This window comes from Brachypodium distachyon, chromosome 4 (genome assembly GCF_000005505.3).
Source record: "Brachypodium distachyon strain Bd21 chromosome 4, Brachypodium_distachyon_v3.0, whole genome shotgun sequence".
In the NCBI taxonomy this organism is placed as follows: Eukaryota; Viridiplantae; Streptophyta; class Magnoliopsida; order Poales; family Poaceae; genus Brachypodium; species Brachypodium distachyon.
In genome coordinates this window covers 7,206,029-7,327,924 of record NC_016134.3, presented here as the reverse complement: position 1 = coordinate 7,327,924, position 121,896 = coordinate 7,206,029, and the positions used below count along the sequence as shown (strand labels likewise).

At 46.9% G+C, this 121,896-nt stretch overlaps 9 protein-coding genes, 1 long non-coding RNA gene and 2 pseudogenes across 13 annotated transcripts; 4 read left to right on the top strand and 8 right to left on the bottom strand.

The window, feature by feature from the left end:
• Positions 1–2,019: 2,019 nt before the first annotated feature.
• LOC104584873 lies at positions 2,020–6,196 on the bottom strand. Its single transcript, XM_024454506.1, has 4 exons — positions 6,026–6,196; positions 3,992–4,271; positions 3,768–3,884; positions 2,020–2,602 (listed from the first exon to the last, which is right to left on the bottom strand). Exons 1-4 carry the CDS (start codon positions 6,194–6,196, stop codon positions 2,175–2,177), a joined length of 996 nt encoding a protein of 331 aa, XP_024310274.1. The 3' UTR covers positions 2,020–2,174.
• Positions 6,197–6,243: 47 nt separating this feature from the next.
• Positions 6,244–12,323, top strand: LOC112272503. Its single transcript, XR_002966417.1, has 2 exons — positions 6,244–7,542; positions 11,566–12,323. It is a non-coding gene; the product is annotated as an uncharacterized LOC112272503 (long non-coding RNA).
• On the bottom strand, positions 8,305–12,206 carry LOC100825435 (annotated as a pseudogene).
• A 1,676-nt stretch (positions 12,324–13,999) lies between the features above and the next one.
• LOC100825128 lies at positions 14,000–16,086 on the bottom strand (annotated as a pseudogene).
• A 1,730-nt stretch (positions 16,087–17,816) lies between these two features.
• On the bottom strand, positions 17,817–20,942 carry LOC100824826 (receptor protein kinase-like protein At4g34220). The gene has a single exon (XM_003575517.4). It carries the CDS (start codon positions 20,357–20,359, stop codon positions 18,047–18,049), a length of 2,313 nt encoding a protein of 770 aa, XP_003575565.2. The 5' UTR covers positions 20,360–20,942; the 3' UTR covers positions 17,817–18,046.
• Positions 20,943–28,405: 7,463 nt separating this feature from the next.
• LOC106866663 (translation initiation factor IF-2-like) lies at positions 28,406–38,695 on the bottom strand. The gene is made up of 4 exons (XM_024454505.1): positions 38,457–38,695; positions 38,196–38,374; positions 37,496–37,947; positions 28,406–28,489 (listed from the first exon to the last, which is right to left on the bottom strand). The coding sequence occupies exons 1-4, from the start codon at positions 38,693–38,695 to the stop codon at positions 28,406–28,408; spliced, it is 954 nt and encodes a 317-aa protein (XP_024310273.1).
• Positions 38,696–45,811: 7,116 nt separating this feature from the next.
• LOC100833616 (sodium/proton antiporter 1) lies at positions 45,812–59,313 on the bottom strand. Of its 2 annotated transcripts, XM_024463544.1 has the most exons (11): positions 59,014–59,313; positions 57,345–57,518; positions 57,051–57,179; positions 56,114–56,290; positions 54,313–54,419; positions 51,940–52,060; positions 50,966–51,027; positions 50,577–50,879; positions 47,442–47,736; positions 46,664–46,709; positions 45,812–46,363 (listed from the first exon to the last, which is right to left on the bottom strand). In XM_024463544.1, the coding sequence occupies exons 1-11, from the start codon at positions 59,239–59,241 to the stop codon at positions 46,269–46,271; spliced, it is 1,737 nt and encodes a 578-aa protein (XP_024319312.1). In that variant the 5' UTR covers positions 59,242–59,313; the 3' UTR covers positions 45,812–46,268. The 2 variants fall into 2 exon arrangements, with proteins under 2 accessions (XP_024319312.1, XP_003576755.1); XM_003576707.3 differs by lacking the exon at positions 46,664–46,709 and having other exon boundaries at positions 59,014–59,312.
• Positions 59,314–80,615: 21,302 nt separating this feature from the next.
• On the bottom strand, positions 80,616–81,698 carry LOC100824212 (HSP-interacting protein). Its single transcript, XM_003575515.3, has one exon. It carries the CDS (start codon positions 81,696–81,698, stop codon positions 80,616–80,618), a length of 1,083 nt encoding a protein of 360 aa, XP_003575563.3.
• A 3,041-nt stretch (positions 81,699–84,739) lies between these two features.
• LOC104584407 lies at positions 84,740–85,418 on the top strand. The gene is made up of 2 exons (XM_010239005.3): positions 84,740–84,902; positions 84,992–85,418. Exons 1-2 carry the CDS (start codon positions 84,867–84,869, stop codon positions 85,184–85,186), a joined length of 231 nt encoding a protein of 76 aa, XP_010237307.1. The 5' UTR covers positions 84,740–84,866; the 3' UTR covers positions 85,187–85,418.
• Positions 85,419–87,668: 2,250 nt separating this feature from the next.
• Positions 87,669–94,989, top strand: LOC100828529 (protein unc-50 homolog). Of its 2 annotated transcripts, none has more exons than XM_014903371.2 (10): positions 87,669–87,943; positions 90,395–90,457; positions 91,013–91,042; positions 91,184–91,274; positions 91,536–91,631; positions 92,091–92,156; positions 94,070–94,128; positions 94,212–94,334; positions 94,418–94,489; positions 94,562–94,989. In XM_014903371.2, exons 2-10 carry the CDS (start codon positions 90,442–90,444, stop codon positions 94,615–94,617), a joined length of 609 nt encoding a protein of 202 aa, XP_014758857.1. In that variant the 5' UTR covers positions 87,669–87,943; positions 90,395–90,441; the 3' UTR covers positions 94,618–94,989. The 2 variants fall into 2 exon arrangements, with proteins under 2 accessions (XP_014758857.1, XP_003576742.1); XM_003576694.4 differs by having other exon boundaries at positions 90,395–90,462; positions 91,017–91,042.
• A 17,431-nt stretch (positions 94,990–112,420) lies between these two features.
• On the top strand, positions 112,421–114,141 carry LOC100823903 (transcription factor MYB44). The gene has a single exon (XM_003575514.4). The coding sequence runs from the start codon at positions 112,618–112,620 to the stop codon at positions 113,626–113,628; it is 1,011 nt and encodes a 336-aa protein (XP_003575562.1). The 5' UTR covers positions 112,421–112,617; the 3' UTR covers positions 113,629–114,141.
• Positions 114,142–118,562: 4,421 nt separating this feature from the next.
• Positions 118,563–120,737, bottom strand: LOC100823598 (LRR receptor-like serine/threonine-protein kinase EFR). 2 transcript variants are annotated; one of them, XM_003575513.4, is made up of 3 exons: positions 120,588–120,737; positions 119,896–120,411; positions 118,563–119,001 (listed from the first exon to the last, which is right to left on the bottom strand). In XM_003575513.4, the coding sequence occupies exons 1-3, from the start codon at positions 120,628–120,630 to the stop codon at positions 118,997–118,999; spliced, it is 564 nt and encodes a 187-aa protein (XP_003575561.2). In that variant the 5' UTR covers positions 120,631–120,737; the 3' UTR covers positions 118,563–118,996. The 2 variants fall into 2 exon arrangements, with proteins under 2 accessions (XP_003575561.2, XP_014758044.1); XM_014902558.2 differs by lacking the exon at positions 118,563–119,001 and having other exon boundaries at positions 119,080–120,411.
• Positions 120,738–121,896: the final 1,159 nt, after the last annotated feature.

Here is a 121,896-nt window from a genome sequence, read left to right as displayed (position 1 = left end):
CAGTCAGTTTCACATATGTCCAGCACCCATAGGTTCTCAAAACATTCCAAGGCTGGTCTCTCTTGCTTTGCTTCTGCTTCCTGTCTATCCTTGCAACTATCTATAGCAAGGAATCTTAAACCATGGCATGGATAGAAGGGAGGTAAAGAAAAGCTGAAGGTACAATAACAGAGTTTCAACACACGAAGTTTCTCTGACTGCTGAAACATATTACTGGGCAATGATGGTATTGCCTGATCGGATCCACTTCTGATTGCCAAGAAAAACGACGATGTCTCCTGTGGTATAGTCAGGACATTTATTTGTGTCCTTTCTATGTTCTTAGAAATCCAAGAATGAGTCCTCAACTGTTGAACAGAATAACCAAACATGTGCGAGTAGTCCTCAAACTGCATCACTTGATACAAAGCATTGCCAACCTCCCATGCTTCATCGACTTGGCTTCCACTTATGATCCCATCACACACCCAATAGTTGCAGGCATGAGTACCCCGATTGTAGGCAATGGTATCACCACCCATATTTTTCAATGACAACAAGTACAAGAAACACTCTGCAGCTATCTCTGTGGTGGCACCAAGCTTATGTGTGTATCGAGCAATTTCTGTAGCATCTGCCCTTAGTAAACTGTCCAATTTTTTTGCAAGAAGAAGATAACAAGTTAAGTAATTACGTGAATCCTTCACCTGTCCAGCAATATCTGTGTTAAGCCGAAGCCTTCCCCTCAAGGTCCATAATACTTTAGTGTCCCTCGACCATTTAGGTTCTGGGATGCCAAAGTCACTAAAGTCAATTTTACCATTGCTGCCAATATGAAAAATGAATAAACATCTCCGTCCTTGTAAGGCTTGATGGATGGCTCTTGCAACACCTCGTATCTCATTCCTAGAGCCTTCATCTACCATTCTGAAATCGTCCTCTTTATCTTGTGTGTCCAAAGTAACCAGTACATGTTGAGGAAGCTCTAGCTTTTCCACAATTGTTCTCTGGAACCATCTTCGGCTTTTCCACCTTGAGCAATCAAGATGGATGATACTGTCAAATTTCTTCTTTAAGGAAGCTGGAGGGTCTTCTGCTATAGCTCGGAGGACCGCAGATGTAGCTAATTCATCCGATCCATCAAAGTATATGTTCTCCCATGGATCAATGTAATGAGGTTCCTCCCGATTATCCTCTAAAAGATGAATTATTCCTTGCACAGACATTTTTCCACTGCATTAATGGATGATAAAAATTAGCTGTTCTTATCTTTTTGTTGCTATTTATATTTATCATTTATTGAAAAGGAAAAAGGTGCAGGCAAAGCTGCGTACAGGCGATAGGTGCACCATGTACAGAACCTTTGAATGTTTTTTTTAAACCTAGGCAATGCCATTAATTGATTAAGTCAGAAAAGAGTTGGTCAGTTTATGAGGAAAACAAGCCGAAAACCGTACAACAAAGAACGCATCCTGCTAGAGGGCACGCCCCCACACGGGTTGACGACCAAGTCTCCCTAGCAACCAAGCCGATACCCAACCAACTCAAAGCAACACGGAGGAGGCGAAAACCTGAAGCCCCTGCTCGAACATCCACGCCGCGCAAGGGCCGCACACCTCCTAGCCGAAGACGAGCAACGGACACCAGTTGAGCAGACCGGATGCCGACATGGAGGTGAGGGGCTCCACAACGATGCCTCCATGGAGGGGTGCGACGACTGAGGACACCACCATCGCCAGCACCACCCGAGGCCGGTGCATGGATTTCACCAGGAGCTCACACCACCCGAAGCTATGACTGCCTGACCGCCGAAGCCGAGGTTGCCCAACAGCTCGCCACTGCTAACCACCAACTCCTACCGCTGATCCCTCCGGCCGGCAAAACATGCATCCAAGGCAAGGTCCCAAGGGGTAAGCGACACATGAAACGCCACCCTCGCCCGGTCCAACACGGGATCTGGGGTTTCCCCCGGAGAAACCCGTGGCTAGGGTTTTACGGAATCACAATTTTTTCACGGAACCACCGCTTTTGAGGCAGGTCTTCTCAAAAGAAACCAAATCTGACATATTAACATGTTTGACAGTAAATCTAATCCATGTGACCCACATATCAGATGCCATGTGGCAAACATATCCAGTTCACTTGTCACATCCTCTGGACCGAACCCAACAACCTGATGCATTAACCCCTATGTCTCAAAAATTCACCGTTCGTCTCACTACACAAAACAATGCAGATACCGGCTCCACGCTCCGCTCACCATCAGACTCCATTGGTTCACCGCCTAGTGCCGATGTCGGTGGGTCCCTGAGCTGCACGGTCAGTTCGTCCAGTAGCGGCTTGGCGTTCCGGTGGAAGTGCTTGGCGATGGTGCGGCATAGGAAGGTGCTTGGAGGGACGAAGGGTGGTGGCGAGTGGTGGAGCGACTGGACGCGATGGAGACTTGTCCGCAGCGACGCTCTGTCATTATTGTCAAAGAGCCTGTGCGTTGTTGCCGAGGAACTGAAGGTGCGCAGCGGGTGCATGACGCTGGGCAGCGGAGAGCCTCGACACGACAAAGATTCGTTTGTAGAGTACCACGCCATAGTGCCAGTGAGGAGGAGCATGATGACAACTTCATGGCCTTAAGAGTGATGGTTATATGAGAAAATTAGCGCCAAGTGTGGTTATGTGAAACCCTATCCACAAAATGTGTGGTTCTATGAAATTTACTCTAAAAGCAATGTAGAAGAGATGGACTTGAAATAAAAGATTATATGCTAACAAGAGTGGGAAGATGTTTTAGTCAAAAATCGTATCAAATATATAACAATGTGTGACAAGAGGACGTAAGCACAAATACTTTGCCAAAAATCGTATCAAATATATAACAATGTGTGACAAGAGGACGTAAGCACAAGTACTATTAAAAAGACAATACGCGTTGGATGTGGGAAATACATAGAAAGAGGGCCCATTGGACCTGATCCCCAGCCAACTTCTGTGTGTGTGATAAAGAGCTACCAGTAGCTCGAGCTCTAATTGGCGTTTTCGCAGTAAATCCCATATCTTTAACTATGATATCTAGCAAGTAGCGGTAGGGCAGATGTGGAGATTGGAATGGATGAGAAACGCACTAAAGCGATGCATGGTGTGATGGCGGTCCTTTAAGGATGACGAAGGTGACCACCAATTCAATATTTTTGTGAGCCGATATATTTAGATAACTTTGAAAATCACTATCCAACGGCTAGCAAGGTAGTTTAAAGTATTGAGACCTACTGTGAGAACAATTGTGATGATGAGCATGGAGGAGACGTCACGTGTGGCAGGGCGTATAGAAACCAGTCATATATGTGTGTGGTAGTTCAACCTGGGATCTCTCCCCTTTCCATTTCATAAACAGAAATACAACGTTGTCCACCGCAACAGCACCATAAGAGCGAGGGGGAGAAATGGGGGAAGGGAAGTAAGCAGGTTTAACTACTGGGGCAGGAAACTCGCTAACCAGCCCCACAATCGGGAACTGACTATGAGACAAAAACCTTCCCCCTAATCTAGCCCTAAAGCAAGTTCAGACAAAAAAAAGTGTGCTAGTTGTTCGACCAGGAAGAAGGATCAACAAGAGGGGAAAAAAATCGTCATTATTTGTTCCCAAGTGGAACAAAATCGGCGATTGTCTACCTTCTTATCTAAAAAAATTGGAACAAAAAGGAATATTTTGTAAACTTTGCCATACCAACGGCACGGGCACTGTACAATTGTACTAGTATGTGTGTGTGTGGGGGGAGGTGGGGTTAGAAAAATACCGTCAACGTTATTGACATCGTGATGAATTAATCCCCATATGTACAATTGAACACCAGAAGCTTCCCAAGCTAACCTAATGCATCGGCACCTACAAATGGATCTCTGCTTGTTAGCCCCTGCAATAGCATATCAGATATATACTTATTCTCGATAATTACCAAGTTAAACAGGCAACAGCTAGTATGTACATGAGTACATGAGGAGAGGACAAGAATTTTAGTACCTTGACAGCTACATGTTTCCTTCTTAATTTGCTGACGATATACCAGAAAACTAGGGAAGTGAATGATGGATAGCGAGGAAGAGCTCGGGGCTATGATAGGTAGCTTGTTGTGGATTAATCTGCAAATGATCTCTTCAGTGTACTGAGCTGCACACGTAGCTTTGGCCGTTGCCTTCTGCTTAATTGGGATGCTTTCGGAGCAGCAAAGCAGAATGGTTCTTTGCTTGGCGTTGGAGGCAAAAACAAAGCTGATAGAGTAGGTCCCTCCATGATTTGATAGCTAGAAATAGAACCTATCTAGCGCCGATATTCATCAGCAGGCATTCTTATTTGGGGACAACTAGCTTGGCATCAGGCCTCTGACCCTCTGTTACTCCTAAAAATCTTTTGATTAATAGAAATCACAAGATTGGTAGAGTACGGATTTACTATGACACAAAATAACTTTACTTGATAAGTACTATTTCCAAGTGGTTTTCTTTTCTCCAGTGAACGAAGTCTGGATTCTATAAACCTTTGTTACCTTTTTGCTGGCCATTTGGGCTGATTTTTTTGTTTTCTGTTTATTGGGTTTGTTTTGTTACTCTTGCACCTTCTTCACGTTTTCTTTTTAATGAAAATGATCCACCCTTAGGGGTGGGTTCGAGAAAAAGAAAACCTTTGTTACCTGGTGAAGGGCGTGCCGCGTGCTACCCTCTGGCCTTGCAATAGTTGGAGTAACTACCAAGCCATCTCAATCATACATGCAAGGAAAAACATAATAGTGATGCATGCCGATATCAGCGAAGATTCTTTCTTAGCTTCAAAATTCAAATTTTTTTAGCTCTGCATAAAAAGAAATCTGATTTACAATCTGTTTTCACCGTTGAATTGTCACGTTAGTTGGAGTAACTACCAAGCCATCTCCATCATACATGCAAGTAAAAACATAATAGTGATGCATGCCGATATCAGCGAAGATTCTTTCTTAGCTTCAAAATTCAATTTTTTTTAGCTCTGCAGAAAAAGAAATCTGATTTACGATCTGTTTTCACCGTTGAATTGTCACGTTGAGAATTTCTTACCTCCATAGATCGCCACCGCCTAGTCCCTACATAAACATATATATCAGCAACGTTACAACTGTTAATTAGTCCATATACTTATGAATAGGCAACAAAAGTAGAAGAACCCTAGTACCTGCTGTAGCTACATAAAATTCTTATTTGTTGATAATATACCAGAAAACTATAAAAGTGATAGGATGGGTATTTAGGCTCAGTTTGACATTGTTGAACTGTGCTGCGCTGAACTTATTTTATAATTTGTTGTGGAAAAATACACACAAAAGTAGAAAAAAGTTGGTTACCCAAACAAGAAAATAGTGAAAAGCGGGTGAACAAGACGGGATTATGTGAATCCACCGCAATGCCAAACGCAGGCTTACTAATCTGCAATGTGCCTTTAATTTGGTGTACTTCTGAGCTGCAAGTAAGCTTTGTCCGTTCCCTTATCCTTGGGATGCTTTTCACTACAGCAAAGGAGAGTACGTGGTTTTCGCTTGTGGTTGGAGGTAAGAATAAAGATACTTGCTTGAATAAAGATACTAGATGCCCCAGCTAAGAATGAAGATAGATCGTCCAGCTAAATTAGGTCGATTTCATGGCTCGAAACAGAACCCCTTCAGCGCAGACATTTTAGACAAGGAAAGAGGGGATCGGTAAGCTTTCTTATTTGGTGGCAACTAGGCATTGCAGCGTCTGCTTCAGCTCGTCTCTTCCTTCAAAATCAAACCACAAGATCAACAGAACATGGATTTAAAATGCCATATGGGATCCTGGTACCTCCTGGTTCAGAATTTCAACTTTGAGAAAGATGGTGTGTTTGAAATGGCTGGATGGTGGACTAAAATATATGACACACAGACTGCATGTTCACGAAGTAATTTTCATCCTTCAATATGCAGGCACCAACTAGCACTTCCCTTCGTAGTTTGCGTGGAGCTAAAGCACATTGATCCACAGCGGAATTGCCTCAAACACCTATATTAGTTACCTGGATCGGTTTTGCATCATCTTTGGCTTTATCAACTCTTTCTTCAAGCTCTATATTAGATCCCACAACAAGCTCTAGGAATTCTGACCCACCGGTATGTGTGAGAATGTTGTCAGCAAGCTCCTCATCCCACAGCACATCCTTGGAGCGAACTCTCATCGAACACCTCATCTGCAGCTCCCGTCACACGGTAAAAAGATAAACGAGCCACCGACATGGTTTACAACACTGTCATACTAATCTGCCCCAAGTGGATCCACCTTCTAGCTGCCCAAGCTCTCCAATGGCATGACGTCAGGGACGGTGGAATCAACCATAGCAGTAGCCGAGGATGCACTTTGAGTCTCTACCGGGGAGCATGGACTTATGCACGTCCAAATCCGTGCGGTAGCATTTCGTCGAACACATGGCAGGCGCTGGTGTGGTCAGCTCGGGAACGGCGGCCGCAAGGTCACGAAGCCTCCAAAGACACTAAATCTGGTGAGCGCCGTGGCCGCCAGGACGACCTCTGCGTGTAGAACACCAGCAGCCACAGCGCGGCCAGCCAAGATGATTGATTGCAGGTCGTGTGGCCGCCATGTGCAGCAGGCCACAGTTCTGCACGGTCCCCGGGGTGGGTTCCAAGGGGGGGGTGGTGGTGGTGACCGCGTTAACACGAAGAGTGGCAGCAGCAACGCCATGGTTCGCGCCCTTGTGCGCCACAGTCGCCTGCGCACAAGAGATGCATGCAACTGCCTGCTCTGTGGCCGCCATTTGCCGCGCCCCAGGACATCCTGAAGGCGCGCGATCTCAGCCAATGTAGCATCCATTGCTGTTCATCGAAGAAAACCTGAGAAGTTGCAGCGCGAACCAAATTGACGGGGAAACATATTGGGGGGAAATTTTGGTTCAATTTTTTTTTCGCGGGATTCTCTGGCTCTGAAACCAAATTGTAATATGCCGTGGCCACGGCGATCGCCGGACGTGAGGTAGATAGGTGCTAGGTCTGCCTTTTGGATTTGCAGAGGAACCAAAAGGGGAAGGACGAGCAAGACGGGAAGTGGAACACGGGAGCAACCCCGGTTCGGTTCATCAGCTCTGTTCGTTCGATGAACGGCCACTAATCCAAGCCCAGCAGGCCCAAGGCCCATGTCCACCAACTGCGGCCTGAGGAGTGAGGACTGAGGAGGGCGAGGCGGTGGAGGATTCCGGCGCGGGACGGGAAGAGGACTGGACGAGCTCCAGATCTGGGGATGGAGAATCGAATGCGATTGCGAATGGGGCTCCGAACTCCGGCTGGGATTCGAGGCTTTCTGGGACCAACTCGACGGAGGGTGGCACAGCAAGGGAGGCGACGCTCCCCAACCGATCGAGGGGGCGACGGACGGAGGCGGCGCGGCGCGGTGGGTGTTCCCTCCTGCGAGATCAGAGTCTTGTTCCCTCTTGGCTGTCGACGAAGGCGACGGCGGTCCCGCCACGATCTGGTGGCGGCGGGGACGGTATAAATCCGACGAAACAACGTGGCGCAGGGTAACAAGGTACGCTTTACGGTTTGGTGCCATTGCCTGTCTGGTATTCTCATTGGCCTATATCGTATCGGTGTGAATTGCTTAACTGTCAGGATTGTTTTATCAATACCAAAATACTTATATCCCGTCCTGAGCTTGAATGCTACTACTTCGGGGATTAGAATGCATCAATGATGCCCTGGAAACCGCAAAAGATAACTAAATATTCAGCAACAAGACTGGTATCTATAAGCCTGAATCTTTACAAACTACAAGTAGCAATTGAAACAGAACCATAATAAACTGCCTCTGGTGTCATTCACACTGTAGTCTGGATGTACGAAATAAACATGGTTGGAAACTTGCTATGCATTGATTACACCTGCTTCCAGATCCTGATTAGTTTGACACATAAACATGATAATTAAGAACTTGCTATAGGTTGCTATACATTGATGACAAACTACTTAGGAAATTGCTTTCCACTGAGTTATCCAAAACTGGGTAAATAATGGTACTCCTTCCGTCCAACAAAAGATGTCTCAAATTTATCAAAATTAGGATGTATGTAGACATGACTTAGTGTATAGATGCATTCAAATTTAGTCAAAGTTGAGATATCCTTTGTTGGACGGAGGAATACATCATAAACATGACAATTTGACCAGCATACACTACGTACTTGTCTAGGCTCTTGGAGTGAGTTGTCCAGGTTCCGACAGAAGTAGGAGTGTAGGACAGAGATCATGACTTTTCGGTGTAACTGGGAAATTTCGACCCAGGAATCTGCTCTAGACGCAAAAGCAATAGTACAGTGCCTTGCTTCACCAGAATCAGGATCCCTTACAAAAGAAGAGATTCTTTGATGGCATGCAGTTCCTTCACGATATCTCCTGTTGCTGTCCTTCTTGATGGCATGTCATGAGAGCAAGACAATCCAAGTCCAAGCAGTGAAAACACACAATCAATCTTCGGTTTGTACAGGCAATCATCTGCTTTGACAAGCTCATTCTCGAGGCTCAAAGACAGCCGGGTGTCGACTACATCCATCGCCTTACCACTTAGACCTAATTCAGCAAACCGACGAAGGCTCAGTCCTTCAATGAATTTGCTATCAGTCGGCTTCTTGCCTGTTACCATTTCTAACGCAAGAATTCCATAACTGTAAATATCTGACTGTGCCGATACCATATTTCCAGCACCGTACTCTGTTGCATCAAAAGTTTCAAAATGTTATAATATTACGAAAAAAGAGGTGAAAGGTGCTTCACTTAAAACAGATTGTTTCTGCAAGCTATTTGGAGGTTTCTGTAGCTCACGTTATCTAATAAAGCAAGTAAGAAATTAAGAAAATACCTGGGGGTGCATACCCAATTGTCCCTCTAAATCCCATTGAGCTTGTTGACTGTTGAAGAATTGAGTTTGTCTCAACAAGAATCTTAGCGAGTCCAAAGTCTCCAAGATGAGCTACCATCTCAGTATCTAAGAGCACATTGCTTGGTTTCAGATCACGATGTAAAACCGGTGCATGGCCATGGCAATGCAAGTAATCCAACGCATTGGCCACATCAAGCAGTATTGTAACTCTCTCTAGGAGATTTAAGCACTTGGCTGTTTCGTCATTTGTGTCAGGATGTAGCCAGTCTTCTAAACTACCATTAGGCATGAACTCAAACACAATCGCTTTGAAGTCATTCCCTCTGTTATCAATGCTTGAACACGCTGTAATTATTTTGACCAGATTTCGGTGCCGCAGATTTCGCAGTGCTTCGCACTCGGCAATGAAACTCTTGAATGCCCCAGGAGTTTGAAGTTTTAGTACCTTAACAGCAACATGACATGTACTTCCACTAGCTTGGGACTCTATATTTCCTTTGAATACAGTCCCAAATGCTCCTGAACCCAACAAGTTTGTTGTTGAGAAACCATTTGTTGCTCTTAGTAACTGTTCATAGGAGGTCAGTGGGTGGCCTTGCATGGATGTTGTGGCAGGAATTTTAGTACTTGTGCTTTTGTGCCACGAAAGAAATAAGCAGATCAACAAAAGGATAACTATCGATGCAGCCAGAGGAGTAACAATAGGAATCACTAGAGATTTTTGCCTTTTATTTTCTAACTGTGAAGAGCATGGAGGCAAATGTAGATCAGGTATGCCACCATCATTACCCCGGATCGAGAACACAGTGGCATTTGCAAAAATACCAACATTTGGGACTTCCCCAATAAAGCTATTGAATGAAAGGTTTAGGTAATTAAGCATGGTAATGTTGGCGAGGAACTTGGGAATTTGACCAGACAAATTGTTGCCAGAGAGGTCAAGATTTTCTAGACCTTTGAGCTGACTCATAGATGATGGAATTGTACTAGTTAAAATGTTGTTTTGGAGGAAGAGGTTCTGGAGAAGTTGACATTCACCAAGGGTGTCGGGGATTGCACCCGTAAGTTTGTTCGACTCTGCATTGATTACTACTAGATTTTTCATATTACCGATTTCTTGTGGTATGGATCCCTCCAGGTTATTATGGGATAGATCCAAATTTACGGAGAGAGCAGAGATATTGAACAAACCTTTTGGAATTGGCCCGGTGAAGCTATTACCTGAAAGATCGAGTGCCAACAACTTTGTAAGTTTTGCAATTGTGCTTGGTAACCTACCACTGAACGCATTTTTGCTGAGGCCCAAATTGTTTAGGTTAGTAAGGTTCCTACTGTCCATGGATCTGTCCATGGATCAATTGAGCCGCTCATTTTATTTTCTGTTACATAGCGTTCGACCAAGTTGTTAAGCCTACTCAAGGAAGAGGGAAGCGTACCGGTGAAAGAGTTGTTAGAAAGATCGAGGTTTTGCAAGTTAACAAGGTTACCTATATCTCTAGGGATGATTCCTGATATTTCGTTGCCACTAAGACTGAGATGCATCAACGAGGTAGAAAGATTGGAAAGTGAATCAGGTAGAACTCCCTCCAGCTTATTGGCACCCATTTCCAGAACTTCTAACTGGGAGCAATTTGCTAATGCGGCTACAAATCCCCAATCTCTGGGCTCCCTGGCTTGAAGCAAATTTACCGAGATCTGTACCAGTACAGATTTCTTAACCTTCCGAGCTCCGGAGGAACGACTCCGTCAAAGAAGTTGTAGCAGAGCTGAAGCAATGACGTTTCGGAAGCATTAGCTACGGAAGCTGGGATCTGCCCATGGAACCGGTTGTGGTCTATAGATATGCTCTGGAGATAAGGAAGAGCGTCGAATGCATTTGGCGGTATTGTTCCAGTGAGCATGTTTTGCTAGAAGGAGAAGAATACCAGAGAGGAAATGTTCCAGATGGTAGTGGGGACCGCTCCACTCAGATTGTTGTAGCCTAAGCTGAGCCATAATAGATTGGGCAAGCACCCTAAGGACGAAGGGATGGCTCCTGACAGCATGTTGGTGGAGAGAGCGAGATGCCGGAGCTTGGAGAGGTGGCCCAAACCTGGTGGTATCTCACCGGATAACCTGTTGCCTCCCAAGCTCAAGTATTCCATGGATGTTAGGTTCGTCAGCCATCGTGGAATCTCTCCTGACAAGTGAAGAAGCATTATAAAAAAAAATGGACGACATCTGCAAGATTATGTTCACAGTTCACAGCGATATCATATTCAGATGAGATCTCTATTCTCTTTGTTTAGTTTAAAATCTTTGTGACATTATCGAAAAACTTTTATTAGGTTTCAACCATCTTGATCCAAACCTTCATATATGTAACATACAGTCTAAGAAATTGTGCTATGTTTCTCTGTACTGTAAATGTAGTTGCTATTTTAGGTGGCTGAGGTTTACGACAAAACTAGAAGGATTAGCGGAGGCCTTTTGAACGGAAAAAAACAAAAGAAAAATGGCACTGGGACAACAACTGCAAGATTATGTTCACAGTTTAATTTAAAATCTGTGTCCTATTATCGACTTTTTTGTCATCTTGATCCCAACTTTTTCATATATGTAATAGTCTAGAAATTGTGGCTATGTTTCGCTAAAATTGCACATCTTCAGTACTGTAAATTTAGCTGTTATTTTCAGGTGATCGGGGTTTATGACAAATTCTGAAGACTTAGCGCCCGCCTTTTAGAAAGAAAAAAAGTAAAAGGAAATCAGCACGGGTGTATCATATCACCTTGGAGATGGTTCCTTTTTAGATCAAGCATCATGAGGCTTGAGCAGCCTGCCAGGGCCTCAGGGATGCTTCCGTGGAGAGAGTTCACGCTCAAGTTGAGCTCCTGGAGCCTGGTGAGGCGGCCAAGCTCCGGTGGTATCAGACCAGCGAGGTGGTTGTCGCCGAGGTCCAGCTCCCGGAGAAAGGATAGGTTTCCCAGGAATGGCGAGACAGGTCCCAACAGGTTGGCAGAATGGAAGCGCAGCGCGACCACCCTCTCCGGGTGCTTCTCACCGCAAAGGATACCTGGCCAGCGGCAGTAGCGGCCGGACCCGTTCCATGAGGCCAGCAGCGAGGCTCCTGATGACAGCGTGGACTTGAAGGAGAGGAGAGCGAGCTCGTCGTCAGTGGTCGTGTTCGCGTTGGCTCCTCTGGCTGGAGAGGAGGGCGGTTGAGCATGGGAGTCGGAGAGGAGCGTGCAGTGGCACAGCAGCAAGGGGAAGACCAAGACGAACAATGCTGGTGCTCCGGTCATACTGGGGGCTGCTGTTGCTTCACCCAGGAAGGAGAACAGGTATAAATAGATGATAGATGCTGACAAATATGTTATATTGTGCTTGTATGAAAGTTTTTCCACTCGTGATCATGAGTACATAACAAACAGTCCACACAATGTTATATAGTACATCTGTGCCCCATGAGCTTCTCACTCACCTTACATAGACTTATTTAGCAGTAACTAACTGCCACAAAGATGATAGCTTATATATACCGGGGAAGCGCTGTTTATATATCTAGGTGTTCGGCATGAATAATGATTCTTTACTGTTTGGCACCAGTCAATTGGATACTTCTCTTTTTAGTTCCTTTCAAATGCAATTGAGTTTGTATTTGAAATTTTGCATATTTATAGAAAATCATCATCCAACATGTCCTTTTGTTATAGGATTTTTTTATAGAGTTTTCCTAGTCTGCAGTGCAAGTGGTGGTTTTAACCTGGTATTTTATGAAGATAATTAACATATATACTCTTATTTTTGTCAAGCCACGTATGGGTGAAAAGGAAGTGTCTATTTCTCAGTCGCCTAAGAAATAGTTATTTCTCAGTCGACGACCGTAGCCATCCAATGAAGATTTACTTATCTATCGAATCTACATTAATCTTACACGATTCGATTGAATCAAAAGGTTGTTGTCATCGCCTAAGAAATAGCAAACCGGGGTGAAAATCCCATCCTTTTAGGTTGTTCGTGATTTATGTATTTCTAACCTAAGGCTTGTCATCAACACTGAAGTGGGAATCTGCTGCTGGAATATTAGTGCCTTTTTTAAAGGATTATTAGTGTTTTTGCTGTTGTCAAGAAAAAAAGAGAGTAATGAGTATGTATTTGCATTTGTCGACTTATGTGGACAACAGAGCCAAGTTTTCCTGGATTTGGAACCAGTCGTCAACACTAGAAGCTTATCATTGCACGCGCCTAACTGAGTGGCTGGACCAATCTGTCGGTCGTTTCTGCGGCGTGCATATCGGCGTGAGGTTGTACCAACTACCGATGGACGCACGAACAGCCCAACTCAAGTCAAAGCCCAGAAACGCCCAACTCAAGTCAAAGTCCCCGTTTCTGGGCGGCGGACAACATCAGATGCAGCCAGTACCAAGCATGAGTGGAAAGGTCAACTTTTACGGGCTTGGCGCCCGGATTCGAAATCCCGAAGAAAGAAATCGCCAAACCGCAGACTGTGATGGGGCCAATGACAGCACCCCATATGGAGTCCATGCTGGCAGGGGAAGACAAAGAAAGCGTAGAGATGGGCCGGCAGCCCAGATGCCGAAGGGGGAATGGGCTAGGAGATTTGGCCCATGAGTGGTGGAATTGATTTTTTTCATAAACCACACAATGACACAAATGAAATTGTATATATTGCCTTTGATGCTGCGGTGGTGATCCAAGGAAAAATCAGAGGTAATCGCTGTGTTTATAGCCCTATTCTGCGGGAGATCATTGTGCGAAGCCGCGAGCTCCAGGATGTTATCTTCGTGCACGGAGGAAGAGCTTCTAATGTTGATGTCCATAGCCTAGTTTCGCTTTGTCTCTCACACACAGTAGATATCTCTGGTTGTCTAAGCCTTGGACTTGGAGTGATGTTGTTTGTACCCATGTATATTAATGAATAAAAGATGTGTGTTTATTTAAAAAACAAAAACGGAATTTAAATCCCCTCTCTGAAAAAACATAAGTGAAATTTAAATATACAACAAAATGCAAAAATTCAGGCTCAAAACTGGAAAATTCTCAAATATCAACTTGGACCCCGGGAAACCGTTAAGAATTCTTTTAAGCATGACAGACCAAACTAAGATATTACAGAGCGTCCTTAATTAAGAGATTTTGTTTTTCATAGGTGTGCCATGCTGATTATATTTTTCACACATATAAGTGCCACATACTCCCATTGCAAAATAGCATGCATATCACCAATATTAATCCATGTGACCTGTTTAGTGCGTGCCCTTCGTCAAGGACACAAAGATGACGGTGTGCTTGGCGTTCGCTTTCACGAGATGCTTTGTAAGGATGGAGGCAAACACCACGAACAGCTCGTCGATAATGCCCTCACCAAAGTGGTCAATGATCAGCGGACCCGCCAGCACACCTCGCACTTTGCCACGTTCTCCCCGCTGTTGTGGCAATCAAGTACAATGTCGCCTGTTTGAGTCATCCTGAGGATCCCAGTTGGATTCGAAGAGTCCAATGTGCTCAATGTCAAAGTGCTTATTTATGTTGATCAATGTGGTCACCTCTCTCACTGATGGGGCGTAGTATGGAAGGTTGAATGAGTCTAGCTTTTCTTGTTCCATGCGGCCCTACATATCATGCACCACCAAATAATATTTGGGGTAATGTGGTCTTAACTGATCAATAAATAGGTACTGCTTTGAAGTGTCAAAATAATAATAAGTGCATTTCCATGGTAGGACATGTATTTATAAGACAATTAGAATTTCCAGGTATCAAATATTGCACGACACATTTACGAAACAAAATATCCAGTAAATAACTAATAGACTGAACCATAACGGAATTAGTATATCGACTTTAAATCCCGTATGTACATTATGGCGAATTTTGAAGGTCTGGCCACCTTTTGTGACAAATTCATATAATGCAGAGAGGATTTACTCTTGTATACTTGAGATGGTGGATATGAATTATCAAATGAGTACTCTTCTTAAGGAACAAGTATACATGTATTGACTTTACAAAAAAAAATATTGTTTGATTACTCAAATCTAATGCTATACCATTCAGAAAGAATCAATTCCAGTGCAATTAATCCTGAAATAATAGGTATTTGAGAATTTTGATGATGTGAGGATTTATTCTTTCAAAAAAGAAGGACTAATTCTAGTTTACACAATGTTGTCATGACGTTGTTAAGTACTCCCTCCGTCCGTATATACCAGGCGTACTAATTTTGTCACACATACCAATGAACTGACAAGAGCAGGCACATTAGCTTGTGCAATCCCTTCTCTATCTGCACAATATCATGAAAACCGAGGCTAGCACAAATCTCTCAGCTAGCCATTGGGTTGCTTTGTTTTTTCTATGTTTCTTGATGGGCCCAGCGTGCTTGTTTTTTATCTAGCCTGGCCGAATCATACCGGCTGTAGTTACTGTTGCATGCAGCCATTGGACTGTTCACATTGTCGCAGTTATTTAATACGAGCATAGACGGAATAGAACCAATCATGGATGATGGTGTTTTGGGAAGAAGTTTGCCATAAAGGATCAGGCGCCTCTCATTACCGGACTCAGCGATTTGAAAAACGCGTCCCTCTAAAAAAGGACTGAGGGAGTAACTAAGCAAGTGAGCAAGCTAGTTTCATAAAACATGTATGAAAATGTACTACCTACCTTCCTAAATACTAGTATAAGATAAATCCGTTGTTAAATATTATTTTCATAGGTAACTTATTTGATATTATATATGTAGGTAGATTTTTTTAATATAAATTCGGTAGAGCTTTCAAAGTTTGACTTAGAACAAAGATAGAACATCTTATATTTTAGGAATGGAGGGAGTACTAGGAAACAACTAATAATGTTGTAATTGTTCCTAGAAAACAAAACATGCAAAAGCTCCCCAAAAATCAAAAGGACCTACGTACCTTTAGGACCAGAGACAGGAGAGATTTGACGAGCAATTCAAACATGGTGCTAATTTCCCCATGCATCAGCATCTCTTCGTGCTTCAAATTGACCTCCACTGACAAGTTCTTTGGAACGAAACGTAAGGAACAAGTCAAAATCCTTTTGAAATTGTTCTTGAAATAGCTTGATAACAATATGTGGAGTAGTCTTTCCGATGTATATGTTGACTTCGTTCAGAAGAGTGCCACATGAGAGCTCCTCAGGGACCTTGATAAAGTACCATAAAAGTGCATGACATTGATTAGTACATGAGTAGATGTTTCAGTCAGAGAAACAAAAGCATGAAGTGAACGGCATCTTTGCCGTAGATCCAATAATACCTAACGTTCATAACAACGTACGCCCATTATACCTAACATGTGTTTCACATTAATTGTTAATTACTCCTTTCCTTTCAAAATATGAGTCAATTTCAAAGAATCACAGTTCTTGAGGCAAGCTTATTACAGAACCACACTTTTTAATAATTTTCTCGCAGAACACACTTCTTCAGACTAATCTTTTCAGTTTACCCAAAACCGATGTTCAGGCGCATCTGACACTTTTCCTTACAGGTGGGGCCCATTGTTAGGTCGCAGCCCATTTATGCATTAAGCCACCTGCATATTTTCATTCGCACACTTTTCCCCCTTCCTATTACTCTTTTTTTTTAACTACAACCCACGCTTCTTCCTGTGTATTTCTATCCGCGATTGCTTCCGTGAATTTCTTTTTGCTCGACTCGCTAGTTTCTCTCTTTCAAGGATTGGGATGCTACGGAGATCGCTTCATTAGCTTCTGCTATGCTCTGCTCTTGTTAGTGTAGGACAAGTGTCGTCCAGCTTGGATCCATGGGCGGACCCATGAAAAAACTCAAGAGGGGGCAAAACCCAGGAAAAAAACTCAAGGAAAACTAAGAACGGAAGACAAATATATGAAGGCAAAGATGGTTTATACTGATATGAACAAATTTTGATCGGAAACTACTGATATGAACAAATTACCTCGTTCCAAAGTCGCAAAAGATAATATCTACACATATTTATAAGTTCCAACAATCTACCCTACAACCTGCAAGAAAAAAAGATGTTCAATTTCTAAATCGAGGTCAGTATTACATGAGGCAAAGAGCTTTTGCATATTACCTTTCGTTTCATCCCACGACGATCTTTCACCTCATGAAAACGTTTAATTAGACTTTTGAACTGCTCATGGCTAACTCTGTCAAAAACTGTGGGTTTTGACATTTCAGAGCATGATGCTGTTTTGAACCATTGTTTTCTGCAGTAACAAAGCAGTAAATAGCATATTATATAGACGTCAATTTTTTTTAAAGTCATTGGATTGTCATATGTATCCAATTCATACGCCCGCATATTATTTGTGGAAACCAGGGAGTTTTGGATGCTTGACCAACACCAACACCAAGAGGGAGCAGCGGAGCAGGTAGTTCCATTTTTAGTTTTACCAAGAGCACATAGCTAGGACGGTACGCAAGTGGGTTGTACTATGGTAATGCTATATAGCAGTACAGCCTGCAACAAGGAGTGGGTGTATATTGTTTTTTTGCTGTCAGAGTAGTTGGTGCCCATCCATCCCTGAAGTCCCAACACTTTTTGGAGTTTTCTGACGTACAGATAGAATATATCTGGGATCCTTGTTTGCGTTGTCCCCAAGAATCACGGGTGTTGCTGCTGTTGCAGGTATTCTCAATGATTATACACTGCCAAAAAAAGAAGTCTACACTGTCTAAAAATGAAGCGTTGAGACCTGTATAATACTCCGTAGTACTAGCTAGGGAAAAGTACAAGAAGTTTATGTGTTGGGATATTCATTTGCAGGATTGCATTACACAACTTGTGATCAAGAATGTTTTTGTTTCAGTGTCAATCAGGGTTGGTGTCCGTCTAGAGAGCAGAGACGCATTGTTCGTTGAGATGTGCTGCGTTTTTGGCCAAAGATTGTGCTTGGTGTGAGTCTCATTTGAGTAGAATGACCTTAATGATGATGGCAAATGAATGCTTCCTAGATGTTGGTGTGAGTCATTTGCGTAGATGCACAAGCACGCTCCAATTCCTTTCAGCAATTGGACCAGAAAAACAAAATCATGGTACAAAAACAAGCTACTGGAAGAAAAAGAAAAAAGGACACGTAGATCAACAGGCAAAGCAGCAGAATTCAGAAGAGGAGAAGCGATGATCAAAACAATGAATCAGGAGGGGGCGGAGGTTGAAGGAGACGGTATCCTGTCGATTGCCTGGAGCGCGTCTTTGATGGCGGGCCTCTTGCCGGGCGGCATGGCGCAGCAGGAGAAGCCGAGCCTGAGGCAGCTCGCCAGCGCCTCCTCCCTCCCTTCCATCTCCCCACGCAGCGCCGGGTCGGCCAGCACCAGCATCCCTTTCTGCTGCTCCCCGGCCCCGGCCGCCGCCGAGCTCCACTGGCAGAGCTCCACGGCGCTCAGCGCGCGCCCGGCCGCCAGCTCCAGCAGCAGCACGCCGAACGCGTACACGTCCCACTTGGCGCTCGCCTTCTTCCCCGCCGCCGCCGCCGCTGCCTCCGGCGCCCGGTACCGCGCCGCCGCGTCGACCTCGGCGGAAGGCCCCGCGTCCGGGAGGCTCCTGGCGGACCGCTTAGGCCCGGCGGGGCGGACGAGCAGGCGGTGGACGCCCAGGTCGGCGAGCAGCGGCTCCATGTGGGCGTCGAGGAGGATGTTGCTGGGCCTGACGCTGCCGTGCACGCACTTGCCGTCGTGGAGGTACGCCAGGCCCCTCGCCACGCCGCGCGCCACCCGCAGCCGCGCGCCCCACCCGAGCTTCTTCCCTGCCACGTCGAGCATCTGGAGGCTGCCATTGGCGGCGAGGTCGTGGATGAGGAGCAGCTCGTCGGGGCCCCAGCAGAAGCCCCTGAGGCGGAGGATGTTGCGGTGCCGGAGCCTGGCGATGCCGCGCATCTGGGCCTCCAGCTCCCCGAACCGCATCTTCTTCGCGGCCAGCCCGGCGCCGTCGATCCTGCGCACCGCCAGCGCGCCGCCGCTGCCGCCGGCCAGCACCGCCTTGTACACGATGCTGTGCTCCCCCGACGCGCCCAGGATGTACGCCGACGCCTTGAGCAGCGTCTCCAGCTCCAGCTGCTCCCCGTCAACCGTCACCAGCACCGACCTCTCCTTCTTGGCCGCTTCTTCCTTGGCCGCCGCCAAGGATGGTGATGCTGACGTGTCCGTGACCTCCTCCTCCTCCGTGCTGTCGCTCTCGTCGCCGGCCTTCTTCCGCGGGCAGCACGACAGGCTCCGGCCCACGTCAGGCGACTCCTCCGGCTCAGCCTTCTTGAACACCACCGCCGCAGCAGCTGCCCGCTCCTGCCTTCTCTTCCTCGCCTGGTACACGTAGAAGAACACCACGAACACGACGGCGATGCCGGCCACGTCGCCCGTGGCAATGGCCAGGATAGTAGCCAGCTTCATCCTGGACCCTCCTTGTCCTCCTGATGACGCCGCTGCTCCACCGCCGTCGGTCGGGTCGTTGGGTATCGCCGCGATGGCCGGCGGCGACTTGGTCGTGGCCGTCCCGTTCGGGAACGGCATCACGGAAGCAGCATCGGAGCAGAGGGTATCTAACGGCCTCCCGCAGAGCCCGGCGTTGCCCGCGAACGCGGCCGCCCTCTGTGCCGAGAACGGCGGCACCGCCGGGATGGCGCCCGTGAGGTTGTTGTTGGAGAGGTCGATGCTGACGTTGCCCGGCAGGCGCGGCGCCACCGCCGACGGTATGGTCCCCGCGAGACGGTTGGAGGAGAGGTTGAGGTACCGCAGCGCGGGGCCGCCCAGGTCGGCCGGGAGCGTGCCGTTGAGCAGGTTGGAACTTGCGTCGAACACCTGCAGCGCGGGCGGGAGCCCGCCGCCCGGGAGCGCGCCGGAGAAGAAGTTGCTGGCGAGGGAGACGGCGGTGAGGTTGCGGAGCGACGCGAGGAGGTTCCCCGGTATGGGGCCTGAGAGCGCGTTCCCGGCGAGGTTGAGTGCGCGGAGGCTGCTGCTGCCGGAGCCGGAGGAGAAGGGCTGGTCGGGGAGGGCGCCCGTGATGCCGTTCCCGGCGAGCGAGAGAACGCGGAGCTCCGGCGCGCGGAGGAGGAGGTCGGCGGGGACGGTGCCGTTGAGCGCGTTGCCGGAGAGGTCGAGGTGGCGGAGGTGCTCCAGCTGGGCCAGGTCCCGCGAGACGGGCCCCACCAGCTGCTCGTTGGGGAGGATGACGCCGGCCACCCGCTGGTCGGAGTTGCAGACGATGCCGTTCCAGCCGCAGGGCGTGGCATCGGCGGCGGAGGCGCCCCAGCCGGCGAGGGAGCCGAGCGGGTCGGCGAGGAGGGAGGACTTGAAGGCCAGGAGCAGCGCGCCGTCCTGGTTAAGCGCCGCCGACGCCGCCTGGAAGCTGGCTAGCAGTGCAAGCAGGAGCAGCAATGAGATACTGGGGCTGCGGCGAGATGTTAAGATGCCGGCCATGGAGTTGAGATGGTGGTGATGATGCGGTGGCAATGGCATGCGGTAGCATGGAGAGTGAAGAAGCAGGGGTTTTAGCAATGTTCTTGATTGGATTGGTTGGAGCTGGTGGTTCACCAAAACTGACCTCAAGATGGAGCTGGGAGAAGAAGATACGAGAGTGAGTAGAGTCGAGAGTGAAGTGGATCCCCTTCGTCTCTAGCTGCCCCTTCTCTTTTTCGCTAGAGACTTATTAAAGTGTTAAAAGGAACTGAGACCAAGGCGGCAGGGCCCAAGGAGGGGAGAATGAAAGGGATTCTAGCGCTCAACTGCTGATTGCTGCAAGAAATGGATTGGAAATTGGACTGGACTATTCAAGTCTTCAAGAGGAGAGGGTGTGGCCGTGTGGGGTTTGGTTAAGCATGCTCTTTTTCTCGTGTCAACTTTTGGACCCCTCCTCTCCTCCTCCCAATTCTCTGTCCCTGTATCCATGGAAGGAGATGAAGAACAGAGGAATCGGTGTAAAGGTTGCTGGCTGCCTGGCTGGGGCTCCTTTTCACAAAGATTAAAATAGGGTAGTTGAATCATCCAAAGGGATCGATGGTTTAGTGGTGTACGAGCACAAAAGCAACCATGCAATCTTTACAAAGACAGACAATCACGCTAGAGGCGTAGAGCAGAGGTGGCTCTACATCTATGATTTACCCTGCCCATTGTACACATGGCTTACCACTGAATTTGCACACGCATGTGGTGCGACGCATCGATGCAGTTCGCTCCAAACTAGCCATTTTGTCCGTGAAAGGACGGTATAGGGAGCCATGTGATGATATTACTAAGTTATGGGTATCATCAATTTCATTTATTCCTAAACATATTGCACAAAGCCAACATGGACCAGTAAGTATATTGGCCACCGAGGAAACGAATGGAAGATTTAAGAATTTTAGCCCTGAAGAATTATGCTATGTGCACAAAGCAAGATGAGAACCTATACACGTGATTCTACCCAAGGGAATTAAACTTGGACAAAGTAAATGCGGGAGGTAACCTAGTTGAGGGAATATAGTTTCTTTCTTCTTTTTTTGAAGTTTGAATTGTTGGTGTGATCCTCCTACATTTTGGTTGGAGAGGCCTTGGTCACCATGTACTCATAATATATCCATTGAGCCGGGTAACAAAAGACCATGACCAATCATTGGGAGTGTATTTTAGGAAGTAACAAATTTCTTGTATGGACCGGGCTTGACTCTTACACGACGAAGACCAAGTCAACAAAACTATCACCTGATCAAGGTGTCTAACAAGACATGGCCAAACTAACCTGGATCAGTGTAAATGAATCAACAAGTCGAGCCCGGGTCAAATGAAGCAGAAGGACCGGAGAAGGGACTAGGATAAAAGAGCAAAGAACGAGATGATCCACCGTTGACCATAGACACTTGATTCATTTAGTCTACCATAAAGTACGGACCAATTTTTTCTCTCTTGAAATGATTTTTCTTCTCTCATCAAGGGTTGTCATACTCTATATATGGAACCGCCCTCCCAAGGGAGCAACGGACCTTGAATAGAAATTCAAGTGAGCGCCTAGAACACCAGTATGGTATCAGGTCGACGGCCAAATCTTCAAGCTCTAGCCTCGACATCCTAAAAGACAGTATAGAGTCGAGTGTAGAGGATCTAGAAATAGCAAGATTCATGACCCGTTCGGTCTAGACAATCTCTAAACAGATATCAACAAAAAAGACTGTCAAGATCCGAGGACTGCACGCTTCACTCTAGGCGCAATGAGAGGTGAAGGTTACGTTGAAGATAATTAGACCCGGCTCGCCTAGGCATTCTAGGCACAATAGGTCGCGCACCTCTAGGCTATCTAGAAGCTGCATTCCCACCACAACAAAATCATGGAGGCGATGGAGGCCAAGCACACCGCGGCCATGGAGGAGGAGATGGGAAGCAGAGGGAGTAGCTAGTTAGGGTACCGGCTCTATTTTAAATACGTTAATTTTGATCTACGTAAAATCACAAATTTGTGGATTTAGAATAGTAAATAGTACATCTGTTTAAAATCTATGGATTTTTTTAATCATAATTGACATAATCCGCAATGAAAATTTACAGACACATAACATATACTCATATGTACATTTATATTTTTGTCGGAATTTTTTGAAACTTCTAAAATATAATCATTTTCTTAAATCGGGTTCACTAGAGCTCGGGAGCCAAAATGAGTTTCGATCTATGGAATGAAGTGTTAGGATATGACCAATTATGATATAAGTGTGTATTGACAATTATTTTATGGTTAAAATATTTTATGTGCTACTGATGCATGGTACAAGTCACGAGTAATAAGATGTTGGATATCATGTGTACATCGTCTATCCGAGAGTAAATGTTGATTATGTCTTCCAAAGTAAAGTTGATTTTTTTAAACCTGAGATACTGGATACTGTCAATCACACAACCTATTCAAAGCACAACCTGTCTGATTGGCCGAGAAAAATTAACCTGCCACCAAAGAATGAACCTTTCGAAAATGCACAGACAACTGAGGAGAATGCTCACTGAATTCGAGCAAATGCATAGTGGCAATGCACGTCACTGGCAACACTTTGGGTATGCTTTGTCGCGGCAAGAAAACTACGGACAACACCCGTAACATCTCTCTGAAATGGTCAACAGTACTACTGTCAGAGACGGCTTAATCTTATGCCCGTGTCGTGAGCGCAATTTTATTTTTCATCACTTGCCTTGACGATGCGTGTACTAGATTGGTGACAAATAATCAAGTCCCATCTGAATATTATACTCGTAGATGGAAGCCGGTCGCCGAGTGGCAGATAATCGATCGGTGGAGCAGCAGTACATGTGATGCGAGGCCATGGCGTGGAGCTGTGGCTACAGACATTGTTTTGGAGCGGATAGAATACACGCTCGTTACCCAAGGTCCCTTTCCATTTAGAAATCATGGTCATGCGTGCACGGAGCATATAGAAAACAAGAAATGACTTTTTTACAATATTACTTTCACCTTCTATCGGTGCAGAAGGCTATTCAAGATAGAACTTAATCTTATATTCCATAGATCTAAGAAAAAAATATAAATTTCGAGACATGTATGGAACTCAAGTTTTAGATAGATTTTTGAGGCTTTGACTTTGTACATATTTTTATTTTAATACTCTCTCCATTTCATAAAAGTGGCGTATTTTGTTTTGTTAAGACAATGTTTTGATCAATAATAACTCTCTTAATATGTGTTTTACATACATGAAATGATTCGTCTTTAATTTTTTTAATAATCATGACTAATAATGTAATTTTTGGTCACATTCTAGTGCTAACGAAACAAAATACCCTATTTTTATAAAAGAAATCATAGTAGGTCTACTGTCCTTTCTAAAAAAATACGCGCGTACACATGCATCGGAGAGACATTGTTTCAGAGCCGCTAGAATACACGCTCGCACACATGGAGCCAACAGAACCAAAAGTCTAGTCTGATGCTGGCTCCAGCCGCTGCCTAGATTTCGGTCGGCTGAGAGGATCCTCTGCGACGTGATAGTGTATGCGTGCACGGGCAAACTACAAACATGGACTCGTCCAGAGTTGTCACCGCCGGTTCAGTCCGTCTAGCGGCAGGTAATCTTGTCTTCCGTTTGTTCGCCACCGGATTTTTTAAGGGAAAACGGCACTTTATTGATTATGAAACGTTGTTGCACAGTACTTACTCCGTTCAACAAAGAATGTATCAACTTTGACTAAATTTGAATGCATCTATACACTAAGTCATGTTTAGATATATCCAAATTTTGACAAACTTGAGACATCTTTTGTTGGACGGAAGGAGTACATAATTTGATAACACAAGAAACAAACAGTTTCGTTGAGCGAGCTAAGACATGTGCCCCATGGTTACAAGACCGATTGATGCGCCCCTTGGCTACTGGGGTGGCCCGATATTTAAGTGAAATGAATAACTATGATTTGGGACAGAAGTAGACGTTGACGACCTGACTACACCGACACTAGACGGTACGCCTTAGCATTCGCTATACCAACTTCCTGTGGTTATTGACGGAACCGAAGACGTCATCAACCTGAACACGAAGTTCCAATCCCTGCTAGCAATCGAGAACAAGCAAGAATCGAGATAACGCAATCTGAAATTGCAAATATAGATGAAGTACAACAGTCTCAAGAAGACGAGTAACAAGGTGGGGTTCCGGTAGCGGTTCTTCCAGTAAGTCTAGCCGACACTAGTGGCGAAGTCTGAAGTTGCAGCAATGGCTAACTTATCTAAACAAAACCCAACCATCCAAAGGGGCGCTGGCTGCACTTATATAGAGTCACCTTGTGCAAAACCAAACCGAAAATCGGAAAAAATAACCGAAACCGAACCGAAATTTCGGTTTTCCTGGTTTTCGGTTATGTTTCCAAAATGTGGAACCGTTTGGAATTTGATTTTTTGGTTAAAACGGTTTTCGGTTAAACCGAACGAAACCGAAACAATATAAATATGTAGGTGCAGTATGTAACTTAAGCCACGCACCAGCTCAGTGGTTTGTACCAACCGCGTGCTCTCAGGTCTAGAGTTTCCCCTCTGCTACTTCTCTATTTTTTATTTTGAGCACTCTCAGGAGTACCGTAGGAAATATGGGCCGATTTTGAGCACTCTCGGGAGTACAGTAGTAGAATCAGAACACGTACGTTGATCAAAGTGCTTTTGTGTTGAAACATGCCTATAAAATTTATATGTTGCCAAAAATTCACGTTAACTCTGGTTAATTTGGTTATAACCGAAACCAAACCGAAATTAAATGGTTATAACCGAAACCGAACCGTATTCTTATGCGTAACCGTATTAACCGAAGTATACAAACCGTATTAACCGAACCGAACCGAAAAACCAAATGCACACCCTGAATATAGAGCGTGGGAGGTGGAAGAAAACTAGGATTTTAAATTCTAAGATGGGCTGGGCTGTTACAAGGCCTGTGGCCCATAAGGAGTGCAAGTGGCAGCCCAAGCATGTCTTTCCTTCCCATGACTTGAGTGGTTGCAGCTTGTTTTGTTCTTCCCATGACCTAAGCATGTCTTCCCTTCCCATGACGTGTCGAGTCTCCCGGTGGGCTGGATCCGTTGGAAAGGTCTCGGAATTATCTTTCCAACAAGTACTTGTTTGCTTGATTTGGACTCCGGATGTGTCCTGGGTGATTAAAATAAATTCGGGTCTCCTGATAGCTTGGACCTGAATTGGATTTAACTTTAATTCGTGATATCTTCTCTAGCAAGCTCCGAATCATGTGCCGTTTGATTTGTTGGGAAGTACACTTGATAGGCTTCACCTTGCATATCCCGCTGCATTATATCCCACCTTATCTTCACTTTGGATTTGTAAAGTTCAATAAGATGCCTATATAAGAAGACCACACAAGATAGTAGATCTGCCTCTTTGCAAGCAATATATCCAACACAATTAATAATTGAATTCACCTGATTATAATTGTTATTGAATACTTCATTAAATTGAGTTCCAATGGTCGTATCCATGGGCATCATGCACCGATTGACATGCCGAAAACACACAGAAACAAAAGGAGTCGCCAATATCGTGATGTCCTGGACCACCACACCAATCACACTTCTGTTCGCCACCAAATATGAGCACCCAACATCTACCCGTCCTCACGGTTATCTCCCACCTCATGGTTAGATCCACACAAAGAACACACATGTAAAAAGAGGACGTCGAGAAGCATCGAGAGAACCACACAGTAGGGCAGTACGTCCTCCCTGCCTCCCGTAGCCTAGCCACCACCAGATCGCATCTCGTCCTTCGGCCGGCGGGCTGGTGGGCAAGCAACACATCCTTGCCACCTTTCCTTGCCCCTCAGGCGTTTGATGCTATAGTAGGTCCCTAAAGTTAGAGTTTTGTCAACCTACAGCGGCGTTATGGTGGTGATGGCGGCACTGTGCGGGTCAAGAATAAGGTTTTTCCAACTCCTCGTCCACCTCGTCGACGGTGATCTCGCCGGTGCATTGAGGAGTACGGGTCGGTTGGTCATTGTTCTTCTAGAGCGATGGATTAAGATTTGTGTTTGTGTTTTGCAGGTAGTCTACGTGTTTCAATTTATTGGTTTTTTTTCCAATCAGCGAGGTTCGGTCATCTTCGACCTCATCGTGAAGTTAGTGAGGCCAGGTCTTCTCGGATCCATCTGGCGGGATCTGGGATGGTCATCCAATTCTTTTCGTCGTCTTCTTCTCCGGGACGGTGGTTTGTTTCTCAGACCATTGTCGCCGGCGCCTTCTTGGTCGGACCGGCAACTTCCCGGCTGCTAGTGAACAACATTTCTGGGTCCGACGTGGTTCGGAGGTCCAGAGGCAGCATCGAGCTTCGTTCACGACGCGCCACCGGCGAGTGCAGGAGGAATACAACGACGTTTATCCACAAGAACTTGTGTGTAACTTTTTTTATTTTAAAGATGGTTCTATGAGGATTGGTTGATTTAATATATGGCCTTGGCCATTCGAAAAAACAAAGAACACATGTCTCATCGTCCTGATGCTTTTATTCACCGTGTAAAACTAGATTTCTGAGACTTATAATCTTAATTTGGTCCTCATCGGTTTTCGAGCATTGGGTGATAGAGATGTACTCCCGTTTTTGTTCTACCTTTGTTTAAATCAAACCTGTTCAAGTTTAAAAAGTACATTAATATCTACGATATCAAAACTATTCTATAAAAATATGTATCATGATAAGTTTAATAAAACTAATTGAACCGTCCAAAATGTAGTAATTGCAAAGACAAAGAAAATATATATCACGTATCCATTGTCGTTGCTAGACGTACGTGGCAGCGGGAGTTCGATGCTGAAGCAACGTTCTGTTGTGCAGATAGAATAGAAGGATAGGACAAGCGAGTCATGAGCTACCAAGGAAAAGGCACACGTTGTAGTACACACCACGCATATATTGCAACACGAATCTCTCTCTGGCTCTGCCAACAAAGTAGTAGTACCGCGCCTGGCCAAATGTTTGGTCTCACGCAGTTCTCAACATATAATCTAAAAAGATTTTGGCGAGACCTTAGTGTTTCGCGACAAAAATATTTCTTTTGGCTCGGTTCCTTATTCTTGAAATGGCCGGAAGTATGTAATGTTACTTTGGTTACCATATACTCCTGCTTCGGGCGGGCACAAAGCCACAAACCAAGGAGGAGCAAGATGTCACGCAGAAAGAGAGCAGCTACAACAAGTATGAGAGATAGCAGTGTAAAGCTGCTGCAATGTCACATGTGAGCGATATCTAGCGGTGTCTTCATCCTGCCTGCCTGCCTGCCTGCCTATTCCTCATGTGAATTGACACTGCATGCGTATGTCCCTAAGGGGGCACGGCTGAGAAAAATGTTAGAACCATGTCTAATGTCATGTTTTTTAGCTACTACTTATGGGACCCATAAGTTACAATTTTTTATGGCTTCCTCCACTTTTCCCAACTCTCCTAGCCGTTGGACGCGCTCTCTTCTTCCTCCTCGTCTTCTCCTCCAATCTACCTCCTCCAACTCCAATCCACCGCAGGCCTCCTTCTCCTCTCAATGGCTGCTGCTGATTCTTCTCCTTCTCCCTTCTTCCTCCTCGCCCTCAGCACTCCGTCGCGAATTCCTGATTTACTGCTGATGCTTCTCCTAGAATCTCTGATCTCCCACTGCTGTTTATCCTCCAATCCTTGAGCATGGCAGCGGCGGCGGACCGTGCTCTCGTTGGGACGCGAAGGAGGCAGGAAGTACAAAGAGGGAGGGAGGGAGAGGACCACGCTGCGGCCGCTGCCCTCTACTCGTCATCTTCAACCGCGTGATTTGAAAAATCCTTCGGCGGTGGCGCGCGGCTTCTCTCCAGCGACGTGTGATTTGGGGAACCCTCCGGCGGCGGCGAGGATCAGGCCTTCTTCAACAGAGGCAGCAGTGGCTTCTCCCCTTCCTTGGGCTCCACAATTGTCAACACTTTTCTAGAGTCGACGCAAGAAGATGAGTCGAGTCTAAGAATTTTTCCTTAGCTAGCAGAGCTGCAATGGTAAGGGTCGGTTTTTTCAAGTTCTTAGACCCTTCTTAGCACCGGATTTTGACCAACGTTGGGCTTGCTCAGCTGCCAGACACTTGGACCTGGCTTCCCATTCATGTCCTGCATAGGGCAGAGGTAATCGCAATCCAATAAACAGAATAAGTACTAAACCCCTTCAAAAAAAAAAGGTACTAAACAGCCCTTCCATATAAATATACTAACAAGATCAAGATCAAGATCAAGAGACAGGAAAAAAACTACTCACTCCATCCCATATTAAGTGACACAAATTTGTCCATATATGAATATATCTATGATTAAAAAACGTCTAAATACATGTAATAGAAAATCACTTAATATGAAACCAAGAGAGTACTTCATTTCCACGATATAGTTTACACACGGTTTCCCTTTCAGGAACCCTCGACGGATTTACACGAAGGTAAAAATAATTATCTCAATTTACCATCTTATAATATGATGCCTTGATTATAGCGGTTTCTAGCGGAGTTTGTTGCCTGGGCTGCTCTAAATCTTCTGCTCTGAGGATGGCTTGTATTGCTTTTGTGTGTCTTTTATCGTTGCGACAGTCTCCTTATATGGGTGTGAGAGCTGCATTCAATAGTGTTGTGCTCCATATTCACTTCTACTTCCTTGAATTATCTTGTGCATCATGATTGTGCCTAGATAATTTTTAGTGGCAGTACTATTGCAACATTCTCCTTCGTTTCATTGGCTTCTCCTAGTCCGTGTACCCAAATTGGGCACATAGGACCTGATTCATTTGTCTTCTTACATGACGGGCCTTCTTCTTGTTGTTATATGGGCCGGGCCATAAATCCTACGTGGCGACGACCAAATCAACATTTTTCAAGCACGAGTCAAGACGCCAACGTGGCGCAATCAATCTTACGTGACAAAGGAAGACAAGTCAACAGGTCAAGCCTCTCATGCCATGTTCAAGGGTCAAATGAGCTAGAGTAGTGGACAAGAAATGTGTGGGGATGAGGCCTTTGACCATGGACCAACCCTCACTTCCCCTCATGGTGCACACAAAAGCTATAGACCAAGGAGCTACTTTTACCATTTTGCCCCCACTTTTCTCTCTCCCTCAAGGGTAGCCATGGTCTTTTGTCATGGAACCCTAGGCTATAAATACCCCCTCATGTGGGCATGTACCATTCACTCTCACTTGAATAAACTCAAGGGGAGAGGGCTAGAGTGCTCCCTCTAAGGTTCGCTCTCGCGCGCCGCTCTCGATTGAAAGTCGATCAGCCTCGAGGAAGCCTTCGAGGGAACTCTAGTTTCAAGGCTCCGACCTAACCTTGGTTGGCACGGGCTCGAAGGATAAGGGGTTGGGTTAGAGTTCCGAGGGTATCCTAACCTCGATACTTAGAAAGACGCGTTCGGTCCAAGTACGAGACGGCTCCAACGAATCTCTCGCTAAAAGGTGTCTTGGGAAGATCCGCTCGGCCCAAGCACTTGGCTAACAACCCCCTCGAAGCCTTTCTAACATATGATTAAGTCGCACCCGCAGGGTCAACCGAACCTATTCAAAAAATATCGACGTGTCAACTTGTCCAAGTGTACGGCGACCTTCGCTATAAGGCCGGCGTACACGTCCTACCTTTATATCCGCACTTGTGCCATCGAGCATTGGCACCCCTTACTCTAATTGTTGTCAAGAACAACAACAATGGTGCCAACCGTGGGGAACCCTCGTCGCAATTGAAGATTTAATGGCCCTGACGAAGCCTACTTCATCGGGTCCCCAACTTGCCGCGAAGTCTACACGGTTGCAAACGAAGAAAGCAAGTGCCTCGGGGGCTCCCGAGGAAGAAGGAATCCTCACCAATCCGGACGTCGCCGCAAGCATGGTCGCCACGACGGAAGTCGCGGTCGCCCCTTCGCTACCGGCCGTCCCGGAAGGAAACGAGGTGCTCGAAACCGTTGTAGGCGGTCCCTCGACACTCACCAACATGGTGGCAAGGATCGGCGAGTTGCCTATGGTTGCCGCCCCCGCAGGGGATACGGAACTCGGCATGCTCGCTCGATGGGCTTCACGCCACCTTCCCTACAACCTGTAGTGACCTTGCCCTCGGAACCTACAAGAGGAAACTATGTGGCGTCGGGAGGATCCATGCCGGAAAACCAAGGAGTCCCGGCCTACGACCCCTCCAACCCGGGATTACCTCCACTGGCGCTCGCCGCGATCGCTCATGGAGCTCCTTGGTATCATCCGTATTGGGGGCTTCCGCCGCAAGGCGCTCTCCAAGTCGCACACGCTCAGCATCAACCTTGCTTTGCGAGTACCCCGCAAGCGCCCCTCGCTCCCCCCGTCGGAGTCGACCAAGGTGGCAACCAGGTACCGCCTCAAGCTGCGCCTCGCGGGGAACGAGACCCCAGCGTGCATGGGAACGAGCAAGTGGCGAAAGGAATTCCCGTCGACGCTCCAACCCCCCAAGAAAACACCGAGATCATTCTCCGAGCGACCCCTCTAGCGACGAAATCGACGAGGGAGGACCTCGCCATCTAAGGAACCAAAAGAATCAGCTGACTTGCAACCCGCTCACGCGGGAGATCCAAAACGCGTCTTTTCCGCCAAGGTTCAAGCCGCCTACAATACGGCCATACGACGGGGAATCGAATCCTCTTCAATTCTTGGACGTCTACCCCACCGCAATACGGGCCACCGGGGGAGGACCCGTCGAGATGTGCAACCTCTTTCCACTCGCGCTCACCGGAATGGCGCAAACTTGGTTTTATAACCTGCGAAAGAACTCCGTGCACTCGTGGGAGCGCCTCCAAGAGGTCTTCATCGCCAACTTTCAAGGAAACTTCAAAGAACCCGTGCAGGCTCACAAGCTATACACCGTGAAACAAAAGCCGAGGGAATCCCTCCGAAGCTTCTTCCATCGCTTTGCAAAGGTGCGAAGTCAAATAGCCAATCCACCGTTGACCACCGTGATCGACGCATGCATACAAGGTCTTCTCAAAGGAAAAATGAATCGGGCCCTAAGTCGTAACCCACCAAAGACGACCGAGGAGCTCTATCGAATCTTGCAAGAATACGCTCGGGCGAAAACGGGGACATCGCCAAAAAAGACGGGCCACGCGCCGCTCCCGAAGGAGCTCCCTTGTCCGACAAACCCCCTGCGCCTACTTCGTCTTCCAAGAAGAAGAGGAGGTGGGGGAAAAATGCCCCCGGCAACCAAGCCGGGAAGATCTTCACCGTCAAGGGACAAGCGCCATCCCAAAAGACTTGGCAACCCAAGAAGCCACCTCTCCCCGCCGAGGGAGGAACTGGGAGATGCCTCATCCACAACTCGGCAAGCCACAGCACCGAAGAGTGCAACACTCTCATCGCGGCTCGCGAAGAGTTCCAGGCACGAATGCAAGCCTGGCTCAAGGATGAAAAGACAACCGAGGCTCCACGCCCCGCCAACGTCCTTGTCGCTGACCCAGCACCCAAGGAAGATAACCTCCCGTTCCAAGAACCCGCACATCACGTCGGAGTGATACTCGGGGGCTCCGCCACGGGACGGGGATCAAAGCGGCAACACAAAGAGTATGCTCGCGAAGTCAACGTCGTGGAAACCTTCACCCCGACACCACCACCCAAGTGGGCGAGTATGCCAATTGCCTTCACCGACGAAGACGCCAAGGGGATACGCTTCCCACATGACGACGCCCTATTTGTGACGGCGATCGTCGCCAATTGCGAGCTCAAGAAGATTCATGTGGATGGCGGAAGCTCCGCCGACATCGTATATCTGAGCACGTTAAAGAAGCTGATGGAGCCACAAGGGGGATACAAAAACGGCTCGCTGCAGCCATCCCTTTATCCCCTCACTGGCTTTGTGCCGGGGAAATCCATTCAGCCACTCGGACAAATCGAGCTCCTCACGACCTTCGGAGACACCACAAACCATCGGACCGAGCTTGTGTGCTTCGACGTGGTGAATGCGAGACGTGGCCTTAACCACCCACGATCAAGGGAAAGGTTAGGGCGGAAATCTCTCCCCCACCGTTCCGCCCGTAACGGCGGAGTCCCTGGAGCGGCGCATGGTCGGAAGCCGGAAACGACCCGGGACCCACATGTAGGTTAGGGCGTAGCCCGACAACCGACCAAGGAAGATTTTGCCCGGGAACAGGCATTGCCGGCCCACACCCGGGGGCTAATGTCGCACCAGTGGCACCCGGGGTACCACCGTTGCCCAACGGGTGGGTCGCCTCGCTTGCTCCCCGCAAGGATGGTGCACCGGACAGCGCGGTGCAAGCTGCCCAGGAAGCCACCAGCCCGGCAGGACTAGGCGGGCTGCGGGGGTTGCTCCGGGTGGCGGCGTGGAGGTTCCCGTCAGGGTGCCCCCCGGGAAGGTCACTTGCCGGGGAGGGTGTTCCCTGGTGCAGGCGCTTACAACAGGACCAGCGCCCAATGCAAGGAGAGTATTGGTGCCACGTGGCCGCCCGGCAGGCTCTTCTTGTGCAAGGCTGGTCAAGGCGTGGATTATGGCACAAGCAAGCATTAAATGCTCCGACAAAAGGGTGGTTCCCTATCTAGTCAGCCCACAGTGAGTGGCTCGCAGTGAATCTAAGGCACGTACCGCCCTAGCTACAGCACTTTGCACCATGCATGCATGCCAGCGCAGCGAGGGCAAGCTCCCTAGGGTCTTTGCTCGACACGTGTCCCTCATGCACCGAGGCACCTGTGGTATCCCGTTGAGTATAACAGGAGGACCAACGCCATCGGTCGGGGGGGGGGGGGGGTTCCTTTCCAGGTTACACTCCAGTTGAGTTTGAGGAAAAGTCTTTAGCCCAGAAGTAGCAAGTAGCCACTTAGCGGAAAAGGAAAGAGAACACCCGGGGGCTCCCCGGCAACCTGTAAACACATGTTCATTGGTTAATATAAACTCAGAAGCAGGACGTAGGGTTTTACACCCCGGGTGGCCCGAACTTGGGTAAAAACCTGCTTGTGCATTGTACGCTCGTCATTGGCCTCGCCAGCAATTGCCGGAGCGATCCCCAACGCCCACTGCCGAACCAAAAAGGGGGTGCCACGCATCTCCACTGTCTAAGCCTCGGGCTACGACAGCTGGCGTGCCAGGTAGGGGGCGCGTGTGGAGAGCTCGCCGGTGACCGCCGGCGCCGACGTCTGCAACTACAACAACTTCGTCTCCTCCGACGACAGAACTCGTCGCTATGCCTCCCAAGCGGGCTGGCGACCCTCGGATCGACCCGAGTGGTGTCCCAGCGGCGCACACGCGATCACACGACGTGCAGCCCACGTCGCAGGGCCAGGAGAACCTTGAGCCCTCTCGGGCGTAGTAGCAGTCGCAGCTGCCACCTCCGCCTCCTCGGCCGTCGGCGGACAACCTGCTGAGGGGGCCAGCGGCGCCCAGCACCGGAGCCAGTCGCGCGAGCGGCCACGACGCTGCCCGCGCCGGCCAGCGAATCCCCTCGTGGGCCGAAGATGCGCAGCGGCAGTTGCACCACGAGCACACCGCGTCGCGTGCGACCCCGACGGAATCTCGCCCTACTCACCCGGGGGCATCGGGGGGCAGGGCGGAGGACAGCCGGTCGGACAATCGGCAGCCTCCCGTTCAAACCCCGGTGAAGGCTATCATAGCCGCGTGTGTCATGGTGCGCTACGAGCCACCACAAGACATGCCGGCGCATGAGGCGTGGAGTGCGGAGCAGGACGCGCTCCTTGCGCTCGCGGCCCAGCAGCCGCCAGGCGAGGGCGCCCCTGCTCGTAGATGGGACCGTGAACCCAAAGGATTTCCTCCTGACCTACATGCTGGGGATGCATGGCATCAGCGCCGACGACAAGGTCAGGGCCAACTGGTTCCCGATGGTTCTCAAAGGATCAGCGAGGACCTGGTTGCTTAACCTGCCCGCCGGGTCCATAGCCTCCTGGGCTGACCTGCGCGAGCAGTTTGTGAGCGCGTTCCAGGGCGGCTAAAAGCGCTCGGGTACCATGGCAAAGCTGCACACCATGGTGCAGAAGCCAGGGGAGACGTTGCGGAGCTTCGTCAACCGCTTGTCTAGTCTCTCCTACTCCATTCCAGAGGCGGAGGCTGCCGCCATCATCAACACCTTCGCCATCAACGTCCGCGACCCCAAGATGCGTGAGAAGCTGAGCACGCACCGGATCTGGACGACGCAAGAGCTCTACGCCTTGGCGCACAAGTGTGCCATGGCCGAGGAAGAGCGTTTGGCGCCTGAACTTGCAGCCAAGGCTGCCGCGAGTCCCGCTGAGGGCACGCAGAAGAAGGGCTCTCGGAAGCGCAGCGGGAAACAAGTCTTTGCCGCGGAATCGGGGGCTACCTTGAGGCCTGCGAAAAAGGCCTCGCCCGCCGGCGGGTCTGGCGACAACCCGGGCGACGCGCCTCGCTGCCCCATCCACGCCAACGCCACCCATGCCGCGAAGAATTGCCGCATCCTGCAGGGCATCAAGCAGAGGCGCGAGCAGCGCCACGAGGAGCACCGAGCAGCCGGTGCCTGCTTCAACTGCGGGGACATCGGGCATATCTCCCGCGACTGTCCGAATGACCCCAGAGCTGGAGCGAAGCCGGCCGGTGGAGATGCCGGTAGAGAGGAAGCTCAGGGGGGTCGAGCCCAAGACCGCGCCGGCAGGGAGCAGCCTCCCCAGTGACGAGACAAGGCTCGTGCTGAGGAGCGGCGTGGGTCCGACTGCAGTGAGGGCGACGAGCTTGGCTTCCAGGAGCCCCGCGGCGTCGCCTGCATTCATGGGGGAGCATATGCTCTCTCATCCCATGGCGCGGTGAAGTGCCTCACCCGGGAGGTATGTGCGTTGTTGCCGGACATGGAGCCGCAGCAGCCGTTGAAGTGGTCGCACGTGCCGATCACTTTCAACTCTGACGATCACCCAGCCCGGAGTCCCTAGGGAGGTGATCGAGCATCGACTTGCGGTGCGTCCAGACGCCCGCCCCGTCAAGCAGAAGATCCGTCGGTAAGCACAAGAGCACAAGGACTTCATCAAGTGGACAAACTGAAGGCTGCGGGGGCTATCAGGGAAGTACTGTACCCCACTTGGTTAGTGAATCCGGTTGTAGTACCCAAGGGGGAAAATAAATTACGCATGTGTGTAGACTTTATTGATTTTAATCGTGCATGTCCCAAAGACCCTTTCCCTGTACCCTGCACTGATCAGATAGTAGATTCCACTGCCGGTTGCGATTTGTTGTGTTTTTTGGATGCTTTTTCTGTCTACCATCAAATCAAGATGGCAGTCGAGGAAGAGGAGAAAACGGCGTTCATCACCCCGGTTGGCTGCTACTGCTACACGTGCATGCCTTTCGGCTTGAAGAACGCGGGCTCAACGTTCCAGCGTGCATTGCACGAGTGTTTGGGACCCCAGCTACACCAAAACGTTGAGGCATACATGGATGATATTGTCATCAAGTCAAAGCGTGGGGACTCGCTTATTGATGACTTGATGGAGACATTTGATAACCTCCGTAGGATCAAGGTCAGTTGAACCTTGAGAAATGCATTTTTGGTGTAGACTCGGGGCAGCTTCTGGGCTTCTTGGTTTCACACAGGGGGATTCAGGCCAACCCAAAGAAGATAGAAGCTATCGAGAAGATGGAGGCTCCCCGTAGGGTGAAGGACGTCCAGCGCCTCAACGGATGTGTAGCCACGCTGGGGCGCTTCATTTCAAGGCGGGGCGAACGCGCCTTACCTTTTTTCAGGTTAATGAAGAAGAAGGGTCCGATTGATTGGACCACCGAGGCTGAGGCGGCGTTCCAGGACCTGAAGCAGTACCTGAAGTCGCTGCCAATCCTCGTCGCCCCCAAGCCGGGCGAGCCGCTGCTGCTCTACCTAGCGGCGCCTGACCAAGTGGTCAGCTGGGTGCTTGTTGCCGAGAGAGAAGAAGATCTCCCGAGAGCTGAGCCTGCGGGGCCGAGAGCTGAGTCAGCCTCGGCAACCGCCTCAGACCCGGGAACTGCATCGAGCCGGCGGCGTCGACGCCACGCAAGCGACTCGGGCAGCACCCTGTGTACTTCGTCAGCACGGTGCTGCGCGATGCCCGCGTACGGTACCCGCAAGTGCAGAAACTCTTACTGGGGATCCTGCTTGCATCACGCAAACTGCGCCATTACTTCCAGGCACACCGCATCACGGTGGTGTCGGGATTCTGCCTCGAGCGGGTCCTCACCAACCGCGAAGCCACCGGGAGAGTTGCCGAGTGGAGGATGGAGTTGTCGGAGTTTGATCTGCACTTCACGAACACCAAGAGTATCAAGAGTGCCGCTCTGGCTGATTTCGTTGCAGAATGGACCTCGACAGGCATAGAAGAAGAGGAGCCGGAGACCAGCCTACCCGGCAAGCTGGACAAAGGCCACTGGATCATGTACTTCGACGGCGCGTTCAGCCTGCAGGGGGCTGGCGCCGGAGTCGTTATCGAGTCACCTACGGAAGACCAGTTGAAATTCGCCATCCAACTCGACTTCCCCAACTCCACCAACAACACGGCTGAGTACGAGTGGTTGCTCACCGGGTTGCGGGCGGCCATCGCCCTCGATATTAAACGCCTGATTGTTCGCGAGGATTCCCAACTCATGATCAACCAGGTTAACAAGGACTACGACTGCCCGCAGATGGCAGCGTACGTGGATGAAGTCCGCAAGATGGAACGCAAGTTCAAGGGTTTGCAATTCAAGCACATCAAGCGCAAGGATAACTTCGCGGCTGATGAACTGTCCAAGTGGGCAGCGGAGCGCCGAAAAGCCCCGGCAGGAGTGTTCTGGCACAGGTAGATTGCGCGTTCAGTCACTCCCAAGCCGGCTGCCGGGGAAGGCCCCCCGGCATCCGAAGGAAACCCCGCAACAGCGGAGGTCCATGCTGCTGACGTGGCGGCATGCATGAGTAGGGAAACCCGCCTTGGGCAGTCGTAGTCCTTGTTAACCTGGCTGATCTCCCGGCGGGTCTCCACCCTCAGCCGGGAGAGCTCCTGCCGCTCCCTCTCGACATCCCGCCGCACTTCGCCCAGCTGACCCTTCGCGAGCTCGTGGTGCTCCCGCACCTTGTTGAACGAGGTGACGAACGCCAGTTGCTGCTCCTTGATGGCGTCGAGGAACTGGTGCCCCTGATCGTAGATACTTGTGTCCCAGGTGATTGGGTCCCAAGTCGCCCCGGCAAGGACGCCGAGGTCCGGGCTGGAAGTAGCGGCGGACGAGGGTGAGACCCCCACTGCCCTGGTCTGGCCGGGGAGAGCATCGTCCCCTTGCAGGGGAGCCGCGTGCTGCTCCCCAGCCACGTCTTCCTCCACCCCCGCGCCGGCGGGTTGCAGGTCTGGTGGGGGGGGGCCACGCCCCCGGTAGGAGTCGCCTCCTGCTGAGCGGCCGCAGGGTCCGCGCCCCCGGCCTGCGGGGCCAGGGACGCGCCATCGAGCCCTACTCCGGTAGTGGCGGTGGGTGCCACCACCGTCGTATCTGGGGCGGCGGGGCTTTGCGCGGGAGCCGCCTCCGGCTCGTCCCTCAGCTCCGCGTCCTCGACGTCGGAGGTGAGGTCAATCACCGTATCATCCGCCCCCGTGGCGGGCGCATTGGAACCTGCGGCAAGTGCAAGATAAGTACTCCAAACCAAATTGAGGTACCCGGCGACAAGCGCAAGGGAGTTCCGGGCAAGTACCTTGTGAGGCCACTGCGCTTGCGGGGGTAGATTTGTCCCCCTGTCTTGGCATCTGCTGTCGGGCTGTCCGTTGCAGGCCGGGTTTCGCCTGCAAGCCAAGGTAATCACACGGCCACGGGTCAACGTGCAGGAAGAGCGTGTACAATGGAATCAGGAGAGGGGTCTGTACCTACTGTTGGCTCCTCCTCCTCTGGGACCGGGTCGGTGGCTGGCGTAGTAGCGGCGCCGCTGGCCCGCATGTTGGCCTGGCTGGCACCAACGCTGGCCCGGGTGCGCGGCTTCTTGCTAGGCGCGGCGGGTGCGGTGTCAGTTCTCCCCCTCTTGCCGGCTCTGGCCGGAGCGCTGTCCCTGCAAGGCATCAATAAAGAGGCGATGGAATCAAGGCAAGCACGAATTTGAAAGTAAAGGGGGAGGAAAGACGTCAGCTTACCTTGGGGAGTTGAGCTTCAGAGAGTAGCCGGTGAAGATTCCCCTTGTGCGGTACCGCGGACTCTTGCGGAGTTGCCACAGCCCCGGTTGCTGCAGAAGGCACCGAGGCGCCTGCGGCCGTTGCGGAGGTGGCCGCTGCTGCTGGCGCTCTTGGTCGCCGCACCAGCAGCACGTCGTCTTCGTCCTCACCCTCCACCTCGGGGAGGACTGTCGGGGCTCCGGCAACGCCGCCAGCCTCATCGCCGGAGGACTCGTCACCGGGCCAGCTGGAACCCGATCCCCCCTCGCTTTCCTCAGTCACTTGCTTCCCACGGGCTGCAGGTTGCGGAGGCTTCGGGGCTGGGACCAAGGGATCGGACATCAGCCCCCACTCGTTGCAGGGTGGGTAGCTGCCGATGATGTCGTGAAGGCCCGCGACGCCGGCGTGAAGGTATGGAGCCCTCGGGGGCAGCTCCGTGAATGGAACGTCCTCGTCGGTGATTCCCTTCACCCACTCCGGATCACCTCTGGCGTCACACCCACGCTTTGCAGGCGCGTGATGTCGCCGGGCCCCGTGTACATCCATGCGGGGCGGGACTGCAGCTGCAGCGGCGCGATGCGCCGACTGATGTAGATGCACGCCACATCCAGATCGGTGAGCCCCGCTAGCCGCAGGGCCTTGATCTTCTGGATGATGGGAAGGAATTCCACGTCACGGCTGTAGCAGTCCCACCAGCTGCCGTTACTCGCCGGCAGCTCGGTGGGCGCATGAATGAACTCGTCGGGCTCATCCACGCGAACCCAGCACCAGCTCCCGTGCCACTCCTTCTCTATCTTCTTCTCGCTCCGCATGATGAACTCCGACTTCATCTTGTCACGGGCGCGGAATGAGACCCCCGACGACATCACTCCCGACTGCTCGATGCGCAGGTAGAAGTAATGGCTGAACAACGCCACCGAGGGCATCACCCCGATGAATCACTCACAGAGGAATTGGAAGACGGCGAGAAGGAAGAGGGAAGTGGGGTGGAGCTGCGCAACCTTCAGCTGGTACGCTGCCATGAGAGCCTAGACAAAGAGGGAGTACGGAGGTACGAACCCGGCAAGGATGAAGCGGCCGAACACCCGGAAGTCGTTGTTCTGGTGGTCGTCGCCGGTGGGGAAGATGAGCGTCTCGCCGTACTCGTTGAACGAGGAGGCGACGGCGTGCCGGAGCTTGTCGACCCCCTCGTCGTTGTAGCCGGGCTTGAAGAAAGCCCGCGTGACCCTCATCTCCCGTTTCTTCTGGTCTTTCTCCGACAAGGGCTTCTTGGGGGCTTTCTCGCCCTTATCGACCGCAGAGCTCGTGGAACCCTTCCCTCTCTTGTGGGCCTTGGGCGCCATGGAGAGTCTGGGTGGCGATGAACAAGATTAGGAGCGCAAGGAGGGATGGGGATGAGGAGGATGAACTCGGGGCTAAGTGATTGCCCCTCAATGCAGCGGTGGAGTTTTTATAGCTCCACCTGTGCTGAGCAACGGTTACATCCGCACCCTACGGGTGCGCTGGGGATAACTATGTTTTAAGAGGGGAATGCGAGATGTGGCCTTAACCACCCACGATTAAGGGGAAGGTTAGGGCGGAAATCTCTCCCCCACCGCTCCGCCCGTAACGGCGGAGTCCCTGGAGCGGCGCTTGGTCGGAAGCCCGAAACGACCCAGGACCCACGCATCGGTTAGGGCGTAGCCCGGCAACCGACCAAGGAAGATTTTGCCCGAGAACAGGCATTGCCGGCCCACGCCCGGGGGCTACCGTCGCACCAGTGGCACCCGAGGTACAACCATTGCCCAACGCGTGGGTCGCCTTGCTTGCTCCCCGCAAGGACGGCGCCCCGGACAGCGCGGTGCAAGCTGCCTGGGAAGCCACCAGCCCGGCAAGACTAGCCGGGCTACGGGGGTTGCTCCGGGTGGCGGCATGGAGGTTCCCGTCAAGGTGCCCCCCGGGAAGGTCACTTGCTGGGGAGGGTGTTTCCTGGCGCAGGCGCTTACAACAGGACCGGCGCCCAATGCAAGCAGAGTATTGGCGCCATGTGGCCGCCCGGCAGGCTCCTCTTGTGCAGGGCTGGTCAGGGCGTGGAGTATGGCACAAGCAAGCATTAAATGCTCCGACAGAAGGGTGGTTCCCTGTCTAGTCATCCGACAGCGAGTGGCTCGCAGTGAATCTAAGGCACGTACCGCCCCAGCTACAGCACTTTGCACCATGCATGCATGCCAGTGCAGCGAGGGCAAGCTGCCTAGGGTCTTTGCTCGACACTTGTCCCCCATGCACCGAGACACCTGTGGTATCCCCTTGAGTATAACAGGAGGAGCAGCGCCATCGGTCGGGGGGGGGGGGGGGGGGTTCCTTTCTAGGTTACACTCCAGTGGAGTTTGAGGGAAAGTCTTTAGCCCAGAAGTAGCAAGTAGCCACTTAGCGGAAAAGGGAAGAGAACACCCGGGGGCTCCCCCGGCAACCTGTAAACACCTGTTCATTGGCTAATATAAACTCAGAAGCAGGACGTAGGATTTTACACCCCGGGTAGCCCGAACCTGGGTAAAAACACGCTTGTGCATTGTATGCTCGTCATTGGCCTCGCCGGCAATCGCCGTAGCGATCCCCAACGCCCACTGCCGAACCGAAAAGGGGGTGCCTCGCATCCCCGGTGTCTAAGCCCCGGGTTACGACATAAAGCTGCCTCAATAATCATATTCCATCCATATTGAATCCAGATTCTAGCAACTATTCGGTTTATTGGATTGATTTAACCTGCATGTAATTTTCTTTTACTTTAATGATGGTTTTGTAAGGGTTGGTTGATTTAATATATGCCCTTGGCCTTTCGCAAAAAAACAAAGAACACACATGTCTCATCGTCTTGATGCTTTTATTCACCATGTAAAACTAGATTTCCGAGACTTATAATCTTAATTTGGTTCTCATCGGTTTTCGAGCATTCAATGATAAAGATGTATCATGTAAAACGTGACCACTCCCGTTCTTGTTCTATCTTTGTTTAAATCAAACCTGTTCAAGTTTAAAAAGTACATTAATATCTACGATATCAAAACGTATTCTATAAAAATATGTATCATGATAAGTTTAATAAAACTAATTAATTAAACCGTCCTAAATGTAGTAATTGCAAAGACAAAGAAAATATATACTCCCTCGTTCCATAATATAGGGCGCCCATGCATTTCGAGGTCCAACTTTGACCATCAATTAGACTAACATAATGTGAATTACTCCCTCCTTTCCACAAAGAATGACACACACACATTTCAAGATTTACTTTGACCAGCAATTAGACTAATGATTTGAGAGTTTTGTGCTACAAAAACTATATCATTGGATTCGTATTTCAAAAACATTTCCAGCAATATAAAATTTGTAACATATAACTTACAAATATTGGTATAATCGTTGGTCAAAGTTCGATCTCGAAAAGCGTGGGCGCCGTTCTTTATGAAATGGAGGGAGTATGTGTTATAAAAATTATACCACTAGATTCATATCTGAAAGAAGTTTCCGACAGTATAATTTTTATAAGACATAATACACATTTTGTTGGTTTAATTGATGGTCAAAGCAAAATCTTGCAATGCGTGTGTACCTTATATTATGGAACAGAGGGGAGGAAATTGCAGAAACTACCTATTATTTGGGGGTTGTTGCGTAAAACACCCACTATTCATTTTTTTCCGCAAAACACCTATCATTCGTCTAATCCGTTGCACATGAGTCCTAACCTGAGTTTCAGCACGCTAATGACGTTTCTGACCTGTGGGGCCCATCCGTCAGTGCCAACATGCCAGCCTGGAGTTCTGCGGAAGTTCTTATCCGAGTTTCAGCGCGTTAACGATGTTTCTGAACAAGATATTCTTCGTGTCCGACATGGCCACAGAGTTCGCCGTCTCCATGCTCTGGTGCCTCTACCATGCCGGCGCAAAACACGCCTACAAACCCGACCTGATCCATGCTAGCAAGCCCAGGCTGCCTTATTGGCACTGACAGGTAGGGCCCGTCGGTCAGAAACGTCGCTAACACGCTAACACTCGGCTTAGGACTTCTGTGCAACGGATTAACCGAATAGTAGGTGTTTTACGCAAAAAAGACGAATAGTGAGGTTTTGCGCATCAACCCTCCCAATGAAGTGTGGTTTCCGCAGTTTCCTCAACGGAGGGAGTATCACGTATCCTCGTTGCTTGACGGACGTGGCAGCGGGAGTTCGATGCTGAAGCAACTTTCTTTTGTGCAGATAGAATAGAAGGACGGGACAAGCGAGTCATGCGCTACCAAGGAAAAGGCACACGTTGTAGTACACACCGCGCATATATTGCAACACGAATCTCTCTCTGGCTCTGCCAGCAAAGTAGTAGTCCGCGCATGGCCAAATGTCATTCTTGGAGAAAATATGTTAAGTTGTTACCGCGTTTGGTTTCACGCAGTTCTCAACTTATAATCAAAATAAAAGTTTGGCGAGACCTTAGTGTTTCCCGACAAAAATATTTCTTTTGACTCGGTTTCTTTTTCTTGAAATGGCCGGAAGTATGTAATGTTACTTTGGTTACCATATCGTCTTCGGGCCGGCAAACCAAGTAGGAGCAAGATGCCACGCAGAAAGAGAGCAGCTAGAGCAAGTAGGAGTAGATAGCAGTGTAAAGCTGCTGCAATGTCACATGCGAGCGATATCTAGCGGTGTCTTCTTCGTGCCTGCATGTCTGCCTATTCCTCATCTAGTTGACACTGCATGCATATGTCCCTAAGTTGGACCTGCCTTCCCATTCATGTCCTGCACAGGGCAGAGGTAATCGCAATCCTATAAACCGAATAAGTACTAAACCCCTTCCAAAAAAAATAAGTACTAAACATCCCTTCCATATAAATATACTAACAAGATCAAGAGGAAAAAAACTACACACTCCATTCCATATTAAGTGACTCAAATTTGTCCAAATATGAATATACCTATGATTAAAAAACGTTTAGATGCATGTAATAGAAAATCACTTAATACGAGACCGAGTAAGTACTTCATTTCCAGATATAGTTTACACACGGGTTTCCCTTTCAGGAACCACCGACGGATTTACACGAAGATAAAAATAATTATCTCAATTTACCATCTTATAATACGATGCCTTGATTATAGCGGTTTCTAGCGGAGTTTGTCAGCTGGGCTGCTCTAAATCTTCTGCTCTGAGGATGGCTTGTATTGCTTTTGTGTGTCTTTTAGCGTTGCGACAGTCTCCTTATATGGGCGTGAGAGCTGCCTTCAATAGTGTTGTGCTTCATATTCACTTCTACTTCCTTGAATTATCTTGTGCATCATGATTGTGCCTAGATAATTATTAGTAGCAGTAATATCGCAACATTCTCCTTCGTTTCATTGGCTTCTCCTTGTCCGTGTACCCAAATCGGGTACATAGGACCTGATCCATTTGTCTTCTTACATGACGGGACTTATTATTATTATTATTATTATTATTATTATTATTATTATTATTATTATTATTATTATTATTATTATTATTATTATTATTATTATTATTATTATTATTATTATTATTATTATTATTATCTGTTTATTTAATTTAAATAGTATTGTAATTATCTATAATAACGCTGCCTCAATAATCATATTCCATCCATATTGAATTTAGATTCTAGCAACTATTCGGGTATAGGTGTATAGGTACCCCACGCTCGAATAATAGATACTGATATCAATTAAAGTTCAGGTTTCTGCCCATATTCTGCAATATTCATATAATCATCATCTGAAAGATTGAAATCATACTTTCAATCGCATTCTTTCTTTGTTTCTTCAAATTAGTAAAATCTGAAGAAATAAAGAAAGAATACGATACGAAGTATGATTTCAATCTTTTAGATGACGATCATATATGGATATTGCAGGACATGGGCAAAAACCTGAATTTTAGTTGATACTACTATCAATTATTCGGGCACAGAACCTAAACGCCTATACCCGAATAGTTGATACTCCCTCCAACCCATAATAAGCGTCACTGATTTAGTGCAAAGTTGAACTAAACCAGCGACACTTATTATGGATCGGAGGGAGTAGAATCTAAATTGAATATGGATGGAATATGATTATTAAGGCAGCGTTATTATAAAATAATTATAATAATTAAATTAAAATAAATAATGAATAAATTATAATAATAAGAAGAAGACCCGTCATCGGCAATAGGGCTGGCTAACGAGCATGCTCGGTTCGTTAAGAGCTCAGATCGTTAAGATCGTTATCGTTAAGATCTGAGACCATTGTTCGGCTCGGTTCGTTAAGAGCTTGCGAGCGCTTGTTAAAAACTTGTTAAGAAAATAGATGGCATGTTGATCTAATTTTTTTTTTTTCGCATTACCTATTTGCTTGGGATAAATTTTGGCAGCAAACAAAATATATCAAAAGCTAGACAACGCTATAAAGATTGGAATAACACAGCAAAAGAGAAATAACAACACAATTCTAACATCAAAATAAGTTCCAGTAGCCACTCACAAATGATGTACGAGACGAGCTCGTTCTTTAAGATCGTTAAGCTTAACAAGCTGAAAAGAAAGTCATGTTTGGTTTTTTAGTTAACGAACCGAGCCCATAACGAACTGAGTTAGCGAGCGTTCAATAAGATTGTCGAACTTCAATCTTTTCGTCCAGGCATTGTATCGATCATGAAGGTAGTGAAGTAATTACTTTTATATTCGTGTAAACCAACAGGGGGTTCTCGAAAAGGGAATATTGTATGTAAACTATATCGTGTAAGTGAAGTAGTTCTATTTTTTTCCTTGTTTATATGGGATGCTTGCTCATGACAGGAGAAACATCTGCGGATATTTCTTTGTTAAGCGATGTGTATGACGTTTGAACGAGAACCTCATAGCCATAGAGAAGCGTTCCCTCTGATGGAACTGCCTGACAAGGCGATAAGGAACGCCCATATAAACTTGATGAAAAACACCTGCCAATTCTGGGCGCTATCACCTCAACCCACAAGCTGTTCTGATTCATATAGTTTGATTGACTTGACTCAACTCAAATGGATCCATAAACCACCTCTTCGTCAAATAAAAACAAGGAATCACAAATATTCTTCTGAAATGAAGAAAAAAAACACGAGAAGCATATGCACCACATATATGATCGCTTATTCAAGCCGCAATCACCTTCTTCAGACGGAAATTATTGGAGAGCTGTAATAAAAGTGTGGTACCAAACGACCCTGGCGATAAGGTTTCAGGACAATATTAATGATAACATCCTTTCTTAAACGAGGCTATGTATATGTACTCTGATGCTCATGTTTGGTATCCTTGTTCTACTCACAAACTCAGTCTAACATTCGATTCAAACAGAGCAATTCAGATTTTCTTGATTTGAAGATCAGGATCATCAGTACATCACATATAGAACACGATCATTACAAACGAGCAAACAGCTCAAAACCGACCATCTCGCATGTTTTGTCCTTTGTTGGCAAGGACAACTACCTACTTAATTTACAGAATCATTCTGCTCTAGCATCCCACAATTCACCAGAATTCCAAGCCATTCGACAATACTGCCAAATGTGGAGGTCTAGGAGCTCAGGACACAGTTTATTTCTCGAATATTTCAGCTCGCGTAAAATCATGCTCCACGATGCATGTAAACATCCTTTCTTTGCCAGCGATGTGGGTTGCATAAGGGTTGGCCGACAATAACACGGTGTGTTCATCGCCAATCTAGAGTAAGGTCCTTTTATCAAAGGACCATCCTGGCCAACCTTTTATGAACCCGTGATAAATGGGATCTCAGCCAGTGATGTGGGAAGAAGCAGAGGGATGTTTTGAGCAGCTAGGTAAGTGATGATACCGGCTACATAACCTGCAAGGGCAAAGCCACTCACCTGCAAGCACAGCAAGTATCATATCATGTCAACAACCAATTTTAACTCGTACATGCATAAACCATTGTAACATTGACACATCACTAATACTGCATGTACATTCTGCAGGCCATTGTCTAGTTGCCTACAGTTGCTGTTTGAGAAAAGTACATAACACACTATTTGGATAGGATTTGGAGACATTTTGACACTAGACTTGCACAATTATATATGTACATTCCATAATGTTGCATGTGGAAAATAAAAGATAATCAAGGTAAAAGAATGTAACACTTGGAATGCCAGGAGGGAGGCCCCTACCTGAATTTAAATTGAAACGGAGCAGAATGCTCAGAGTTACAGAGAGCTGGTGTGGAAAAGAAAAGATAATCAAGTTAAAAGAATGTAACACTTGGAATGCCAGACTAACAGTTTTTTTTTTTTTGAACCAAGTCAGGAGGGGAGGGCCCTACCTGAATTTAAATTGAAATAGACTATGCATCATTTGAACCGAGCTGGTGAAAACACAAAATTTACAAACCGAGAAGGCACTCAGTCTAGCCAACACAGAACAAAAGAAAGAAGAGAAGAACAAATTAATCCGGCCAGTCTTCAATCCAACGACTAGCAGCAAGTATAATTGCTGAAAATGGAATTGTCCCGTGCATGGCTAGCTGGCTGTATAGGCCCAACCAAGTGATGCAAGGGAAACAAAATTATCTCTATTGTTACCCATTTGTCTGGTCAGCCACATTGGTTACTGATGGTTCTTAAACAAGCAGCCGGCAAGGCACATGGCAAACAAGCTATTGTGTACATCAGGCAGTCCAGGCCGCCAGGTTTTGAACTGTAATGATCCTTGGAGACACCACCAGGAAGATGGCCACGACTACAATGGCACAGTTTGGTTCTAAAACCTATAGAGAAGTACTCAATAAACAATATCGGGAAATACGGGTTGGATCAAAAGTCTGACCAGGAAATATATGATGCACTTAATGCACCTAATTAACATCATATAAAGAGATATTTTTCTGTAGTCGACTGTACAGCTGCTATTAGGCTATTTCACATCTCTTACAAGTTGAAAAGAGTTTACCTTGCGAAAATACCAAAAGAAATCCACCTTTTCCATTCCCATAAAGGCCACTCCTGCTGCAGAGCCAATGATAAGCATCGAACCACCCGTACCAGCACAGAACGCAACAAGTTGCCAGAAATCTGAATCTTGAGGAAATGAAGTCAGGTCGTACATCCCCATAGTTGCAGCAACAAGCGGAACATTGTCTATAATTGCTGATGCTACACCAATGATGCTTGCAATGAGGTCAGGATTTGGAATATTTGCATCAAGATAGTTCGCTAACTGCCTCAAAATCCCAGCTGATTCCAAACTAGTGAAAAGAGACAGAAAGAAGAACAAAACCAACTATTAGCCAAAAAATAAATTGAGAATGACCATGGTTCTGGACTAGACTGCAAAAGTAGAACATGTGTGTTAATACACTAACTCCATAACAGGGTAAAATTAACAATTGAAACAAACGGTTAGATGTATATTCATATTAGCTGTGTATTTTTCCACTGTACAGGGAGTTACCAGCATATATGCTACTCCTGTATGTGTACATATATGGGCCGAGTGGCTTGATAATCAATACAAGTATTATCCGTAACATGGTCACTATTTTGGATTCTCTGTCTATCGAAATACTTAGAAAGCTAGGATGAAATTCAAATCGTGACTATTTTTTGTGCCTTTCTTTGAGTTCATTCCTTCCCACTTTAAGATTACAAATACTACCCTGGTTCTGAGATAAATAGCATCCAAGAATATGTGCAGCCAAACATCACTAACTTTTGAGTGTTAATATAGAAAAGTATTTGGAGCGTGCGCCCATCGAGTAAAATTACTATCACTAGATTTTGCATCAAAATACATCACAATATCATGATATGAGAAATAATGGTCGAAATTACATACCGAAGACTGTACCATGGTTCAGAAAAGATCGAGATAGATCGGTTAGTGCACATTTTCATAGATATTCTTTTTGGTTTCTCTTAAATCTAAGAAATCGTTACAGACTACTAGGATTCTTAATCGTACTATCGAGCTATAAAGTGTGGGGTTGATGGTGAGTTTGCCCCTCCCCCTCCACTCTCACCGGCATGTGAGAGTGAGACCATACACTTGCATGTCTCTGTGTGCCCTATTGGAGATTGCTAGAAAGTTGCTGCAATTATGTAAATTGGTGCCTGTACTTTGGCATAGATGCTGAAAAGATGCAAATAGGAATTGTGTAAATTCTGACAAGTCTTAATTTATGTTGTCACTTCATCTCTAAATTCTTGCGTTCAACTACTATGTCATACTATTATGTGGTTGTTGTCCGGAAGGTGCAATTGTTGATTGCACAAAACCGATGATAGATCCAAAACAAATGCACTTGTTTGGCGAATTGCATCTTTGCTATTTTCTTTGCTGTTCGGTAGCAATGCACCATCAGTATGCTAAAAATGTTGAAGTAGCCAGAAAGTTAAACTGACACCTTTTAGACAACTAGCATATGTTTGTCTGTTGCGGCCATCCCACAATGGCTTACTGGTTAAATGTGGCAGAAAGATGACACCAATGAATTTATCTAATTCTTCATGAAATTAGTGATAGCCATTGCTCATTTGTGGACATGACTCATTTGAATTCTTGAAAGAAATTTTTTACAGTAGGGAGCGAGTAGCCTTGGACTTGCCTCTCACCCTACCGGCAGCAAAACCGAGCCAAGAGAGAAGGTCCTCATTGGGCAGAGGCAAGCATTGGGTCAGTCCGGTCTTCGAGGGGAGCACATGAAGCACCCCGCAGGTAAAGCCATAAAGACGCAATCCTTCAGCAGGTGAGTGATGGTCTCAGCCTCCTGATCACAAAAGAGGGCAGTGGGCATTGAAGGGCAGATTGCAACGCTCGCTCCAGCCTGTCCGCCGTCCAGCAGCGATTGGCACAACCAAGCCAAAGCCTTGGTGGTGTGACTCTGCTACTGGCCTCACAATTACTCCAGCTTCTACACATGGCACTCTTCCTGCTTCCTGCTGTCCCGGAAGTGCCTGCTTCAGTGGTGGTGGTATGGGTCACAGGCTCCACTGCCCCTACTGTGACAAGGATGGACACATGGAGCAGTTTTGTTCAGGAAGAAGGATGTTTGTCAAGGTATCTGTGCACCCTAGGCTCTGCAAGGCTAGAGGAGCCTAGGGATGGAAATGGTTCGCTATTCCCTAGAGGAGCCTATGGGGGTGGGAAGAGTTGTTGCACTCATGGGCTGTTGTTGGGCAAAACTTGTGACCCATCAGGTACGGTAAGGACTGAGCCATTTTCCCCGCAAAAAAAAAGGACTGAGCCATTTAACAGACACATCCCCATGCCCCGCAGGGACCCGCAAGTCAGCTGCCGCATCTGGGCCTCCTGGGCTTCCTGACACCTGCTTGCAGTGATCGTGGCATCCCGCACCCTTGTTGGCGGGTGACAGGCCGTCCGCAATCTCCAACGGCCAGAGAGCTGTCTGCTCGTCCACCCAAGAGGCAATGCTGGCTCCTCCAGCACCAGCAAATGTAGCACAGAGTAACAGCTAGACATCCTCCAGACACCCTATCTAGAAATGCAGTAAGTTGTAGCACCCAATGTGATGCATTGCTTCCTGATTTGGTCCATGTTGGCATTAAGTAGTAAAACTTTCGCGGCTGTGATGTGACATTTATATAGTATGGAATTTTGGTGTGTTTTTCACTTGGTGGAAACTTGCTCCTATGGTGTAAATCCAGGTGTGGCATGTTTGTGGATTTTGCATTCTCGTGGGGCCCCATTCCCCCAATGGAGACGTGGAATGCAAGCAAGCTGCACCGGATGCCAGGGTCAGGGACGGTAGATGGAGAATTTTGTTTTGTGGGAACCGGGATGTCCTACCACTCCCCATCGGGGGATATCCCCGTCATAGGGGCTCTGCTGCTTCTGCTACTCAGTCTTCTAGTGGGAGACAACCTTCCACATTTTCTTCAGGTATATCAAATTATAAACTGTAACATTAGATATAGATTTAATATTAGGTTAACACTGCCTCCTAATGATTTAGGTCCATACACATTACTAATATTTACTACATTGCTTTAACATTTCTAAATTTTCTAGAAGGTTCCAAAGGGCGAGACTTCAAATAATTATAGAAGGGGGGGGGGGGGGGGGTACCTGCCAACAGACAACAGAATGCCCAAGAAAAATAGAATTCCTTGTGTATCAATCCGAGAAAGCGCCTGCGGAACTTTCAATCTCTGCCTTCCAGATTCTCCATAATGTATCGCATCTGTTAGAATCCAGAGAACGCCAAGACCAAGCAGCATGCCCATGAAAGGTGGCAACCCAGTGAGAGATTTAAACACTGGAACGAACACTAGAGCTGCAAGTCCAACAGCAAATACAAGTTGTCCTCGAGGGGCCATCTGCTCCGATGACAACAAACTGGAAGATGTCTGAGATGATCCATTTGCTTCACTGCATGGAATGTACAAAAATTGTTAGACGAGACACCAAAAACATTGTTTAATGTTATGTATCAGAAGCAGTCATTCGTTAACAACCTGGTGAGGGACATCAGGGCCAGTGGGATCGCCAATGAAACTACCGAGGGAATAAACAAGCCCTGCCAGATCATAAGCCGGGTTGTTCATTTGGTAATCAAAATATTTACCACTTCGTTGCATGCAGGAAAAAACTATAAACAAACGAAAATTCCATAAATGATTGATTGCTCACAACTTTTGTGTCAGACAAATCTCAATACTTGAAAACATTTAGATTTCCATCTTCCACTTTATATTGATACAAGTATTCGAACTAAATTGCAGCATACGTCTGTACAATGTGTAATAGCAATTTCATAGAATTCTAAGATACTATTGGGTAAGAAATAGCACCCATAAATGAATACAATGCAATTGGTGGAAACATAGCCGTCTTCTGAAGAGAAATAAAAATGGGTTGTCTTATCTTCAAGTAGTACATTTCAATAGACAAGTTTAGATGTTCTCCTTCATTCAATTTGAAGTTAATGAACCTCTAAAAGACTTATGAAGAGTTTCATGCACCGAACCAGTTCACCCAAAAGCTCAAGCTGATGCGGAAAGGAGGGCAATCAATTTATACTTCAATACTCCCCCTCACTTGTGGCTCCCTCAGGACTAAAAGTGGACCGAAAGTGGACCAATTTAATTGCGGCAGCCTGGTCTTGAACTCGAGACTTCTTGGCTCTAATACTATGAAGAGTTTCAGGCACCAAGCCAGTTCACCCAGAAGCTCAAGCTGATGGGGAAAGGAGGGAAATTCACTTATACTACAACAACTTACACCACAAAAGACATGGACTATATAGGATGTTTGAAATAATCACACGTATGATCTCTACGGGTGTGATCAATATTTTTCAGTATTTAACGAAGGGAAGAAAATTGTAGCATTATGGTCAATAAAAACTTGATCAATATTTCAGAATCTCTAACATCAAGAACTGCATAAGCATAATCACAAAATACAAGGATGAATGTGCAAATCTGACCTGCATTATTTTCAACGTTGTAATCTGACCATGAATCCACAACATAGTGGTTGTCACATCACCAATTGGTGTCCATGCACCCCCAGCATTAGCTGCTATTACAACAACAGCACCTAACAATCTGTCCCAATAAGTCAATGTTTACTAAAGATGCCAAACGTTCTTTCAATATTGATGGATCGAAGAACAAAAAGTTCCGTAGACCAACCTGCGGAGATTCAATAGATCTAATTTATGATATTGTGCCCATCTCTATTACTCTATCCTAATTTTTGAAAAATGTCTAGTGCTAACAACCCACCTTGAAAAACATGAAGCTACATTAAGTTGGCCATGAACAAGTCCTCCAAAAATGTTGCCCTCAAATCAACACAAAAACTATTCCACAAACCAATTGGGAAGGTAGCAAATGGACTGGCATTCTCCCTCTGTTTCAAATTAAAAGGCGTTTTTGAGTGGGAAAAGGATTAAGCAGGTTATGGAACCAAGAGAAAGGGAGGAAAAAAATGATCATTTTATCCATACCTAAATACTACAGAAATGTAGGAAGTGCTAGTTTCTGAGAGTAGTACTTACAAAATTCATGAGAGAGAACATGTTGTAACTATTCAGAAACAAACAAAAGCATCAACAATTTTGAATGCATGCCTTGTACTAAGAAACAAGATAAAAAAACATTATAGCCATTTAAAAGGAGATTGAGGGAGTACCAACCTTCTGAGAGGTAAAAACAAAAAGTCTCTAGATTGTACAAGTAGTAATATTTTCCTTTTCTTCATCCTTTTAATTAATTAAAATAGAAATTCTTTTTCTAGTCCAGCCTTTAAATTTCATTTGGTGACAAATTGCCGTGAAACCCATAGAAATGTCCTGGGAGCTTGTTACGTTGATTTGATGTCTAAACCAGCATCATTTGCACTCCTGCGCTAGATGGGTGGTTTGTACTCCATACTTCCCCTACTAATTTAACCCCTCCTTCGAGCTATGTGCAGTAAGGTGCAACGATTAGCATAAAACAAGTCATGAGATGCATGACAAAATATTACCCGGTTACAATTATCAGTATACAACAAAGTTCTTGAGATGACGCGTTTTCGGACAAACGGTGGATCCCGACATCAAGGGTGTGCTCAATGTGCAGGCCATTGTTGAATTCGTGCATCTTGCAGAGGTAGTCGATGCCAAGATCCTGGTTTTCACGAGGTAGGATCAATTCTTTCGGGACCTTTACAGCTCTGGCCAATACTCTGCTGAGATCCATGTATGAGGGCTTCTTAAATGGCACAGTGCCATTTGGGATGACTGGGCTCCTGCAAAGTGCAATACTTTTGCCTGGATAGTGGCGGCAAACAGATGTTGGACAGCAGACCGGCTTGAGAAGAGAGGGTTTGATGACCCTGTCGTCCACACACTGTGCGATCAGAGTGCCAAAAAAGACTCTCATATTACATGGAGTGTGTGTTCGCGTTCGCGTGCCAAGTTTGGCATCGGATGCTGCAATACTTCTCCCTGGAATCACCCTGCCCTCAACCTGACGACTCCAAGATCTGGTTTGTGGATGCCATGGCATACACTGGCAGCGACAAGGTGCAAGGGGAGCGATCCCTCATCATTCCAACCATCTGGAGCATTTGTAGGCTTCGCAAAACTGTGTCTTCGACAACGCTACACATGTTGCTCCAGCCTTGATCGACTCGATCCTCTCTGAAGCCGAGCTTTGGATGATCGCCAGTGCGAGGGCCCTGAGGAAGCTGTTGCTGCATCCGTGTTTCCCTAACAAGGTTTCCTGAGGAGTAGGTTAGCTGTACAGTTTTTATTTATTTATTGTTCTTGTAGCATTTCTAGCTTCCTTCGGCTGTTTGTTTTTGCTTTCTTTTGTTTTATTTTGTTTTTACCTGGATTTTTGTAAGTCTTTCCTCCTTGGCATCTTCTTCTAATGAGTTCTTGAGAAGTGACTCAAATGCAATCAAACCACACATCCGCAACTTAAGATCACCTCAAGGATAAGAAAGCATTTCTACAAAACATTGCCACAACTTAAGAAAATGTGAAGAGAAATTTAACCTATGACACCTTGGTCCTAGGTCTAAGAAAGTTAAACTATTAGCCTATGACATGCGATAAAATGTAAAGTTTCCTAATTTGTGTGCAGCAAAGTATGGCATAACATTGAACCATACATGTGTTGATGAAAAGGAATTGTACAAATATGATAAGAGGATGATTTCATATCAGGTTTTGCTGCCGGGTACAGAGCAGGCAAGGAAAAAGAACAGGGGAATGCAAGTGTTTGATCACTGACAGTAAATGATGAGCAAATATTTTTTAATGAATCATATATAAAGATAATATCTGAGATAATAGAGGTCATACTTTCTGTACTCCGATGGAGGTACTAGTTTCCGGAGCAATGACACCATCACAATAGTCGAAGTCAAGTTGTCGAGGACAGAACTCAGAAAGAAAGTTACGAAGCCCACCTGAAATAAGAAACAATTTATGCATAAAAAGAAGTATGATAATAAATGACAGTGAAATAAAAGGTTACTAACGCAAGGTTTACCACAGACAGACAAAGAAAGAGATGAAGCCAAAATCGGATCATTTATTTTCAATGAAATGGTAGGAACTGATTGTACTATTTGTATTTGTATTTATAATTTATAATTTATAATAAATGAAATTACGTAATGTGCAGATAGAAAGAAGAACGAAGTTAAGATATGAGGCTAGTTTTTGGATTCAAGAACTATTTCTTGGCCAAAATCAGAATTCTTAGTGGATGAGAAAGTTAATATCAGATTATCAGTCTTCAACTAGCATAGTGAAAGGAACATAATGATTCCTATGACAGATAAATTGAGTATACGCTTGAGAAATTACGTCTCCTATAAGGTGCTGCAGATTTAATTTTTAAACAAAAGGAATATTTACTTCATTCTTGCTTTTTGTGAGAAATTGTCCACATGGATGTTGAAATCATTATACAAAAAAAATAGTTCATGCCTATGCTGATGCCACAGAGAAGCATCATGTTTATGTCGCTCCACCATACGCAAAGTCACAGCTTTGATATTGATTAGCAGGAGGATTCCATGCAAATCATCAAATCGACATGATTGGTACACAGAAGAGAGAATCCTCTCCACAATTTTTTTTGTGCAAGTGGCGCAGAGCCTACAATCCAAATTCAATGTCCAGTCTCCCCTACAGTTTTCTGGTGAATTTTTTTAAGTCCAGTACCAATTTTTTTTTATATTGGTGTAGCTGTGCAAGAATATACATAGGACAGTTTAAAAAAAATGCTTAGGACAATATAACATGAAGGCCTCCCATGATTTGTTTTCTTGCCAGGACTAACTGCATTGAGCGATTAACACAAATAAACCAATCTAATTTCCATTACATATAATACTTGATTCATATCGAAGACAACAAAACGGGAGGTATACCTATATTTCAAGATATCAACCAAATCTAGCACCATCTGGTAATTTTATGAGTTGGTCATGCGAGTTATATTTGTCATGAGTTAAGTTCTGAGGTTGCGAACATCAGGGTTTGTTCACCAAATGGAACGTTCTGAGGTATACCTATGAGAAGGCTACACCCGTTATTCCACGACATCACACCATGCTGTAATGCCTCCTGAGCCCCCTAGAGGCACCGTGGCCTCAAATGCAGCTCCTCTTGGATGGTGGATATGAGACAGCCACCTCAGGACTCTCAGCACGAATGTGGCAGTGTTTAGTAACAAAGTTCCTCGAACTAGATACTAGGTACAGAACAGAAAGAGACGACCAAATACCAGAATAGAGAAGGGGCAAACGAATATTGACATACAAACCTGCAGACTCACTGGATTTGGAGACACCTCAGTTTGTAAGATAAATAGATGAGTACAGAGTAGAGACACCAAGCAACCACAAAGAAGGTGTGCAATTATAGCAAGATAAATGGGTTGGTGGAAGCTTTAATGTTTTCATTGGATTGAATTACCAGGTGGTGGGAATTGCTCGGTTATGGGTGAAAAACAGACACCGTTGGAGTGGAACAACGTTCATTGCCGATCTAGGCTAGCATGCCTTATTGTCAAGTGTGCCTTACAAAGTATAAGAACTATCCGATGTAACACAAAATTCAAAGAGCAAAACATAAAGAGTAAAAACCTCACCACCCAGAGAAGAGCTCTAGAATCTCTAGTAGATATATTGTCTGTCACCAGCTTAAAACCTTGATGTGAATCAATAATCTCAACAATAGTCATTGCACCGAGCAAGAAAAATACTATTTCACTAACTTCAGCAGTTGTATGACTCAACTCTTGAACAGCAACATCAGTCGAGGGAGCCTAAACCATATAAACAATAGAAAAGGAACAACAAAAATCAGCTAATGGATATCATCACCTAGAGGTTTAAATAGAGTCATAACATTAGCGATTGCATCATTCTAATTAAAATGTAATCATCCTTATGTTAAAAATTTGGTATATTTCCAAACTAGATAGTAACTAGCAAAGATGGGAGATCTTATGCATTTGAATGGGATGGTTCAGTTTACCATCTGAAGCCTGCAAACATGCAGGCATAAACTTCATCATTAATTCTTTTTTAACAAGTTGATTACAATGAGTCCCTTAATGATCCATTTGAGCAACAACTTGTCTCTTGTAAGTCGTAAGTAGCAACTAAGCACTATAATCAGACTTGAACAGTGACGTGGCTAGCACATACAAGAATAATATCTAAAAAATTCTTAATCCTGGTTACAGTTGAAGAAAATGGAGAATTATTGGGGGTCCTTAATTTATTTTAACAAGATAAACTAAAATTGAAAAAAAGATGCGAGTATGAGACCAAGGAACTATGCAGCCATAGCATCCAAAAAACTCATAAAATGGAAATGTTAACTGCGTAATCACAATATCAGTAACAATTTTATATTCAATAATTTGCCGATCACTATTCAAAAAATTTAGGACGTATGCTTATATCAATCACTATCAAAACAGTCAAATCTGAAGTTTTCTTGAAGAGAGATGATTGAAAATTTGAATTTTCAAAAGAGCTGTTGAAGTCTCAAAGACGACTTCATAGATTATAGCTTACCCCGATACTTCTGATAACCCATAGGCAAACAGCCATCAATAATCCAACTCCACTTTTGTTAAAAGCTAGTGATTCCTCAAAAATGATACCTGCATAGCCAAGTGCAAATACTAGCACCATTGCAATGTCCTGCAAAAGGAAATATTTTAACCAAAGTTTGCAATGATCATCACCCCACATCCACATGTACCGATATGAGGAGATTAGTAAGCATACATGATAGAATGAAGAAAATACATAATTCAACTGGTAAAAAAGGGGTATATTTGAACAAGATTAATAGGATTAACTAACCTGGTTAGCAGCAACCCAGGAATGGTTTATTGCAGCCGCCCCAGCCAAAGCTGTTGCCAGGATAGTTAAAGCTTTAAGAATATCATTTTTGGGTTTGTAGTTAGCTTCAAAATACTGCGAGCTAACTTCATCAACAGAGCATAAAGGATCACAATTTCCAGTTGTCTCCAGTAGCTGAAATGTTGGTGAAAAGTGAAGGCATTATCAACTGCATAGGATATAGTAGGCAGCAGAAACAACCAACCACCAGATTGCACACATAGAGGTAAAATCACAATAAGTGCTCAAGAACTCCTATGACATAGTTCTCTCTCGAGTCTCGACACTCACTAAAATTTCATAATAACTGTGCATGCGACATGCACATGAAGTAATGAAGTTGCATAATTGCATTGTTTAATGAAAACAAAGGGAACTTTGACAGCACGAACAAACATATGAAGTTTGAGGAGCACACCTTATGTTGACAATTGAGTAAAATATGCAGATGAAATTGTACTAGTATGCTAGTATTGTCACCCAGGCTTTGCTCTAGATATTATGGATGATGATTACTTGGAGATTGTAAGAAGGAATGAAATTAAACAAATATGTCTTCATTCCATCATTTTTCTGGATAAAACATTACTGTCTTGGGCAGGGTTGCAGAAGTGTAGGGATGCAGATACTCTGAGGGATGGAGCTCGGAGCCTCCGACTTTGATGGCCAATGCCCAGTCCTTGATGTTTGGGACTTCTGTCAATGTGCTGGACACGCCGAGGATCATTGAGGCTTGAATCGAGATGCTGTGCTGGTTACTAGGAAAGAGTTGGCTTTTGTATTGTTGAACCTCCTGATGTTTTGTAGTTATCGTTCGAACTTGATAGGGCTGTAGGTTACGGATAGGTTTTCGTCCCGTAGTCAGTGTCCGATTGCGGACACTACTGGTCAGCGGGTTTCCTGTCCACGTAACTTAAACCATCTCCTCCCCAATTTCCCTCATTACCGTTTCTTGTTTCGGGTATTACAGACTGCTGTATTTCCGTTGTGTTTTGCATAATGGAAAGGGGGAGGAATCCCAGGTTGAAAAAAGCAATATGTAATGTCCTATTTTATTGCAGCCATGTTTTAACTGAACCTGTGTGTTTCACGTAAATCTGTTTATGTGAGTTTCATACAAAAGCTGACCAATCAGAAAACTCAGATCAACAGTTCACCTAAAAGGCATGTTCTTAGATTTTTCTTGCAATCATTTTATTTGACAATCATGGTCTCAAAAAAAAAGTTTGGCAATAATCCCACATTATTCCTTCAGAAAAAGCATAAGCGGAATCTAAAGTATGACCCTTGAGATGTGCATTTTGCGCATTGATATAATTTAAAACTACGCTAGCATGGAGAATAATAATCTGATAAAAATAAGTCAACGCCATATATCACTCCAATTTGACAATGCTACTAATTATAGATGTCTCGAATATAAAAGTAAGGGAACAGGTTCTTCATTCAAAGTTGGACTCTTTTTCTTGACAATGTATCTGTTAATTCGTTCATCTGAATGAATTCTTCATCATTTCAGTAATTCAGTACCCGTGGCAATCTTCAAGGCAGGTGGGTGGCGATTTGACGAGGTCGCTCGACACTCGGGAGGAAACTACTCGAGTGGAGAGTAGGGAAAGAAAAGCAGTACCTCGTAGTCGGTGGGCTCCTCGCTCTCGGGCGGCACCGGCGGCGGAGGAGAGGAGGAGGAGGCGCAGAAGCGGAGCGAGCGGCGCCATAGCTGCGCGGGCGGAGGCTGGAGCGGGCTTGTTGGGAGGGACGGGGGACGGTGGTGGCTACGGCGGCGGAGGGACGGGAAAGAGGGGAGAGAGGGGGAGGCTGCTCGGCTGCCGGCGATCAAGTAGGAGGAGAACGCCATTGGCTTGCTTGCCGAGTGGCCGTCGAGGGGAGTGGATGGATGGATGAGAAGCGAGAACGTGGGTCCGCTGGATCAGGGGCACAGAAAGGCATCGGAGGAATCTAGGATACTGCCGCCTGTTTGTGGGCAGCGAGAAAGTCAGCAACGCATCTACTCGTGCGTCTCAAAATAACTGGCATGAATTTGTAAAAGCTTTTTATTTTGAGGCGAAGAAATGTCGGGGGATGATCATGGATAAGGTCTCGACGACACACGTTAGCCGAGATGACGAAGACAAAGCCGGCACAGACATGTACGCCGGCATTTTTAAGCCAAACTAATGCTAAGCCGGCATACCAATTGTATGCCGGCATGACTATTTTGTCTTATGAGATTGCAGGATAAGGACGGATACACTAATCTCGGCCAGTGCCGAGATGTCTCAACGGTCTTATCCTCATCGCGTGGCGCAAAGTAATGCTTACGTTGCGGTGCCAGGCGACTGCGCAAAGAAGCACCGAAAGAGAATCAGTAACGGAAGCCGGCAGGCGGTTGCTGTACTTGTTGCAGGGCGCCAGAAAAAGTAAAATTGTCTTGTCCCCTGCGGTGCCACCCGGAGGGAACCAAGGCGCGTGCCCGGCAGGGCCCATAGAAGATAACGTTAGCCCTTGACCCACATGTTAGTGTGACATGGGCAGTACATAAATAGAGCACTACCCCTCTCAGGAGAGGGATCCAACACTTAGGCATCTAGGGTTTTTTCCTTCTTCTTCTTCCTCAAGAATACTGTTCAAGGAGCGCCATTGTAGATCTTACTATCTCGGCTTATACAAAAAAGCAGGAGTAGGAGTCTTACCTCTACAAGAGGGCTCCGAACCTGGATAAAATCTGTGTGTGCTTGTGTGCTTGTGCGTGTTTCTCTTCACGTTCTCCCTCCTCCAGTTCCTCCTTCGTCCATCGGCCCCAGCTTAAGTCATCCTATGGCATCTGCCGTGACACTACCACGACAGTTGGCGTCCGCCGTGGGGCCAGCAGCGGTGCTGGCTGGAGTTTTCATCTGGACAGGAAGCTTCCTCGTCACCGGAGAGCGCTTGGTCTCCAGTTTGGTCCAGAGATTCGGCTCTCTGGGCTTCATCGACAACAACGCGGACTGTTTCAACAACGCAGGGAAGCCGCTTCATCAACTTCGGCATGCATGAGGTTTATGTCATCACTAACAGTCCTTGCAGGTACCCTGAGCAGGTGGTGGTGGCCGAAGATCTCCCCGCCGTCTGCACGGTTCGCGACCGGCATGTCGACTGTCCCGCTGACCGTGTGGAGGTCATGATGACGGCTCACGGCGTCGATGCTGGCAAGGGCACCGCAGAGAGCGGCGCGGTCCCGAGCAAGTCCGATAGAACGGCGAAGTTCTCCTTGGAGAAGCCGGATAATGTCGCTGCTCAAGCCGGCACGTCGGCTCTGCCGCCAAAGCCGACTCAGCTCCCGGCCTCCATTGAACGGCTGACCGCGCCGGTGGCGTCAAACGCTAACCCGGCCAGCTGCAGGAGGAGTTGGAGTTGGAGCGCCAGAAACTGCTGAAGGAAGCTGTCGACGTGGCTCGCGCTCGGCAAGAACTTGATATTTCGCTCCGTGAGTATAACAAAGCTCATGGTCTCAATTCTACCGCATTGGCTAACCCTAGCCGAGTTGGGGAAGTGCGTAACCAAGGTAGGAACTTGAACGCCGAGATATCTAGAGATGGCAAAGGGGTGCCCGCGGTGTCGACAAGTTTCGCCTCGGCACTGAAGCCGAAATACAACACCCCTGTCAAGAATCTCAGGGCCGCCGAGGCTGCGGCCAAAGAGTTGCCGAATCTCACGGGAGAGGCACTCCGGCTACAACAGTTGCGCGTGAAGGAGTTACTCCGCACAGCTAACGAGAAGAATGGGGCATACATGAGATTGCACGGCAAGCCCAGTGCGTCTCAGGTCATTCACTCGGCAGCGGGCGCTGATGGCCGGGCTGACAAGCAAGCGTCCTCGCCTGGTGGCAAACGGGACAAGAGTGTCAACTCAGGCCGAGATAAGCGCCTAGAGCATTATGACCCGGTTCTGGCCGAGAAGCAAATGATCAGGAGAGTTGAAGACAGCCAGAGTGGTATGTGTCTCGGCAACAATCGCCGAGATCAGCAAGAGCGTCACTCGGTTGGTCATCGACACCAACCTCGGGGTCCGGCACCCAATACTGCTGCAGGTCAGCAGGCTGTCGGGCGCAACCCCCTGTATCGAGGTGAAGATCGCCGGCAAGACCGTTACGATGATGGGTACTCGGCCATGGGTGATGAGGGCTATCTCAGGCGAGAACGCGATAATCTCGGACCGCTCGGAGCCTGAGTTGGGAACAGACAAGAGTCGCCGCTGGATGCCCGACATCGGCTCGACAGAATATATCTGTCGGAGCTTTTGGAAGAACAAGGCCCTCCGGGACCGCATTGTTTCGCGCACCGGATCATGAGGGAGACACCAGCTCAGGGTTTCCAGCTTCTCAGGGGTACGAGAACATATGACGGCAGTACTAAGCCGGAAGATTGGCTGGAAGACTATGTCATGGCGGTGCATGTGGCAAGCGGCAATCGTCGATGGGCAATATGTTATGTACCCCAGATGCTGGTAGGGCCAACAAGGATATGGCTGAACAATTTGCCGGAAGGCAGCATCAATTGCTGGATAGACTTTGAGGAAGCTTTTGTCAGCAATTTCACTAGCACTTACAAGAGGCCAAACCTCCCTCAGCAGTTGTCCATGTGCAACACAAAGAGACAACGAGACTGACCGGGATTACCTGACAAGATGGAACAACCTCCGCAATTCCTGTGAAGGGATAGTGGAATTGCAAGCCATAACGTGGTTTGCCCAAGGATGCCGACATGGCAGCATGTTATGGCAAAAGCTGCAAAGAGAAATGCCGGCCACTCTGTCTGAGATGATCAAGATCGCCAACATGTATGCGCTCGGTGATCCGACTCAGCCATCGCTGATGCCGGCAGAGCCGCAAAGGGAGCAGCCGATATACAACCCTGCCGGAGCATTCCGGAGGAACGATCATCAAGATCACCGCAAAGTCGCCGCTATTCAGGATCAACCTGATGCCGGCTCTAGCCAGCGTCAAAAGATTGAAAATCAGCAGTGGGTCAAGAAAGGAGAGCAAAAGAAGCCCTGACAAGATAAGCAGAAGTATACGTTCGAGGTGATGCTGGATCAGCCTTGTCGTTTTCACACGACCAATCCCAGCAAACCGGCAAATCACACAACCCGGCAATGCAGCTGGATGCAGCGAGCCGAGAAGGGTGAGGCAAGTCGGCTGCCCCCTCCTCCCCCGCTCACAGGCGGTAACACCGAGATCCAGGGACCCCCTCTGGCAAACTATGCTGTCAATCAGGTGAAACACCAAGGTATCCCGCAATATGCCGGAAGAAATGAACACAAGGAGCATCACCAGAGCTACATGATTTTCATCACGGAGCGGACTGACAAGCAGAGTCAGTGCAGGCGAGAGGGAAGTCAATGTTGTGATGCCGGCAGTTCCGAAGTTTATGTACTGGTCAGAACAGGAGCTCAACTGGAACCGGGCAAATCATCCCAAGGTTATGCCAAATCCTGGTGGATATGCTCTGGTGGTTGACCCGACACTCATCGGGCCCGACATTAATGTCAAGTTCACTTGGGTTCTCATTGATAATGGAAGCAGCATAAACATCATGTACCGGAACACGATGCTCAAACTTGGCATTACGGATAACATGCTTGAGCCTAGCCGAACTACCTTTCATGGTATCGTGCCGGGAGTGTCTTGTGCCCCGGTAGGCAAGATCCGAGTCGATGTCTTATTCGGCACCAGGGAGAATTGTCGGACCGAGAACCTGGTGTTCGAAGTGGTGGACCTTAGCAGTCCGTACCATGCGCTGCTAGGCAAGCCAAATTCATGGCGACTACCCACATAGGCTATCTGAAGATGAAGATGCCGGGGCCAAATGGTACCATAACCATTACTGGCAACTACAAGCGTTCAATGGAGTGCGCAGCGGCAGGGTCTGCTTTGGCCGAGTCACTGGTCATCGCTAGCGAGAAGAAGAAATTACAAGAAGCTGTTGCGATGGCCCAGGCGGCACAGATTGGCCTGCCGACTATGACCAATCCTCATGAAAGCGTGGCTTTTCAGGCAGCCAAGGAGACAAAGAAGATACAGGTCAACAGTGAGTTCCCGGACCGCACCATCATCATTGGTGCCGGCCTGGGTGAAAAATAGGAAGGCGAGCTCACCAGCTTCCTCCGTGAGCATCGGGACATCTTCGCATGGTCAAATCAGGACATGCCGGGTGTGCCGAGGGAGCTGCCTGAGCACTCATTACATGTCATACCAGATGCAAGACCGGTGAAGCAGCCCCTTCGATGCTTCGCCGACGACAGAAGGAAAATCATATCGGAAGAGATATCCCAGCTTCTAGCTGCCGGCTTTATCATGGAAGTATTGCATCCCGACTGGCTGACGAATCCGGTCATGGTCGAGAAGAAGAAAGACGACCCTACTGCTGGCAAGGTGTGGCGCATGTGTATCGACTACACCAGCCTGAACAAGGCATGTCCAAAGGATCATTTTCCGTTACCTCGGATCGATCAAATAATCGACTCCACTATCGGGTGTGAATTGTTGTCTTTTGTAGACGCGTACTCTAGTTTATATCAGATACCGCTGAACCCTAATGATCAAATAAAGACATCATGTATCACCCCGTTCGGGGCTTATTGCTATCGCACTATGCCATTTGGTTTGAGAAATGCAGGGGCTACTTATCAAAGATGCATGTAGAAATGCTTGCACGATCAACTCGGCAAAAATGTGCAAGTATATGTCGACGATGTCGTCATAAAAACCAAAGAAAGCGCCACGCTACTGGATGATATCCGGGAAACATTCGCAAATATGAGAAGATTCCGAGTGAAGCTAAACCCGGCTAAATGCACATTCGGTGTGCCGGCAGAGAAGCTGCTCGGGTTCCTGGTATTGAGCCGAGGTATAGAAACGAACCTTGTAAAAATCGCCGCCATAGAGAGAATGAAACTGCCGAAATGTCTCTAAGATGTGCAGAAATTTGCTGGATGCCTAGCATCGCTAAGTCATTTCGTTAGTAGGCTGGGTGAAAAGGCAATGCCCTTATATCAGCTGATGATGAAAACCGACAAATTTGTGTGGACGCAATATGCAGAATTAGCCTTTCAAGAACTGAAGAAGATGATTGCTACAACGCCGATATTAGCCTCGCCAATGCAGAAAGAGACGATGTTGTTGTACATAGCAGCAACAAACCGAGTTGTTAGTGCCGTCATAGTGGTAGAAAGAGATGAAGACAGCAAATCGGTGCAAAGGCCGGTATATTGCTAGAGCGAGGTGTTATCGTCATCTAAGCAGAATTATCCTCATTACGAGAAGATGGCATACGGCGTTTATATGGCGGCAAAGAAGTTGAAGCATTATTCTGATGCGCATCATATCCGGGTTATATGTGAGGCACCCATCTCGGAAATCATGAGCAATAAAGACGCGAGCGGCCGGATCTCAAAATGGGCTATCGAGTTAGCACCCTACACGCTGCAGTACGACAGACGGGATGCCATAAAATCTCAGGCTCTCGCGGATTTCCTGGTAGACTGGGCCGAGATAGAATATGAGCCACCGCCGCCTGAAACTAGCTACTGGAAGATGCATTTTGATGGCTCCAAAATGAAAAGTGGGCTTGGTGCCGGCATAGTCTTTACTTCGCCTAAGCGCGACCAACTTAAATATGTGCTGCAAATTCATTTTGCGGCATCCAACAATGTCGCCGAGTATGAGGCACTCGTGCACGGACTAAAGATGGCAAAAGAAATTGGAGTTCATCGAATTCAATGCTTCGGCGGCTCGGACATGGTAGTTCAGCAAGCTTCTGGCAATTGGATGCATTGGATGCCAATATGGCACTATACCACTTTCATGTTCAGAAGATCAGTGGTCATTTTGAAGGGTGTGAATTCCATCATATACCGCGGGCAGAAAATGAGGCAGCCGACACGCTGTCGAAGCTCGGCTCAACGCGACAAGCTATCCCGGCTGGTGTGGCGTTGGAGCATTTATGCAAACCATCCATCAAGCCATCACCAGAATTGGAGTCAATCTTTATCTCGGCGATCTCAGAAGCTAACATCACACCAATGGACATTGACAGTGGCAGCGGTTCCGGTAACCCGGGGACTGAGCGCCCTAACCCGGCGGAAGCAATGGCGGTTGAGCCAATGGAGATAGACGACCCAGACGAGCCGATCTTTGCTACTCATCCCGTGCCGGCCTGGGCACAACCGATAATGTCTTATCTCAAAGATGGGAGTCTCCCGGAAGAGGAAGTGTCGGCAAGGCAAATTCAGAGAAGGGCAAAGGCATACACTGTCATCAATGGCGAACTATACAAGAGAAGTGTTACTAACGTCTTGCAGCGATGCGTCGAGCCGGCAGAAGGGCAAGAGATACTCCGAGATATTCATTAGGGAGAGTGCGGTCACCATGCGTCTTCAAGAATATTGGTGGGCAAAGCATTCCGGCACGGTTTCTACTGGCCGAGTGCACTGCAGGAAGCGAAAGACATGGTCCGGAAATGCAACGGTTGCCAGAGATATGCAAGCAAGATTGACATGCCGGCATCCGAGCTCAAGACTATTCCAATCAGGCCATTTGATGTTTAGTGTTTGGATATGGTGGGACCTTTCAAGCGGGCGCGAGAAGGCATGACGCATATCTTGGTCATGGTTGACAAGTTTACTAAATGGATTGAAGTGAAGCCGATACGAAAGTGTGACGGCAAGACTACGGTATCATTCTTAAAGGACATCATCTTGAGGTATGGTTACCCGCACAGTGTCATCACGGATAACGGAACAAACTTTGCGGAAGGACCTTTTGCATGATTTTGTGCGAAAAAGAAAATCCGGCTGGGCATCGCCTCCGTGGCACATCCTCAGTCCAACAGACAAGTTGAGAGAGCAAACGGCATGGTTCTAGCCGGCATAAAACCTCGGTTGATTGAGCCACTGGAACGCACTCCAGGATGCTGGTTAGATGAACTCCCAGCTGTGCTATGTAGTCTCAGGACAACTCCAAATCGCTCTACAGGCTACACGCCATTTTTCCTCGTATACGGGGCAGAAACTGTCTTACAAGCCGACATTCAACATGACTCTCCGTGAGTGACCATGTATACGGAGGCCGAGGTAAAAGAGGCCCGAGAAAATGATGTCGATTTGCTCGAAGAAGCACGGAAATTGGCTCTATCTCGGTCGGCCATCTATCAACAACACCTAAGGCGTTATCACAGCCGGAGGGTAAACCCGCGAGTATTCCGGGAAGAAGACCTCGTGCTCCGACTTGTGCAGCGCACAGCCGGCATGCATAAACCGTCACCCCCATGGGAAGGACCCTTCATTGTGAGCAAAGCGCTACACAACGATTCCTACTATCTTATAGATGCGCAGGATCCCAAAGCAAACATGATGGACAGGTCAGGCGAGGAAACCAAGAGGCCATGGAATGTAGCTTTACATCGTTCGTTTTATACTTGAAAGATGAGTATTTGTATCGCTTTTTCCCTTATGTTGAATGTTGTGAAACAATGAAATTATCCGCCGGGTTCTTAAAAAGGACTCGGGGACTCCCATGCTATTTACGTGTTGTTTTACATTTATCGTTTAATATGTCGGCATGGCTTAGTTGTGTAATCTTGTGTCAGTTGAGTAATGTGTCGGTATTGAAAATCCCCTCTATGACTTCGCTGTTGTCCGCAACCTGGCTTCATGGCAACCTAGAGATTGGGTACGAGATAACTGGACACATGAAAAACGATTGCGGAAACAAACAAAGAAGCGAACCGAGATGCGCGATTCTTTACTTAACCCGACATTTCATTCCTGTCTCAGGTATTTCCAAGCGAATTTGTAGAGTTTAATTTTTTGAAAGGGTTGTTCCATGACTTCGCGATTCATACGTCGAACGCCAACAAGGCAGACAAAAGAACCGAAGTCATAAAATCACCAACAGAAAAAATAGACTCGGGGACTCGGTTGGGAACTCGGTAATTAAAAGACTTAAATAAATTAAAAGTATGGTGCTTCACAAACAAAAGTGTTTTAACCCGGTTACATCTGCACCCGGCATCCTAGGGATCTGATAAATTTAGAGTATTTTTTCTGGCTTGACTAAGAAGAAACAGAAGGATTGGCGGCGCCGGAACTCGGAGCGTCCGTTGCAGTAGAAGCCAACTCGACGACAATCTCTTCGTCGACTTCTTCTTCTTCCTCGGCCATCTCCGTATCTGCTTCTGACACCGGGCCCTCCACAAATTTATGCACATCGGCATATTGGATAAAGGAGTAGGCCCGCTCCTGCCGCTTCACGATGAGTTCCGGGTCTGAGAGGACAGGGGAGACGAATCGCATCGACTGCAGCACGTCTAGGTTGATGCCGTCGTACCAAGAGAGTATAAACGACAAAGCCTCGTCGGCACCGACACGACCGGCCGATTCCCGCCACTCGTTCAGCCGGTCCTTCACCTCCAGAAGGCGCTTCACCAATTCCGGGATGCCGGTCGGAGCTTCTTCTCCCGGGCACAACGCTCGGAAGGCCCGGATGCCGGCATTGAGCATGTTTACCCCAAACGACTTCAGAGGCTCAACCCGGCTCGCAATGCTGACCAAGTAATCCTCCAAGTCATATTCAAAGGGCACTGCCCCGGTTGGATCCCTCCTTCTACGGGCCTTGATCACGGCAGCTTGGGCAGTTTCAACAGATTGTGGGAAAAATTCTGACAAAGGAAAAAAGATCATAGTGAGTCTCGGCACCCCATTGCTGCTTTCGGACAAATGATCACAGGAAGAGACTTGGTCAAGGGGAACTTGCTAGTCAGCATTGCGTCGATTTTGATGAGGTCACGCCGGCACACGCTGAGCAGGAGGGCGTTGTCGGCCTTCTCCTTCTCGGCAGCAGTGGTGCGAGTCTCGACCTTGGCGACAAGATCCTTGCATTTCTGCACTTCGCCTTCCAGGCGGATTGTCGCACCAGTGGCACCCGGGGTACCACCGCTGCGCGACGTGTGGGCCCCGTTCCCGAGTCCCCGGGAAGGTCTCATCCCGGGGACCGTTTATGAGCAGCCCGGCAAGCCACCAGCCCGAAAGGGGCAAGCGGGACTTCGGGGAATATTCTCGCCTGGGCACCTCCCGGGAAGCTGCTTCCCGGGTGGTGGGGGGGGTTCCCGGGTGCGTTGGGCCCGGGCACTTCCCGGGGTCGACTTGCCGGGGCAGGGGGTTCCCGGCCGCATGCCCCTGCCTCAGGCGCGGAGCCCAGTAGCCAGATCAACAGCTCCACGAGGACGCGTGGCGGGCGTGGGATGCGCGGTCCCACCAAGGCAAGGAGTAAGGCGCACGACTCAGTAAATGAGCCAACCGACGGGTCGTTTACCCGTCCGATCAAAGGAACAGTGGTTGTCCAATCCTACCCTAGAGGTTTTAGACCCCTAGCGGCGGAGCTGGCGTCCATGCGCGCCACCAGCTCACCGGGGGGAGTTGTATGTCACCCCGTCCGACACTTGTAGCTCATGCACCGTGGCACCTGTGGCATCCCCTTTAGTATAAAAGGAGGACCTTCGCCAACGGTCAAAGGGCTCGGCAGAAGATTAGTTGGCTCCAGTAGACAGAGGGGCTGAGTTCGACCAGCTCATAGTTAACTTCCAGCACCAGCAAAGAGTAGTAAGGAGAACCTAGCCAGTGAGAGAAAGCCCGAGAACTTGCCAGGCAACTTGTAAACACCCGATTCTAAATTAATACCAGCCCAGACAAGCAGGACGTAGGGTTTTACACCTCCGGGTGGCCCGAACCTGGGTAAAAACGTGCGTGTGTTTTTGGATTAGCGCGCACCTCTAGCACTTCATCTCGCCGGTCCTGCAGGGCCCCTTCAGCCGTGCTGGCGATCGTCGGGGAGAACCCGACGCCCCTACCGAACCTAAAAGGGGGCCGTGGCCGCACGCCCCCGGTGTCGGAGCACCGTGCGACGACACGGATCTTCTCGTCACCTTGGGCGGAGAGAGCCGAGGTAAGTTGACCTACCTCGGTCTTATGCGCCTCTGCCTGACCTTCGAGCTGTGCTTTTAGCCGGGCCACTTTGTCCCGGTGCTGCTCTTCTAGCCGAGTTTTCTCATCTCTTTAGCAGACGTGTGTTACAGAAGTTTAAGTTTAAGATGGATGAAACCCGAGATAAGGAAAAGCCTATACCTTGTACTTCGGCGACATGCTTCAAGAGCTCAGATACTTGAGCATTGTCCCCAGCTGTAAACAAGAGCATGTATCAGTTTTTGCAGTGCATTAATACTCGGACAAAGTCTTTATGTCAATAAAAATGTACTTACTCTGGCTCTGGCGCTCGGCTACCAAGGCCTTGTGCTCTGCCGCCAGCTTCTTGTGCTTCGCCAGCAGGACCTTAAAGGTAGCGGTGTGCTTGTTCATGCAGGTCTGCAAGACAATAATCAACAGTTAATTCTATTGCAGGGGGAAGTCAACAGTTGTAAGCTTCAGGCCGACTATTCTAAACCCGACCTGAATCTCGAGGAATAAGTGTTTGAAGTTTCTATGCTTCAGGCTGACTATTCTAAACCTGACCTGAATCTCAGGGAATAAGTGTTTAAAGTTTCTAAGCTTCAGGCCGACTATTCTAAACCCGGCCTCAATCTTGGGGAATAAGTGTTTGAAGTTTCTAAGCTTCAAGCCGACTATTCTAAACCCGCCCTGAATCTCGGGGAATAAGTGTTTCAAGTTTTTAAGTTTCAGGCCGACTATTCTAAACCCGGCCTGAATCTCGGGGATTGGTGTTTGAAGTTTTTAAAAGTGTGGCTGAGTGTTTGAAGTTTTCTAAGACAAGCTTCAGGTCGACCAATTCTTACTCGCCCTAAACCTCGGGGACTAGAAGTATAGATACTAGAATTAGACTAAAAAACTTCAAGGAAATTTTTCATACCTCGGCAGCGCGGCTGGATTGAAACAAGGCGATTCTTGCCTGAAACATTCGGGCCGACACGGACTCCGGAGTCGCTATGGGTGCGGGCCACACCAGAGGGCTCTGCCGCGCTGTCTGGAGGGTGCTGGAGTTCACCTCATAGCTGTCGGCGATGTGCCAGTCCATTACGAACTGGTCCAGCGACCCCCAGCTATGCCCACTGGCCGTCCTGAGGGGAACTCCCTGAGCTGATTTTGAGCTGGAGGAACTAGGAGGCGCTTGCCCAGCCGGGATAGGGGAGCTCCTGGTTCTCCTAGCTTGCGCAGCCGCTAGTTGAGTAGCTTGCGGCTGCGGTGGCGGTGATGACGGTGTTGTTGTGGTCTGCGGTCCTTGGAGTCCTTGTGGTTCTGTGGCCGGCTGCTGGGGAGTCTCCGTGACCGGCGGCTCCGTTTGTGTCTCGGTTGCCGCCGATGAAGGAGCAGTCCCGGCTGCGGACATCCCGGCTTGTGCGACGCTCGAAGCGTCGATGCTCGGGCCGACATCCCGGACGGGAGATGTCGGATCCACAGCATCTCGGCCTCTCCCGCGGCCTGAGTTGTGGGTTCAGCATCGCATGAGGAGATGCAGCTACCGGGATCTCAGACGCAATACACGTCAGAGATTGAGAGGCCGTCAGAGCCGCTCTGCAGGAATGAGAGTTGGTTATTTTCATGATAGTTAAGAAGAAAACCAACATCAAGGATTGAGGTGTCGTAAGCCTTACCCAACGGTCATGGGCTTCGGCTTTGGTCCACGAGAGGCGACTTTCTTCCGCTTCATAGTTCTCGGAAGGTCCTTCTCGGCAGCGCGTTTTTCACGGGCTGGCGCCGCGGCGGCAGCTGGATCCGACGCCTCAGCTGCGGCGGGATTGTCCGAGTCGGCTGTTCTCGAATTAATGCGGATATGAGCATTTTAATGATAAGTGTTATAATAACTAGGAGAGGATACCGGAGTTATTACCTTCGGTGCGACGGGGGCCGGCATGAGCGATCGGCATCTGATCCTCCGAGTCCGGATCTTCATGGTCGATGGTCATACGTTGGCTCCCAAAGCGTTTATCCGGGGATTTCCCGTCTTCGTTGCGCTAAAGGGTGAACCTCTCCACAAAAGAATCAAGTTGCACCGAGATAAGTCTAGGTCAAATGAGGGCCGGCATAACCATATGTCAGACGAGGACAGAAGACACATATAAATAAAAACTCACCGGGGGCAGACGTTGCTTCCGGCTGTACGCCGGCAGACCCCATTCCCAGCGCTCGGGCATACTCATCTTCGCGATTGCCTTAACCCGGCACCGGACCTCAGCCTGGTCAAGCCGGAGGGTTGACACCCGGTTCGGATTGAACTGACCGCCGTAGAAGCACATCTTGTGCGTCTGGCGCTGGAGCGGGCACAACCGCCCGTACACAAAGGTGGTCAGCAGATCATCAGCCGTCATTCCTTCTGCCTTGAGTTCGAGGATGCCGGCGTGGATGTCATTGATCTCGAGAAGGCTGTCCTTCGGATCATACTTCCAGTTCTTCTTCTCCTCCAGAGGGCCGACTACGAATCCTAGCAAGTTGATCTTGTCGGTGTCGGAGGAGTTCTTGACATAGAAGAAGGTCTTGAGCCTCTTTTTGCAGGACTCAAGACCTTGGATCCGAGGAAAGGCTGAGCCTCGGCGGGGTATCACGGTGGCGACGCCGCACTGGGTCATGGGTTTGGCGGCACCGGGATTCTCTTTGTCGGGGAGAACTTGGGGCCGGAACATAAAGTATTTGGCCCCCAAGTCGAGAGAAGGCCAGAGGCTGAGATAGGCCTCGCAGCAAGTGACAAGCGCCGAGAGTGTGAGGATGGCGTTTGCCGGAAGATGGTGCGGCAGAAGGCCAAAGAAGTCTAAGAATTTCGTAGTGAAATCACTAGCCGGCAGAGCGAACCCTCGTTCAAAATGAGCAAGGAAGAAGACATGCTCCCCAGATTCGGGTGCCGGCACAGTCTCGTCGCCGGGGATCTGGCACTCCACATCTTCTAGAATCCATCGGGAGCGGCGGAGCCACTCGATGTCTGCCGGGGAGACGTTGGAGCCATCCCAGCTAGCTCGCTCCGAGCCCGTCTCCTCCTCGGTGTGCTGAGCAGCGGGGTCGACGGCGGCGGCGTCACGGGAAGAAAAAGCCATTGTTGGAAAATAGATCTAGCGTTAGCTTCTCCGGCAAAGAGGTGGTGGTGCAAGGCTCAAGCGAGCAAGGAAACGGTGGCGGAGAGCCAAGCGAGTGCGCGCGAGGATACGGCGATGAGCTCGGTTGCTGGGAGCAAGGAAGCGCAGCGGCGGAAGAGCTCGGAGCTATCGGCAATGGCGGAGCGCGCAAGAAGCAGAGAAGAGCAGAGGAGAGCGAGAAGGTTGGGGGAGTGCGAAGGGTTTTTCTCCCTCGCCCCCTCCCTCTTTTTATACCCGCAACGCACTAAAGGGGGCGTGGATCTTCAGCACCCATGATCCCTGTGGCCAACGGAAGGGCCGCGCACGATCATGGGGGCAATCAACCCCTTTAACGCGCACGTGCTCGGTTACCGCGCGCTGTGGCGTAGTTAATCTCGTCGAATCTGGGAGGATAAGGATCCGCGTGGGAACCAAAATTCCTCTCTTAATGGCCTGTTAGTTTTACTGTCCGATGGGACGACGCGCTCGCCTCAAAGGGCGCGCCGGCAGTACTTCGGGTCTTATCTTCCCGTTATTTAAGCGGAGTGCAGAGTACAAACGACAGGTGGCACTAATGTCGGCATAAACGAGTTTTCTGCTGTCGGCCATGTAGGGGAAAAGAATCTCGGCTCAATGCTGAATAAGCACACCGGCTTAGTATGTCGGAATATCGAGAAACAAAGGTCGATAAATTTTATTATAACGTAATCATCCAGAACTTTATAATACTTACAACTTTGCATGACCACTCGGGTTAGCATTTAAAAATAACATAAATTGTTCAACAGCGGAAAAGCGAGGAAAATATTGAGCCAATTCAACGCCACAGAGAGCGCATGTTGGAATGTAGGCTCGTGACCCAACAACGTAAACTTACGAATCGTCGGAATTCCCTGCAACAGTTTAAAGGTTGCAGCCACTAGGGTCAATACATTGAATGTATTGGCAAGTTCACCGGGGATTATAACAGATCCTAACAATTATATGCAATTATTGGCTATGTGGAGATCCGGCTTTCTGGCATGGAAGAAATTAACATAACATTTTTATCCTACTACAATTAAATTTTACAGTATTATAAATCTATTGGACATCGGGTAGACACACCGATGCTCCTATTTAAATCTAAGGACATTGAGTAGACACATCAATGCTCCTAACCCAAGTTTAAACCATTCATTTTATTTAGAAATTTGAATGAGTGAGACTTTACTTAGTTTCCATATCCAACTGCTCATAATTCGTCCATAACCGGGGACACGGCTAAGTACTTAGTTTTGACACTCTCGAGAGGTTGTACACATTCCCCACAAGAAACCGACGGATTAATCCCTTGCTGTCCTCGAGGTAGAGTAGCAACGGCGTCGATTACGAGATTTTCAGAAGTAATTCTCTAGACCAAGAGAGAATCACGCTCCACCTACACGGCTACATCATTACAATTCCTCGGGTCTAGGTTCATACAACATACTCTATTCTCACCAGAGCCAATATAGCATGTGGTTGTACTGCAAGCAATTAAATAGGAACCCAAATCAGCCTCTAGTTACCCCGGATGGCATTCCACATTTGTGACGCAGGCGCTCCCCGAATCCACGAAGAGACGACTCAGCGGGCCCCATAGAAATGGATTTGACGCCACGTACAACCATAATACTCAAAGCCGCCCACCCAGAATGGTTCATTAGGGGTTGATTTTAACCATACTTCCAAAATAACAATTTTATTCCAACAATATTTCTAGAATGAAAGTGGTTCCCTCCCATGCATATTTACATAGCACGGCTAAGCGTAAACTAATACAATGGCTATTGGTGGGGATTTCACAGCGAGGAAAATCTACTCTATTAGGACAACATAGCTAGCATAAATATAATAATATAATCCTAATGCAGTTCTACAAACAACTCCAATGCATATAGGAATGAAAAAAAAAGTACGATGATAGGTGATTCATGAGCAAGATGAACTTGCCTTGTCCAAGGTTGTTGTTGTTCTCACACTCGTCGCAAAGACCGGGTTCGCACTCCGTAAAATCTAACCACAAAAACGTATAACCGAAATAAACAACCATCCAATACATACTAGCAATCAAATGAAATATGCCATGATGCTATGCACATGATGCAACCTAAAACTTGTTCCTGTCACAAATAGCTAGTTTAGTGATTTAAATCTATGTGGTGTAATGTTAAGATCATGTTCATGTGGTGCCACCTAGAAATCATTAAAATACGCCAGTTTACTCCATTTTAAGCAAGATTATACCAACGTTGGTGATACATTCATTTTTTATACATAACCTTTTTCTTCTGGCTACACTGGGTAGAGGGTGCCTCTAAGAAATTTTAAGAGTGGATAAATCGTCCAAAATATTTATAAATCAATTTTTAAGTGATTACATTCAAAGTGGAGCATTCTGTCACTTGGTCCTGTTTCAGTTGTCCAAAACTGAAAACAAACTGTGCCAAAACTTTCTACATGTCATGAGGATTCCAAAAAGGTGCGGATCATCAAATTTGGCCAAACGGTTCAAAAGTTATGAGTATTTGAAGTTCCAAGGGTTTTTCTGCAATTTTACCATTTAATTCATCCGGGAATAAAAATTGCATTTTATACATTGCCACGTGTCACCACGCGATTCGTCGCTACTCGTTCGATTAAAATGTTTTAATCTCCGCCGTGGGCCGAGATCCTACGGTCAAGATGTGTCGGGCACACCTCCGGTGATCCTAGGGTTCCGGCGGTGGACCTTCGGCGGCGGCGCGGTTTGGGCTGGGGCGGCGGACGGCGTTCCGGCGGTCTTCGGCGTCGGGGGGGCGTGGCCGTGGGTGGCACGGCGAGGCGAAGATGGTGACGCGCACGGCTTGGCGAGACGGGGCCGGGGCGGTCGCCGAGGACGACGACGAGCGGGGGCAGCGGCGCGGGAGCTCCGGCGAGGACGGGCGGGCGGCGTCCAGCTGCTACAGGGCATCATACAAGAAACCGTGCACGTCAAAACGTGCGCAAGAACGAGAGGAAGAAGAAGAACTCGAGCTTTTGGATCGGGGCTCACCGTGGAGACGACCGTGACTCCAAAACGGCGGCGGCTGCGGAAAACTCCGACGAGCAATTACACGGCGTGGGCACGGGGTTGAGCGAGGGGGTGCGGGGGTAATGAGAGAGGGAGGGGGTCTCTTTATAGTGACGCGAGAGAGAGGCTTAATGGCGTGCTCTAAATTGCGGATTGATGACGAGAAGTGAAGACGGTTCTCGCTAGATTCTCGGCCGAGGAAGACGAAGACTGATAGGTGGGCCCCACCTGTCACCGACTGCGGGCGCGCGGGCGGCGGCGCTGGGCGGGGCGAGCTGTTGCTGGGCCGGTTCGCGGTTTGGGCCGCGCCGGGCTGGTGCGGGTGCACGTGGTTCGGGCGCGACTGGGCCGGTTCGGTCCAAGTTGGCCGGGCCGGTCTGGTTTCTCTCTTTTTTTGTTCTTTTTCTTTTCTCTTTTACTTTTTCTGTTTTCCCTTCTATCTTTTGATTTTGAACTCCAAATGACCCCAAATAAATTTTAGAAAATTTGTAAAATCATATCCCTCGATGCTAAAGCATCTGGGACTTGATTCCTTCCAAAAGCAAATTATTAAAAATAGTTTTGCTTAAATAGTTGCCTCTGGTGCAACAATATTTAGAAACAAAATAGTTTTTCAACTCCAAACTAAATTCCAAAAATTATGGGGTAGCTTATCTTGATGCAATAAACCCCTTTATATTGACAAACCCTGTGGGTTGAGAAATTTCAAAAAGGTAACAAAGAAGATTAAAAGGCAAAAGCTTAATAAAAGGGATTTTAAATTTTGAATCTTGGTTTAAAATGTTCAAGGTGCATAAATAGCATGATGCTTATGAGTGCAAATGCGTGATGCAAAGTTTGGGAAAAATTGGGATGTTACAGACCTAAACCCCTTAAGATGAATCTCGTCCCCGAAATTCTAGTTGGCTAGCAAAGAGGTGTGGATGGTCTTCTCGAAGATCGTCTTCGCGTTCCCAGGTGGCTTCCTCTTCGGTGTGATGATCCCATTGCACTTTGCAGAACTTGATAGTCTTGGAGCGGGTATGCCTTTCTGCGGTATCAGAAATCCTGATGGGTTTTTCCTCATAGGTGAGGTCACTCTGCAACTGGACCTCCTCAAGCGGGACCGTGTCCCTCAACGGGGTGTCGGCCATGTCAGGGTGACACGTTGTGGACGCTTTCCAGAGTTTCCGGTAAGTCTAGCTTATATGCCACTTCTCCCTGGCGTGATAAGACTCGGTACGGTCCAATGAATCGCGGGGCTAGTTTACCTTTGATTCCAAACCTCTTCACACCGCGTATCGGTGAAACTCTGAGATACGCTATGTCACCAACCTCGTAGGTAACTTCCCTACGCTTTGAGTCTGCATAACTCTTCTGCCTCGACTGTGCTACTTTCAGTCTGTCTCGAATTAGTCTGACTTTTTCTTCGGCATCCTTTATCAGGTCAGGGCTGAATAGACTGCGGTCTCCTATTCCATCCCATAACAGTGGGGTCCTACATTTCTTCCCATATAATGCCTCGAATGGTGACATTCCAATGCTTGCTTGGAAACTGTTATTGTACGAGAACTCGGCATAGGGCAAATTATCATCCCAACTGGAACCGTAATCCAGAGCACAAGCTCTCAACATGTCCTCGAGGATTTGATTAACCTTCTCGGTCTGTCCATCAGTTTGCGGATGAAACGCTGTACTGAACTCTAGTCTCGTTCCCAATGACTCATGTAGTTGGCCCCAAAATCTCGAGGTAAATTGGGTACCTCTGTCTGACACTATTTTCTTCCGTACTCCATGTAAACACACGATTCTGGACATGTAGCGTTTCGCTAATTGGGCACTGGTATAGGTGGTCTTCACTGGTATGAAATGTGCGACCTTGGTCAAACGATCAACTACTACCCATATGGAGTCATAACCTGATCTGGTTCTCGGCAGTCCGGTGATGAAATCCATACCTATCTTATCCCATTTCCAATCAGGTACGGGTAATGGTTGTAGTAATCATGCTGGTTTCTGATGTTCTGCCTTAACCTTGTTGCATACATCGCACAATGCTATGTGTTCTGCGATGTCTCGCTTTAATCCGGTCCACCAAATTTTTTCCTTCAAATCCATATACATCTTGGTATTTCCTGGATGTATAGAGTACGGGGAATCGTGGGCTTCCTGCAGTATCAGTTTCCTGATTTCTGGGTTCTGTCCTCTCGAAAACCTTTTGCTTTCCCAATTAACATGTTCCCTTTTATCCCATCGATCTCGGAGTCACCTTTCTGGGCTTCTTTGATTATGTCCATCAAAGTGGGTCGCACCTCTGTGTGATCTAGGGTTCCGGCGGTGGACCTCCGGCGGCGGCGCGGTTCGGGCGGGGGCGGCGGATGGCATTCCGGCGGTCTTCGGCGCCGGGGAGGGCGTGAGCGTGGGCGGCGCGGCGAGGCGAAGATGGTGACGCGCACAGCTTGGCGAGACGGGGCCGGGGTTGTCGCCTAGGACGACGACGAGCGGCGGCGGCATCGCGGGAGCTCCGACGAGGACGGGCGGGCGGCGTCCTGCTGCTACAGGGCACCATACAAGAAACCGCGCGCGTCAAAACGTGCGCAAGAACGAGAGGAAGAAGAAGAACTTGAGCTTTTGGACCGGGGCTCACCGTGGAGACGACCGTGACTCAAAAACGGCGGCAGCAGCGGAAAACTCCGGCGAGCAATTACACGGCGTGGGCACAGGGTTGAGCGAGGGGGTGCGGGGGAAATGAGAGAGGGAGGGGGTCTCTTTATAGTGACACGAGAGAGAGGCTTAATGGCGTGCTCTAAATTGCGGATTGATGACGAGAAGTGAAGACGGTCCTCGCTAGATTCCTGGCCGAGATTACAGGATAAGGACGGATACTCTGATCTCGGCCAGCTCTGAGATGTCTCAACGGTCTTATCCTCATCGCACGGCGCAAAGTAAGGCAACGCTATCTTTATCGCGGAAAAGCGGTCGCTGCTTACGTTGCGGTGCCAGGCGACTGCGCAAAGAAGCACCGAAAGAGAATCAGTGACGGAAGCCAGCAGGCGGCTGCTGTACTTGTTGCAGGGCGCCAGGAAAAGTAAAGTTGTCTTGTCCCCTGCGGTGCCACCCGGAGGGAACCAAGACGCATGCCCGGCGGGGCCCATAGAAGATAACGTTAGCCCTTGACCCACATGTCAATGTGACATGGGCAGTCCATAAATAGAGCACTACCCCTCATAGGAGAGGGATCCAACACTTAGACATCTAGGGTTTTCCCCATCTTCTTCTTCTTTCTCAAGAATACTGCTCAAGGAGCGCCATTGTAGATCTTGCTATTTCGGCTTATACAAAAGCAGGAGTAGGAGTCTTACCTCTACAAGAGAGCTCCGAACCTGAGTAAAATCCGTGTGTGCTTGTGCGTGTTTCTCTTCACGTCCTCACTCCTCCGGTTCCTCCTTCGTCCATCGGCTCCAACTTAAGCCATCCTATGACATCTGCCGTGACACCACCACGACAAGAAAGTATAAAAAATATGAACCTGTATAGATTTTTATCACGTCATTTATTATCGGATGGAGGGAGTACATGTTTTTTTTCCTGACACAAATGTCTTTTATGCTGAGAAAAATATGATGTTTAAGAGCAGATACAACGATAGATAAGGCTGCCCTCGTTACTGATTGCAAGTTTAGTATCCTTCTGAACCTCTTTGCATAATCATAAATATTTTTGTTGTAACCATAGAAATGAATCCCCGTAGATGTACATATAACTAACTCATGTTCTAAATATAAACAAGCTCGATACATAATTGATATAGTAAACTCAGAAAATTACAAACCCGGCATACAACCATGCTATACACCCATCGAACAATTTGCAATATTTTCATGAAGCACAATCATGTTGGCGTGTTGGAGTATCAGATGAAGTCCAGTGAGCTCCTCCCCGCCAAAAAAAAAATCCAGTAAGCTCCATAGATGGTGTAGATATGTTCCCAGGCATATAGTTCTCACCACGATAACATTTATAAAACTCTTCGTCATATAGAACACTCTCTAATCTCGTTATGAAGCACCGTGCATACAACTACTATTCTCAATCGTCTAATGAGGCACATGTGCAAAGATACGCCATTTCATCTTCAACACACCAAAAGAATGCTCAGTGACATTCCGAAGTAATGGATGAGCATGATTGACTATTTTCTTTTTTTCACTTGGGTATCGACCTTCTTGAATAACTTTTCAAGACTCCGGCAAGTGTGTCCTCTGTATGGTGCAAGATGTCGGGTCCGATTTAGAGCCTCGAAGCTTTTCATGCATAGTTGTAAACTAAGGATCTATTGGTTTGATAATGTCTCCTGCAAACCGGTTCAAACAATCCAACATATGACTTTGGATGGATGGTTTCTTTGGACCGCGGTTCTCACCATGGAAGACTCGTTGAGGACCTCCAAGTCCAACTATACATAGAAACATAGTTAGTACGTCTACAGAAGACACTTCCCTCGACGACTCCAATATGAAAACAACAACCAATGTCCTATGTATTGTATGAAACAAGGTGGATACATTCGGAACATTGCATAACAATACTTTTGCAGTGCTGAGGTTCTCAATTGACCAACTCTTGCCATGTACATAACGGTACAAACATGAATATATATGCTTGCTTGCTACTGATGACGCCACGATCATTACTGATCGACACGGTCGTGTTCCCGAACCGATAAATCGGGTTCCGGCACTACTGCCTCGTGATTGTCTTATGTTCCATCCACTTGTGTTCCTGAATCGGTAGATTCTTTCGTCGCCTCACAGTCAACAACAACATTCTGGCCGGAATCGGTAGATTCTTTCCTCGCCTCACAGTCAACAACAACATTCTGGGCCAAATCGGTAGATTCTTTCATCGCCTCACAGTCAACAGCAATCTTTCTTTGATTCCACTCGGTGTTCCTTTTCCATTTGCTTCCAATAGTTCGACCTATCCAGAAAAATTGTCGGCCTACGAATGTGGTTCCGATCCCTCCGGTGATGCCAGAAGTCGTTTCGATATATTATGGTGTGAGCCTTCTTTCTTTTTGGCCTTAGATTATCATAAGCGAGGAATGCCAGCATGCTCCTTCTCTAGGGTGTCGCCGTCCGTGCCTGCTCCTTCTTCTTCCTTAATATCCAGCTGATCAATTTCACCGGCATGCTCCTTCTCTAGGGTGTCGCCGTCGCCATCCGTGCCTGCTCCTTCTTCTTCCTTAATATCCAGCTGATCAATTTCACCGGCATGTTCCTCCTCCGACAAGCTGGAGTGTGCTCCTTCGCCGCCATTGGTGTCGTAGCTAGTATGCTTGTCATCGTGGATTTCTTGCGTGTCCTGGAGGAGGCCATAATTCGCACCGGCGGGCTGCTCATTCGTCTTGCTGCTGCGGCCGTCGCCGTCTTCGGAGGCGGCAGAGATGAGGCCGATGAGGTCATCGAGCGACCGGGCCTCCTGTTCGAGCAAGAGCTTCTTCTCCTCCATCTCCTCCCTGAGGTTGTCCTTGAGCTCGAGGGCGACCACGTTGTTGGGCTCAAGGCCCAGCACGGTCCTCACGTCGGCGCAGGCCAGGTCGAGGCGGTCCAGGGCCTCGTAGCAGCGGGCCCGCTTGAGGAGCGCCTTGGCGTACCGCGGGGAGGCCTCCAGGGCCATGTTGCAGCGCTCGATGGCCTGCCGGTAATGGCGGTCCTCGTCGTCGGGTTGGCCGGTGCCCATGTGCATGTAGCACGCCGCCACGTTGCTGTGGAGGGACGCGATCTCGTCGTCCAGCGGCTGGTTGCGGGACGACTGCGGCCGCGCCGACGAAGAAGGCCGGGCGGCGGCGCAGCGCGGCGAGAGGCGGATCGCCTCGTCGAACATGAAGGCGGCGCCGTCGTAGTCGCGCCGCCGGAAGAGCGTCGTGCCTTCCTCCTTCAGCTCCGTCACCAGCTCCACGATGGCCGCGTCCTCGTCGACCAGCTGGTCTTCATCCTGGTCGTCCAACGCCGCTGCCGACGGTGGATCGGCGGGCTTATGATCTTCGGCGCTGCTCATCGGTTTGGCCGGTGGTTGATTCGGATTGATCATTGGAGTAGTTTGTTTTGGTAAATCGGTGGTCTCCTCCTTATTCCTCCCGTGTGCTTCAGAAATATGCGCGTCCTTGTCCATTGGTTGCATGCGAAATAAGAGGAGGGGCGGAGAGGAAGAAGCGGACGAGCAAGTGGAAACCATGGGAAACTTTTCATTCCTTTCCTCTTCGCTAGTACTCCCTCCGTTTTTTATGTAGGACGTATAATATCATGCGCGAATATTAGCGCAAACTCACTCGTGCACAGATCGGCAAGCAAGCACCGCATGCGACCGTGGGAAAAAAAAGCACCGCATGCATAGCTAATTCCCCGTGCAACCAGTAGATCGAAACTGAAAGCTTGCATGCAACCATTCCGTGACGTTTCTCCACGCATGCAAAGCTAGGCCGTGGTTTCTATCTTTATGCGCCCACATAAAAAAACGGAGGGAGTACTCCGTTAATCACATCACATGGCACACTGAGCAGCATTTTTCCTTCTTCTTTTTCAAAATTTATAAAGAGCGAACATTCGATTTTCGTCTCTGAATCAAACACTTTGGGTCCGTTTGGAACCTAGGCTAGAACCGTTCTAGCCTTGTCGGGCTAGGTTTGCTGTTTGGTGGTAAACAAATTAACTGGTTTTTGAAAGCAAATTAGCCAGCCTGGGCTAGAAAACTCTAGCTGCAGCGGGATAGCCGATTCGGCTCGCCTCCGACGGCAAGCCACGTTCCGCAAAAATCTCCTACTCCCGAACAGCTATCCCGTGTGAGTAGCAGCTAATCCTTGCCATCAAAAGCATTAAACCAAATAAGTAGTCAAGGCAAGCCTGGCCTAGCCGGAGTTAACTAGCTGGGCTATAGCCAGCTAGCCCAGCTAAGCAATGAAACCAAACGGACCTTTTGTTGTCCGCCTAATCGAGCAGAATGTGGCTACGATCGCGTGAAGTGTCTTCATGTTCTGCAATAGTTTTACGTATGTGAACTCATTTTTAACAACTCCTCCCTTTACATGCTAGTACTAGGCAACTTATTTTAACAATTAGTATAAGTTATGCATAAAAGTAAATGTTTCCGGTCCACCACCCTTCACCTCGTCCTTTGGGCAACATACTGAAACCCTAGCCGCCAGTCTATCATCCTTCTTTCTCCCACCCTTTTTCTATCGCCGATGTAGGGGAGCATTGGAGCCAACATGGGCAAATGGGAGAAGCGATGATGTCCTCCCGTCGATTCGATGGGACTCGACACAGGCCACTAGTTGCCTTTGGTGCATGACAGTCTGACGTCTACATGGATCTGAGGCAGCACAACAGGTGGCCCGAACCAGTGGTGATTGGCAGTGACTATGTCCACAAGTGGTTGATCATGGCTTTGCGTCGGCGTAGATGCCTTCGACGGTGGAAGCATGATCAATGGACCTAGTGGCCAAAATAGACATGCAGATCTTCGGTATGCGCGCCTCGCCTCCGTCCGACAATCGATGAATAAGCCACATGTGAATCGACTGATATATCGTAGCGGCATCTTATCTGGTGGCGCAGATGCAGAATAGAGTCGCGGCGGTACGGCTGTCTCCCTGTTTGCGATCGTGTGGGGTCTTTCCATCCCGAGGATAGAGCGATGGCCAACACTTTTTTGTTGTCCTAGCTTGTCCATGTGGCTAGCCTAGCTCAGGCCAGCAACAAGCATGACGAATACTTGCTATACCCAACATGGCAGGACACATTTATTTTAGCAACTCATATCCGATTTAGACTGTTTACCGGTCCAACAACCCTTATTGACGTATCCCCTTTCTACCGCACCTACACTCCACGGTTTTCATATGGTGTGACAATGGAATATCAAAGTTCTTCGTGGAGGTATTAGCATTTGGTTCCCTTCCCGTCAGTAGCTTCGGTGAGTGTGGCCTAGAGTTAACCTCATGTGAAAAACCTATCGAATGATTCGATGATGGTAGTGTCATTAGCGGCAATTATCTTATTGGAGGCATCGTCTTAGGCTCTGGCACAACTCTCATTTTGTATTCATGCACGATGAATTTGGGACACATTAGGTTGACATTAGCCCTCCTTGCCACATATTGCAAAATATTGCATTAATAAGTTAACTTTATTTTGATATACCACATTTCTATTTTAGGTTGAAATTTAGATAAATCAAACTTCAAAGTTACCCTATACTACTTAGGGTCAATGTTATAGAAACGTTGACCACAAACATCTGCAATAGAGGCCAACCTCATGGCCAAGCCACGCCACCATGCCCTGGAGCTCTACAAGATCGCCCTACTTTTTTTGCCTAAGGAATAGACATATCGAGCCATGTGACATCGCTGGAATAGACGACTTTTCGACCACATCACCTCGTGCTCTGCAAGTGAGCACCTAGCTTCTCTGTCCACCTCTAGAGCTCTATGACAACTTTTATCACATCAGCACGCCCACCCAACCCCCCGCGTGCTCCCTGTCGGTTGCCGCATCACCTCGGTGCTCTGCTTTGGCCGCCGCTCTCCACTGTTGTGGTCCTCCTTTCGGCGCCCTCTCTGCGGGCTTCCGACGATTCCCTGGAGTTCTCGATGAGCCACTCGTTGTTTTTCCCATGTTTCCCAGCTTTGTCATACATTCTGTCGTATCCACGCCTAGAGCCGCACGCCACCTGCGTGCGCCTTACACCTCTCAGGTTATGCCATGTCGATCTGAGTTCTAGGTTCGGCCTGTCGAGTTTGAGGAAAAAAATAGATTGAATAAAAACTGCCAAATATTTGGCTAAATGAGGGTAAAATTGATGAATAGAGGTTAAGTTGCATCACAAAATCAAGAGTTCAACGCGACAAAAAGCAGAACTCGCTCTCTCTATACTACTTTTAGAGCGTTAATCACACCGTTATGAGTAACTAAGAGTGATTGATCAGTATATATATTCATAGCCATAGCAAGTTAACGCTTCAAAATTGTTGCCTCTAAGATTCGAAAGAAGAGGTTTCACTGTTGAAAAAAAGACGTGGCGGGCGGCCGACATCCCTCTAGCTGTCGATTGTTTTATTCCGGACACGACAGGTGTTTGGTCGACATAGTTCCGCTGGATGTAGCCAACACTGATCCGCCGACAGAGCGCCAGCTCCCCTCTCCTTCCCGTAGCTTCGTCGACCACACTACAAATAGTAATAGGGAGGCACCGGGGGAAAACCCAACAAACAACCCACTCACACGCTCTCCAAAAATCAACCCTCATCGGCTTCGATCCATCCATCTTTTCCTCTCCGAGATGTCGAGCACCAACAACAACACCAGCTTATCCAAGGTACGTACGCCGGCCGGCGCTCTTTAATCGCAGCACTTGGTTTGGTCGTCCATTTAATTTAACTTTTTCTTTTTTGGTGAACAATCAAGGACGCCGCCGCGACATCGCCGACGACGGCGCACGACGCTCCGGCGGCGGCGGCGGCGGCGGCGGAGAAGACGGTGGTGCACACGGTGGAGCTGAGGCAGTCGGCGGGGCAGGAGGAAGGGCTCAAGCCCATCGATGTGGTGCACGAGATCCCGGCGGCCAGCAAGGAGGCTCCTCCGGCTGATAAGCAGGAGTAGCAGCTACCCGGACAGCAATTTGGAGAAGAAACTCCTGGTCAATTGATTACTAGTTGGCGTGTAATAAGCATCTCCTAGGTTGAGTTGGTCGGTGGATGGCCAGGAGCGTGAATCTCCTGTTATGTCTCTGTTTGTTGTGTGTGTACCAGAGGATGGGATCGGATTGGATTGCCGACCGATTTGTTTCGCTACGGAAAATAAGAGACGGATTTTACGGTAGCCCAGTTTGATACGTGCCGCGGCTCCCCTGACTTGTCCTCCCTCTTCTTTTCTTTTTTCGCAAAATGCCTCTTGATTGACTCGAAATCAGGGTTACATCTTCAAGAGGTACAATGCTAGTGGTAGGGGTAGTTAAACCAGGATCTAGTTGGCTTATATTTTGCCGTCTGAGCAAGCTCATGAGCAACCGTATTCGACTCGCGGCAGCAATGGGAGACGTCAAATTGGACCATATCTTCCAGAATGCTGAAGCAATCTTCAGATATGGCGACTTGTCCTTCATCCTTATCTTCTTATTTTTCCGAAACCAAATCAGCAGGAGAACCTAATGTTATCACATAATTACACTTGGGCTAACCCAACAATTACATTATTAAAAGGAATCTATCAAAGCAGGAAGAGTTTGAGAAAGAGTTTGGGGGCACTCTAAAGCCCAACAATAATAAATTTGCCTTTGATCTGGTTCTCCAACACTAAAATGCAGGAGCAACTCTATCAAAGATGCAATCGTTTTCCTATGCAGAAATAGTGAATATTCGACACATAACTTTCTAATAAAAACCACCTTGATCCAAGGGAGAAATCATAATTAATTCTCTCGAAGAATTTTTTCGTGGTATCAATATTTGTAAACACAAAATATTTCTATAACTAACAATCACCAAGAGTTCTCTCAGAGATTTTTTTTTTCCGTCATATCAATTTTTGTAACACAATATGTTGCGAATGCGTTTATAAAGAGATTGCAATCAAACTCGAATATCGACTATTTCAACACATGCACAAACTTGACTGCCTACGAAGGTTTAGAAAGCTCTTTAGTTGTGGAAGGTATGCATTTTGAACGTACTTAGCTGAAAATTATTCCTAAAAATGCAGATCGTCTAACAAAAGATCTTCATCGATCACAAGAGTAGGACGCAAAGCGAAAAGAAGTCAAGCCACCGAAAGCGCAAGGGCATACTAACAAAGACTTGTCTGGTCCATACGAACGGGTCTCCGAGAACAAAAATTGAGAATAAAAAAATCCCAAATTTGACAAGACCAGGCACGCCAAACCTTCATATGGAAAAAAAATCTGGTTAAGTGGCACCACCCAGCAAGGCACATCCACATAAGCACACAGTTCATGCTATTGAAAACTTCTTGATACGTCTAGGAGGATCCGGGGTTCCTCTCACCCCGCAGCGCCAAGATGACGGCCAGATACGAGTGGAAGCAACAAATTCCTGACATCAACTACGGCGTTGTTGTACACTTCATAAACCTGGATTGTGCTAGCAAGTAAAGAGAAAAGGCAGAACCTGTTGTTCGGTATGTGTCTTGTATCTGTCCAATAATGTGCCTTGTAGGCCTCCGGAAGTTCACTCTTCTGTTTTTTAAGAACGGTTTTCTAGCTTTATTGATTCACGAAAGGATCAATACAGTCGAAACAAATATGAACGACGAAGATACTCGATAAACTAAAAGCTTTGTCACGGTCCTTCGAAATCAACGTGTTTAGACTTTAGATCCAATCTTTGCATTTTGATTTTCTCCATGTATTTGGTGATGAAATTGTAGAACAACACACTTGCACAATCTAGACTAACTTCATAGGTTTTGAAAAATCGGATGATCCGTCCACCCCAAACAGTGAGAAACCAAGATCGTCGTAGCCGTCGTTCCATCGTTGAGTGGACAAGAAAAATAAACTCAAAAGCATCAAAAGACGAATCACAAAAACATCTAGACAACGTCATGTCCACCGTTAAGAGCACACGAACCTAAAAAAATAGATGCCAGATGTTGATCCTTGGCCCCACGCCTCTCAACGCCAGACCGCTGTCAGAGAGAAGAGGAACGACAAGAGATCAATGTTTTCTCAAAAAACGATGGTTAGTTTGATATTTTTTTTGACAGCACGGTTAGTTTTATCTTAGTTGCTCTCAGTAACATAGTGGGGTTGTTCACGCTTCTGTCATTTGCTCCGAAGGGCCAAAAAGCGCGTAGGCCATACTTAAATGTGAGTATTATTTTCATGAGAGAACTGGTGGTATTTAGTTCAATTCCCTTCAAAAGTTTAACTAAAAATAACAATTCTCCCACTAAAAAACGATAATCCAATCAGCTTCTTGTTAATTTTTTTATGGATGCTTATGGTCTGATGGTTACTGGCATGTAGGCCGGATTCACGACAGACAAAGCCCAAATGGCCAAATGTCTAGTACGAGTAATTCCCTAAAAAAAGTAGGAGTATATATTTTTAGTTAGTTGAACCGGGCCACCACGCAGGCAGCAGTGTTCCAAGAAGAAACGAAAAACGAAAAAAGAACAGAGACGAAGTATAGCTGCATCCTGCATAGGAAGCCAGATCTCGCTTGCCCCGCGCTGTGACAGCCACCAGAGGAAGAAAGAAGCAGCAGCGGCAGCAGATCCCGAGAGCGGAGGAGGCGAGGCCAGTGGAGGACGATGCTGCCGACGACGGCGTCCAAGGGCCGGGGGGCCGCTCGCTCCGCCCCGCCGCTCTTCGGCCCGTATCTCCGCCGCATCGTCAAGGTTGGTCCTGGTTTCCTCCTCAGAATCTACATCTATCTCACCCGATCTCTTTCTCATGCCTGTGTTGCTGATCTGATGCGCGAATTAGCAAGGCCGCGTTGCGCTTCAATTGCTGCGATTCGCGGCCTCGTGCCACGAAAACCTCTCGAATCGTCGTTAGGGTTTTCGCTCGTCGCCGAAATGTGGCCTGTCTGTGCAGCCTTGCCGGTGGTCTCGGTGCGTGCCATGAATTTTTTTTGGGGGGGGCATACCGCGTACGCGAGATTTTGGGAGATTTGGTTCAATTCCTGAGAGTACCAACTAAGACTCGAAGGTGAGGTCAGGGTTTGGTGCGCGAGTTTGAGGCTGCACGGTGCCGTCCACATTTAGAGTTCCAGACTGTCTGGTTTAGTATGTGCATTATTTGAACCAACGGGCTGGGAACTGATTAAGTTATTTGATGTTGTAGAAGTTAATTTGTTGCCCTTGATGCTTGATGAATCAATCAAACTTTCATGATGGGCCCAGAAATGGATGTTTTGTTCTTCATTTCTTCATTGGATTCAAGACTTGGCCTCAACCTTACGCCATAGATCTGGGAGTTCTGATTGATATTGGGCTTCTTTTCAGCTATCTTTTCGTCTAAATTTGGAGCTTTGGCAACCATCTAACTAAACACCGCAGTTATATCATACATGCACTTAACGTTAGAAAAAGATGTGTTAAGGTGCTCGTCTAGGTGCGTATGAGCGTGGGGAGGGGAGGCATAAAAACACAGTGCTTTGGCATGTATAGATGTATGCTTAAAAAGTTACTTTCTCGTACTACCTATCTCATCATAGTAGGCAGATTCAATCGAATGAATGATTTGGAGGAGCTCAATTGGGAGTCGAAGAGCAGGCAGAAAACAACGTCTTCCCACTACAGACAGCTCAATTGGTCTACGCCGGAGGTGCCGTGCTGAGCATGGCTCATGGTGCTTGCTGGGGATGAAAAGGGAAGGGATGAACGGGATAGATAGGTTAATTCGCTGGGGTTAGCTGTGTAGAGAAGTGTGGGAAATTGCAAAAATTGACCAAGCCACGAAGGGGTGAAACTGTCTTTTCCTGCAGCATATGTGGGCCCGGATAATTAGAAGTTATTTTAATAAACAAAAGTGGTGGCATATGATGAAAGTGGCAAAGTAAAGAGGGGCGTATGATGAAATACAAAGTAAAGGTGGGCATATGATGAAATACAGAGTAAATAGGGGCATGTCACCAACCCCTCCCAAGATCAAATGTCAAGGTTATGCTCATATTGTTGTTTTCCTCAACAATTAAGCCTGGGTTTTGACATTCTCTACCAGTTCTCTCCACAGATTATATGAATTAAAAGTAAAAAAAAATCAAGCAAAGAAAGGAAAGTTCACTTCCGAACACTTATTATTTTGTTGTAGATTGGAGATGTTGGTAGATTGTGTTGGTGCTTGGATTTTTGTCATCTGTGTTCTTGCACATAATGTGGACATCCACCGTGATTAGAACAATTGAATTACAATTGCTGCAATTAATACTAAAAAGTGGCAAATTTATGGTATGTCCTGTTCATTGTTTTCTTTACCTTTAGCTGATATATTCTATAAGTGTGTTTGTTACATCGTGAACTGAAAGGATGAGAATTCCTCCCAAAGTTGCATCCCTGTCAAGAAATAATCAGTATGGCAGCTTAAAGATAAGCAGGTGCACTTCAAAAGAGTGAAACATAATGATGTCTTTTCAGATAGAGATATGCATGCAAACATAATGAAATTTTCACTCTGTTGCCCTCATTTACCTCCCTTCTTCCTTTATAATTGGTGAGTGAACATTCACTCCGTCATTTACTATTCTTTCTCACTCAAAATACTCCCCAAGATAATAGTAAAAGGGATATCATGGTAATTCCCTCTACCATTCTCTTTCCCTATGTTATAATCTCCATGCGTGATCAAAATATCCTAGGAAAACAAATTTAGGGATGGAAAAGAAATGGACGCCATATTAGTGATCATTGTTTGGAGTGTAACACTACATCCAACACATTCTGTGTGTGACTGAGAGAAAGGAGCTCAAGCCATTCTTTCCCATGCTATCTTGCACAGCGTATTTATTGTTATTGTGACCTGTGCATACTTCCATACTCCCTTAATTATTAAGTTGAGGGGGCATGGATTATAGCTGCCTGATTTCTCTCTCTATATAAATAAACATACCATGGATGCTGTCTTCTCTTTCTTATATGGAGTTATGATTTATTCATGGGATCAATCCATCCCTCTTCGATGCTCCATCAAAATTTTGAGCAGTGTTATGGTAGTCCAAGTGGTTTTGGTTTCATATGAGCCTTTTCTGCTGGTGAACAACATGTGTTATCTCTTTGATAAATTTCAGTATAGCACTGATTTTGTGGTACTTTGTTACAAAAATAATCTCTTGTTTTTCTCATCAACAGTGGCAGCAAATGGATATCGAGTACACATTTTGGCAAATGGTTCATCTATGTACTTCACCAAAAGTAGTGTACGCATCCTGCACTCAGTCCATCTCTAAATACTATGCTTACTTATTTTATTATACTAATGTTTTTCTGCAAATATTGTTACAGTAACACCTAACCTCTGTCACAATGCCACAAAGATGTCAATGCTAATTCTTACTTTCTAAGTTCTGACTGAAAGATGAGTGTATTTTTTTAATAGCATCTTCTGGGCAACTTTTGTAGAAATAACACTTCTGATAAAAGCTTGGTGAATGTCATTGAGATCTTTCACAGCTCACACCACTATCTGTACCCATAAACAAAAAATCTGTTAGCCAACCTCACAAGCTATAACGAGCCCTACTTCTGACCCACTTGCACCTGTGCTCAGCACACAAAGCTTAGCCAGCTTATTTCTTGCTATGGTTGAGGGATGCATCCCCACCTTCATTTCATCACTCAAACTTTCAAAGATGCATGGTCTTAAGATGAATGACTCATTTCTGTTTTTTTTTCTTGCTTGATTTTCATTCTATAGTTAAGCACCTGACTGGCTTTTGTCTATTTGTATGAATGTTGCGATTATGGAAGACAGCTATCAGCACACCAAATATCACAAGCGTACGTGGTCTACTTGTATCTTACACTGAACTTTGATGTCTGTTGTAATTTAATTTATGTCCTTCATGCTAAGAGAGTCATTTACCTTAACTGCACTTGATATTGCGGTGGGTTACTGATTTCTGTTATTCGCATTTTCAGAAACAAAGAATCAGTGGGCTAGGGATGATCCTGCATTTGTTGTCATTCTAATTCTTTTCCTTGTGTTTGCGACTTCAGCTTACTGTGCAGCGTGAGTTATTCATAGCTTTCTATTATCTTTTAGTTCTTGCACATACACAATATGTAAGATTTTTTCTTGAAACTCGATATATAAGATTTTGTTGGAAGGAGTATATCTTGATAGTTCAAATCTATGTCTTTGGTTAGGGTATATTGCATATATTCTCATTTTATTAGATTAATTAATTGGTCTCTTCATTTCTGTTGCATTGACTTGTTAACTTATTTTTCCTTGTTATTCAATATTTGGTTGCTTGTCTTTGTTCTTTAGGTTTGGAGAGAGTGCCTCCCATGCTGCTTTAACAATCACCTCGGTTGTGTTCATCCATTTCTTGTTTGCTGGACTAGTTTTGGCTACACTTTGTTGGTAAGTCTTTCATGTGGTAGGCTGGTAGTATTCCACATCCATTTGAAACTTAATGACAACATTGGCATCATCTTTTCGATACTTGTCAGTGGGCAGATTTACTGTTTTGGTTTTACTAGTTTTGGTGTATTACCTCAACGTGTGCTTGGGCTACAGGTGATCAGATGTAAATATTTTCAATAAAAGTCAAAGCTTGTTACAATGAGCTAGTGGCCAATAATAGGTTTACAAGCTATGACTTATTATTTTGAACAACGTGAAACGTGCATTCCTTCACCACTGTACTCTCCACGTGTAGCAGCTTTGTAATTTTTAGTCTGCATTTTTGTCATATGCCACATTTGTGGCAGTGTTTATATAATGTGTAATGACTGATCTGTTAAATCTGTTGAAATACTTAGTGCACATGCTAATCTGTAAATCGAGAATAAGAATTTATACTGCTATGCTTCAATGCAGGTTCCTTACAAATTCTTATTTGAGGGAGGAGCCTAATAGCCATGTGGTTGAACAACGTGTCGAGTGGTAATTTCCTATGCATTTTCTCTTGAGTTAGGGTTTCTGCTATTTAGAGCTGATCTTCTGTTCTTAACTTCTTATGTCATTATCAACTTCGAAAATAAATTTAGCTTACAGTATAGTTGTTCCATGAAACTCATGGACCCATGGCAGCATTTCTGTAATTTTCATGGGTTCCTGTCTGGATATCTTGTGTTATGATCAGTCTAGCTGATTTCTTTGTGAAAAGATGTCTATTTTATTCCCTCCCAAATATTGCAGCGGTTCGGATACCCACTGATAAAACTTTTGGTTCGAACTACTACTACTATTTTTGTCAGTAACATAGCTTGGTATTGGAAGATGTTTTTGACTATTTTGGTATTTCCGTGTTGCCATCATCACCCCGCCCCTATCATCACCACACTAGGACACCAGAGCATGACCATCATGCTCGATCTTGCCTTGCCTCAATCCCACAAACAAGATCAGTGGGACGTACCGTACACTGAAGTCTATGCTCCTGAGCACATTGTGCTTAGCTGCTTGGAGTTGGGGACACCCACCTGACCAATTTCATCATGCCGCTCTAACTCAACTTGAGAATAGAGGGACATTCAGGGTGACAATAGGACGAAAGAACACGATGAAATGGAAGTCCAGACTGTCATGTTTTCTTCAGTTCCAGTCATGGTTCAAAAAAGCGTTTAAAAGCGTACGCTTACACGGCGCTCAGAGCGGAGCGGTGGCAAACCGCGTCGATTAACCCCTGAGCACTAGGTTGAGCGCTAAGCGCGATTAAGTGCCACGCTTAATTTTGAGCGTCCGCTTCTGCGTGCGGAAGCGATGCTTTTCTGCAAAATTGTTGGCGTGAGCATTCAGTCTGAGCAGGCGGGAGACGTGAAATTGGGGGGCTGGAGGGAGGGAAATTGGGGATTAGGATGAGGCAAACCCATCGGCCACTCCCACTCCATGCTCGCGACACAGAAGAGAGAGCCGGCGGCGCCATTGAAGCTCTCGGCCGCCGGTCCAGATCCTTCCGTGCCGCCGGCAGATCCTCCGACGCCTTCATCCCCTCCTCTTCCTCCACGCGTGCGTCCCCTGTCCTTGATTCTGTCACTCCAGATCGATGACCTGCTCTGCTCGTCCCCTGTCCTGTACGTCACTCCGTCCAGAATTCCAGATCGACGACTGCCTCAGGTCTTCCTCTTCCTCTTCCGTCCAATTCGTCCTCAGGACAAATTCTGGGAGAGGATTCGATGGAGGCAGAGAGAATTTACTATTTTAGGAGAGGATTCGGTGGTACAAGGAACCGAGAAGGAAGAAATGCAGTGGCCTATGGGATATTTTGAGGGAAGAGATAGATACGGAGTAGAGAGGAAGAAGGCAGTTGGGTTATTTTTCTGTTGGGTCCCATCTTCAGAATACCTTGAGTCTTAAGCATTGTAGACCTTAGATATGTCGTATGCGTGCCCAGAATTGGCTTATGTGTGTCTAGAATTGCATTTTTGTGAATTGTCAGTACAGTTTCCATACAAACGCTTAAGCACCGCTTAATTTCGCTTAAGCGGTAGTCCTCTAATCGGTGCCTCACCGATCGCTTAATGCTTACCGCTTTTTTGAACCATGGTTCCAGTCTAACATGGCTAAAATGTAAAAACCACTAAACCAGTCCGTGCCAGGTAAAAATGGAAGTAAAACTGGTCTAGGGTGTAAAGTAAATCGTATTGGGGGGGGGGGGGGGGGGGCGCGTAAAGTGAACCAAAAAAAATAGATCATGGGGTTATCCAAACCACTGAAATACTTGAAGGAAGCAGCCAATGGACTTCGTTCTTTCTTTGTTGCATTGTAACAAAGTTAAGAGGCAATAATTGCTTCTTCCGCTGCTTCATTCTTGAGGTCATGGTCATTATCAGGAATGATGGGAAAAATCCTTGCAGGCTCTATGCATTTGATGTTCACTGCAACTCGTTCTTCCCTGCATTTGTCATCCTATATGGTATTAATAAAGAAAGCACTCTCTCTATCTTAAATTGGTTGTCACATTTATGGATAAATGTATCTGACAATTTCTCTTCTCAGTGCTTCAATACTTTTTGTCGCCTCTATTGATCGCACATGGCTTTTTTCCTGCTCTGTTATCAAACCTCCTGTTCATGGTGGCGATATCTTATTATCACTATCTGAACTTTCTAGGATATGATGGTAAGTTAAGTCTGATCTTTGACTTCATTGCACATGTATGTCAGCACTTTTGTCCTAACAAAAAAATTCTTCTTTGGTTGCAGTTCTTCCATTTTTGGACAGAACAACATTTTTCTTGTACCCAATTGGACTTGTGATCATACTATCGCCACTTAGTAAGTGCATTTAATACAGTATTGAATTTACCCCTGGACAATTCATCTCACATGTTTCCCTTTATCTTGTAGTGATACTCATAGGGTTCAATCCGACGAGATACTTTTTGAGCTTGTACTTCAGTTAAGATTGATACTGTTTATGGTAAAGTAAAAGAAGACTGCAGCGACAAAACTAATGGCAATTGGGATATATACTTTGAAGTAGTATTTAGATCTCTTGTGTTATCAGGGTAGAGCGAGCTTCAGAAAAAGCTCAGAGCATTCTTGGTGCCTGCGGCAGGGCCATCATCACGAGCCTTCTGAACGAAGTCCATTTTGGTGTCAACTTGTTCATATGATGTGTTGTATTCCTGATTTGAGCCCAATTGACCAGTGTACAATTTAATTGCGGAGTACAAAATCATATCACATTGGGATCAACAATGCATGTCAACTATCTTCTAGTCATCGGCATTTTTCATGGCAATATATATGAAACTCTAGCTTGTTACTTTGCATCAGGACTCGGACCAGGGTTGATTTAGATTTATTTTTTCCATGGCCCATTAACATTTTTCTAGACGACGGTTGGTTTGCGCAGCAAGTTTTTGGGACGTGGGTTTACCTTTGCGTTCCAGTTTTATGTGCATTTTCATCTACAGTACTTCTATTTTTCATACATTTTTTACATCCTTTACATAAAGGTTAACAAAACTGACTTACGGTTCACTTTGTTTTGTTTTGTCGAATTTGTATATTCGTTTTGGATTGAAAATTGCGGAAAAAAATCTGGCCAGGTCAAAGAGAAGAGCAAGGGCGAGTTATGTTTGGCTTTTAAAATATCCCCTACTGTTCAGAAAGGTTGGCATAGTTACTTTCGTTAAGACAACGTTTTGATCAAGAATTACTAAATTAATATGTTTTTTCATACATGGAATTTATATCAAATATTCTTCTTCAAAGTTCTTTCTACTAATTGTGGCTTTATATCATATAAATTATGTACTAAATTATTAGTCTTAACGAAATGAAATACGTCAACCTTCATCAAAAGGAGGCACTACCTTCTAAGTCCACTGAAGTTAAGCTGAAAAGAACTTAATTTTGGACCGGTCTCTATGAGCAGCAACTAACAAAATCATTAATATGAAAAATTGGTCAAAAAATAATCATTAATAGCAAAACAAAGCTGGTTTAAGGTAGCTTCTGATTTCCCTAGGGTTTTTGGTAAAAACAAAGCATTTAATAGCAAGCATCTTTTGCTTAGAAGCATGGAAACAACAGACTTTGGGCTAGTTTTTTTCGGCTTCGGCTTCTTCAGAAACGGTTTTAACTTCTCTACTCATAAAAACTGTGGTGAGTTGAAGCCATCCAAAAACTAAAATTCAGTTCTTTTCAGTTTCTAGCATCTGAGCTTATTATCAGAGCACTGGGTAGGGTGAGCCGGCCGTCCAGCTTCGCGGAGGGGAGGACTGACTTGTTCCGGAGTTGCAGAGGGGGTGGGGTTCCGCACACCTGTGCACCACCAAGGCTGACGAGTCTTGCTGTCTCCGCGGTGGCGGCCAACGATTCACCGCCGATGGCGCCACGAACCAGAAGGGGTGGCGCGGGCGCTCGAACCAGCCTTCGGGGTCTCGAGCGGGGCGGATGCGGACTGGATCCGGACGGCGCGGCCGCTATCCCGGAGTCGCAGATGGAGGTCGGCCTGATGCAGAGCTGACGCAAAGGCGGAGGCGGCAGCCCCGAGCACAGGAGGCGGCATCAGCTCCGCGAACCAGGCTTCGAGCGGCGGCGGCAGCAGCTCCACGAACCTGGCGTCGACAGACCCAAACCCTAGACACACGAAGAGGAGGGAAGGGGAGAGGAGACGGGCAAGAAACAGTCGGGAGGAGGAAGGAGTTGCTGCGAATTGGTACGCGGTGGCATTTCGGGGGTAAATAGAGGAACATTTTCGGGCAAGGAAAGGTGGGATTTTTCAGAAGCCCGGGAAGCCACCCTGGACCAACCTTTTCTCATATGAAGGATTTGGGGTGTTGGGCTGTTTCTAGAAACGGCTTGGAATCGAGTTCTTTTCGGCTTGAACTGTTGTAGACCTGGAAGCCGGTTTAGAAGCCGCGTGGATCTGAGGGAAGGAGAATGGAGGTGGAGATCTTGGCTTCAGCTTCGGGCGTCATCTGGAGATGGGGAGAGGGGCGACGAACGCCTGGCCGGACAGTGGTGGGCGATGAGCTCCGGAAGAGGGAAGATGGGTCGGGTCCGGGAAGGGGAGGGGGAGGGCGGCCGGCGAAGGGACGGAGGGGATGGGGAGGATGGCGGCCGGCAGAGAGGTGGAGGGATGAAGGGAGGGGCAGCGGCCACGGGAGCGGAGAGTTTTTTCTGCAGGGTGAGAGGTAGTGGCAATCTCGTTGTAAATACGGTGTGCTTTTGTGGTATTTTCATAAGATGTAGGTGGAGAAACCTCAGAAACTGGTCTGGACCAGTTTCTCCATTTGCACTACGAGAAGCTGCAGCTTGAAAATAACTCTCAAGAACTTTTTTCTTGTTTTCAGCCTGCGGCTTCCAAGGACCTAGAAACTGTCTAGAAGTTAAAAGGAAAGGGGCCTGAGTTTCGTTCCGGCGAGTGCCGCGGCCACCAAAAAAACTAATTAATTAGCTGATATTGTCCTCAGAAAATTGCCTCGAGATGACACAACAGCCAGACAAAAACAAAATGACACGTCAACCCCCACAAATTTAAGCACCAAGGGAAGAGGAGCATCTGCGGTTGGCCGTTGGAGTATAATAATTAATATTAATATGGATGCTAACTAAAGTTGGAACAAAAGAAAGTTTAGTGGTGTATTGGAGTAGAATTGTTTTAAGCCCGTATCTAAATGAAATCGAGTTAAAGGAATGACTCAACCAATGAAAGTAGTGATTTGTGCTAAGCGAGTCAATGGAGAAAAAGGGAAGATGCATACTCTATCCGATGTGTGAGTGATGACTGGATGTCTGGATTATATATAGAAGGCTATAGTTGCTGCCTAGATTCCATCAACACAGGGGTCCTCTGCTCCCCTCTACTCAAACATCACCCATGAGGCCATGATGGTATTGGTTATTTAGTAATCCTGCAGTAGCACTATGATTAAACTGAGATGTGGAGTTAAGAGAGTGTGCACTATTGCTTTCTAATTAGTAGCATACGATCGATCGAATTTATACATCTCTTTTCAGGGAAAACAAAACATCATGAGTTTTGCTGATTCAACCGTGTCTCCCACACAATAGAAAACACTAGCATAATGGCAGCTATGACGAAGGGAGGGCTCCGATCAAAGACCATATCAGCTCAGTTCGAGCTAAGACCATATATGAAGATGAATGACGGACTGCTGGCCATTATTAATGATACTTTTCTTGACCTTTTGCCATTTTTTGAGAAATTTTGACCTCTTGCTGTTCATAAAAATGCTTTGCAAATTTCAATAAGTCTTATCATCCTTGCATGTTTTTCGGGGATTGGGGAAATTGTGGGGCATCAGGGTTCCACGATTTGTGCGCTTTCCATTAGCCGGAGAGAAAAAGGCATTTGCCATTAATCCCGACCACAAACAGCTGGAAATGAAGAGCCGTTTGCCTTAATCATTGTAAATGGTCGTAGTTTAGCCGTTTGAAAGAGCATACTTCCTCCGTTTCATAAAGAATGGCGTCCACGTTTTACGAGATCGAATTTTGACCAACGATTAGACAAATACTCCCTTCGTTCGTTCAAAGAAAACATATTAGCTTTCATTAAGATAAAACTTTGACCACAAATTACTATGTTAAGATGTGATTTATATGGCATGCAATTATTACTGTTAGATTTGTTATCAAAAATATTTTAAACACTTGTGGTTTCATATCTTAAAAGCCACATATAAATAGATTAATTTTTAGTCAAAGACTTGTCTAAATGAAACCTAATATGTCCTCTTTCAAGGAACGGAGGGAGTAGTATGTAAATTATATGTTAGAAATTTTATATCGTTGGAAATGTTTTTAAAATACGAATCCAATGATATAACTTTTATAGCACATAACCCTCAAATCATTAGTTTAATTGTGGTCAAAATAAAATCTTGAAATGCATGCGTGCCATTATTTGTGAAAAGGAGAGAATATATTGCAAAATTGAAGGGCTGGCTTTTGTGAAAAGGTAAAAGAAACATATTTTTGGGTATCGTTTGCAAGCAAACTATTTGCTTCGTGCATATTGCGTCAAAAATAGGATATCACGAAGATTGTTGTGTTTGCTGTATAGAAAATGATGGAGCGGAAGACAACATCGGCGCACCACGCACGGCTTAGGTCACAAATAATTTAGGAGACAAGATAAATAAATATGGTAAAATGATTAGCTTAATCTTATGTCTAAGCAGTATTTTCCTCATTACCGAAACCTTACGCAAAACAACTACTTAGGGTGAGTTTGGCATGGAGGTGGATTACGATAATCCTGCTTTTGCATATTTTTGTGTTTGCCTAACCAAATTCTTCAAAAAAAATCGTGTGTATTTTTTCACAACAGATTATAAGATAAGTTCAGGAAGTATAGTTCAGCAATTCCAAACTGAGCAGATTGTAAAGAGCCTTAACTGTAAACGACCAGTTCCAGTGCCGCAGTGGCGGCCACCGCAGGAGAAGCAACTTTGAATGGTGCTCCATAAAAGGCAGACTCGATTCCTTTACTTAATACATCACTGTGCATATATAGTTATGGGTGGCCGTTACACGGTCACCATGCATGGATGAGCATGATTAGACAAATTAACATGCATATCCACAAGTTGGAAACCAGAAGGGTGACTAAGCCTACATGATCGGCTGAAGCTTCCTCCCACTGGCCGGAGTGCGGCGGCCACCCGGGGGAGAACTAACCAACTGACATTAATTTTGCACCATTGGATGATGACACATGCATGCATCAAGCAGGAATTAAATTAAGCACAAAGGAAAGTGGAGCATATGCGGTTGGCCGTTGGATGATCCCCTCAACCATATGCTACTCTACTATGGCCAAACAAATCGTGACCGACGCATACCACCAATATTACTTAATATGAATGTTAACCAAAGCTGGAACCAAAAGCAATTAAGCTTAATTAGTGTTGTGCTGATTCATATATTCTTTGAGTAGCCAAACAATTAAAGTGGAGAATACATGAAAGGGCACGTGGAGAGAGCCAGTGAGAGGAGTGATACGTGCAATTGCTAGTAGTAAAATGGATGGAGCTAGTGAGAGTGATTTTTACAATTAAAATGCAATTGGTCGAGGACGGAAAGTTGTTGCTGGTTTAGTGGGAAGGACGGAAACTTTCCAGAAAAAGAGATTATGCAGTAACCATACAGGGAAGAGGTACACCTGAGGCGAGTGTATCTGGTTGTGGTCACATATATGAGCCAGCTGTTGCAACCATTATGGGAACAGTTTTGGCTTGAAGCTTTTTCTCTGTTGGGAACTTGGGATCGATACAGACCGTATCCATCACACCGGCTGTGCAGACATAGTAATACCAAAGATTATGGCTATATATGACACCAGTGTCATATACATGACACCAATCCTGAAGATTAAGCTTAAGTGCCCGGGCTAAAGTCTTAGGCTGGCTCCGCCTATGACGAAAACGATCAGTAGCAAAAATTATATCTATAAATGAAATGTAGCAAGTTTCAATGAATTTGTGCTCATGTTTTGTGTACATTACCAATGTGGTTTTCAATTTGCCAAATCTACTATTTTTTATCCCCAATTTGCGTCGTCCAATCTGCCGGGCAGGACACACTGCTCGACACAAACGGACGCAGGATGCAAACGGACCAAAACGAACACAAAGACTTCCGTTTTAGGTCACGTGGACGGAGTTGGCTCTCCAATTATTAGCACCACTTCGTGGACAGTCAATCAGCGCACGTAACCGTGGTAAAATCCTGCCCTTTCCCAGTACACTCTTACTACCTTTGGCTGTCGTCGCACGTGGTGATGTCCACCGTATCCTGGGCGAGCCTAGACATGTGTACGGTACGGACAGCAGTAGGTACGAAAAGATCTTCTCGGATCGGAACGGCCGTCGTACGTCCATCACATGGATGCCAATATCAGTATATCAGCGTGTGTTACGCGATTCTGATTTTGGTTTCTTCACATGGTTGTACGTACGGGCCGTACCGTATTGGATCCGCCGTGCCTGCCTGTATACACGTAGCGACAAAGATCGATATATACATATATGCACATGGACTGGTGGACATGGCGCAGTTTTAGCGGTGGCCGCGGCAGCATGAGCTGGCGTTGATTGCCTGTTGCCTGTCGGCAGGACAGGGTGACCAAGCTGCCGCCGTATGTGCCGTCCGTGCGGCCGTGATTGACAGCTAAAATTTGGTTATTCTTTGTAGAAAATCCCGCGAACAGGGTATAAACGTTTAAATATCACATTCTTACATAGTTGAAGAGAGAAGGTGAGTGCGAAAAATGCAGGTTCTAGGTCAAGAATTTAGATCCGAAGGGAATTAAAACAATGTCAAGAATTTAAGATCGGAAGAAGTATATGTTTATAACTAACTACTTTTATACTTTGAGCTAGCAGTTGGCCATACTATTATCCAGCTACTTCTCTTTTGAATGAAAATCAATGCCCCTGCCAACTCCGTAAAAAAAAAATACGGAAGTTATAACTCTGAATATGTGGTTTGGTCTTTGTTGGTGGAAAAATCCATCCAAGTTCAAGTCAAGACTTAACATATGTGTTAACGGGCGTTTTTCATTTGGTCACCTGTTTGGGCTCAATCTCTCGAAAATGTTCATAGAAACAGGTTTTGCATGTACCGGCGGAGCCAACGCCCGGCCAGTTAGGGCAATTGGCCACGCTCATGCCTGTTACATATACTAGCAATTAGTGTCAAGTAAGCGATTTAACGCTGATTTTGTTGGGCAAAATCTATGAGAGTGGCCACATGCAGGATTTGCCCAGGCTTCATGAGCGGGCCGGCTCCGCCCCTGTTTGGACTTTGGAGTAGATTATAACCTAACTAACTAAATAGGGAAACACTACATTTAGCGCAACAATGGACATATAGTACTCTCTTCTTTGCACAAAGAATCGGTTTTAACCTATTTCACCGGAATCAGATTTTCTTGCCGTATCTCCTCGTAGTGGGCTGCTGCCTGCTGCGGCCACCCGAAGAACAAACACTGATATTGCTTTGAGATGACACGACGAAGCATATTCCTTGGTTACCTTCCCTTCCTTCCAAAAGTAAAACATGGTGCGTCAGACACAAATTTAAGCATATCGAAAGAAAAGAGGGCCAGGGCAGCATATGCCTTTATTCCGTTAAATGATGCCCACTGTCGCCAAACAAATAATATGAAGGTGAATGTTAACTAAAGTAGGAACCAAAAGAAAGCTTAGTGTTGTATTAGTATTCTCCGAGAACATATATTTATCTATATCTAACTGATTAAATTCCGTAAAAGGAACATATATGTAATGGAAGGGAGTGGAAGAAATGTGGAACAGCCAGTAAGAGTAGCGGTCTGTGCATGGCTAGTCAATGGCCGGAGTAGAATAAAAATTAAGAGCGGAGGAATGAGTGATCATCAGCGAATTGCAGATCGAAGGCTAATTGTTGCCTATATTCCATCCACATAGGAGTGCTGCCTGCTCCCCTCTACCCAACCATCACCATTCACCAATTATGGCTGTGGTTTAGGAATGTGTTTTAGTACCAATAATATAAATAAGTAGAGATATGGTCGAACTTTTGGACCCAAGCATATCTGATATAGTTGTATACAATTGTGCTGACCCAATTACCAATCAGTTGTCCTTAAAGATGTCATCGTGCACCTTGAGAGGGAGTATGTTTGAGTTCAGTTTAACAACAACCAGCACTGAAGATGGCGCATCATTGCGTCCTAATCAGCACCCAAAATGTTGCGAGCTTAGTGGCAGCTCCAAACCTTTCTGTATTCCCCTTTTTCGTGAGAAAAATGTATATTAGAGTGTAATATAGTGGCAACAACTCAGCAGGCATTTTTCAGTAGCCAACGGAACAGGTAAAGGTCATTGTGTATCTGGTGACAGATGAGCTAGCTTTTGCAACCGTTCTGGGGCCGTTAGCTTGACACGCCTTCTCCTTCTCTTCGTAAATAAAAGTTTATCCCTGCATTATATTTAAAATAAAGTTAGACTAAAGAGATATACGCATAGGTTTGTCTCAAAAGTTTTCCAGAATACAATAATTTCCGCTGGGTATGTACTTTACATATACAATACAAATTTTTTTTGCAACGAATAGGAGTGTATATACAATACAAATTACTAGTTGAAGTTACATGTTGAAGAATATGTCGCTCGATCTTTACAACTTCGTATTTGTGTAAGGATAATGTTGCCCCGAACTGTTGTTTTGTGAAATTTACTTCAATTTATTTGATTGTGGATATACACTCGGGTAAGCATGGGTTTTCCCCAGATTCGGCTTCCCGATTGGATTATATTGGAATCAAAGGTTACAATTGTTGAGACAACTTGACGGTATGGTTGTACATATGGCGGCAGTCTCCATCTGTATATGAGTAGGATTCCATATCGTGCACGAGTTGAAGGACTCCAAGTCGTATCTGAGTAAGATTCATAGCCTCTTTCAAATATGCAATTTTTAGTAACTTTCGCAAAGAGCACCGGACCCATAGTAACAGTTCGGTAAACCATGTGCATGCGTGTTATGAACTACCTTGTACCAGCTCGGAATAACATTGTGACACTACTAGAATACACAGTTTTCCCTAATGCTAAATACTCTAGGTGAAAACAAAAAAAACCTTAAGTAAAGGCTTCACCTAAGGACTGCACTAGGAAAAGAACCCTAGGTATAGTATGGTGGGGAAAGAAGGCTTTACCTAGAGGCATTTTAATAACTCTAGGAGAACATTCTTTACCTAGAGGCTGGAACCCTAGGAAAAGTTATCACATGCAGTTGTAGGTGTAGGACCAAAATCTGGTATGCCACATCATCATCTTCCCCTAAAGAACTACCATAATCTGAAATACACTCTAGGAAAAGTTATCACATGCAGTTGTAGGTGTAGGACCAAAATCTGGTATGCCACATCATCATCTTCCCCTAAAGAACTACCATAATCTGAAATACACTCTAGGGAACCATATTGAATTCATATTTGCCATATATGAATCCGCATTGACCATATTTGAATTCATTATGACCATAATTCAAAAAAATCAAATGGAGAAATATAATCAAAAGAAACTGCACATAACACAAATTAATTTAGTCAACCTCAGTCTTTATTCAAATAACATGTTCATTATCAGTAGCAAGTGTTGTTGCTACACCAAAAAGTAGCCCGTTACAGCATCACAACAGCTATAAATATGACAATTTGGTCATACTAGTAAGTGCACACATGCAAGCACGTACCTAAAATTTAAAGCATGTCTTTTGAAACACATCCTCTTCTTCAAGGAGCAATGTCATTCTTGAACTTAACTCACCATTGGAAGAATCACTACACACAAAAAAACTGATAAGAGATTTTCCTGTAATTTCAATGCAAGATAAATAAATATGGTAGTCACCTATGCGAAAGTTTTACTGAGATGGTGTGGTAATACTTCATAAAATTGCATTCAGATGGTGCCGGCACACACAACTGTTTGCATTTAATTTTCTCTGCAACTATACATGAAATTTCATAGATGGTGTGGTAATACTTCAACTGGAATTGCATTCAGATAAAAATTCAGTGACCAAAGAGCGAAGCATGTAAAATAGTAAAGATCAATTCGAATCTAACCAGCAGCCGCAAGCTAGTAGTGAGAAAAGATCAAATTCGTTTGGGTAGAAGGGGGGAAAGGGAGATGGGCTCACCATGGATGGATAGCCGGGATGGGTGATGGAGATCGCGTGCTCACGGCAGCGGAGGTGCCGGTGATGCCTGGGACAGCCAGATACCGCCGTTGGTGATGCTCCTGCTCTTGCGGAAGGAGGTCATCTGCGGGCAGTGGAGGACGGAGCAGCGGACCATGACGCCAACCGCCTCAAAGCAGGGAGAACGGCCTGATCCACCGGCGCCTTGCTGCAGGCCTCCTCGAGCAGCAGGGGAAGGCGAGGCCATCGCCGGCCTTCCTCGCCGCCCAGTCCGCTGGATCCGGACCTGGGATGGCCGGATCTGGTGGAGAGGAAGGGGGTTGGATCCCCTCTACCAGCGATCTGGGGAGGAGGGCGGCCGCACAAGGCAGGAAGAAGATAAGGGGGAGAGAAGGGAGAGGTGCGGCAGTAGGGAGGAACAGGGGAAGAGAAGGGAGTCGGTAGGGTGGCTATCCTCGCGGGATAGGCCGGCGGCGGTGGGCACGACGGGGCGGCGCGGGTACGGCGGAGCGAGGGCAGTGCAGGGCGGCGTGGTGAGGGCGAGAGGAGAAAGGAGACCAGATTTGTTTTTCATTGAGAAAATGGGAGGATATTTCACTGTCTCGCGTGGTGCGGTGGTGCCGTGAGCATCTTTTTCGGTCAGCGAGGCATTCTTTACCTAGGGTTGCAATTAACTCTAGGTATAGTATACTTCAGATTTATTTTTTGGTGCAAATATTCTTTACCTAGAGTTACACTGTTTGTATTTTTACTTTACCTAGAAAAGAGAAATGAGCTCTAGGTGAAGATTTTTGTCCTAGGGAAAACTGTGATTTCTAGTAGTGTGATGACGAAAGTAATACAGTACAACTACGTGTTTTATTCCATCCGTTCTTATATGTAAGAAGTTTTAGGTTTGTCCCGAGTCATAATTTCTTAAACTTTGACTAAGTTTATAGAAAAATCCACCAACATCTACGGTTCCAAATTAGTTTTATTAGATCCATCATGCCATATATTATCATTGTATATTGTTTCATATTTTAGATGTTGATAGATTTTTCTAAAAATATGTTCAAGTGACTTCGGACAAATCTAAAACTTATTACATTATTTAAGGAGGGAGTACCATTGAACCTGCTAATACGTTGCTATGGCACACTGCGTGCATGTACGTGTGTAATCGTTTAAGTTTTATATTCCCTCTGATCCATACTACTTGTGTCAGATTTGATACAAAGCTGTAATAACTCAGCCGAAGTGAGCTCAAATGTTGTTGCACGCGTAGCAAGTCGAGTTATGTTTCCATCGGAAATTGGGTGTTTGGTTGGAGGTCTCGAATTCTGGTTACGAGTTTTCCATGTCAACTCTGACCGACAGAAAGTCCACTTGATCGAGCAACCTGTGATAATGTGAATATTGAGCACACTCAGGCGGCCACCTCCACTTTTGGGCTTACATGCTTCGTCATCCGCGACCGATACGACAATTTGTGCAAACATGTCTTTATATATCCGAAACTGTTGCAAACGCAACGTGTTAGTAGTACGTTACAAACCCCATCCACAAAATAATGGAGCGGAGTTCGTTGGACACGCGTACTGAAATGGAAAGAAAACAGACAAAACAGAACACAAGTGCGTGATAGCTGGCGGGTACGTTGCGACGACGCTGCACAACTAGCAAGTAGCAATACAAGACAAAGTCCGAGCTAGGTAAAATTTTGTGCTAACTTTGGTGTCAGTCTATTTTTTAGTCAGTGTATTTTGATATTTAAGGGATTTGGGTATTCGTTCAAAACTCTCAAAAACTCAAAACACTAGTGTCGTTTTTAGAAAAAAACCAGTACGCGAACTGTTTTAATTTGGTAAAAAAAAAGTGTTTTGTGAGAAAAAACTAAGAATAATCCTCTCTAAATTCTTTCTACCAAACAACCAATTACGATTTCTAGTATTTTTAATTTGGAGTGGATAATACACTAAAACACACAAAAAAAAACTTTAGTACCGTACCAATCAAGGCCTTATCGGCTAAAAACCGGCGTGCATGGGCAGTCTGTGTTTCTCGTATACACGTTATCATTTTGCTGCCAGATATTTTTTTTTCATTCCCCGTAGTCGAGGAGAAACGTACGTGTGTTGAGTAACGTTGAGAAAGTGACACGTCAATCAAGATGTAGTCGTAGTAGTGCTACTACAATTAATTGACAGGTGAACGATCGAAAACGACGAGCTATCAATCGAACGGGCCCATGCATGCATGCATGCACGCATGGAGTCAGTTAACTGTTGAGACGCAAACGCGTTCCATCACGACACAGCTGTGCAGCACAGCATAGTTTGACCAAATCAAGCAAAGGCTTACTAGCTAGCTCTGGAAGAAAAAAGAAGACGCATGCATGCATCGCCACAAACGTTTACATCGGCGGCGGTTGGGAGCGATCTTGTCGCCTTTGTTGGACCGGAAAACGGGATAGTACTTGGTTCGAGCGGGGGCGCGGCCGGGAAGTTGCGGTTTTGGCAGGAGTATGTAATGGTTGGCTCTCACCTGAGTTTTATTTAAAAGAAATGGTACGAACATAAAAACTAGTACAGTAAATGAATAGATTAAGAACTTAGTTAAGAGTCAACATAACCATCTTTAAGGTTACAAATTAGTACAAAATCAATTTAAAACCGGCTTTGCTATATATCTAAGTTGCTTGATGATTTTTAGTTAGACATAAGTTGATTCACCGGCTATCGGATATGATTTGTGTTTTGAGATGACAAACGGATGATGAAAAAAAAAGATAAAATGAAATCCAAATACTAATCCGACAGCTCTAAAAGTCAACATAGATTTTAGACTTTTGCTTAAAAATCAGGCAACTTAAATATAACCACACACGTTTAAAACACATCTTCCATTGTAGTACTCGTACAAGTTAATTTACAGCAGTGACGTGGTGAATTAATAATTATTCTACCGTTTAAAGATATCCCAAATATATTTATTTTTTCTTTTCTTCTTCTATAACCACAAATTAAATGTAGACAAGCTAGCATGCACCAACATGGATACTTTTCTAATGCACCTAGCTTGCTACCGACAGAAACATCGCCTATGAAAGGTTAAGATTACAATCACCCCTCTTACTGGTTTTCGAAAAAACTAATTTTTTACCGTGATAACTTCTCCAAGAACAAAAGCTACTGTAGGTTCGATACGCCTAATAGTACTAGAGTTTGTACTTTCCTCTGTCCCAGTTCGTCCATAGGGCGCAAGTTTTTGTCACGAGTGAAGCAAAATCAAGCAATCAATCTGTCGCCCGTGGATCGACGCCCTTTTGATCGCTTAATTCCGCATGTTTGGCCGGGTGTAGCTTTCTTCCCTTTTCAATCCCACCGGATCGTCCAACATATTATGTTGTTACATATTCTCTCGGAAAAAATAAATATAGTACTGTAGTACTCCGTAAGAGAAAAGATGGGAGGTCAATTTCCGGTGATGCAATCCATCACGGCGGTTATAAGACGTAGACATTGACCCTACCGCATCCGGCTTAAATATATATCCATAGAACAGTAGTAATATAGTACTCCGTACATGAAGTTAATTAGATGCTCCTTAGTTAGGCAAAAATATGTGTATATACTCATATTCAACAAGTATATGGCTCAGAATCCTTTGGGTGTTTTGGGGTTTCTCTGGGTGTCCTTTACTAGCCTTCTAGAGTAGCTGACCACAAATTTGGTTAAGCTTTCAAACATATTTAGCCTAAATTAGGGCTCATTTGGTTTGAAGTAGATTTTTACAGGATTTCAGCCCTCAAAGTTTTTTCTATGTGCAGTGTATCATCCGTTTCATTCATAGGAATAGAATTGTAAGCGATATTGTACTAATTCCTAATGATTATACTAGTAAGCATTAGTTGAGACCGCATTTAAAAGTCCTATAAAACTGCGCATGGCATTTTAACTAGGAAACTAAAGAAAACAACTGAATAAACTAGGCTTGGATGCGGATTCATAATCAAGGCACTCCGTAATTTGTGGTTTTGGGGGCGGCTTGGAAATACTGCTACGGATGAAACGGAAAGTCGGAAACAAGAAAAGCTCGGAGGATGCTCGCTCCACTCCGGTGGAAAAAGCACGCGAGTCACGAGACAGAATCAAAGGGAAGAGAGGCGAGACAGAGGAGGAAGCTGCGGCGCGTGTGTGCAGAGGGAGTTTGGGCAGTTTGTCGGTTGGAGGGGAGGCGCGCACACAGCCTCGCTGGGCTGCCGCACCGCACTTGGGATGATTTCGTCTCTTTGTGCCACGTCGCCCCGCCTCATTTCTTTCTACTATTCGTCTTCATATTCCCGGCCATATCCTTTCCTCATCCTTTCTCTCCACGTCCCATATCTTTTCTTTTCCATTTTACTACCAGCAGTAACTTTCAGGCAGTGGCAGAGTCGCCGAATGCTTGATGACACGAGGGAGATATTCTGTTTTTTTTTTCCTCTTCCCTGCAAGCAGGTTTTGCTTTGGAAAGCGTGGCAGACGATACGAGCAGGCTGCGTCGCGCACGCAATTTTGGGGCGAATTTCATAGCCTCATTCAGTCACCGTTCACTCTTTTGTCCGTTGCGCTGGCGTTTGCCGATCAACCGTGCGGTATACAAAACAAACAAACAAACAAACAAACAGGCAAAAGGTACCCGACGCGGCAGGTGGGTCCCGGCAGGAAATGGCGTCCAGGCTGTCAAGTCAAGACCGCGACGCAGCGCGAGCCGCATGCACGTAGGGTACGTGGGTGGTCCGGGCGGCCCACGTCAGTGTCGCTTTCCGACAGCACCTACATAGATTAATCTTTCCATTGAAAAACTTCATCAAATGCACATAGGAGTGTTTGTTTAGTACTAGCACCAACCATTTTAGTATCTCTGCGTGAGGGAGAAGTTCAGTTCAGTTGAGCCGTGGGAGCTCGCCGTCGGGAACACTTTGGGACCGATGGAATGAAATAGTCAGTCGATCAGGCCCAGAAATTATACTTCTGCTGGATGACAGCAGTGACAGTATACTATAGAGTAAATAAAAAGATGGACCCGGAATGGACACACGTGTGGACGACAGCCAACGGACGGCCTAGATCTCGGACCAGTCGGCAAACCCACCACCACCCTGATCAATCATGTCGACCGATCCATGGGCCGGCGTGTGCGCATCAAACAATCAACATGTGAAGCATGTGCAGCGCAAACATATCAGCACTATCTAAGTGAAAAACGCCTTTTTTTTTCTTTAGCTTGATTAGCCGGGAGCATACGATACAAGGGTAATCCGTCCGATGCTAAATTTCAGTGCTTCTTGCAGCTTTAGGGCCTCGCAATGTGACACAGTGTAGCCAAAACCAAATTTTGTCATGTACGAGAATCACCATTGTTAAAACTCATATATAAAATGTACTCTCTCTTCTCCCTCATCTACTTTCTTCCAACAGTGAAGGAGATGCATACATGAATTGGGTATTGTTTTATATTGTTTGGAAAAATTTGGCACCGAGAGTAAGTAGCTGATCCGGTTCCATCTTTTCTTAATTTGACAACCCCTCCACGGTGCCATGAAGTGGTGTCAAAAGCTAAATTTTTAATTTGGCATCTCAATTTGGCACACATTTATGGAGGCCCCTAAGCCAGCTCCAAACGGCCTTTTTACTTATTTACCCTCCCACCAAATCACATACAATGACAAAAATGCCATGTTCTAGTTCGCTGCCTATTCCCACCTTTTCCGCGAACATTCACTAGAGACACCTCAACAGCCCGCCAAATGTCCCGCTTCCACCTACACCTTTACCTCTCCCTCCCCATCCCCTCCACCGGCACAAATTTCATGTGCTAGCTCGCTTCCCTCTTCGTCGCCGGCCGTTTCCACGCCTCCATAGGCCTCTCAAATCATTTCTCCCCTCGTCCGAGCCGTCTGCTCCGTCCCCAGCCTCTATCACACTCTTGCTTCCGTCGCCGCAATCTCTTTCGGCGACCCGCAGGCCCCCTCCATCATCCGTGACGCGGCCTCCGCTGTCCCCGACCTCTACGAAATTGGCTTTGAAGAGCCATTTTAGTCGTTTTGATTGTATCAAACTATTGTACGAAGTATTTTGTTTCGCTAATTAATACTAAAACCTAAACACTGTTTCAAAAATATAAACCTAAAAATATTCTGATTTGCGTACAGAAAGGTCGATAACGGGGAAGGTCCATGGTTTTCCTTTTTTTTTAAGACCAAGAAACACCGATAACGAGACGACGCAAAGGCATGAAGCAGATTTACGATGAATATCCTGTAATTCCACACCGTTGAATTGCAACACGAAGTAACAAGCCGAGCTGTTGTGCCGGGAGAAAATAACCAAGATTCTTCACCTCCATGCATGTACACAGGGCGGCTGGTGGGCACGCTAGCTGCATCAAAGGAAGAAAAAGGAACTCCCGTCTCTTGTGCCGGGAGAAAGAATACAGTAAGGGATGATGCATCAATAAAAAGGAAGAAACTCATGTTATTTCCGTTGGTTGAGACGAAATCGTCGCTAGCATATATTGCTTCCATGCAACGTTGATGTGATGCCTGAGGTGCAGGTAATAACAAACGCATCTCCCTGCAGGGTCCATCAGGAACAAACGCACAAAAACAAAACAAAAACAGGGGAGCACAGTGGAATACTAATTAAGACTTGACGGAGGGGTGGGGTTTGGATTTGACGCGCTCTGGCTTTTGGCTAAGCTAGGAGAACCCAAAAGTGCAAAAGAAAAGAAAAGCAGCTTGTGTGTCACCTTAATATGGTTGCTGGCCCTGGCCTTAAGAAGAAGAAGGAAGAAGATCGTTATTCCAAACGGTTGGTGCAGGCGGGGCTTTCAGATGTCCGTGGAGTAAGTTGGTTGACGCAGCTATCGGATTAGACCCCGGGCGTTTGTTCGTTCGTTGGTTGGATAGGCACACACACAAAACCGTGATCGCGAAAAGAAAGAGCGCGCGCGCACACGCTAGCTAGCTGAGACGTGAGACCCGTCACCGGCCGAATACTCGAAGTTATTAACATAACACAAAAACATCGGGCCTGGCTGCTTTGCCTTGTTAGTTAGTTGCGGCGTGCCGTCCTGGTAGTTAGTCACCGCACAGACATCCCCGGCCGGTAGCACGTAGGAATAGCAAGTGTTATACTCCAGCACCGAGGGAAAAGGATGCATCCAAGGCAACAACGGAACGGGGTGGCGGAGACGTCTCGATCCCCTCCGACCCACGGCGACGCCAACCGCTGATCCTCTCTGATCGGTACCGGGTCCCAGGTTGAAACAAAACAGAGCAGCAGCACTCCTGCTACGTGACGAGTGATGAATGAAAACTTTGTTTGGGGCTCGACCGCTCGCTCCATCGGTGGTGGCCGCATCCGTACTTGCGTGCGTCCGTCGGATCCCGACGACTGGAGGAGCGGCTTTGTTCAGTTGGCCTACCGCTGCGTGCGTGCGTGTAGCAATCACAAACACGACCACGCCTCCTCGAGTCCTCATCCTCAACTTCCAACGGCCACGACGACTCACCAATAAAACCGCCCAGAAAAACAAAAGACAAAAGAGTGCGCGAAACCCGAAAAATACAGAAGTTACTGCACTAGTAGTAGGCTGGCTTCCCCGTGCCTCACACGTTGCTGTACGAAATCCGGCACGCGATACGATCCTATTACTTACTGCCTTGCCTTGCCTAGGGATAAATATCTTTCCAGGAACAAATACTCAAAGAAACGCGTATGGCATATGTAGTGAAATTCGTCCGGTACACTCGTTCAGGCCCGTCTTGGTTTCTGGTGCCTTCTTGTTCGGTTGTTTGTCTCTCCATCCCCATCCGTTCTCCCCAGCACCACGTTTCTGGTCAGTCATTTCGGTGGGAGAGAGAGAGAGAAAGACAGTGATAGATAGATATCAATTGCGAGGAGGAGGTTTGTGGTTGCGGACGTTACTCGTTTGGACGCGTGTCCTCCCGGCCAGCTGTACCCAAGCCAAAGATTGATGATGCATTCTCTTCCCCTTCCCCTTCCCTTGCCCGGCTGGAACCACAATCCCCGTATATATGCGACCCCCTGCCCCCTCCGCTCCCCTCCACTCTTCCTTCCCCTGCTGGCTCTTTGTCTACTGCTTCTTCTTCTTCTTCTTCCAGAAACTCCCATCAGATTCAAACCACCACTACAACCGGCCATTAGATCAATCGATCGATCCACATCGTGGTGGTATAAGCCATGGCGGCGGCGGCGGCGGCGTGCAGAGCGGGCGGGGGAGGAGTTGGGAGCAAGGACGCGGACCGGATCAAGGGGCCCTGGAGCCCCGAGGAGGACGAGGCGCTGCAGCGGCTGGTGGGCCGCCACGGCGCCCGCAACTGGTCCCTGATCAGTAAGTCCATCCCGGGCCGGTCCGGGAAGTCGTGCCGTCTGCGGTGGTGCAACCAGCTTTCGCCGCAGGTGGAGCACCGGCCTTTCACCGCCGACGAGGACGAGGCCATCCTCCGCGCGCACGCCAGGTTCGGCAACAAGTGGGCCACCATCGCCAGGCTCCTCAACGGCCGCACCGACAACGCCATCAAGAACCACTGGAACTCCACCCTCAAGCGCAAGTACTCCTCGATGCCTGCCGGTGGTGCTGGCGGCGCTGGAGGTGCGGATGATGGAGGCGATGACGTGGCGGCGAGGCCGCTGAAGCGGACGAGCAGCGACGGGCACCCCGGGCTGTGCTTCAGCCCCGGCAGCCCGTCGGGGTCGGACCTCAGCGACTCCAGCCACCACAGCCTGCCCTCCGTCATGCCATCTTCCTCCACGCACGTCTACAGACCCGTGGCGAGGGCCGGCGGGGTCGTCGTGCTCCCGACTGCTGCTGCTACGCCGCCGCAGCCGCAGCCGGCGTCTCCTCCGCCTGCGCCCGCTCCGGCGACGTCCCTCTCGCTCTCCCTCTCCCTGCCAGGTCTGGATCCGTCCCAGTCCCACTCCCAGGCGCCGGCGGCTGTGCTGCCGGCTGCTCCTGGAGCTCAGGCTCAGGCTCAGGTTCAGATGGCGTTCCAGCTTCAGCCGCCGCCGCCCGCGATGAATCTCGCGGCGCCGCGCCCGCCCGCGCCATTCACCGGCGAGTTCCTGTCGATGATGCAGGAGATGATCCGGATCGAGGTCCGGAACTACATGTCCGGCTTCGACACCCGCTCGCCGGCCGACGCCGTCCACGCCGCCAACCGCATGATGATGAGCATGACCAAGATCGAGTAGCAAGCAAAAAGAAGAAACCTCAGAGAACCATCAATCTCCTCCGCTCAATCTCAACTCGATCGAGAGAATCAACGGAACCAACAAATGAATCTCGGCTGGATCGATCGATCGGCGCGCGGCCTGTCTATGTTTAGATCTCCGTCCCAGCAATAATTCCTTAATTAGTTCCTCCTTGTCTCAATTAGGTTTTGTCCTTTGTTTTCTTCCTTTGTCCAAATCCTTTTCCTCCCATCTCCAACCAAGAGAGAGTAGAGTTGCTCCTTCTCCGGAGAGACGAGACGAAGAAAAAACTTTGTCTGCTCTACTGCTGCTGCTCTGGTACTACACCAATAAACAGAGCAGGGCAGAGAGACTTTGTTCATCACTGCCGGACACAGCTAGCTCAAGGATCGACCGATCGATCTTCTTTTTGTACAGAGAAAAAAGAAAAACCTGAAATGAGGGAAGTTTGGATGCCGGCCCAAGTTGATCACAGCTGCCTGTCCAGTTTTATCCCAAAGTCGTTTCGTTTCATTTCGGCACCTGCCCCGCCACCGCTAGTCGTACTGATAGGTGTGCGTTTCTGTTTCGGCTCTTGGCTGTTTTCTAGTTGGAGTGTCTCGTTTGGGGAGCAGAGGAGTACAAGGACGAAACGGAATTATGGTGGAGGATGGACGAGCGACAGCTAACTGCCTGCCTGTTCCGCACCTCCTCCTCCTCCTCCTCTTTATCTCTTTTTTTTACTTTTTGACATGATGGACGGAAGAGATGGGGGGCGCGTGGGGAACGAGAGAAAGAGAAAGAGAAAGAGAGAGAGTTTTGCGTTGCAACGGCAGCTATAACGCCAAGATTGAAGTTTATCCGGTGTGGGAGGAGTGAGACGAGACGAGACGACTTGCCCTCCGCTCACGTGACGACTTGGATAGACGACCGCAAACATGCCTTGCATTATTGGTGTTTTGCTTTGCTTTCGGCTTTCAGTTGTTGCCTGGTTGCTGGTTTCCTGCACGCCGACGACTCTAGCTTGTTGCTGCTAATAATAACTCCTCTTGCCGTCAGCAAGTCAGGTTTACTTTGTGCATGCTTGTGGGTACAAGTAACTGTGGGTTGCTGCAAATTCAGTCAACGAGGTAACTGAATTCAGTCGATTTGCGGGTATCATGTATTTGCCCAAGATTTGTATATATCCGAGTTGAGTAAAGCTGGATCTCTTTGCTGTGGACAAATTCAGTTGAGAGCCACCTACCATACCTGACGTTGCTCATGTCTATCTCGTGCGTGTGTGTTTGTATTGTACTCTGTGTGTGTATTCATTCCAGAACACTCTATCTATACAGTGCTAGTAGTATTACTACTAGTATATTTGTACAACGATCTGCTGTGTCGGTTTGTTCCGTTTGGTGAGGTCAGGCTGAGGTGGGGACTTGTTTGTTAATTTGTTTGTTTGTTTGTTTGTTTGTTACCAGTCGTCAGTCCGTGCATGCATATCGTTTGATTGATGTGTGTGTGCGGTTTGCCTGGCATGAGATATTTCTGGTTGGATGTTGTTTTCGGAGGCTGTTCATCATTTCTGGTCCTGGGCTGCAACCATTCCATATTTTCCAACTATCTCACCTGTGACCCGGCCTCAACACCTAACACAAGGTTCCCACAAATATTGTAAATGCTCCTCGTGCTAATACTAGTATTGGATAGCTGCCAGGCTCAGGCGCAGGCAGGCAGGCAAGCAAGCAAAAGCTTGATTTGGGGAGAGGACCGGAACAAGGCCGTTTTCTGTTAGGGCGTCATTTGTCAGGCAGTCGGTGCTGGGAAAACAATGGCTGCACAAAAAGGAAGAAGCCCCGATTATAAGGTTTTTTTTTATGTGTGGTTGGAGCGTCGGAGGGAGGAAGAAAATATCAGACCGTGACGATTTACCCGCCACAACGACCAAACGTCGAGTGACGTGAGAGATCGGGAATGTTGTGGTTTTCTTTTCTTAAGAGAGTGCAGTGTACGTCTGACTCTGAGAGAGTCTAATCGGAAGCTTAGCCTTTCATTTCATACTTCGCCGTTTGAACGTTCCTATTTTGCTCATATTGTGTTTGTTGGGACGACACCAAGAACGAGCGCCGTTCGCCCTTTCATGCTCCTCCACATGTTTGGTTCGTCGTACATTTGTGTTAAATTTGAAAGATAAAAGTACATTTTTCGTCCGTAAAACATTTTTTTCGTCCTCCAACTATCAAAACCAGACAGTTCGTCCCTCAGTCAGGATGGCAACGGGTTGGGTCTGGACGGGTCGACCAAATCCATATCAATATTCATCGCTAGACCAACTATACATCCACGAAAATATCCGTGGATGCAAAACAATATCCATATTCATATCCACCGGGCATCCGGGTATCCATGAATTATTCATATCCGTGCAATATTCTCCTTCCGTCCAATATTAAGTGACTCAAATTTGTAGCGGACGTAGGATAAATTTTGAGGTGTGGCGGAGTTTACACGGCAAAAAATTATATGCATAACTATGCGAAAGCTCATTGGATTAGTTGAAGAATCAAGAATTTCCCTATCTTTTTTACCATAAGTATTCATTTGATCTTGATCCTTGTGGAGTGAAAAAGACTCTATATTGGATCTGCACATACTTACTGACAATATCCATAAATGACTTGTTTTTGGTAATTATATATATATACTTACCTCAATAATAATCCAAAAATAAGATATTGCTATTACCTCAATAGATGAAACTTACGGAAGAGTACATCTCTCGAGCAGTGGATCCACATGTCGGTAATTTATTTATTTTAATAAATACTGGTTATCCATGGATATCCATGGATCAAATATGATATCCATACCCGCTCCACGAGTTGGCGGGTATCCATGCGTGGATATCCATGGATCGAAAACCCGATCCATACCCACAATCCATGGGCTGGATATCCATGGATATCCGCATTTTGACTATACATTGCCATCTTGATCCCTCAGTCGAACCGAAGCTTGTTAGATTTGGGGGATTAGGATTAGGGGATTTGACAAAATTGGTTGGTATTGAACGTACGATTGTTGTTCAAAATTCATAGAGCACCAATTTCGAGAAGATTTGACAACCCCCGTAAGTGAAACCGGCCACGTGGACAAAAAAACTGCTTCGGTTCGAGTCGAGGGACCGAAAGTTTCCGGTTTTAATAGTTGGAGGATGAAAAAAGTACAACATTTTTTGAGGGACGAAAAACGAACTTTACAACAAGTTGAAAGACAAAAAAAAAGTACTTTTCTCAATTTTAAACAACATCCTAAGCAGTACTCCTTCTATTCCATAAAACAACTCATATACATATGTACACTTCAACTAACAGCTTGTTTAGCACACATCATTTGGGCATAGAATTGTAGAATTCATTTTGAATTCCAAAAAACAACTTGTTTGGTTGGCACGGAATTAGCCACAGAAATTCAATCTCAAATTTCATGAAATCACACTATAACTAGCCTCAATTCCTCTCTAGAAGCTATCATTTCTCTAGAATTGTCTCTCACTCTTCAATTTCATGTGGTAGACAAACATGATTTTTCAACCCGGAATTCAAATTCAACCAAATGAAATCCTATCAAAAATTGGATTTCATTTCATTTTGATCAAATGAAATGAATTCTTGGTTGCCAAACGAGCTGTAAGGCTCATTTTGGCATCGCTTAACTGTGTTGTGCTGAAATTATTTTATAATCTGCTGCGAGAAATACACACACAAGCAGGCCAAAGTTGGTTAGCCAACCACAAAAATAAGGATAAACTAGTTGAAAGAGGTGCATTATCATAATCCACCGCAATGCCAAACTCACCCCAAGATGAGCTTTCGTTTCTATTGTCTGGCCAACCAAATTTATTACTGATTGCTGTCCCAGGTGGTCAAAAAACTTATTTATCATTTTTGTTATAGCACTCTTTGTAGTGATGTTGTTGATGATTATTAATAGACAGGTGGTCAAAAAGTGCTCACTTTCCTTCGAATCACGGTAGGTTGCACACAGTTCCTCGTCATGAGCTTTGAAACTCCGTTAAAGTCTTAAAGACCATCGCCATGCGTGTAGCATTGTAGTGTACAGGATGGACAAATGGACGCGAGCCGGGCTCCACATGACCCAGGCTCGGCCCGAAGACCAAACGAGCCTCTTCAGTGGCTCGGCTCGGGCTGGCTCGCGAGCTAGGGTGCAGGCGAGTGCATGCCCTGGGCGCCCAGGGTGGTCGTCTCCTCCGGTGTCGGCATGTCGCCCGGAACATTCTCCAGAGGCATGACGCCGTCTTCACAAGATCATGGCCATCGGAGCTCTTCACGCTGCACCGCCTCAACGCGCTCCATGGACTCTGGCTTCTTCCCGGCGCTCGCTGCGGCTGACCGACAGGGCCTCCGCCAGCGGCTGGAGTAGCGCGGCATCTGAAGTTAAGCGAGCGGCGGCCGGTTGGGTGCTCGCGAACTGTGGGGACGAAGGTGGCGGGTTGCGTGCTCACGGGCGGAGGGGACGGGTAGGCAAACGGGACGAGCGAAGAGACGAAACAGGGAGAGAGATGATCGATCGGGCTTAGTTTTTTTTTTAAAACATCTGGCTTTATTGATTCAGCAAACATAATACAAAGTATAAAAAAACTGAAACAAAAACCGGACATCCGAAGAAACTAAAAGTTACATAAAAAAATTTCGAAGTAAAAATCTCTAGATCTGTCATCCATATTTTGAAAATTTTGCATGTCACTGGTGATGAAATTGCACAAAACCAGAACTGCACAAGCTGGATTAACCCCGTAGGTTTTGAATAGCCGCATGAGTCATTCACTGCAGGGGGTTACCTATGAAGGCACTGTGGATGGAGACGCACATGGCAGGTTGTCGAACCGCTGATCGGGCTTGGTTTTGCCCTAGGACAGTGGACTGGACCGGAATGGTGGCATCTTGGGCTGTTAAAACGGACTCTGGCCCGTTTTTATTCTTCGGGCTGCCAACTCTCGAGCTGGACCGAGCCGAGCCAAGCTCGGCGGAAGGCAAAACAAGCCGGTTTTAGAGGCTCGTCTCGGGGCCTGAAAGAGAAGTGAGCTCAGGCCGAGCCAGGTAGGCTCATTTGTCCAGCCTGCGTACCGGTCGACCGTCTCGGACTCTTGCCTGTTGAGAACTGCATAATATTTTTTGCAGCGTCTACAGATTCGCATCACAAACTTAACCCCGTCTGCTGAAGCTCCTTTGATGGCGTTCCGTGCCGCTTTCGTCATCTTCTGTATGAGGATGTGCTTCATCACATCAATCGACACCCGATTGAATTGCTATACGAGCCTGCCCATCCTCGCGGTACTTGGCAGCTCCTTCAGCATACTCCATGCCAGGAGATTGCAATATGTTTAACCTAACAAGTTATTGGAAACAATGATTATCATCGCCTCTAGGGACTTACCTTGTTTGATGCATCCGCGTAACAATTTCGTACTATGATATGAATTTGATCGTGTTATGGTTGCAAGAGTTTACAAGGCACCCATCCGCGCCCAATACGACTCCAAATGGAATCCGACACAACGCGACCCAGGCAGGAAATCCCACCGGGTTTACAACTCACGACACATGCGCTAACACGAACATATCGGACCTTCAAACTCATTGTTTGCTAGATAGAGCTTTCTCAATTTAGTAAGATCACCAATAGAGCATGGTATTGGCCCAGTGAAATTATTTTCTTCAAGACCTAAAACCGTCATATTTTTTAGCTTTCCAAACCATCCTTCAATGGAACCATTGAACTTGTTGAAACGTAGATTTAGTAACGTTAATCCACTAAGATTACCAAGAGAAATTGGAACGTGGCCACTGAAATTGTTGAATGATAAGTCCAACGTTTCTAGGCCTGAAATTTTGCCTAGCGAAACTGGGACATGACCTTCAAGTTTGTTAGAGCTTAATCCAAGCCATGTGAGACTCGGAAGCGTATCACCAAAGTTAGATGGCAATGCCTTCCCTGTCATCATATTGAAACCTAAGTCTAATATTTGGAGAAACGACTGATTAAACAAGGTTGCTGGGATTCCACCTGATAGCCTATTACCGCCTAGTAGCAAACCCCACATATTTGGAAATTGTCCTATCTCCTCGGGAATGCTTCCTGTGAGCTGATTATCTGCGAGACTGATAAGTAGTAACTGGCTGATGTTTTTCAGGCTTGGCGGGATCGTGCCGGTGAGATTGTTTTTGGAAATTCGTAAAACATATAGGTTGGAGAGCAAGCCTATATTGAGGGGAATCTTACCAATCAAGAAGTTGCCGGATAGGTCTATGGTCTCTAGGTAGGAACAATTGGTAATGGTGTCTGGAATGGTTCCTTGGAAAGAGTTATCTCTCAGCAGAAGTTGTTGCAGTTTGTGGAGACGGTCGAGAGGAGGCAACTCTCCATTGAAGCCATTCATAGTCAGGTTCAGTATCTTCAAAAAGGTTAGGTTCCCGACGGAGGGGGAAACCGGGCCCGACAAGCTTAGTTCACCCAGGTTCAGCACGGTGACTCGTCCCGGGTGCGTCAGGCTGGAGGTGACACCCTCCCACTGGCAGTGCGGGATGCCGGCGTGCCAAGAGCTTAAGGCCTGCCTTGGATCGCTGATGATGGCCCGTTTGAAATCCAGCAACGAGAGCAGATCTGTGCTGTTATAACCAGGGACTGTGGAGCAACAGATTTCGCCAACTCCATAAGAAATTAGCAGCGACGACAATGATAATAGCATAACCATGGTGAGTCTCACCGGTTGATTGGCAGACATAAGGCCACCGTTACCTGCAAAGCATGAAGAATAAACATTGTGGGTACTATATATGTATGTTGGCCCGCAGAGCTAAGCTGTATGTCTTTTATGACCTTGTCTGACGATCAATCGAAGTTTATGCTACAATAGGTACAGTAAGAAATTTGGAAAGCCAAAATGGACTGTTAAGAATACGGAGAGTGGGCACCTTTGCTCGGTCGGAGAGCACAAAATGGCAGCCTTTCTTGCATGGTTTTGCAGGGTGCGGGTGGTGCGGTGTGTTGGCTGGAAATGTTGGATGCTCAGTTGGCTGAGCTCCCATGGGTTTAGAAGAAGGAACTTCTTCAGCAGCATCACATCCACGCACTGGACCGTCGATGGAGCGAAGACCTCGAGTCCGTCAACCTTGTCAGTTACCGTGACAGTTTTTATCTTGTCGCCCACCGCTGCCGTCGCTGCCTGAGGTGAAACAAGATCGTTGCGACATGCCCAGCCTGGAATCCCAGATCGCTACCGCTTGCTCCTGCTTCCACCTGTATAGTACTCCCTCTCCGTTTCATATATTTTGTCGAAATATTACATGTATTTAGACGTTTCTTAGGAATAGATATATCTATTTTTAGACAAATTTCAGATAAAAATTATGGAACAGAGAGAGTACTTTTCAACCGGAATCGGACGGAGATCTTCTGCGTCATTGTGTTCGATGTCTTCTGGCGGTTGTCCAAGCGCGGTTTACTAATCTAGCGTACTCATTTTTCAATTGCGTGTTGATCTCTTTTGGTCAAGAAAACCTGTATGTATAACATTTCATTTCAACATATACAAATCATGCCCTGCTTTACGTTTTTTCTCAAATCTTTGACAAAAACAACAATTTTTTAAGAAAACACAGTATAGACACAAACGCTCACACACACGCACGTACACTCACCCCTAGTGTTACAACATGAAGACAAAGCAGATGGAGCTAACTAGTTTGGCACGTATTGGGAACCCACTCGATAACGCTGGCTCGGCATAACAATTATGGACCAAAACCTACAGACACCTAGCAGAAAACTAGCTTGGCTAGGAGGTTTTTACTGACAGCGTAGTCGGGTTTCTTTATCTCTCCTCTTTTCTCACTTTGAAAAAAACTTTCATGTGAAATTCCTGTGAAGCATCGAAACACCTTTGATGTATAATTCTTGTGTTTTAGATTTCTGTAGTAATCCACAGAACATGACATCTTGTTTAGAAAACACAATTTTAAATACGGTGTGTGAATGCATCCAGGTGACTCAATATGGAACATGATGAAATGATTAATTTTTAATAAGAAAATGAATTTTATTTTTTCGTACGTCATGCGCATGCGTTGTTGGATCCATACATGGCTCCTGCTTCATAGGACGGATGCCAACGATTCTTTGTCGTGTGGGTTTAACTGAATGGAGACCGTCACGTAGCAATAGACTTGGTGAAATATAATCTTGGAATTTTCAAGCTTGTTGTGATCGGGTTGTACGATGGTG

Bases quoted from the DNA above. Each gene is read 5' to 3' on its own strand.
- LOC104584873 (XM_024454506.1), bottom strand. From the start codon at position 6,196: ATGAGGTGTTCGATGAGAGTTCGCTCCAAGGATGTGCTGTGGGATGAG. The intron at 3,885-3,991 runs GTACTAAAATTC...ATGCTATTGCAG, and splicing joins GGAAACATGTAGCTGTCAAG to GGGCTAACAAGCAGAGATCC. The intron at 2,603-3,767 runs GTATTTTTCTAA...ATCACTCTTAAG, and splicing joins CGATGTCAATAACGTTGACG to GCCATGAAGTTGTCATCATG.
- LOC100824826 (XM_003575517.4), bottom strand. From the start codon at position 20,359: ATGCCATTGCCACCGCATCATCACCACCATCTCAACTCCATGGCCGGC.
- LOC106866663 (XM_024454505.1), bottom strand. From the start codon at position 38,695: ATGAGGCTGGCGGCGTTGCCGGAGCCCCGACAGTCCTCCCCGAGGTGG. The intron at 38,375-38,456 runs GTAAGCTGACGT...GATGCCTTGCAG, and splicing joins CTGAAGCTCAACTCCCCAAG to GGACAGCGCTCCGGCCAGAG. The intron at 28,490-37,495 runs GTATCTACGATC...TGCCCTATGCAG, and splicing joins CCCAATCACCTGGGACACAA to GACATGAATGGGAAGCCAGG.
- LOC100833616 (XM_024463544.1), bottom strand. From the start codon at position 59,241: ATGGCGTTCTCCTCCTACTTGATCGCCGGCAGCCGAGCAGCCTCCCCC. The intron at 46,710-47,441 runs GTAAACTCTTTT...TTTCCACACCAG, and splicing joins TCTTTTGGTATTTTCGCAAG to CTCTCTGTAACTCTGAGCAT. The intron at 46,364-46,663 runs GTAGGGGCCTCC...CTGTGCTTGCAG, and splicing joins CCGTTTCAATTTAAATTCAG to GTGAGTGGCTTTGCCCTTGC.
- LOC100824212 (XM_003575515.3), bottom strand. From the start codon at position 81,698: ATGGACAAGGACGCGCATATTTCTGAAGCACACGGGAGGAATAAGGAG.
- LOC104584407 (XM_010239005.3), top strand. From the start codon at position 84,867: ATGTCGAGCACCAACAACAACACCAGCTTATCCAAG. The intron at 84,903-84,991 runs GTACGTACGCCG...TGAACAATCAAG, and splicing joins ACAACACCAGCTTATCCAAG to GACGCCGCCGCGACATCGCC.
- LOC100828529 (XM_003576694.4), top strand. From the start codon at position 87,857: ATGCTGCCGACGACGGCGTCCAAGGGCCGGGGGGCCGCTCGCTCCGCC. The intron at 87,944-90,394 runs GTTGGTCCTGGT...TCTCATCAACAG, and splicing joins ATCTCCGCCGCATCGTCAAG to TGGCAGCAAATGGATATCGA. The intron at 94,335-94,417 runs GTAAGTTAAGTC...CTTTGGTTGCAG, and splicing joins GAACTTTCTAGGATATGATG to TTCTTCCATTTTTGGACAGA.
- LOC100823903 (XM_003575514.4), top strand. From the start codon at position 112,618: ATGGCGGCGGCGGCGGCGGCGTGCAGAGCGGGCGGGGGAGGAGTTGGG.
- LOC100823598 (XM_014902558.2), bottom strand. From the start codon at position 120,630: ATGCAAGAAAGGCTGCCATTTTGTGCTCTCCGACCGAGCAAAG. The intron at 120,412-120,587 runs GTGCCCACTCTC...CATGCTTTGCAG, and splicing joins TGCTCTCCGACCGAGCAAAG to GTAACGGTGGCCTTATGTCT.